Source organism: Lepus europaeus, chromosome 14 (assembly GCF_033115175.1).
Source record: "Lepus europaeus isolate LE1 chromosome 14, mLepTim1.pri, whole genome shotgun sequence".
Taxonomy (NCBI): Eukaryota; Metazoa; Chordata; class Mammalia; order Lagomorpha; family Leporidae; genus Lepus; species Lepus europaeus.
In genome coordinates, this window is record NC_084840.1 from 49,268,630 (window position 1) to 49,412,808 (window position 144,179).

Sequence of the window (144,179 nt, forward strand, 5' to 3'; positions counted from 1 at the left end):
CACTGACCATCTCTGCCTGTTTCTCCTTCCAAGGGGCCCTCTCTAAGCTGCTCGTGCACGGGGCCTCCTCAACCACCTTCACCAAGCAGCGCCAACCTAGGCGTGCCTCCTCACCCCCTGCCGCGGTCTTCAGTACGCAGGCTTCGCTCCCAGAACACACTACAGCTCATCCTATCATGGGTGCCTCCTGCTGTCAGAGCCTCCCTGGTGCCCTGTGCCCGGAGCTGACATGGCCTTGCCAGCTCCGTGGGGTGTGGTGAGGAGGGAATGCCCTGGAGACCCCGTGCGTGGTTCCTATGCCTGCAGAGTGCTCCCCACCAGGAGGCGCCACCGCCCCAGGGAGGACAAACTCCAGTTCCAATGGAAACTGGGAGAGCAGCCGTCCTCTGCCCACACCCCAGGGCATCTGGGGAGTCTCTGGCTGGACAGGTGGAAGCGGCAGGCTCTCTTCCTCCTCCTCTTCCTCCACTTCCCCCTCCCTCGACTGTGTCCCCTTCCACGCCTGGCCCCACGCTGGCATCAGGGGGCCGGCGAGGCGTCCTCTAGCCCCAGCAGCTCTCTGACGAGTCTCTCACCAAACTGCGCCCGGCTGTACCTCTTCACGTGGTAGGCGTCTGACATCTTGTACAGGATGTAGGCGTTGTTGATGGCGATGCTGATGGCAAACCAGAACACCTGCTGCCAGGTCTTGTTTGGTTTATGAGAAATGAAATACCTGAGGGTAGAGAGAATGAAAAGGTTGACCCTGGTGGCTCAAGGGCACCGATCCATCCAGGAGAGAGCTGCCCAGAAGGCCAGCCTGTGACAGCCAACGAGAGGCTGAGAGAGCTGGGGCTGCAGCTTGGGGCCTTGTCACAGTGAACTTAGCTCAAGACAAACAGAAAATGAAAGCATCTCCTTCGGAAGGACCCGCAGGGATGGCATGGGTCGCTGCTGGGGACCTGAGAAGCAGGTGCCAGGTGCTGTGAGCCTGGAGGGTGCAGGCCCCGCCCTCTGCCCCAAAGACCCTCCCCAAGGCTGCGCTCTGGCTGTCCAGCTGCCTCTTCCTTGCTCCGGCCACACCCTCCTCAGCTCCAGGGCCAGCAAGGTGCTCCTCCCTCGTGGGTGCACCTTTGCCACCCTCCCCTTCCCTTCAGGTCAGGGGTCACAGGTCACCCCTCAGGGAAGCCTGCCCAGTCGCCTGGCCACTGACCAGAGGACACTGCACCTCCCAGGCAACCCAGCTCAGGATGGGCTCGTATTCTCTGGTCGCACGTGTGTGTGTGTGTGTGTACCCTGACCACAAAGCATCCCACCAACACCCAGCACGGAGCAGGCACCCAGGCACCCAGGAATGCCCAGGCAACGAGTGCAGGTTTCCTTGTAGCAGCCTCATGGAACTCAGCAAGGTGCCAAGCACATAGTAGGTGCTGATGAAAAACTAGCTTGGTGGGTCCCTCAGGAGTGGCCACCTGGCACACATGGAGGGGGGACGTTTCCAGAGAGAACCAGGTCTTTGCCTGTCCTCCTCACCAAGAGAAAAGCCAAAAGACATAGGTGACCTGCATCTCCTAAGTAAACGCCCAACTGCCTTTGGAATTAGTCCAACCCAGGTTTAAGTGGCAAGGCCCAATCCTAGAGATTGAACGTGTTCAGTAGCGATCATCTGAGCTCCTGTCCTGCCGGCAGGGGTAGGTGTCACGGGTGTGTGCTCATCGGTGTGTGTACCCTGTGTACTCTGGGTATGCTCTGTACACACCATGGGTACATGGAACAGGAGACCACATCCGGTGACCTTCACAGGCATCCATATTTGAAAAGATCCAGCACCCAGCACTGAAACACACACGGCTCAGGGGAAAACATCTGGGCTGGTGTCTTAGGCGCTGTGGGTGTGGGCAAGGAGGGTGGTCTGGGCAAGGGCCACAGGAGGCGAGGGTCTGAGCTGAGGGCTGAAACAGTGTGGGAAAGTGGAGGGCAGGGTACTTGGGGGCAAAGGGAAGGAGGCCTGAGAGCAGTGAGAGCTGCACAGGGGCTCCCGGAGGTGAGGACGGGGTGGGTGGAGCCTGGAAGGCCAGGAGGGGGGCTCAGGGGTATGTCTCCAGCCAAGGAAAGAAAGGACCCCCTGCCGATCTCTTGGTGCTGCCCGCCACTTACTTGCTGTACTTGTCATCGTATCTGCAGATGTAGCTAAGGTGAGCAGCGAATGCCTCCACGGCCAAGGGGCAGGGGATCTCCACGCTCTTCCTCTTGATGATGACTCCTGCGTGGAGGACAGGAGGTCAGGGCCATTCCTGAACTGCCTCCTCCAAGTACGGATTCCCAGTGGTGCTGGGCCTCGCCCAGTCCGGCTGCCCTGACCAATGAGTGGAGGGGGAGAGGAAGGCGGGGAGGGGAGGAGGCGGAGGAGTGGGGAAGGGGGAGAATGCTTCCAAGCAGTTGAGGGAAACATCAAGGGAGCTGAGTGCACGGGCAGCTGTGGTAGAGACTGGCGCTCCAAGTGACAGGGACCCAAAGGTGGCTCCAAGGGGCAGGGTGCAGAGTGCTATACCCGATTGGGTCTTGAGACAGCAAAACGGGGACACAGGACTCAGCCTCCCCCCCGCCCCAGCCCCACTGGCTCCTGATCCTTCCGTCAGGCTGAGTGGGGACAAGTGTTCTGGAAGGAGAAGGAGGTGGCTGAGGTCAGGGGCCCCGTGGCACAGTTTCTGCCTCCATCACACGGGAGGCTGTGAGGAACACAGGGACACTCCTCTGGCTCCACCCCCTCAGGTCTGCAGGAGTTCTGGGTCCCATGGGCCGGGAGCTGGAAGGCCCCTCTTTGCACTCAGCGCTGCTCAGGCTCCCCCACACACATGCGCCCCCATGGATGGGAACACTGCACAGGGCCCCGGCAGGGCCCAAGATACAAATGGGGACCAATGAGCCCTCTTCGCACAGCTGCCCGTGCCACGACCCACAACCTGGGTGCCCAGGACATAACCATGTGCTGACACCACACCCAGCAGGCAGTGAAGACGGTCCAGGAATGAGGGCCCAGGAGCGAGAGTCCTGGAGCTACTGGGGCTCACCTACCTCTTCCTCTATCCGGCCTTCCCTTACAGCACAGAGCAATTATGGGCGTGGTGCTAGTTTGTGCGTGATTTTCAAAGGCACTGGCAGTATTTAACTGGGCCAAGTCATAGCCCAGTCGGCCTGTCCCCTGCAGGCCCACACAGAGCTCTGGCTGTCCCTGAGGGTTGGGCAAGGTGACCAGGGTGGCTCAGATCCACCTGCAGAGTCCAAGCTGGAAACATCCCCTTTTTTCCCCTGGGAAGCACTGGCAGTGAGGAAGCACATGGATAACCGGGGAGAAACAGGCGTCAGGGCCCAGAGAGCAGGCCCAGGTGCCGCCGAGGCAGTGCAGTGCCCAGGGCTCTCCCAGTGCCCGAGGACCAGGCTAGATGCTTCCTCCTGGCCAGAGGTTATGGGCTCTATGTGTCTAGGTTCTCTCTGCCCTCAGAGAGATCTGGGGCCACTCGTGTTCTCCAGGGCTTGGCTCCCCAGCACCCAGGGGGAGGGCAAGTGCTGCAGCCCCACCTCCCACGCCCTACCTGAGGAGCCCTGGTCCTGGTGCCTCGTCCCAGTCCAAGACAGAGTGGACTGCAGGTTTCCTATCTTCAGCTCTGTTTCAGTTTGTCTGACTTTGAATTGCAACACTCTCTGGCTCTTAAGAGGCCTGGCTCCTCTGTTGGGGAGTACACCAAGTCCCCGTGGATGTGAGCAGGTTAGACCATCCCCATAGACACAGTAGTCTCCCTAGTGATTTCTGGATGCCACCCACCCCAAGGTGAGTGTCTCATGAAGAGTTGGGGCCACTCTCCATGGAGCCCCATTTCTCCCAGGTCTCCGGAGCTCCCTGGAGTCTGCAGCTGGTGTCAGGCCAACCAGGGCAGGGGCGCCTGCGCTGTCACTAGCTCAATATTCCTAGCTCCGGGAGTCCTTTTTAAACTCCCAATTTCCTTCTCATCTTTTTTGTAATTGTTCATTACCATGGGGATTTCAGCTTGGAACCCTACCGACTCCAGACCTGCATCGGCCTCTGTGAGCATTTCCTTCATTCTAAGCCAGATCACCATCCTTCCCCCAGGATATTTTGGATTTTGAGATGTTATTACAGCTGGCAAAGGTAAGGCAGCTTCCCCAGTACATCTTTTTCTGAGCTTCCGACATGCGAATGTTAACAGGAAGTCATGGGCTACTTATCGTCTTTGCTGACAAGCTCTGAGACATAACCAAGAACCATGTGCGTGTGGTCCACCAGCTCACTGGGGGTAAGCTGCTCGTGGATGCACGCCTGCCTGCCACATGTCTGTCTCTGTGACATGCAGAACTGTAGGGCCCTGGTGGAGAGCCCCGTGTCTTCACTCCCCAGCAGTAGCTCTCTGCACCTCCCCTGGCTGACACGCATGCCACCATTCTGCAGGTTTGAATGAATGAGGCAAGACCCAGCTCACACGCACATGCATTCTGCCTTCTTATGAACAAGGCTTGGTAAATCTGCATCTTCAATGGGCAAGGGTTTTGGCAGGGAGATGACAGATTGAACATGGATTTCAGAAAATCTGAAGGGTTGGGCTCTTCATGGTGTTGTCGCTTGACATGGGATAGTATTTAAGCTTTGAAAAGTCTATGGGGGCAGGTGTTTGGCATGGTGATTAAAACACTGGTTAAGACGCCTGTGTCCCCTATTGGAGTGCCTGGGTTTGAGTCCTGGCTCCAGCTCCTGATAGGAGGTCATATTTTGCTAATGTAGACCCTGGGAGGCAGCAGGTGATGGCTCAGGTAGTGGGTCCCTGCTGCCCATACAGGAGACCAGGATTGACTTCCTGGCTCCTGGCTTTGGCTCTGGCCCCGGCCCAGCCCTGGTTGTTATAAGCATCTGGGAAGTGAACTAGCAGATGGGAGATCTTTCTGTCAGTCTATCTTTACCTCTCAAATAAATACAATTTTTTTAAAAAGTCCTCTTGTGCATAAGCTCACACTGTGACAGAAGGTTCATGTTTCCTTAGACTCGAGAGGATGATAAACCCTTTCCTAAAATGTTCATACCTAGTTCTATTTTTTTCTACAATTGCAAATCCTGCTCAATTTTAAGAAGAGTATGTATGGTTATAATAGGATAAAATATAACATAAAACTGAGAAGCAGTTTTTAGAATATATGGGCATTTAGCCTATCATCTGGGTGCCATTCAAAGTAAGTAGGAAAGGATGAATTATTTGATAAATGGTTCAGGCACACAAGTGGGGCTACTGGTCTACCAACCCTCACCATTGCCCAACAACAGTGAAACACTGGAGGCCCCCTTGATGGCAGGCACCACAGTAAGTTAGACTGAATCACAGTACAGACCACAAAGCCACTCCAGTAAATAACAGCCAGAGCTCTTGCTTACTTGGCCCTGGGACAGAGCAGGGACTCTGAAAGCATGAGTGCAGAGAACATGATCGACGGGTTTGCCTACCTAGAAAGGAAAAGCTTTTCTGTTTAAAAAGTCCTAAGCATAAATGATAGCACCAGAAAAAGAAATGTGGAGAGAAATTTGCTACAGGAAGAGCATTTCAGATGAATGAGAAAACAACCCTCAAATTCTTCAAAAGAACCACTGAAAAGAACATGGAGAAACCACTAGAGATGAGCCGTAAACACGTGGAGAGATGTTCAACCTTACCATTGGTAACAGCAATTTATACGTAAAAAGTGGAAGCATTTTCACCTGTCAGACTGACAACTTGAAAAAGGAAAGAGAACAGTGTTGATAAAGCTGGAGGAACACGGGTCCCCTGGAAGCAACCTCGGACTGGCACAGACATGGACGTGCAGCCTGGAGCACACAGCCCCTCCCAACGCTGGCCGGGTCCGCCCTCCCAGGGACCCTGCACACCCACCTCCACATGTAACGTGAGGAAATGATCGAAGCTGTACCCAAGTACTTACATGTGAAAACACTCACTACATCCTCATTCATATGGTAAAAAAATTCATCAACGGGGCAGGGGGTAAAGGAATCACAGTAGGGCTAAAAGGATGGAATATGAGGATTTTTTTTTTTTTTAAATTACACTTTTTGAACTACATGAAGAAGAAAACTATTTCTCTTTGTTAAAAAAGAGAAAAGGAAGTCGACGATGTGATCTAGAAAGAAGATTTCCAGTGGGAAAGAGCAGCCAGCCCCAGCCCAGGCTGTCCACCAGTGATCTGCACCTGTCCTGCCTCATGCACGCTGTACCCAGGCCTGTGTGTACCCGCAGCACGTCACCTGCTGCTTTCTAGAGGCACAGGGGGAGGGGACAGGATCCCTGGAGGTAAGGAATGAACCTGCAGGTATGTGGGGTCATGGTCAGGATGCGAGGCTTTAATCACGTAAGACACAGTATTTTGAAACCGGAAATTATAACCAGATAAAACACAAACACTAAATTTCAGCACATTTTTTCTTTTCAAATCTGAAAGACAGAAACAGAAAAAGGAATCTCCCGTCGACTGGTTCATTCCCTAAATGCCCACAATAGCTGGGCCTGGGCTGGGGCAAAGAGAAGCTCAGAGCTCCATCCATCCCCATCCATCCCCATGTGGTGGCAGGACTCAACTACCTGGGCCATCACCTGCTGCACCCCGGGGTGCACATTATCAGGAAGCTCGCATTGGGTGGGATCAGAGTGGGGACTCAAACCCAGGCACTGGGTTACGGGATGCTGGCATCCAAGCCAGTGTCTTTTTTTTTTTTTTTTGACAGGCAGAGTTAGACAGTGAGAGAGAGAGACAGAGAGAAAGGTCTTCCTTTTTCATTGGTTCACTCCCCAAGTGGCCGCTACAGCCGGCGCGTTGTGCCGATCCGAAGCCAGGAGCCAGGTGCTTCCTCCTGGTCTCCCATGCGGGTGCAAGGCCCAAGCACTTGGGCCATCCTCCACTGCCTACCCGGGTCATAGCAGAGAGCTGGACTGGAAGAGGAGCAACCAGGACAGAATCCGGTGCCCCAACCGGGACTACAATCCGGGGTGCCGGCGCTGCAGGCGGAGGATTAGCCTAGTGAGCCTTGGTACCAGCCGAGCCAGTGTCTTAACTACTCTGCCAGATGCCTGCCCCAATTTCAGTAGATTTAAAAGTCAAGTCTACGAGCTCTCTTCCTTCCTCCATCAAGGCTCTCCTTACTAGTTCCCTTGGTGTTTGATCTGAGGGCCCCAACCCTCAAGACTGGGCTGAAGGATTTTCAGGGTTGTCAGCTTATGTCCTATGCCACTCCCCCAGTGCCTTCCTCCTCTTCATTAACTCATGAAGCTCCAACAACACACCATGCTGCTTTGGTATCCCTTACAGAGGCCAGAGTTTAAAAGAACTTGGCGGAAGCAGCTCCTGCCATCATCTCGCGAACGTGCTCCCTGGGAATGTCCTTGCCTGTACCAAGGCCCTGAGCACTGCAGTCTAGAAGTCTAGTCCAAACCCCGGCCTCCAGCCTACAAGGCCAACTCCAAGCTTTTCTTCAAACATCCCTGAACACAGCACTCAGAGTGCCAGCTTCCCGAAGCCCTCTAAACAGACACGGGGCAATGCCACCACCTACTTGAGTACCTTGATTATGATTGCAATGGAAATTAACCCAGCAAAGGAGTGGAGGATGCAGGATGGGAGTAAGTACACAACATGCATTTAATATGCATGCATATCACAATACAGGAATAGATATCACACACACACACACACACAGACCCAATACCGGCACACACACCATACCTCACAGACACACAGAAGATACACACACACACACACAGACACAGACCCAATACCGGCACACACACCATACCTCACAGACACACAGAAGATACACACACACACAGACCCAGTACCGGCATACACACCATACCTCACACACACACAGAAGATACACACACACACACACGCCTCAACTGAGCTCCTTGTTCCTTCAAACGCCAAAAGAAATAGGTGTCTAAACGTAAAAGAATACAAGATACTGTTCCTGTATACGGCACCACTGTAAATTTTCTTGTAAATCACCCTTCTGTTCTCTCAATTTTCTTTTCTGCTGTGTAATAATGTTTTTACTGGAGGCTGTTTCAAATATAGACTCCTAAGTAAGTGCCTTGGTTATCAACGGATTTTAAATCCCAGAGAAAGTTAATGAAGAAATTAATGAACACTCCGCAAACCAGACAGTGCAGGTGCTAAACAGCCAAGAGACAATGAAAGATAAGAATGGACCTGTCACGGAACCCAAGGTTCAAACATAACCAATTACCGTACCCTATGTGCAACCTGGGGGGCTCACTGAGGCTGCTGAAGTCACCTTGCCAGCCCCATCATCCCGACTTCTCTGACAGTCACAGGACTCTAGTGGTTCAGGAAGCCCCTTCCTCACCTGCTGCCCTGTCTCTTAGACAGGTGTGGAAGCAGCAGTGACTGGCATGGCCTAGGGGGACTTCAAATTCACCCCGTCCCCTGCCCCACTTCCCCCCACCCCCTTCTAGTGCCTCGGGCACCCCTGGTATGGACAGTGGGTCTGCACTCACCTTGCTGCACTGGGGAGTAGGCGTTGGTCAGGAAGCGGAAGTGCCCTTTGTTGTACCAGCAGATCAGGGACATGTTGCCCTTGGTCTTGATTTGGTACTGGCCCCGGGCCGGGGGGGTGGCCGGGTTGGTCAGCATGGACAGCGGGAGGCCGGTGCAGTCACTCTTCCTGGCGCTGAGCAGGCCGCAGCAGTAGATCCCTGGAGGTGAGGAGAGCCCAAAATCACACACACGCCATTGCAGGCAGCTCCCGGGGCCCTGTGCGCACCCAAGGAAAAGATGGCGCTGCCCTGTTCTCATGAGGATTCCTGAGATAAACCTTCTAGAAGGCCTTCCAAAGGTACAGCTCAGGGCCGCTGATCCCTCTGGTGTCTCCTCCAGTGCCTTCACAAGTATATATACTAAGATCAAAGGCAAGGCAGTGGTACAGCAGTGGATCAACAGGAGCAACAGAGCCCTTACCATCAAGAGGGCTCGGCAGGTGCCTGGCACAGTGCTACAGGCACCCATCACCCCAGCTACTGCCAGCCACTTGTGCACTCAGTCATCATACGCACATCAGAGAAGAGGAAACGAGGCTGGGTGAAGGCACGACTCCTCCTGCTCGAAGACAGGCGGGAAGTTCAAGTCTAGGAGACAGGCCAATCTGGCTGGAGCTCCACTTTCCCAATGGTCCCACTGAGACTCGGCCGGCTATGGTCAGGGCTCTACCAGTGCCCACAGCTCCCCAGGCAGCTGTGTGAGCCACAGCCACCACCTCCTGGGGGAGCTAAGTTACAGGCAAAGGCAAGCAAGAGTCATCAACGAATATAGACTAAACCCAGTGTCCTTCAGCGAGCGGTGGACAGCAGGGCCCTGCACACGGCCTCTCGGAGCCGGAGCAGAGGGCAGCGTGAACAAACGTCCACTGAGGCCTCGCCAAATTGCAGCCTGGATTGCAGGCCTCTGCAGTCCTTCCCCTTTGGGGGCCTGCTCCATCCCAGCTGCTCCTCCTCAGGCTGAGCCCCTGGAGAGGGCGGGGAAGCCCTTCCCTCTCCTCTCAGCGCACTGAGGCTGGATACAGCACCACCAGGCCCTGGGACTCGTTCCGTGTTCCATGTGCACGGTTCCTCCTCATCGGCACCCTGCACTGGAAGGAGGACAACCTGATGCCTTCTTCTCTCTTCCGCATCCCTCTCCTTGCTGCCCACTGCCCTCGCCAGCAGCAGCAGGTGCAGAGGAAGAAGGGCTGGGGGGTAAGGGGAGCTGCATTTATAAAGAGGAGGCTCCCTGCTGCCCACAGCTCCACTCCCAGCCATGGGATGGAGCCACCCAAGCTACTCGCATCTCGAGATTTAAGAAGAACCTGTTTCTCAAAACAGTGAGGGGGGAGGATCACACAAATAAGGCTGAGGGTGTTTGTCACTCGTCTGTGGCTCTGTGTACAGCAGCAGCCAATCAGCACCTGCGTTTTCACAGAGGGAAAGAAGAAAAGAAAGCACTGCCCCGGTTTCCACCAATCTATCCCTTTATGACAAGTAGGGGCTACTCCAGGGATGTCCTTTGTGGCTTCTGTTTTGCAAAGTAGTCTGTGTGTGACCCCTTTCCTGCTAGACTCAGGTTCTGTGTGAGGGACACTAACCCAGAGAAATGTCATCTGAGTCTTGGGGTGGGCACAGCCACTAGTGACCCGCTGTGTGGGCATGATGGAGAACCGCTGCCCCATCGTTGCCGAGGACGCACAGGACGCCGCCCGTGTGAAGAGTTTGGTAACTGTAACTGCTTCCAAAAACAGGCAATGAGGTCTTGTTGGTGCGCTACCTCACCTTCCCTTGAAAAAAGTCTAATTCCATTTCTAGTCATTTTCATCCAGATAGAACAGTCTCCCCATTCTCCTGCTAAGTCCCTGAGCCATGAAGCACTTGTTCTCAGAATCACAGGAGCAGCACCGACAGCCTGGGGCCATCCCCCGGCTTCCACTGTCCTCCCGGGAGCTCTGTCTTCACAGCATGAGCCCACCTGATACACACACTCTGAGCTGGCCTTGAATTCACTGCTCGACCCTCGGTCTAGGTTGACAGTGCAAGGCAGGGGGCAGGCTCTACGATGCACACAACCACCAGTGGCTTTATCACTGTACACGCAGTACCCACACTCGGATTTGTGCCAGCCAGCAGGTGTGGGCGGCAGCCCGTGCACTCACCGAGACCCTGTCTTCTTCTACAGTGGCTGCTGGAAGTGCAACAGGGCCTGTTTTCTCTAACTTTCCTTCTGCAGCCCGTCTTCACAAGGTCTGATCCTCTCTACAGTCCATTTACCCGCCAGGGCTCTGCAGGGGAGTGAGCTGCTTCGCAGGCCAGCAAGCGGCATAGAGCCTGGGGCTGCTTCCTCCTTGTGCTTGTGGTCCCAGTATGTAAGCTCTTTGCTTTCTTTACCTACAAGGGCCTTGCTCTAAGGCCAGATGTCTGATCTGTGGCTGAGCAACAAGAAGTCTACCAGTTCTGGTGGCTGCCATAGCCCACAGGCACAGGCTGTGCTTGAGTGTAGATTAACATCCTCAAACCCAGGGTGAACCATGGCACATGCAGCTTCTTCCACGGTGCTCCCTGGCCTCGTCCTCTGTGTCTGGAGAGCCACGGAAGGCGCACCCAGTCTTTGCAACGAGCAACTAGTCAAGCACCCAGGGCGCCTCTGATCTCTCTAAGCCCATTGTGTTGTTTCCCAGCTTCCAAAGATTCTCACCTGCCAGCAGGGATGGGGCCACATCACTGATGCCGAGTCAGCACAGGGAACTTTCTAGTGCCTTCCTAGGAGCCAGACTGCTGAGTGCCTTCGATGCCCACACAAAGAATACCCGGGAACAGGGTGGAGCTTTGTGCCACCATGTCCCCAGACCATTGGCCCACCATGACTGACACAATGAGACCTCCAGCGCCCAGCAGGGACAGGGCACCCACCCTCAAGGATGGGTCTCCTCGCCTGGCCTCCTGTGGTCTGGGCTGGCCGCTATGCACCCCAACCTGTCCTGCCACAGCCCTGAGAAGGCGGGGCCCGTGCGTGTCTCGGCTTCCCTCCTTGACAAACCTTGCTTCTCAAACTCCTCAAACAGCGTCAGGCTGGTGATGCTGGGCCCCGTGAAGATGATGTAGTTCCTGCCCGCTGCATTCCGACATAGACTCCGGGCCACCATGCCATGGAGCTGTGGCTTGTTCTTCAGTGTGTCCAGACCATCTGGGCCCCCGCCTTCCTTCAGGTGGACGTAAATCTGTAGCAGAAGCACACAGCGGTCAGTGCACTTGCAGTGGTATCGGGCCGGGAACCCAAAGGCTTACAAGGCAGGGGTCTCCCATCATCTCCTCTGCCCTCAGGGACCCCAGGCCACTGCAGACTCAGCCCTGGAGGCTTCCATTTGGAAAGGTCAAGGTAGAGAAGGAGAGAGACAGGCAGTTACAGGTAATGAACTTTACAGTTGAGAGCCGCGCAAATATATGCCCCAGTTCTGAAACCCAAGAGACTCAGGGTTGCCATCGATAGAAGTGACACCTCCCTCATCCATTAGGAATATGCTCATTGGATACACCTTTCTAATGTATGAAGCACATTCACAAGGACTTGCATTCGTTCTTCATGGTAACCCCTATGTGGTGGGTGAATTGGTGTGCGTATGCTTTGCCTCATGGCACAGGACAGGAAATGGGATTGGGGGCCCAGGACCAGCAGAAGAGGTGCAGGACTAAGTAAGCAATTTTTAAAAAAAATATTTATTTATTTGAAAGGCAATGTTATATATATGGAGAGAGTGGGTGGGTAGGTGGGAATGAGAGGGTGGTGGCAATCTTCCATCCTTTGGTTCACTCCCCAATGCACCAATGGCCACAATAGCCAGGCTGGTCCAGGCTGAAGCCAGGAGCCTGGAATTCTATCCAGATCTCCTATGTGGGTGACAGGGGCCCAAGCACTTGGGCCATTTTCCAATGCCTTCCCAGGCACACCAGCAGGAAGCCAGATCGGAAGTGGAGCAGCCGGGACTTGAACCAGTGCCCATGTGGGATGCCGGCATTGCAGGCAGCAGCTGTAGTAAGCAAATTTTAAACCATGTGTTCTACGGTGCTGGCATGAACATCATCAAAGAGGCAGATACGGAAAAGTGGACGGATACAAGAAGACACAGACCTCCCTGTGGCTGAGAGCCACGAAGGGTGAGCCACACAGTAGCAACAATGTCCTCCTTTAGGGAGAGGAGCTCCTGGGTGCCTGTGCTGGGCAGCCGTTCATGAGCTAATCGTGCTTACCTGAGAAGCACACTGACACTTGGGGGGCAGCAGGAGAGCCCGAGCTGTTCAGAGGCACAGAACTGCTAAGCGAGGGGCTGTTGCATGCAAAATGCCTTTGATGTTCCATCTGAGAAGCACCAAGACAGACCACACGGAGAACCCAGCCCAGCCGCTTCAGTAACCATCCCAGCAAATGACTCCAGCATCCCTCACAAAACACACGTGTCTGGTGTTCTCGAGGCAGATGAGAGCGAGTGGATGAGAGAAAGTAGGAGGTGCATGATGCTGGCTGTTAGCTTTGCCTTGGGATGTGACACTGGTTGCATGACTTACACTGACATTGCAATAGGGAGTGTCTCAAGAAGTACGGATTACAGGAGTCATCCCTTATGGGACATGGACAATGTGCGCCATTTATCTCAGCCCTTCTTGGGCAATGCTCTGAGACCTGCAAAAGCAAGACCCAGTTCATCTGTTCTAGACTTCTCCAAAGAACACTGGGGACAGCGGCAGTAACCAATGGACTGAAAAGCCACCGGTTTTGTACTGGCTGGTATTTCTACAAAGCCGTTGCTAGAATCTGGGTGTTCTCTTACCTCTAAAATAAAGAACCAGAAAAAGCCTTGTTCAGCTCTGCTGGTCTTGACTATCTGCCCTACTGCGTCTCTTTCAGAAGAGTAGAGAATCAGGTGTCTCCACTGCTGGTGCAGAGCATATTTGGTCACATGGAAGTCACTCATTAGGGACTGATGACTCTGTGAACCCATTACTGTAGCCATGCAAGGTGCTGGTGGAGTGTTAGTAACCCGGTTGCGGGGAACGGGCACAAGAGTGCGCAATCTGCATTCACTGAATCACGGAGGTGTGTACGGCTGTCACTGGGACGCCTGCGTGGGATGGCCACTCAGGAGAGTCATGGATTTAAATGGTGTTCACAGCCCACGAGAGGGACTGCAGCTGGGGAGGGTATAAGTGCCGGACTTGATGGGTGTGGGCTCTGTTGTCTACCGACTTGTGCGATTCTGGGTAAATGACCTATTGCTCTGAGCCTTGATTTCCCTGTGTGTCAGGATAAGATGCTGTACGTACTCACAGCTAGAGAGGAGAGTCATGCACACAGAAGCAACCTGCTTCACTACGACGTCCCCCACTGACTGTTGGAGGACACATTCCAATACCCCCAGGGTATGTCTGAAACTGCAGAGAGCACCAAATGCTCTCTCGCAGCAGGCACTGTGGCCCCCGCTTCACCATCTGGAGTGAGAGAGCAACACTAGCACTGGCTTCTTTTTCCTTTCATGGACAGATTTGTTCTCACGTGAACATCAGCAATCTCAGGCCATAACTATTTTTTTTTCTTTCCTTAAGTTGGGAACTTTCACCTCTTCATTAAAGGGAGCACTTCACACGTACCCTTCAGCATTTCCAAACTGCCAGCATCGCTACTCTTTCCCTTGGGGGCCATTATTAAGTAAAATCAAGGTTACCTGAACGCAAACACCACACATCACTCTGACAATCAAGACCATGACTGACTGACTGTTGCGTGTTGCGTGGGAAATGCACACACTTTAAAACTTATGAATTGCTTCTTTCTGGAATTTTCCATTCGGTATTCCCAGATCGCAGTCGACCATAGGTAATTAAACCCCAGGAAGCGAGACCGCAGGTGGAGGGGAACTACTGTGTAGGAACGTGCTACAGCTACGCTGTCCAGCATGGCTGCCCCTAGACACGCACAGCCGTTGTAGTTGGCAATTAAAGGAACTAAAGAGGCAAAGTCAGCTGCTCAGTCATACTGGGCACATCTCAAGTAGTCAAGTTACACATGGCTGGCGGCTGCCATGATGGAGAACACAGATAGAGACCATCCCATTATCACAGGAGTCCTACTGGGCAATGCTGTTGATGCCATTCTTGCTCACGACGCAGGGTTTCCAGCAAAGTCTAGAAGCTACCACTACCCTGATGACTTTTACTTCTCATACCCCATTTTCTCTCTGTTGCCTCTTGCCAAGGCTGTACCAGGAAGAGCTCATGTACGGAGCCTAATATTGGTCCCCTCCTCCAGCTGCACCTGCAGCATCGCTGACACCTCTGAGAACCCTGCTTGTGACTCATCCCAACATTCAAAGCCTGAGGAGGCTCCTTAAAAATGGCTTGGAGGAGGGACAGTGTCAGAGCACGCTGTGGGGTCTCTGTGCCCACTCATGTCAGGGTCACAAGCTTCCTAGGGAAAGGGTCAGGGTTTAATCTGGTGCACACATCTGGGTACTTCATAAACACTCTATGGTCTTCTTTGAACCCCTGTATGGCAAGGAGGCCTGGGACAATGAATCCAATTAAAAAGATCGGGAAAGAAGGTCATTCCCAGCCACTTGCTCAAGGCACACAGAGAGGTCTACAGTGATGTCCCCCACTGCCAGCCCCACCCTGGAACATAGCCACATTCAGCCTGGATGGGGTGCATCCTCAGCCCTGTACAGCTCTGCCAATGGGCAAATGTCCTGCCCTGCCCAGCCCCTGACTCAGGGGCAAGGTTCACTCCAGCCAATTAATTCCACTCTGATTCCAGCTGGTTTTGTTTTTTAAGATTTAGTTATTTGCTTGAAAGGCAGAGTGACAGGGGTGAGAGGAAACACACACACACACACACGCACAGAGAATTGATATTCCACCTGCTGGTTCACTCCCCAGATGGCTGCAAGGATGGGCCAAGCCAAAGCTAGGAGCCTGGAACTCCATCCTGGTCTCCCACATGGGTGGCAGGGGCCCTAGAACTTAAGCCATCTCATGCTGCTTTCCCAGGCTCATTAGCAGGGAGCTGGGTCAGAAGTGGAGCAGCCAGGACTCGAAGCAGCTCTCATATGGGATGCTGCCATCCCAGAAGGTGGCTACAGCATACAGTCAGCCCCTGGCCCCCATCGTCAGAGCTAATCTAGTTAGTTCTAAGTCAGAAGCAAAAGATTTCCTTCTTTTAGTATATAAAAACAATTAAAATTCAATTAAGAAAGAAAAAACTTCAGGACTATCTCCTTAAATTCTTCTAACATAAAAAGTGTCTTTCAAAATAAGAGAGGGGAAGGGCTGAGCTGGATAGAGACTGAAATCTTCCAGTGATTGCCCACACAGAAACACCGATTTGAACAACTATCCATGCGTGAAGGTACCTTCACAAGAGCTAAGGAAACTGAGAGACCACAGTACCTGCTTTTAGCATAAGAAAAGACACTGCTGTGTCACCCTTACTGCAATTCCAAGGCAATCCCCGGGCTGCCTCCTCCACGCCTCCCCCAGCCTCAGACAGCACAGTGTGGGGTCACAGGACAGGACAGGAAGCACTGGGCCCACAGGAGAGAAACCCAATCCCGAGCAGCACTCAACAGCCCAGGGATGGCTCCTCTGTACCTGCCCCAGAGAGATGTAGAGATAGACTGTGTCCTGCCAGCATCACCTCTGACCAGCTACAGCAGCCTGAGGTCTCGCAGGGACCACAGAGGCAAGCAAGCTGCAGCCTTGATCCTGCTCCTGTGCTGCACTGGCTTTGGAAGGCTGTGGATCACCCATGGTCCATATCGTAGTGTGAGTTCAGCTCCTGCCCCAGGTCCTGATTCCAGCTTCCTGCTAATACAGAATGTGGGACCAGTGGCGACAGCTCAGGATCATGGGAGCCCTGACTGAGTTCTCGGTTTCCGGCTTTCACCCTCACACCCCACGTTTTCGGGCATTTGGGGAACGCACCATCAGACTGGAAATCAATCAGTCCATCTAATAACTAAACAAAAGAAATTTAAAATGCGAGGACAAGAGCATTACGTGTAGAATTTTTAAATTTACAATATTTTTTTGGTTTCTTACCTTTATGATCAAAGTTAAGCTACTGTTAGTTCAAATTAACTAGCTCTAACTAAAAGATATTTTTGCATAAGCCTCATTTTGCATAACCACAAAGCAAAAACCTATAACAGACACCAAAAGTAAAGAGCAAGGAATCCAAACACAGCACCAGAGAAAAATCATTGAACCACAATGGCACTCATATGGATTCTTACAAACTTGGAGTTGAGAGTAAGAACAATGGTTCCCAGAGCCCAGGAAGAGTGGGGGTGACTGAGGGGTAGGCAAACAATGGTGAGTGGGAGCTAAGTTACAGTTGGGTCGGGGTTGGGGGTGGGGGAATGTCTCTGTTCTGTTGCACAAAGTAGGCTGACCACAGACAACAATAACGTATTGCATGGTCCAAAAAAGCTAAAGAAAGAATTTCAAATCATAGATATGCTTACCCTGATTTGAACTTTACACAACATATGCTGGACCCGAACACCGCGTGGTGCCCCACAGAGCCACACACTATGATGTGTCGACAGTGAGAGAAATCACCTGATGCCAATTGACCCTAGAAGACTCACCGACCGATAACCAAGTTGCAGAAGAAACAGATGATTGGTTTTGTCTCAACTGGAAAATGTTCTTTCCTTGCGGAGACAACATGGCTGGGGGGTTAAGAGGGTGAGCTCTCGGGTCCGAATGGTTTACTCCCAGGTTTACCACTTTGTAGATGTGACCTGGGCAAGGTGGTAAGTCTCCTTGCTGATCAATACATCACCTGGCTCATGGCTGTCATGGGGAGAAAAGGACCAACGCATGTGAAATACTGAAGGCGTGGAACCCGGGACATAGCACACACTCTGTAAACGCCCATCACTCTTCCCTGAACATCAGAAGAAACTACCATAAACCACAGGTGCGCCAGTCCAGCCACACAGGGCACAGTGTCCCCAGAGATGCCATCACGGCTCTGGCTGGGCATGTTCCCCAGCTCGGGAGTTTCCATCTTCAGTTCTGGCATCTGCAGTGCACCCACTCCCAGTCAGTTCACACTGTGAGCCCAAGCCGTGGCTCCACGGGGCAGGGGGCGATGGCTTGTCATGTACGTTATTGTCCCTCTGTGACTCAAAGGGCCAGTCTCTGCACAGTCTGCCCTGCTTTCTCTAGGCAATGCGGCCCTGCTTCCCTCAGGCCCTGCACAAGGCACTCCCCATGCAGCTGCTGCTCTGCCACTGCTGCCCAGTGTTTGTCCACCGACCGATGTCCCTGGCTGGGAACCCTGGGTCTCATACTGTGGGGACGGGAGACTACTTCAGCATATCCAAATGGAGAAATCTGCTCTTTTGGACTAAATCAGGGCTATTATTATTTATTAGACCATTTTCTTAGGGCTCCATTTGATCACCAAAGATCAACAGAAATTAACAGCTTTTCCCACTGGATTCCTAAACTTTTTGACCAAAAAGAGCTTGAACAAAAGTCTCTCTGGAGCCACTCTCCTTTCTGCCCCACAGCTGTGCCAACCGCCCTCCACGATGAGCAATCCTATTGTCTCCAGCCTTCCCATCACACAACTTTTTTTTTTCCCCAGTCACTTTTCTGTATCCATCTCTCCGTTTGCTCCTCCTCAGCTCACAGGGAGCCTGCAGAGGGGGAGGCAGGAGGAAAACCTGAGCCAGGTCCCCTCCTTGCACACCCTCTGCAAACAGGGCTAAGGGCAGGAGCACGTGTCGCAGCTGGGGGCAGTCTTCAGTAGCCTGCCACAGAGGACAAGGACAGTCTTTGGAGTGCACCATGAGCATGTAATCCGAAAACAGCAATGGTTATGTCAAAAGAGAAGGCATACAGGAATTCGTAGTTTCCTTTCTCTCCACTGTAACAGAACACCCGAGACTGGGTCATTTATAAAAATGAAGAACAGACATGTACTTGGCTCATGGTTCTGTCGGCTGAAAAATTCAAGATTAAGAAGCTGCACTGGTGGGAACCTTCTTGCTGCATCAACACCTGGCAGAAGGCATCACGTGGTTTGTCTAGAGGGTGGGATTGTAGAAAGATGGATCGGATTCGAACCGCTGCCTATATGGGATGCCAGCACTGCAGGCAGTGGCTTTACCCGCTATGTGCCACAGCACTGGTCCGGGAACTTTCTACTTAGGCATCCATGCATCTGTGTGCCAGAAGCCCACAGAGCCATGGAGCTGGCTGTACATCCTCGGTGACAGGCACAGGGGCTGGGCAGAGTACTGTGGGGTGAGGAGCTGGCCCTTGGCTCAGTGCCTATCAGCCTCGAGATTGCAGATGGATCGCTTCACCTCTGTGTTTTGTGGTTCTCCTTGTGTGTAATGTAAGGCCAACAGCACTCGTCTCCCAGGGCTGAGTCATGTGGAGGAGACGCCTTGGTGCTTGGCCTGTGGCGAGAGCTCTGTGACACAGTTCATGAGCATATTCTCCTCTGGCACTCCACACACCCTGTTCTCTAAATCCAGGGAGACTTTCTAAGCCCTATAGGTACTCTCCTAGAACCCTGGACTGTCCTTCCACAGTTCCAGTATTGCACTCATCACACGGTTCATGAAGATTTTTTGCACACCCAAAAAATCTTTTATACAAAATAAAACTGTTTTTGTAGAGAGGCGGTAAGGGCTCCAGGTGTCTGGTCTTCAGTGCCAAGCACAACGGCAATCCCAGAAAGGCGTGTCATTTCTGTAGGTGTTCTGACATTTTTTGAAAATTTATTTTACATGGCCAGTGCTGTGGGGTAGCGGATAAAGCCGCCGCCTATAGTGCTGACATGCCACATGGGCGCCGGCTCAAGTCCTGGCTGCTCCACTTGCCATCCAGCTCTTTGCTATGGCCTGAGAGCAGTGGAAGATGGCCTAGGTTCTTGGGCCCATGCACCCACACAGGAGGCCTGGAAGAAGCTCCTGGCTCCTGGCTTTGGATCAGCTTAGCTCTGGTTGTTGCGGCCATCTGGGGAGTGAACCAGTGGATGGAAGACCTCTCCCTCTCTCTGCCTCTCTGTAACTCTGCCTTTCAAATAAATAAATAAATCTTTAAAAAAAAAGAGAAAATTCATTTTATTCACTTGAGAGGGCAGAGTCTGCATCTGGGAGGTGAAGCCAGACAGGAAGATATTTATTTTAGAGAACTGGCTCAAGCAATTGTGGCGGTTGGACAGCCCCAGATCTGCAGGGCAGGCCAGCAGGCTGGGGAACCAGGGAAGCAGCCCCCTTGAGTCTGAGGGGCCCCTGCTGGCAGAGTTCTACCCTTCTCCAGGAAGGCTGAGGCCCACCCACAGTACAGAGGCTAATCTGCTTTACTCAGAATCCACCAATTTCAGTGTTTCTCTCATCTGAACAATGCTTTCATTTCTAGACTAGTGTCTGGCAAGCAGCTGAGTATCATGTCCCATAAAATCCACCATCACACCCTCCAAACCCTGCAGCTATCAGGAGGTAAAGGCAGGAAGCCCGGTCAGGCAGGAAGTAAAGGATGAGGGAAGGCTCACAGGGACCCCATGTCCTTCAGAGACACCTAGTCACAGACGGGCTCAAGGACACCGGGAGTGAGTCCAAGTGCTGCTCCTGCAGGAGGCAGCAGACCCCGTGGCAATGACGGCCTGGAGCGCATACACTGTCCTGGCTGCCCGTCTGTCTCTACTCGTGGAGTAGCTGGAGACCACGGCCACACTGACCCTAGAGAGAAGACACAGCAAGCACTCAGAGACCAAGACGGCAGAGCAGCCCTCCTGGGGGCTCCTCTGGGGTACCCGCGAGGGGCCGCGGCTCAGGGAGACTCCCCCTAACCCTAACCCTAACCCTAACCCTAACCCTAACCCTGTTTCTAGGGTTAGCATACCGGCCCACAGCTAAGGATGCACTCCCAGGTGTTGGGACGATGAGAACGTTCTGGAGATGATGGATGGTGTTGTCGGCTGCACCACAACATGAAAGTACTCAGTGCCCCCGCATCAAACACCTCACGGGGTTAAAAGGGGACATTGGATGTTATGTGGATTTTACCACCAAATACATAAATAAAAGCTATTTTCCTTGAGGGTGGGACCATGACTCTCCCTTTATTCCCCACAGTATGCAACACATATATTTTATTCCTCAGTGTTCCTCATATTAAAGTCGACCAGATTACCAAAAATTCAAGGCCCCAGTCATAACACACAGTAAGTTGCTTCATAGAGCAGTGTAGGCGGCCTCATCTGACAGTTCCCGAGGTCCCGAGCATTGCTGGCTGGTATCTTCACACACGGTTTCATTCTAAAGTGTTTGGTGAAACACCAAGGCAAATATTTTGGGTCCAAAGGCATTTTGTTTTTAAAAAAATAAGTCATTACAATTTTTTACAATTTATTTTCATGTTATTTTAAAGGCAGAGAAGCAGAGAGAAACAGACAGAGAGGTCTTCCATCCACTTATTCATTCCCCAAATGCCCACAACAGCCTGGACTGGGCCAGACTGAAGCCAAGAGCCTGGAACTCAATCCAGGTCTCCCAAGAGGGTGGCAGTGACCCAAGTATTTGAGCCACGACCATGCTGCCTCCCAGGGTGGACATTAGCAGGAAGAAGGAGTTGGCACCTGAGCAAAGGTGCTCTGATGGGGGATGGAGGTGTCCCAAGCAGCATCTTAACCACAGCCCAACACCCTCCCAGGATCCAGGGACTTTTAAAGTCAGCAACTCTACAGAACAGCCGTGTGCATGCCCAAGTGGGAGAGCAGCCCGCTCCCCAGATGGCTGCAACACCAGGTTGCAGGAGTCAGGAGCCAGGCTCTCCACTCTGGTCTCCCAGTGCTTGAGCCATCTTCTGCTGCCTTTTCAGGTGCATTAACAGGAAGCTAAATTGGAAGCACAGCAGCTGGAACTCAAACTGGCACTCTGATATGGGATGGTGGTGTCGCAAGTGGTGGCTTAACCCACTGTGCCATGACCCCGGCCCCCACTTTAATCTGATTCTAACATTTCCCTTCAAATGAAATGAGGAGCATTCAACTTGTATTGAACAACATTGGAGCTGCTCTAAACATCATCGCTGTTCCTGTTTTTTTTTGTGCAAGTGATAGTCTGCCTGCTTCTTGCACAGTTGCTTGCAGGATAAACTTAGACACGAGGCGCGGTGAGAGGAACTGGCCGCAGTGAGCTCCACGGCTTTTCCACTGGTCATTTTCTGGGGTCCTTAAGAAATCCAGGGCCACTTTTGCATCTTTGTTTCTCACTTACCCCTGGATCTAGAATCTTCTAAGTGGAGCTAATCTTTACACAGTCCTACTTCCCACGAACGCAGTCCGATCAGCTCCAAGCTACAGCCTCATCAGGATGAAAAACCTCAAAGCCACAGCAAGTCGCTGGTCTCTGCCGGAGGACGCCTGTACACACACACTGTCTTCAGGGTAGCACCAACTGCAAGAAAGCTATCTGGTCACCCCAGAGTCAACTGTGCCACACAACATACTCTTACCAAGCTCACAGGTTTCCAGAACTCAGGTGACAGGGCCTGGGCATCTTCTCGTGGCCGAGGCACCATGTACACGCCCCTTCCGATCTCGGCATGCACCACAGTCGCCTGTGTCCCACCGGCCAGCCTCGGCATGGCAAGGGCGTAGGGCAGACACCGCCCGTGGCGAGAAGCACTGCAGTGTGGCAAAGGGCCATCACCGCAGCCAGCTGGCCACAGCTTCCCTGAGGCTCAGCAGCTGGCTTCCCCGGGGAAAAGTCATTCAGAAGAGGACAATGTCATTGAGACACTCCATGGAGCAAATATCCCAGTGTATATAGCCCAACACGTGACCTTGGCAAAGAAGACAGGTGCAGACTCTTGCAACAGAGAGGACCTCCCCGATGACCTAGTCCCAGCCCTGCAGTCTCTACAGGAGGATCCCAAAATCCAGAGCAAAGACATAGCCTGCTGGGCTCACACAGGATGTTCACCCTGCTGATGTCCTTGAGACCACAGGAGGTGGGAGGCAGTCTGGGGCCCTAGGGGAGAAGCACCATTAAATGCTGGGTCACCTGTGCCAGCCTCAGCCATGTCATCTGAGAAATGGGCCCAGTACTGCCTGTTCTCCATGTCTGGCCAGGCTAAGATGAGAGATGTGGGTGTTCAGCCCCATGGCTGCACCTGCCCAGGGGCTCCTCCAAGAGCTGTCAAACCAGCATTAGCTCTTGGAGAACAAAAATAAAAGGGGGAGGGGACACTAGAAAGACAATCATTCCTCAGGCCACTCCTGTGGCTCCTCCTGTATCTCTGGCTCTCACACGCAGGCAGAGGCATCTCTCTCCTGCCATAGGCACCCTCAATTGGACCAAGGAACAACGGGACAGACTGGGGAGGCTGAGGAAGTTCTGGCTTCAGCTCTGTCCTGGGGCCGCCTACACCTGAAGGGGGCTCCCTTTCTTTTTGTTTTTTGTTTTGTTTTTTTTTTTTTTTTTTTTTTGACAGGCAGAGTGGACAGTGAGAGACAGAGAGAAAGGTCTTCCTTTGCCGTTGGTTCACCCTCCAATGGCCGCCGCGGCCGGCGTGCTGCGACCGGCGCACTGCGCTGATCCGATGGCAGGAGCCAGGGGCTTCTCCTGGTCTCCCATGGGGTGCAGGGCCCAAGGACTTGGGCCATCCTCCTCTGCACTCCCGGGCCACAGCAGAGAGCTGGCCTGGAAGAGGGGCAACCGGGACAGGATCGGTGCCCCGACCGGGACTAGAACCCGGTGTGCCGGTGCCGCAAGGCAGAGGATTAGCCTGTTGAGCCACGGCGCCGGCCAAGAGGGCTCCCTTTCATGCAGTGCTTCTGGGGCTGCCTCTGGGAGGGGGGAATGTAATTCCTTCTGCCTGGAAGCTGCTTGCTCGCCTCCCTCCTGGCTTCTAGTAACAAACCCTCCTGAGCTGCACGGCCTCAGAGTTTTACAAATAAAAGGAAACTTCCAGACCCAACCCAAGCCTCTCAGGTCGCACATGGAATTTTATAGATTCCAGAACAAAGGACACTATGGAGGTGGCAGACCTTTTGCTGGGCCACAAGCACCTTCCTTGCTGTGGCTCCAGAGTGGACACGGTGAGGAATGCTCGGCCCAGTTTTCCTGTGACTCCTTCTCCAGCTCAGAGAAAGAAGGAAGTGCAAGGACCCATGCCTGGGGCTGCAGCCAAACAGAGGGCAGTGAGTGTGGCATCAGCGGTCACCACCAGGCTGGCCTGCCTGACCCAGTGTCGCTGCATAGCATAGATGAGAAACTGGCCCAGCCCAGGAGCTGTCACCCGGGTGCCACGTGCCAGTGTGCACCTGCCCCAGATTCCCCACTGTGACCCCCACTGCTCTTGGCAGCTCAATATCTGATGTTTTTCCTGGAGCAGAGCTCGATCATGTCTTCCAAGAACACATGCCAGTGATGCCGGCGCATGCTCCTGACAAAGGCTAATTTCACCAGCTGGCTGTTGGGAGCTTGTGAAGAAGGTGTGCTGGGGATGGGAGGGTAGGGAAGAGACCTGGGCTAGAGGGGTGTCCTGGAGCAGTCAGAAGTCCCCAAGCCTCCAGGGAGTCAGGGGTCACCTCTCGTGGCCCACCGGCTGACACTGCCAAGGCCTGCGCCTTGATGAGTGGTTTCCTCAGAGGCGGTGGGGGTGGGGAACAAGAATGTGCAGGGCACAGAGCTGGGTATGGTGGTGACTGCCTCAAGGCCGGGCTATCCCACTGCCGCGGTGGGCGACGTGTGGGAGCAGCCTGGTGGCAATCACCAGGTGGAGTCTGACACGCGGGAAAAGGATAAGCCAACAAGTTCTCCAACACCAGCGGTGCCTGAGGTCCCTGGCCGGTCCTCCCCAGCCCTGCCTGGGCCAGCACGGGGCTCACCTGGATGATGAAGCCGGTGGAGGAGCACTGCCTGACCCAGAGGCTGAATTTCCGCTTTTTCCTCTTCCGCAGCTCCCGCTCTGTGCACGTGGCAATGAACACGGGGTCCTCGTCGATCAGGGGTTCGTGTAGCACCTGCCAGGAAGGACAGAAGCAAAGATTCTCAAGGCAGGCAGTCCGAGTTCAGGGGTTCACCAGATTTGAGTGCAAAGCCAATTTCTGTGTGTGGCCATGGGTGACAGTGGCTAAGGGACAGGACTTCTCAGATCCTGAGTCTCCTTATCCACAAAGGGTAACGTCCGGATCTGCACCAGCTCCAGGGAGCACTGAGTAAGGTGTGTGCAACACACCCCCCACGGGCCCTGACAGACAGCAGCTGTTCTGTAAGTAGAAACTACCACTTACTGCCGGGAGAGGGGTCCTTGGCTGCTGGCCAGACATACCTGCTGGTGGGTACCCACCCCCTTTCACAGAGGCTCCTTCCGCTGACAGACAGCTCCAATGGCTAAAACGTTCTTTCTCTCGATTATTCAACATATATATCCAGTTAATTTAAATCTTTTTTTTTTTTTTTTTTTTGACAGGCAGAGTTAGATAGTGAGAGAGAGACAGAGAGAAAGGTCTTCCTTTTTCCGTTGGTTCAGCCCCCAAATGGCAGCTACGGCTGGCGCTGCACCGATCCGAAGCCAGGAGCCAGGTGCTTCCTCATGGTCTCTCATGCAGGTGCAGGGCCCAAGGACCTGGGCCATCCTCCACTGACTTCCCAGGCCACAGCAGAGAGCTGGCCTGGAAGAGGGGCAAACGGGACAGAATCCAGCACCCCAACTGGGACTAGAACCCAGGGTGCTAGCGCAACAGGCAGAGGATTAGCCAAATGAGCCACGGCGCCATCCTAATTTAAGTCTATGATCTGATGTGTGCCCCATGAAATGAAGATAAAAACACCCTATGTCTTGAGGGGGCTTCCAGACAGCTCTCACCATCAGCCCTCAACTCCTCTTTCCAGGTGGGACATCTCCTTTACAGAAACCCTGCCCCAGCACCCCAGCGCCCCAGCGCCCCAGCGCCCCAGCTGCCCTCTGGCTCTCCTCCAGGTGCTGTGTCCCTGCTAATGGCAGAATTCCCGAGGCAAATTTTAAACTTATTTCACCCTGTGTCAACTTCCCGATAACATGGTTATGCGACTTTTGCAATGAGAAGACACTAAAGGGAAAAGAAATGGCATAGTAAAAATAGACTCCAAGGAGTGGCCGTTTGGTCTTTAAGCTAAGGCGTGTTGGGGAGTGTTGCAGGTGAATTTTAGGTCAGTGTACACTTTCTTCCCCAATCTTATTACAGTCTTAATTATAAATTCAAGTCCACATAGGCAATAATCAGATTCCAGGAGCTGCACACAATGCTCCAGATCACGGATCATACTTAATCAGGCCCAGTGCCTGTGTTCATTAGAACACTGCTGTCGTTGGCTGCTTTGGGGCTACCATGGCAGAATAGACAAGATGTGACAGAGATCATATGGCCCAGACAAAGTCTAAAATACTCAAATATGGGAGTGTTCAGCCTAGTGATTAAATCAACAGTTAGAACACCTGTGTTCCACATCGGAGTGCCTGGGTTCAATACCCAGCTCTGGATTCTCATTCCAGCTTTCTGCTAGTGTGGCAGTGGTGATGGCTCAAGTAATTGGGTCCCTGCCATCTACGTCAAAGACCAGCGCTGACCTCTCCTGGCGCCATGCTCCCCTTCCCCATCCCCACCACTGCAGGCATTTGGGAAGTGAACCAGTGGGTGGCAGCTCTGCCTCCCAAACCAAGAAGAAGTCTGGGGCAGGTATCATTGGGTGCTGCACTTCAGACACTGTTTGGGATTCTTGCATTCCACCAGAGTGGTTCCAGTCCCAGCTCTTCCACTTCTCATCCAGCTTCCTGCTAATGTGCACCCTGGGTAGCAGTAAGTGATGACTCAAGTACTTGTGTTTGAGCCATGTGGGAAATTCAGATTGAGTTCTCGGCTCCTGGCTTCAGTCTGGCCTAGGCCCAGCAGTTGTAGGCATTTGTGGAGTGAACCAGCAGACAGGAGATCAATCTTTCTGTCTGTCTCTGTCTCTCTGCCTTTCAAATAAAATGAAAATAAATGAAAAATTTTAAAAATTAATTCTCATTATATGGTCATTTACACAAACGGTCAAACAAAGCACCTACAGATCTTGCTAAAATACCCATTTTGGTTCAGTAGACTGAGATTGTGCATTTCTAACAAACTCCTCAGAGATGCCAGGATGCAGGGGTAATAGCATGTGGGGTTGGACAGCCCCTTTCCATTCTTCTATTAATGAGAGTTTGTTTTCCATGTTTAAAAATAACAGCCTTATATTGTTCAGGTTTAGTTGTACATACGGTTTTTTCATTGGGAAAAGCTTGGGGACATTAAACCTGGCCTCCTCTGTCTTATGTTCATGAAGGAGAAGCCTGGAGTAGCTGTCCTGGCTGCCTCTCTGGGCCATCCTGCCTGGCTATTTGCACTCTCTGGCTCTCTGCAACTCATGAAACATTCAAGGCCCCATTTGGACCCACTCTAGTGAAACGCACAAGTCCCACGTACAGTGGAGTAATGGTTGGGAAGACAAAGCAGGGCTCACAGAAGCCCTCATCCTGCCTGTCCTTGCTTGCCCAGGACACACATCCCATTCCCCCTTCTGTGGCCACACAACAAAACTGCCCTCTCTCCTTCTCCTCCTCCATAAGGAAGCGTTCCTGTACTCTGCTTGCATTGAATGTATCATCAGTGGCAAATTTATATTTAATCATATCAAAGCAAAAGGGCCAGAAGGATTTTCTGACCTTGATGATTTTTTCCCTTCTATCACCATTAAATGAATTATGAAAAAGTCATTACTAAATGCAGTAAAGTGTAGTATGTTCCCCAGAGCTCTGAAAACCATGGCTGCCAGGAAAGCCAGCTCCTCCTGGCTTCCTCTTAGCCTTCCTCCTCCAGGCTGCAGACTGGTCGTCATGCCTCTGCTCCCCAGGTGCACCTGCGGGGTCCCCTTCTGTAGGACAAGCTCATTCCAGGGTGTGCCAGGCGGCAGGTTAGGGCAGGGGAAGGTCAGGATACCCACTCATTTCTTTGCACAACCTCTCCTGGAGAATATTTCTCGAATGAGTCCGACTCCAATGGAGCAGGGTCATTCACAGAGGGGAGAAGCCGGGAAAACAGAGCTCTTCATTCTCGGCTTCTCCAATCAAGGTTGGGGATGAGTGCCCTCTTTCTTCTCTATGAGGCGGAAGAGCATCAGGTGGAGCTAAGCCTGATGTGGCAGCTGCAAAGGCGTGGTTGCCGTCCTGGGGGAGAAAGGGGTGTGGGAGGGGCACAGAGGATTTGTCAGAATCCCCAGGGAGCATGGAGGGCCCCATCGTGATGCACAGGCACCACATTCTGCAGTTAGGGTTTCACTTCCTTGGATTGATCTTGTTCCCCATGTATTGACACAGCTGGCCCCCAGACCGGACTCTGCCTCGCTTCCTGCCCCAGGCTGAAGGGTGGGGTGCACTGGGTGTCCGCCGTCTGGCTGCAGCTCGCCCCAGGTGCACTAGCGCCTCCCGACTTCCCTCGCCCCTCATCACACCACGGCAGCCGTCCCTGTCTGCACTGCTCTTCCACAGCCTGCAGGGATCCTGGCCGACACCAGGGCACTGCTAGAAAACAGCAGCAGAGACAAAACGCAGCTTTGCGAATGGAAAGGCAAAGAATCTGATGTGGAGTGAAATCAATAAAAAAGCATGAGCCTCATCTCAGGCTGTCCTTCCCCGAGCCTCAACTGACAGTGAAATGATGTGAGCTGCAGAGAAAACAAGAAGCCCACCATTCCTCTAGGTTCTCTCTGTCCCTGTGGCCCCCCAGCACTGCCCAGTGCAGCTGCACCACCAGGGAGCCCAGAGCTGTTTCCTCCGACACCTGCCCACCCACAGGGCCGCGGCCGAGCTTACTGCCTGCCAAGCATGGCTCAGGAAGGCTGTAGGGCCTCCTCTGAGGGCACCCAAGGGATGAGCCCGCACATCTCCGGATTCCCAGGGGACGCATCAGTGTGCCAGAGAGGCACCGCAACCATCTGATACTGCAGTTTTAGGATGCAAAGACAGCACAGGGCTGGCACACAGCAGGCACACAACAGGTGGAAGTGGAAGTGTGGATCAGGCCCGTCTGGCAGGAGCTGGAAGGAACCCCCGCAGCCCTGTCTTTCGGCTGTTAACTGTCAACCATCCAGGCATCCAGGCAGCTGGACATCAGGTCCATCCTTCCTTTTTCATTCCTCCCTCCCTTTACCCCCCCCCCCTTTTTTTAATTCCAGAGACAGGGAGAAATAGGCAGAGAGCTCTCATCTACTGGTTAATTCTCCAAATTCTCACAAATTGCCAGAATTGGGCTGGGATGAAGCCAGGACCCAGGAGTTCAACCCAGGCTTCTGACATGGGTGGCAGGGACCCGAGGACTTGAGCCATTTCACCCAGGGTCTGCACTGGCAGGAAGCTGGGATCAGGAGCCAGAGCTGAGGACTGAACCCAGGAACTGTGACATTGGACATGGGTATTTTAGTCACTAGGCTAGAACACTCACAACCGGTTGCTGGATTCCTGACAGCTACTTAGGCATAGTGAGCTCACAGATCTTCACTCAACTGACACCAAGGATGGTCAGAGTGTGGTTTTGTTTCCCTTGCTTCTACATGTTCTTTTTTTTTTTTTTTTAAAGATTTATTTTATTTATTTGAAAGGCAGAGTTATGGGGTGGGATGGGAGAGAGAGAGAGATCCTCCTCTATCCATCCTCTAGTTCACTCCCCAGATGGCTGCCAGTAACCAAGGCTGGGCCAGGCTGAAGCCAGGAGCCAGGAGCCTCATCTGGCTCCTGTGGGTACAGGGGCCCAAGAACTTGGGCCACCTTCTATTGCTTCTCCCAGGAGCATTAGCAGAGAGCTGGATCGAAAGTAGTGCAGCCAGGACTCAAACCAGAGCCCCTATAGGATGCCACTGTCACAGGAGGCAGCTTTACCCACTATGCCACAGTGCTGGCCCCAGTTGGGTCCACTTTCAACCAAACAATAAAAACCTTGTGTGGTCTTAAGCTGTGCAGGAAAAAGGCACAGCGTTGAGTTACAGAGAAGTTCCAGAGGAACACCAAAATGAATTAGAGGTTTATTTAGAAGATCATTAGAGGGAAAGCACAAGAATAGACAGGTTGGTGAGGCTCTAAACACAAAAATACAAGTGAACTGAACTTCTTTCTCCACATGGAACAAATTAAAGGGAATCGGGCTCACATAGGCCAAATCCTCCTAGGGTCTGGATAGAGAAATCTCTAGAAAACAGCCACCTCCTCGGTTTGCTTGAATGCAATTCTGAGGAAATTCTGTCTGGCCGCAGACAGGTGTAACAGGCACAGGTGGCCTCCCTGGAGGGAGGGAGGGGCCCAGGAGCTCCCAGAACCGCTGCCTTCTGCAACCAGTGACCGAGGCTGGAGCAGGCATAGGGAGCGGGGACAGGGAGGTCCAGGCTGCACCCAACCCTTAGCCAGAGCATCATGGATCTGCTTTGTGTGGCCAGGTGGGTCCCCAGAAACTCAGTGACCCCGATTCCTGAGGGTTAAATTCCAGGCTCACTCCCTGCCAGCCAGAGCCTTTGAGCCCCTTTTCACCAGCAACACATAAGTAGGAACAAAAGTATTATCAGAAGGGGAGAAAGACCGGGCAGAACACAGCGGGGAGATTTCACATTGGAGCAAAAGGCCCCCTTCTGACTCGCTCTGAGTGGAAGCCATCATTGCTATTCCTCCTTCCGATCTGCCGTAGATAACGCAGATTAACAGAAGGGAATGGAAGGCTCAAGGGGGCACCTCGAAGTGACCTCAGCAGACGGGCAAGGCGAGAAGGACCAGCCAAGGTGAGGCCCAGGGGGCCCTTGCCCTCCGCCCACCTCACCTGGGTTTGGGAAGGCCTGAAGGCAGCATCGAAGCCATTCTGCAGGGAGTCGAGGAAGGGCTGGACCTTGTAGAGGCCGTGCGTGGTCTGGCTGGAGCGGAAGGCCACGACGTGGAAGTACTTGAGGATCTTCTCGAAGCGGGCCTGGCTCATGACCAGGGCGAGGCTCCGGTTGCTGTAGAAGCCGCCGCTCCAGATGCTGAGGACGGACTCGCAGTGGGAGATGCTGGTGGAGATCATGTAGCCCAGGAACGCCTTCATCTCCGTCAGCGTCACCTCAGCCCAGGCCCCGTCGCTCCCGAACCGCTCCTGGAACTTCTTGGCGTACATGTTTGTCTGCACCACCATGTTCTTGAGGACGTTGTCTGGAACAAAGAGCTGGAAGAAGTCCACGGCGCTGGCGCTAGACGGCATCTTCCGTGTCGGACCTGAAACCCAGAGGCAGGCTGAGTGCTTGGGGCAGCCCCCAGGATCCCGGCTCAATGCAGGAGCAGCCACACTCCCAGTGCCCCGGCTGCCTGGAAGGCCACCCTCCCTCTGCCCCTCGAGAAGGAGCCTCCAACGCTGTACCCAGAAGGCTGCCCCAGACAGAGGCCAGGCCCCTCCTGAACCTCCCTGCACCGACCCCTCTGTACCCACACCCAGGGCTCCCACACCGTCCCCAACACACCCACCACTCCTGGAAGCACACGGCAGCCCATGCTCTCTGCACCCAGCAGGATGCAAGTACTGGCCAAGGTGGCACGTCCAGTAAGGACCAAGCTGAGAGACGTAGCCAGGATGGGTGTGTGGGGAGGGCGAGGCAGGGCCGCACCAAGTCCTTAACACGGGGGCTTGGCTCTGCGGTCTTCCAGCCTTCATTTTCTTGTCAGGTGATTTTGTAAAGAAAACGCTTTTACCTCTTGGGGCCTCAAAAAAGTCCATGCAGGATAGACTTTTATGAAGCACTGATAGGGTGCCTTTAAATTTCTTGGTGGGTAAATCTGAAGGGGTTTGGTTAATATCAGGCATGCGAGAAAAACCTCACGGATTCTGACAGATGTGGTCCCTTTGAATACATACACACAGAGACACCCCTGGACATGTGAAGGAATCACCCTCCTGATGAGTCCACTGTCAGTTGAACATGCTGCAAGTTGAAAATGCATTGAAACACCCAGCCTGCCAGCACCCTCGCCTGGCCACTTGGTGTACCATCGAATCACAGTGGTTCACGGGGCTGACCAAAGAAAGGATCACACTGGGCATCGTTAGCCCAGGAAAAGATCAAAATTCAGACCTTGAAGCATGGTTTCTGCTGAATGGACCTCACTTTCACACCATCGTAACTCTCGAGGAGCTGTGGCTTTCAGCTCCAGGTGGTTACCTAAGGTGGGCCAACAGCACGCAGACTCTGGGAGGAGAGAGGCTTTGCATCTGTCGCATCCATGTGACGATCTCCAGTGAAAGCATCCTTCCACATTGTAACCACTGCTCCCCCTCGCCTTCCTTTACTACTGATTTACACAGTCTCTGAAAAACAAGCTTTCTCCAGCAAGACCGTCTAGGGAATGTACACAGCACAGGTTTGGGGAGCTGGCATCCCAAATTCACTTCTAAATAACTGCCAATCTTAGATACATTTCCTAGCATCTTCTAGTTCTAGTTGTTTGTAAAATGGGCACAGAGATACCTAATTCAAGAGGTTGAGGCTGGGGCCAGCGTTACGGCTCAGCCAGTTTAGCCACTGCCTGGAATGCTGGCATCCCACATCGGAGTGCTGGTTTGAGCCCTGGCTGCTCTACTTCTGATCCAACTCTCTGCTAATGCGCCTGGGAAAGCAGAGGAAGATGACCCAAGTGCTTGGACCCCTGACATCCATATAGGATATCTGGATGGAATTGTGGCCATTTGGGGAATGAACCAGCAGATGGAAGACTCTCTATCTCTCTCTCTCTAATTCTGCCTTTCAAATAAATTGAAAAAGAACAAAAAAGTTTGTTGTAACGCCGCTAGTGCACCTAGATAGTACCTGGCTTAGTACCTGTGGAGGTACATACGGTGTGGTCATTTCACTGAGGTATTAGCCACAGGAATTCACGACAGCCGGGCGTTCCCTTGTGCAGTCTGACTGTCCTCACTTCACGGAAGCAATGGAGGCCCAGGGAGTAGCATAGCACCGTGTTCACTTTCAGAGCCACTTTCTGGGAAAGTACGTGGCTGTCCTGGTGAATCCTGGCTGATCACTGGTTCTTGGAAGAAGCAGGGCAGGACGAGGGGGGACACTTGGGGTCCCACTGCCACCTTCTCTGTAACCATGTTACTTCCACAAAGCCTTGCAGCCAGGGTAGGGTGGGCAGGGTGGGTGCTCAGAGAGGAAATCCACCTTTAGGTTGCTACATTGTGCAGACTGAGCAGGTGAATTTTCTCCTCCTAAAGTTATCTTTGAAGTCATGTGGCCTCCCAGGCCATTTCAAGCTGAATGCACATAGGAAGCCCTGGCCTGGCCAGCTGCTCCATGAAGACACACTGGGCAGTAGCCAGCTCCCTTGTCTCTGCTTGGTTGATTTTCCTTTTTTTCAAAGGCTTATTTATTTATTTATTTGAAAGGCAGAGTGACAGAGAAAGAGGGAAAGAGAGAGAGAGAGAGAGAGAGAGAGAGAGAGAGAGAGAGACCATCTTCTGTCCACTAGTTCATTCCCCCAAATGCCCACATTGGCTGGAGTGGGGAGTGAACCAGGCCAAAGCCAGGGCTCCCATGCAGATGGCAGGAACCCAAGCACTTGAGCCATCATTTGCTGCCTCCCGGGTGCATTATCAGGAAGCTGGATTGGAAACGGAGACGGGAATAGATCCCAGCACCTCCACACAGAATATAGGCATTCCAACCAGGTGAAGTAGCTCACTGTGCCATAATGCCAGGCCCATTGCCTGGTTCTGATGTACATGCAAGCACTCCCATGATCTCTTTCTGTGGCTGTGAGCCCTGGTATTTGAGAAGCGTTGGCACAGGTCAGTCACCGTGAAGAGAGGGAGGCTTAAGCCCTCCCAACAACCCTGGCAGTAGGCCTCCCTCCCATGGCATGCCCTACAGAGCTTCTCCAGATTCTGCCCTTGAAATCCACAGCACCCAGTGGGGTACATCCCATTCAGCAGGGGAGGAAATGGGCTCGGGAGCAGAAGCAAGCAGCATGGAGTCATCTACTGCAAACGCCCTTCATCCCCCACCCCACCCCTCCACCCCCTGCCGCTGGTCCTGTCCGACGGTACCTGCTGCCTGCTGTAGGTAGGAACAGAATTCTTCCCTTTCCCAACTGGACAATAAGGATGCAGCTCTCCTACACACAGCACCCACAGACAACTTAAGCCACGCCTCCATCTTCTCTCCACCTCCAGATGCTCGTGAGCCATGGTGGCAGAGCAGGATGAAAATGAACAGCCGGGGCCGGCGCCGTGGCTCACTAGGCTAATCCTCCACCTAGCGGCGCCGGCACACCGGGTTCTAGTCTCGGTCAGGGCACCGGATTCTGTCCCGGTTGCCCCTCTTCCAGGCCAGCTCTCTGCTGTGGCCCGGGAGTGCAGAGGAGGATGGCCCAAGTGCTTGGGCCCTGCACCCCATGGGAGACCAGGAGAAGCACCTGGCTCCTGGCTTTGGATCAGTGTGGTGTGCCCGCCGCAGCGCGCCGGCCGCGGCGGCCATTGGAGGGTGAACCAATGGCAAAGGAAGACCTTTCTCTCTGTCTCTCTCTCTCTCACTGTCCACTCTGCCTGTCAAAAATAAAAAAAATAAGGCCGGCGCCGTGGCTCAACAGGCTAATCCTCCGCCTTGCGGCGCCGGCACACCGGGTTCTAGTCCCGGTCGGGGCACCGATCCTGTCCCGGTTGCCCCTCTTCCAGGCCAGCTCTCTGCTGTGGCCAGGGAGTGCAGTGGAGGATAGCCCAAGTGTTTGGGCTCTGCACCCCATGGGAGACCAGGATAAGCACCTGGCTCCTGCCATCGGAACAGCGCGGTGCGCCGGCCGCAGCGCGCTACCGCGGCGGCCATTGGAGTGTGAACCAACGGCAAAAGGAAGACCTTTCTCTCTGTCTCTCTCTCTCTCACTGTCCACTCTGCCTGTCAAAAAAAAAAATAAAAAATAAAAAAATAAAAAAATAAAAAAAATAAAAAAATAAAAATAAAAAAATAAAATGAACAGCCGGAGCAACCGTAAGCAGAAAAAGAGAGCCCATGTGGCCAGAAGTGCACAGGCAGCATGGACCTGGGGCCAGGCAGGCGGGCAGTGGGGAGGACCTTGAAGAGGAAGAGGAGGTGCTACCCAGGTGGCTATCTGGGTCCAGGCTGCAGGTACTAAAACGCATGCCAGGGAAGAACTCACACCATCCTCTCTAGCCCCCAGCAGCCAAGGCTGCCAGTGACCACCCACCTGGTGTCCTCAAACCCAGACACCACAGCAGGACTCAGGGATGCAGGGCAGTGTCATGGTGGTTCAGGGAGCACCAGTCCCCCCGAGGGAGTCCCCTTGTCCCCACCACCAGGCCAGGAGACACACCCATCGCATTAACAGTGACTAGAAAAGCAGAGGGCCCATTTGGATATGGAGTGGTGACCCAGAGCAGTGAGGGGAATCACTTATCAGTGGACATGTGAACATCAAGTTGATCTTGGAAACAAAGGTATGAGACCCCCTACTCCCTCCCCAGGAGCTGAGCAGGTAAGGACTCAGGCTTGGAGGAGGACTGTGCCCAGTCCAGGGACCCCAGGGAGGAGGCAGGATGTGGGCGGCTCCCCAGAGGCCCCCTGAGCTGGACTTAATGGGTGTTAAGAAGTGGCATGGTACTTCAGGCAGCGGGAACATCTCATGGGGAGGCCTTGTGGTCAGAGAAAAAGCCCTGTGTTTAGTGTGAGGTGCAGAGGAGACAGCAAGGAAAGGGAGACGCTGGAGGCACTGTAGGGGCCGAGTCTGGATGCTGCCCCAGGGCTGGAACTTGCTGGAGATGGTGAGGTGCTCAGAAGGACCGTGAGCGCAGCGCAGCCACCCCATATGGTTTCAACAGGTTGCTCTGCCACATGCCAGCCGCTCCTGAGGTCAGGTGAGACCTGGCAGGAGACTCAATCAAGTGGGTGGTCAGGGCAGCTTCCTTGGCTGGCTCCCTGGCTTCCCCATACTGTGCTGTTTCCCTACAGGTGCACATAGCATCAGGAGTGGATTACAGGTGAGCCACTCCAACCACAATAGCCTCATCCATTTATATCTCATCTTCCTCTGAACCAGGACAGGAGAAAAAAAAAAAAAAGTGGGATCTTAAATCACACGTGTGTGCAGTGAACTGTCCTCATTCCGTGCTCCCTTTCTCCTTGAGGCCCCCCAAGGACCACCTGGGGCCTTGCTCTTCCTCCCCTGGCCCACACAGACCCATCGGCAGGTCCTGCTGCCTCTCCTGGCAAATCACACCACCGCCCACGCACCACAGCCGCCTCTGGCCTGGGAGACAAGAACAGGCATTCTCACTGATCACACACCACCCCTGGAAAGTGACGACAAGAATGCTTTGTAAAACAATGGAAATCAGATCACAACACCTTCCCATGTCAAACATGTCCACGATTTCTTGGGCTTGTGTGGCCGGGCCCTGTGAAGCCCCCTCCAGAATCACCCCTGGGCCACTGTCCCACGCCTTATGTGGATGAAACTGGTAGCAGGCCTAGGCGGTGGCAAGCTCCTTTCCACCTGGAGGCCTGACCACCTGCTAGGGCAACACCCTCCCAGACTCCAGCTTCGCCAAGCATAGGTGCCCTCAAGGCTCTCCTGACCGCTGGCCTGTGAGCAGACACCCCCGTGCTGACCTTCGCCATCCTAAACACCCAGCTTCCCTCCCACCCTGAACACAGCTCACATCTGTTTTATCAGCCACTCGGACTCGGTTTTTGTCTGCCTGTGCTGCCCGCCCTCTGACCCCAACCAAAGTATGAAGGCACAGGTCGGGCTGCTGTGTTCTCTCTGCGTGCTCAGAGCCTAACTCATAGCACGGTCAATGCCTGGCCTTGTTGAGTCGATAGATGAAGAGTTATGAAGGGGGAAATAGACACGGTGCCCCACCCTGGACAAGGGGCATCCTTTCCAAGTTCAATGAGAAGGGTCAGATCTGTGGGAACAGCCCCTGTGTGAATGCCAGTGACAAGGTTAGGTCAGCTAGCAACACCTGGAACAGAGGACGGTGGAGAGTGGAGTGTCCATAGCTCTGCCCAGCTCCATCTTTTAGCCTGGCCAGCGAGTTAAGTCACCACTTCTGAGACTGCATCTCGTATCAGAGCCCTGGTACCATTGCTGCTGCTCTGTTCCTGATCCAGCTTCCTGCTAATGTGCCTGGGAAAGCAGCAGAAGATGGCCAAGTGCTTGGGTCCCTGAAACTAACTGAAAGACCTGGATGGACACATGTGCACACAGTACAGTAGCTTGTAAAGAAGTTGCCAATAAAACAATTTTAGAAGCAGGCATCCGAGCTGAAATTTTTCACAGGAAACACAGACCATTGAACATTTCCATGTAGTCCCTACAGAACAGAAAAGAAGTGAATCGACTAGCTAATATAGATGCTAAATCCCTAACTTCAACTAGGTGTCCCATAACAAAGAGCTGGTGCCAGGCCGGCACCACGGCTCACTAGGCTAACAAAGAGCTGGTGCCGACAAGGGGTGGCATGTCCCCAAGCCCAAGGTATCAAACATTTAAAGGTGGCTCTCCTTCAAAACCATCCACTATGCAAGGCAGATATATGCATGTGAGTTTAAGAGAAAGACACTCCCACCCAAAAGATTTTGCTTCTGTGTGATGGTCAGCTCAGGTGCCTGAAGCCAGCACGTAACCTACTGACAAACATCTCCTGGGGAGAGCTCTGCTTAGGAGAGTCCTCTCCAACACGAGCACTGGGCTGAGGACTTCCTCCCCTCACCCCCAACACACGTCCTTCCTCCTATGGCAGCCCCAACTCTATCTGGAGCAGCGGCATTTGACGTTCTGGGTCACATGGACAAATGAGAGATTAGGTTATGCATGTTTATGCAGCTCCAACAAAGGATTTTACAGCTGCAGCCAGAGCTGGGGCTCAATGTTATTAGCAAGATAATAACACCGGAAGGGTCATAAACATCATGCCCAGTTCAGAAATGGCTCCAGAGCAAAACCTCATATGTCAATCAAATGGAAGCACATCTCCAAAATAAAACCTCACAGGGACCTGCCTCCCTGAGCAGCTGGGAGGTGACAACACCTGTCCTATGAGAGTTTGCAAGCTCAGCCACGTGTCTGTGCCGTGGCCCCCTTCAGTCCATGCCGCCTATGAGAAAACTCTGCCTTTGACCTAGCTTCTGCCCTGTCTCCTTGACCAAGTTCACCCACTCTCCCCTTGATGAAATTCATCCATTAAGCTACTTTGCTGCCCAAATTACAGACTTCCTTTTCCTCAGTTCTAAGCTAAGATGTGCAAGAGAGGTGTCCAGAGGCATGAGAGATGGAGTCGCCACTGCGGGCACTGAAACAGGGCACAGACTGGTTTCCGTTCCTGGTTCTTTCACCGTCCCTCTCACCCTCCAAGGAGCCGTGGCTGCTCTGGGGTTTTCACCGTTAACTTGCCTTATCCGTCTTGCCTTATTCACCTTCCAAGATTCATTAAATAAGGAGGCACTGGTGTAAGTGCTTTGAGGAATGTAAATTAGTATATAAAAGCCTCTGCTTATTATCCTGAAATAGCTGCTGTCCATGGCTTCAGCTCCATGACCAGGAGTTCCTCAATCTCTTCGAGCCCCAGGCTCCTTGTTGGAAACACGAGGATAACAGTGGCATGGAACGCACAGACTTGGTGCGAGGACTCGGTGGGATGATGCATGTCAAGACCTGAGGTGCCTGATTTGAAGTCACACCCAACAAGCAGTACCCGATCACACCCACAACAGCATCTGTTGATCCCTCCTCGCAGGTTCCTGTCCCATCTACACATCGTCGGCTACCCAGCAGCAGCTTTAAACTGCCACAGCTTAGGCTTCATCTAGACACGGTTGTCTGTCTGCATTTTTAAAGCTCTGCTGGGATACCTGGGGAAGGAAGGAAGCCGGAAGTCTTTTCCCCACTTCTGTGGGACTGGGCAGAAAGGGATGCGCAGGTAGAGCCCGGCCCCCATCAAGAGGTCTGGCTGCGGGCCAGCGCCGTGGCTCAATAGGCTAATCCCCCGCCTTGTGGCGCCGGCACACCGGGTTCTAGTCCCGGTCGGGCACTGGATTCTGTCCTGGTTGCCCCTCTTCCAGGCCAGCTCTCTGCTGTGGCCTTGTATATTTCCTTATTTTGAAGATTCCTTGCATATATTATTTAAAAATTAGCATAATATACAAACATGATATAATAGAGAAGAGTTGAAACTGGGGCAGGTGTTTCATCTACAGGTTAAGATGCTGATTAAGGGCCGTTCCTTGGTTCACTTGGTTAATCCTCCACCTGTGGCACCGGCAATCTATATGGGTGCTGGGTTCTAGTCCTGGTTGCTCCTCTTCCAGTCCAGCTCTCTGCTATGGCCCGGGAGTGCAGTGGAGGATGGCCCAAGTGCTTGGGCCCTGCACCCGCATGGGAGACCAGGAGAAGCACCTGGCTCCTGGCTTCGGATCAGTGTGGTGTGCCCGCCGCAGCGCGCCCACTACAGCGGCCATTGGAGGGTGAACCAACGGTAAAGGAAGACCTTTCTCCCTGTCTCTCTCTCTCACTGTCCACTCTGCCTGTCAAAAAAAAAAAAAAAAAAAGAGGCCTGGCTGCACACACAGTGGCCAGCTTGGATGGGGCAGCCAGGTAATTGGCTAATTTCTTGCCCAACTTCATAGCTTTCTCCTTCCCACTTACTGCTCTAACCACACTGGCTATAACTGTTCCACCCCACATTTTTTGGACTGTCTCCATTTTCCATCTACCTGGGATGCACTTTATTCCCCAAGTTCCTTCCTCCGCCTGTTCGCTGGACCCCAGCTGAGATCACCGAAGTCCCCAGCACACCAAACCATGCACCACCCTAGTCTTTCCTACAAGAAAGGCAACAGAGAAATGGACCACGTCGCCGGTCATGCAGGAAGAATCCAAGCTGTAAGGAGAACCCAGTCGTCGAGGTTTCCAGGAGTGCACTCCACGCACGCGCTTGACAGAAAACAAACACGCCGGGGAACCATGGAGGGTCTCTTCCGTATCAAACACAGAGCTCTTCACTGACACAATTTGGTCCTCACGACTGCCACACAGAGCTACTGGGATGCCCACTCTGTAGGCGTGGAAGCAGAGGTTCATGGAGAAGTGGCTCAAGGTCACAGCAGCTGGTAATCAAGGGAGCTGGAAGTTTTCTTCCCCCCACCACGCTGCATCCCACGCACACGGGGAACAAGGCCTCCCCAGATGGCTGAATCTTTCTAGCTTTGTGATTTTCCAAGTTATGGGTTGAAGTCCTGACGGCGAGGCTTTGGAGAGATGGGAAGAAAGGCGATCGCTTAAATGCAGATGACTTGGGGTTGTTTTTCACAACTAAAACAAATTCTGAGAAAGAAATGCATGCTGCCGAGGCGACAGGGCTCCTCCCTCAAAAGCAAGCCAGCGCAGGTTGGGGCCCAGCAGAGCAGGGCCAAGGCAGACTGGTTACTGAGACTCAAACACAAAAGCGTGGGCATTTTTAGAGGAGGTCGGTAGGGATTTGGTCACCAGTGAATTCCTAGGGAGAGGCTGAAAGAAAGGGTGCACAAAAGGCCCACACGAGTGGGGATTTTTGTCTGCTTTGCTCCTGGCTGTATCTTCAGGGCTCAGAACAGTATCTGGCCCAGAGGCCGGCACTTAGCAGAGTCCCTGTTCAGAGTGAGTGATGAATGAATGAAAAGGGGAGGAAATGAAATTAAATGCGAGCATGATGGTTCAGGATCCGAGGGCGGTCAGCGGCACGGCTGCGGTTCACAGAGGTCAAAGCAGTGAGGTGCTCCCTGGAAAACGACGAGGGGGGAAGAAGCGAGGGGGCAGAGCCCGTGATGGCTGGGCTACGTCTGGGCAGCCTGAGGCCCAGGCAGGCCCACCCTGGTGAAGGGTGCACACACACAAGCCCATGTGTGCTGAGCTGGGGCCTCGGAGATCTTTGCTCTCAAATACAAATGTGATTAAACACACAGCCTCAGGGACACACAGAATGGGTTAGACATGATATATGGGCCACTACTGTTTGGTTTTTACTTATTTATTTATTTTAAAAAGTTTTTGTACCATCATAAACATTTCTAAAATTATTTATTTATTTATTTATTTACTCAAAGGCAGGGTTAAAAAAAGAGGCAGAGGCAGAAAGAGAGAGAGAGAGAGAGAGAGAGAGAGAGAGAGAGAGGTCTTCCATCTGTTAGTTCAATCTCCAAATGGCCACAATAGCTGGAGCTATACCGATCTGAAGATAGGAGCCAGGAGCTTTTTCCAGTCTCCCACGTGGGTGCAGGGACCCAAAGACTTGGGCCATCTTCTACTGCTTTCCCAGGCCATTGCAGAGAGCTGGACTGGAAGTGGAGCAGCAGGGTCTCAAACAGGCGCTTACATGGGATGCCAGCACTGAAGGAGGCAGCTTTACTGGCTATGCCACAACACAGGCCCCTAGGCCAATGTTGTTTTGTAACTGTAGCACTAATAGCATTTAATAAAGAACACTGGAAGCCCAAAGAAGCAAAAACAAAAAGGAAGTGGCACAGGCCCGTCTTGCCCTCTGGAAGGACCTAGCCATAGGCCAGAGGGAATGAGAGAATAGAGTCCTCAGATAAGCCAGAAGGCGCTGCAGGGCCTCAGAGGAAAGGGCAAAGGTCACATGACAGCCAGAACCCAGACCACGGATGTGGGAGGGCGAAACCAAAGGTTTCCACCCTAGGACCACGATCCTGCGTAACAGGAGCCCCACTGCAGCATGATCAAGGCAGGTCACATGTTGACGTGATGGTCTTGAGGACAATGGAGAAAATGACATCCATGAACACGGCGTGGAGCATGTTGATGACACAGGGATGGGTGGGGAAAACCTTCTATGACCTGGGGCACAGGCTGGCGTCCAGGCAGAGACAACTGGCTCTACCTGCCCAGAGCAAGTGCAGGGTGTGGAAGGCACTGGTAGCCCCTCCCCAAGAGGAGCCAGCAGGACAGTGGTGGAGGCCTTTCCAGTTGATGCTGCCATGAAAGTGCCCCCTCCGCTCCCCAACATACACTCCATGAGGTTGGAATCACCGGCATAATTCCTGAGTTCCTGACAGATCTGCCAGTCACTCGCCAGAATTACACAGCCAGCTCTGCTGAGCCCACACCTCTGTGCTTCCTCGGAGTGTCTGTGTAGGTGCTGGGGATGGGGAAGGCAGGGCTGCAGGATAGCTGGGGTCACATGCAGTAGAGAGGGCACACAGGTGGGGTCCTCATCCCTCTTTCCACAACCCCTGGGAAACCCACAGCATCTCATGGACAGGTGTAACTGGCCCCGTCTCTGCACAACTGGTCCAAGGAAAACAGAAGAGGCTGGAACTGCTTTTTCCTGGTACTTAGCCGGATCCCTGTAACTGGGAGAGACTAAGGAGAGTGAACGAAAAGGGAAGAGATAAGACCCGGGGGCTGGGACAGAAGCAGATACCAGGAAGGAAACAAAGCAGGTCCATAGCTGCTCGGTCACAGAAAGAAAGAGGCGGCCGGCGCCGCGGCTCACTAGGCTAATCCTCCGCCTTGCAGCGCCGGCACACCGGATTCTGTCCCGGTTGCCCCTCTTCCAGGCCAGCTCTCTGCTGTGGCCAGGGAGTGCAGTGGAGGATGGCCCAAGTGCTTGGGCCCTGCACCCCATGGGAGACCAGGAGAAGCACCTGGCTCCTGGCTTCGGATCAGCGCGGTGCACCGGCCGTAGTGCGCCGGCTGCGGCAGCCATTGGAGGGTGAACCAATGGCAAAGGAAGACCTTTCTCTCTGTCTCTCTCTCTCACTGTCCACTCTGCCTGTCAAAAAAAAAAAAAAAAATTAGAAAGAAAGAGGCGAAAAGCCCAGGCTTCAGCTGCACATTCCTTTAGACACAACTTAACCCCTCTGACACACCAGCTCTTATTGTATCTCGTGGCAATATTACTTCTCCCTGAGCATTGAATTGCACAGTTCAAGGATGGGTTTCTCACAAAAATGAGGGCAGCAAAAGTACAAGATGCCCTTGAATGATGCCCAGTTCTGGGGCAGGAGGGGCAGCTTCCACTTGAGGCAGGGAGGCCAGGCCCCGAGCCAGGGCCAGCAGCTGGAGCCTGGATTCTAAATCATGCAGTGCCAGTGAGAAACACTTACTCTGTGAGGAACCAGAGACACAAAGGTGACCACCACCAGGTCCCTGGCCACAGGCATTTTACTGCTTCGTCCCTAGTGTTCAAGTTAGACAAGAGTCCGATGACTCCTTCCGGAAGCTCAAAGACAGTCTTCAGTTCCAAAGGAATTTAACTTTGCAGTATCCAGTATCGAGGACACCAACCTTTCTTCAGGGTTGATGACAGGCCAGGAGGCCACTGTAGGTTGATACACGTGGTTATAGGAATTTCCAGATGAGGAGACAGGCACAGAGTTAGGACAACGTCACCAGCTGAGTGACAAGGCCCGCAGCTGAACCCAAGCTGGTCTTTCTGTCATGAGGGAAGCATAGCGCCTCCTTGCAGGGGTGTCTCAAGTGCTAATAAGAGCTGTGAATAAGCTACCTGGGCCCAGAGGATGGGTGTCAGGGAGAGGTGGGTGGGCAGGTAAAAGTACCCCTGAACAGGAAGCCATACCAACCAACACACAGTGACGCACAGCATTGAAGAGTTTCCTAGCCAGGCAGGCCTTCCAAGCAGTGCCTGAGAGATCTGCCCATGCCACACACAGCAGCCACATTTTTCCTGCTGTAAGCCCAGGAAAGGGCAAGCTGAAGGCGTTCATGATTGACGGGACCGGGTGCTCTGCAGTGCAGCATTCACTCTCTGACAAATCAAATTACCCAGGTGAGACCGCATTGTGAGCATGGTTAGGAAGCAGTTTCATTGCTGTTGGGTTTTTCTAGATCCTCTTCCTGTGAGAGCTGATCCACACTAGGGAGGTCAACTGCAAAGTGCACACACAACCATCTTTGATCTCCATGCACAACAAAACAACGTAGATGGAATTATTACAAGTGAGGGCTCAGGGCTGGTGCTGTGGTGCAGTGGGCTGGGCCTCCGCCTGCAGCACTGGCATCCCATATGGGCACTGGTTCTAGTCCCACCTGCTCCTCTTCTGGTCCAGCTCTCTGTTTGTGACCTAAAAGCAGTGGAGGATGGCCCAAGTGCTTGGGCCCCTGCACCTGCGTGCGGGACCCCAAGGAAGCTCCTGGCTCCTGGCTTTGGATCAGCCTGGCTCCATCCATTGCAGCTGTTTGGGGAGTGAACCAGCAGATGGAAGATCTTTCTCTCTGTCTCTCCCTATCACTTTTTAACTCTGCCTTTCAAATAAATAAATAAATAAAATCTTTTAAAAAAAAAAAGTGATGGCTGTTGGGAGATACAGAATGCTGGAAGATGCACCTGGCAAGTGCAAGTCGAACACCTTCCCCACTGTCATCGTGTTCTCTTGTTGTTTAGCTTGTTCCTGGAGAGGGACTCCACAGGAACACTCAGAACGCTGAAACCCTCCAAACCAAAGCAGGTACAACAAGAGAGGCTGACACATTGCAGTGTAAGGTCCTCACCACCCACACCTTTCTTGGAGAGACACATATTCTCTGAAAGACTGACAGCTAGATGGTGATGGAGACAGAAGTTCCATTGGCACATTCATCTCCCTGCGGAAGCTCATCTGCATAAATGATCCTCCCTGCAGTCCACCGAGGTGCTGGACAGCGAAGTTCCCAAGCCCCGTGCCAGGTGGCCTAGGTCCTCCTGCCTCCTCCCTTGGCCCAGTCTTGCTCCAGGGTGCATCTCCCTCCCCACACGTCTCTGTCACTCAAACTCTGCAGCTCTGCAAGATCTTGACAGAGAACAGAATGCCAATGGGTAAAGACACAATCCTTCCCCAAGGGAGTTTTCATTTCAATAAAGCCTTCAACTTCCTAAATCACCCTAGTGGCAGGGTGAGGATGGCGTGGCTCCTGGGCGTGGAGCATGGCAATGAGTGGGGCCATGAGGTGTGAACCTGGGCTCTTTATCCTGGTGCCTACAAAACCAATCCCATTCTGTGCAGGTGCCACCTCTGCCTCCCCTGTTCTCATGCCCCTTCACCACCCCCCAAACACACACACACACACACACACACACCTCTTCAGGCACGAATAAAACAGGACTTCGCACACCAAATACAATGTCAATCCCTGGCCACGTGTCAGCCTGAATAGCCAGTGGCTGCCTACACTGGCTACTGAGGAGGATTCTGAAGCCCCATCCAGGACCCAGGAAGTGTGTGGTAACCGTTAAGCACCACCTGCTGCAGCTGATGCCGGCCCCCATATCTGCCCGGTCCGGTAGGGGTGGGCAGGAAAGGAAGTTAGTGCTTCTCCCCAAACACTGACCAGCCCCGGGGCACCCAGAGCACCACCAACATATTTTGCCCTCTGCGTAAGAATAAACAGTGTCAACGCTTCTGAAGTGAAATATGAGTGCACAATGTTCATAAGCATTAAAGTTAGCCTAAGGAAATAATCAGAGACATGCATGTGTTCTATATTAGAAAATCAGTACAAAAAAAAAAAAAGTTCCCAAAGAGGGAGCTAATAGACTGTAGCCTGGAATGTTCTGTAATTTTCTATATATTACAGGGAGTGTTCTTCAGGCCTGTGTAAGAATATGTTTTTAAAAAAGCTTTCATGAAAACACCTTTAGATTACATAGGGTTGCTGTGGTACAGTGAATGAAGCCACCACTTTTGATGCCGGCATCTTGTAGCTGAGTGTCAGATTGAGTCTCGGCCTGGAATAGCAGAAGATGGCTCAAGTCTTTGGATACCCAAATGGAGTTCCTGGCTCCTGGCTTTAGCCTGGTCCAGGCCTGAACCTCATCTCTTTTTCAAATAAATAGAAATTAAATAAATTAATAAAAATATTATAGGGGCCGGCTCTGTGACGTAGTGGGTAAAGCCTCTGCCTGTAGTGCCAGCCTCCCATATGGGTGCCAGTTTGAGTCCCCATTGCTCCACTTCTGATCCAGCTCCCTGCTAATGTGCCTGGGAAAGCAGCAGTAGGATGGTTCAAGTACTTGGACCCCCACACCCACTTTCAGAAGAAGTTCCTGGCTCCTGGCTTTGGTCTGGCCCAGCCCTAGTCATCCATTTGGGGAGTGAACTAGTGAACGGAAGATCACTCTCGCTCTCTCTTTGAAATCTGTATTTCAAATAAAATAAATATTAAAAAAGGATTATGAAGCAATTTGCATGGCATGATCTAAACTTACTTTTAAAAAGTGTGCCATTGAAATGAAAATGACTGACAGGGCCAGCGCTGTGGCGTAGCAGGTAAAGCCGCCACCTGCAGTGCCAGCATTCCATATGGGAACCGGTTCGAGTCCCAGCTACTCCACTTCCAATCCGGCTCTCTGCTATGGCCCAGGAAAGCAGTAGAAGATGGTCCAAGTCCTTGGGCCCCTGCACCCTCGTGGGAGACACAGAAGAAACTCCTGGCTTCAGATCAGCACAGCTCTGGGCATTGTGGCCATTTGGGGAGCGAACCAGTGGATAGAAGACCTCTCTCTCTCTCTCCCTCTCTCTCTCTCTCTTTCTCTCTCTCTCTGCCTCTCAAATAAATAAATATATCTTTATAAAGATAAAATGACTGAAAGGACACAAGGCATGGGGCCTGCCACCGTCCCCTCTGCATGGTGCTTTTTTGTTCTTCATACTTTTCTGAACCGACCTCATTAAATATCTGGTTTTTATAAGGAGAAAAAGAAGAGCAAATGACATTATCAACAAGGAGCACCAGCAGGCCTAGTAATTCTTCTAACCTTCCTTCTGGGTAAAGGGCTGGTTTCATTTGCAAAGCCAGCAAGCAGGATTAGATTTCTTTCCCTGCCAGCACGGATGCTCTGTGCTCTGGGGCCCACCTGCCTCCGCATTCACTTGCATTACTCAAATCAGAGGCCAGGAGGGCCCTGAGAAGACAGCAGGTGTGAGGTTTGCCCTTGGGTCTCCTCCTACAGCATCTCCCCCAACCCAAAGCAGCTCACAGCCTCCCCCTTCTCTGGGGGGTGAGATCTCTTCAGAACGTCCCAATTTCCGCTGTCAGACCTAAGTTTCCAAGGAGTGAGAAAGCAGACAAGCAAAAACACTCAAACTTGTGCAGACTGAAAGCTATAGAGAGAGATCTCAAGAGATGAATTTTAATGAGGTTGGAAAAAAATCAAAGAATCCCAGCCATGTGAATAGGGTGGGCCAATACTGGTTTGTACTTTCCATTGGTTATAAATAGTCCTCTTTGTGACCAAGGGTATTGTTTGTCAAGACTGAGAAGGAAAAGCAGCTGTTGGCAGATGTTAGCAGCGTGCCTGCAAGGGCCCAGCAGGAGGGGCGTGTGTATTAATGAGCTAATGTTGGAAGCGGGGAGACAGCTAATGCCAGAGATGCAGGAAAATGCCCCCACACTCTCCTCTTCCTATTAGCTGTGAGTGGGTCCTAAACCCCCAATGCAAGGTGAAACTGCAGCACCGGATGCCCTCATTGAGCAAAGGAACTAACTCTCCACCCTCCTAATCTTTTACATGCAGAATAAACAGCTGGTCAGGTTGGATATTGCCTTTTCAAAGACACAGCTCACCCCAGCCTACCCTCCCACTTTTCTCTGATTTGAATAGATGGAAGAATCTCACGATGAAGTAGCAAAATATGCAGGAGGACACAGGCAGCCAGCCAGAGACCGCTTCTCTCTTTCCTCCTCCAAGCACGGTCCTGTGCAGGCGGCTGGGCAGCTGTCATGAGCACTACTGCAGAAAACTTCACGTTACTCCTCCCATCTGCTGACAAGAACCTGGGCAGCTAAAAGTGCAGAGCCCAGCACCATCGGCCTGGCTGGAATCTGCCACTTCTCGAGCTAGCTGTTGACCTGGGGTTTGATGACTCAGTCCACAATCTTGTAGAACTGTTGTAAGGATTCAGTGAATGAAGGCAAAACAGGATGTGCTCAGGAAATACCAGCTCTCCCTACTGTGGCTGCCATTGTGATTTTCATTGTCATCCCGCAGCAGAGTGTGGGCAGAGCACCATGGGGTGTCCAAGTTGGGATGCACTGATTCACTCCTTTCTATATAGGTGCATTTTCAAAGGAATACTTTTTTTTTTGAAATATTTTATTTATTTATTTAAAGGCAGATTTACAAGGGAGATAGAGAGAGGCAGGGGAAGAGAAAGTGAAAGGGACAGTGACAGGGACCAGGAGATCTTCTATCCAATGGTTTACTTCCCAAATGGCTGCAACATCCAGAGCTGGGCCAGGCTGAGGCCAGGAACCCGAAACTCCATTCGTGTCTCCCATATGGGTGTCAGGGGCCCAAGCAGTTGGGTCATCTTCCGCTGATTTCCCAGGTGCATTAGCGGGAGCTGGATCAGAAATGCAGCATCACTCTGGCCTCAGAGTCAGCCCTTAAGGCATTCGGATCTGGCTAAAAAGCCCATGAGAGCTTCTCAGGCATGGAAAGCCAAGACACTGTGGCAAAAAATGACCTAAATGAAAGATCTCTGTGAGTGAGATCCCAGCGGAAAGAATGGGCCATCAAAGAAGGAGGTACCTTTCTCTGAAGGGAGGAGATAACTTCCACTCTTATAATGGCCTTGTCTAAATAAGGTCAGAGTTTGTGAACTCAAAGGGTTCTATAGCCTTGGCAGCTCATGACAAGAGCCTCGGGTGATTACTGACATCATAAATAAGAGTGTCAATTGTTAAATTAACAATGGAAGTCACTGTGCACTAACTGCCCATGTAGGATCTCTGTCATTAACGTGTTGTACTATGTGAATTAATGGTAAAACTAGTATTCAAAGAGTACTTTATACTTTGTGTGTCTGTGCGGGTGCAAACTGTTGAAATCTTTACTTAGTACATACTAAGTTGATCTACTGTATATAAAGATAATTAAAAATGAATCTTAATGAAGAATGGGATGGGAGAGGAAGTAGGAGATGGGATTGTTTGCGGGTGAGAGGGTGGTTATGGGGGGAAAAACCGCTACAATCCAAAAGTTGTACTTTCGAAATTTATATTTACTAAATAAAAGTTTAAAAAAAAAAGAAACGCAGCATCCAGGATTCAAACTGGCACCTATATGAGATGCAGCATCACAAGTGGTGGTTTCACCCACTGTGCCACAACACTGGCCCCCGAAGGAACATTTTGAGAGAGGAGAAGTTTTATATAACTTTATTAGCACACTTCACTAAGGGAGAGGATTCCAAGCTGAGTGAGGCTACATCCTACTTCCATCAAATCGAGAGCTCATCTAACGTGCCCCAGAGTAGCCCCATCTCCCTGGGCCCCACCCACCTTGCAGGCGCTATCCCAGCTTTGGGCCATTGTTCATAGGTCTGCTCGTTTCACCTGGTGTAGAATTCTCATTCTAACCCCCAGGGTTCCTGTAACACACAGCTCCCGAGTGAGAACCTGAGCTCCTTGCCCAAGGCCTGCGGGCTGGGCTGGGCGTTGGAAGTGTGTGCCCAGACACACAGGGGAAGTGCAGAGCAAAAGGGCAGATGGAGACAGATGGCACTAGGTCCGGCCTCACCGCTGAGGAGCTGCAAAGTGCCAGGCGAACAATTCTGCTTCCTCCTCTACAGAAAAAAGCCGTGGACTAAGAATATCTAAGTTCATTCTGGCTCTTTACAAAATGTTTTTCCCAACCAAGCAACAGGCCCTAAATGCATTGCTCCTGCTGTAAGGGGAGGATGCTTTCCCTACCTCCACCCCACTTCCTTGCTCACAAGACTGTTGGAAAGAGAGCTTTGAGGGTATTTGTGGAGTGCTTAGCACAGTGTCCAGTACACACCAAGTGCTCAAAAGTAGCAGCTACAATTATGGTCAAGGAGGGGCCCAGTCACCTAGGCAGAGCTGCCCACTCCAGGTACACAGCCTGAGCTCAGTGCTCCTGGGTCCAGGAAATGGCCCTCCCTGACTCCAGGTGCATAAAGGCCTCAGAAGCATGAGATCCTGAATGCACAGGTCTAAGGAGCAGGCTTTTGACTCCCTTGAAACAAATTCTTAGACAGAAGGGGAAATGGTGGCTTATCTCCAATAGCAGAGAGGGATAAGGAAATGACAATCTGGGTGAAATGCTGACACTGGAACAAGCGGTTCACAAAGGTGGAAGCTGTGATGACAATGATGCCAATGACATAATGATGAAGACCACCTGGGACCCACAGCAGGCATGGCCTCACTGAGAGAGCTTGGCCTACAAATGCATCTCTTGCCTGCAGAGCCTGCCCAAGCAGCAGGCTGAGCACCTGGGGCTCCTGCTGTCTCTAAGAACACTGGACAAGAAGAGTGGCTGGGTTCTATAGGCAGGCAGATCGGGTACACCAAGCAGGTGCCTTGGACAGAGTATCCAACCCCATCTGTGAGACGGGGATGATTAGAGTATCCACCTCAAACAGTAGTCATGGGAAGAAAACAAAACTCTGCATAAAGCACAGGACTATGTCTGGTACACACTACACTTGGAATAAGCACTGGCTATTGTTATTAATGCCATCTGCCTAGATGCAAGCACTCTGAGCTTGGGTCTTCTAGTGCAGACACGGTAATTAGATTTAAGGCTCTTTCTTGATAGATCAATGAGGCCAAGTAAGGTGCACCTCTGGCTTGATTCTGTTTCTGAGGACAGATATAGGATCCTTACAGAAACTAATAAAAACTGTGGGGCTGTTGTTGTGGTTTATTGGGGTAAGCCACTGCCTGCAACACTGACATCCCCAGATCAAAGTGCCAGGTTGAGTCCTGTTCCACTTCCAATCCAGTTCCTTGCTAATGTGCCTGGGAAAGCAGCAGAAGACGACCCAAGGACATGGGTCCCTGGCACCCAAGTGAGACACCAGGATGGAGCTCCTGCCTTCAGTCAGACCCGGTCCTGGCTGTTGTGATCATTTAGGGAGTAAATCAGCAGGTGTAAGATCTCTCTCTCTCTCTCTCTCTCTCTCTCTCTGAAGCTCTGCCTTTCAAATAAGCAAATGATAAATCTTAAAAACAAAAACAACAACAACAAAAAAAAACAAAAAACCTGTAGACTCCTTGTTGAGAGTCCAAGTATGGAGAGCTCAGCAGCAGAGGACATCATAGGCAACAAACACCAAGCACATTTCCACTTCTGAAATCTTGAGCGGCAGAAGTTATGCTGGGGATGTTGATCATGTACTTCCTGTTTCTGGTTATGGTCTTCAAGCACTACCTGGAAATGGTATTGGGCTGCTCCTGCACCCACCTGCCACTGCTTCTCTGTTAGAGACAGGACCGCACTCAACACTAACGAATCACATCATCACCTTTGCAAGGTTATAAGGACCTGGCCATCAGGTGCTTCCTTCACAAAGAGGGTTAGCTGTCAAGCTGATGCTGAGTGAAAAGAGACAAGATAGTCCCTCACCCATCCCCTGAGGTCACACCTGCCATCCCTGTCCTCTCTGCATTCAGGAATCTCCCTGTCCCCTGCAGCCTCTTGGCTGGCTCACATGTGCTCATCTCATGCAGCTGAGAGTGCCTTAGGCTCTGCAAGGAAAGGCACTGGAGGCCGGTGCCGTGGCTCCCTAGGCTAATCCTCTGCCTGCAGCACCGGCACACCGGGTTCTAGTCCCAGTCGGGGCTCTGGATTCTGTCCCAGTTGCTCCTCTTCCAGTTCAGCTCTCTGCTGTGGCCCGGGAGTGCAGTGCAGGATGGCCCAAGTGCTTGGGCCCTGCACTCACATGGGAGACCAGGAGGAAGCACCCAGCTCCTGGCTTCGGATCGGCACAGCGCACCAGCCGCAACATGCCGGCCGTAGCGGCCACTTGGGGGGTGAATCAATGGAAAAAGGAAGACCTTTCTCTCTGTCTCTCTCTCTCTCTCTCATTGTCTAACTCTGCCTGTAAAAAAAAAAAAAGAAAAAAAAAAGGTTAGGCACTGGAGCATAGCCTGGGGTTTCTCCTGCTTGTGTGTGGCTCTCCATACAAGATGCCTCCTCTCTCTCCACCTGTCTGACCACCCACCTGCTTCCTGTCTGTTCTGCACGGCACTGCAAGGACAAATGCCCCATCAAGATAGGCTCTTGCTCTGAGCTGCCCCTCATGGAGGCGCCCCTGCAGTCCGCCAGACCTCAGCACAGCCAATAAACTGGGCAAAGACCATCATGTCCACGTGCAGCAACACGCCCACTCCCAGGCCTTCATTCCTCATGCTTTTCTATGACCCTGCAGATAGGGGCGCCATCATCCTCCTTTTTAAGACACTCAGGAGTCAAACCAAAGACAGCAGCCATTGTCTGACACCTTGAGGTATCAAACTGGGAAGATATGATCGCCAAGCCACCCGGAGGGCACCCACGAAGTAAAGAGAGACCCCACACCTAGCATGGCAGACCACCCCCTGCTGCTACCCGCCCAACCTGCTTGCATCCCTAATCTCTCTCCATCTGTGATCTGTGACTAGCACGGTGTCCCATCCACTTAACCATTCAAGTCACAACCCTGGGGTCTTTCTTCTCCCTCGTCTCTGCCTCTGCCTCTGCCTCACCTCTGCCTCTGTGTCCTTGCAGCACTGCATCAGAATCCTCTCTCCAAGCCCCACCGGGCCTGCTCTGTGTCCCCACACACTGACTCTGCAGCCTGCTGGTGGGCTGCCCCTTCTCCACCCTCACAGCTGGAGTTCATTTTCAAACGGAGGTTCCTCATCGCGCCATACCCCCAACCTGACATGTCCCATGGGCTCCTTGCTGCCCACAGCATGAAGTCAAGGCCCTTCATTTCTTGACAGGCAGAGTGGACAGTGAGAGAGAGAGAGACAGAGAGAAAGGTCTTCCTTTGCCGTTAGTTCACCCCCCAATGGCCGCTGCAGCCGGCGCATCTCGCTGATCCGAAGCCAGGAAGGAGCCAGGTGCTGCTTCTGGTCTCCCATGCGGGTGCAGGGCCCAAGCACTTGGGCCATCCTCCACTGCACTCCTGGGCCACAGCAGAGAGCTGGCCTGGAAGAGGGGCAACCAGGACAGAATCTGGCACCCCGACCGGGACTAGAACCCGGTGTGCCAGTGCCGCAGATGGAGGATTAGCCTATTGAGCCGCGGCGCCGGCCAAGGCCCTTCATTTCTAAGGCTCTCCAGGACTGCTCTCCTGCTGCCTCTCACAGCAATACCTTTGCTTGCTTCTACATCGTTACTCCAAGCTTTCTAACACACTAACCCACTCAAGGCCATGGCTTCAGCCCTCCTTGCTCTTACAGTGCAAACTTCCCATCTACCACACATTTGTTCCTCTTCCAACACCCAGCCCGACCAGCCCACTAGCACCCCAGAGTTAGGCACTCCTCCTTCTGCATGCCCACAGCGATCTATCCACCCCCTCTAACATGATACACAGAGCCACCAGCTATTTAGCACGCCCTGCACAGCACCACATACGGAGTCAACAGCACAGAGACCTGTTGGCTCATTTAATCTCCATCCTCCCCTTGAGATCTGATTATTGTTCCCGTTTTATAAACAAAGGAAACCGAAGCCAGAGATTCAGTGACCTGCCCAAGTGGCGGGATGTGAACACAGGAAGGCTGAGCCCTGCGTGTAAGGTCTCAGTTACTACCCCTGGCACACTTGATTGTCATCACTGCTGTCATGCTTCTGGGCTGCACATGGCTGGGCAGCTCTGCAGAGCAGGGGTGAATAGCACATTGCAGACCCAGAGCCCAGTGGGTGTCACAAACCTGGTGACAGCTTAAGGAGCACCTGCCCAGGTGTAGAGAGGAGGCCAGCCCAGGACAGGGGGTCGGCTCAATGCTTTCATTGCAGAATGGAAAACAAAGCCTCACATGGGAACATACCACATGGAAAAGACAGATAGCACTTGCAGGCCCTTTTCCTTCACTTAATTACCCAAGGAAATTAACCCTGCTGCAAGTTCCTAATTCAGAAACCACATCTGTGTCACTGGCAACCGCCAGAGGCTCCGCCTCCCTGGGCTGGTCTTTTGGGAGAAGTTGACAGCTCCGCCCAGTGACCCCTTCCCTCCCTACTCTCCAAGTCCAAGCAAAAGCCCCTCAGTCTTTACTGCCAAGAACCAGTGCATCTATGGAAAGGAAAAAGCACGGGAGATGGCTTGGGAGTTCCCAGAGAAGCTCCCGTAAGTAAAGGCACTCCCAGGGGGCACGTGCACAGAGGGGAGCTATGCAGCCTGGGCCCGCCAACCTGTTTGCAAGACCACAAGTCTCGGGGTCAACTGCAGCTCGTGCAGGCCCCTGTCCACCAAAGAGCTAAGCTGTTCAGAAGAAGAGAGAGCTTAAGTGGAATAAAGTTAAGAAAGGCAGCTCAAGTGTCCCCAGAGAGATCAAGGAGTCAAATCAACCCAGATACTGGAGAGAGGACAGTCAGGAGGAGCACTGGGCCCCTGTGGACACGCACGGATTGAGCGGGTGTCTGCGCCAGGTTCTCCATAGACAGGAGGGAAAATGAGGCAAACACTTGGACCTGCACAGCGCCCTAGACGTTATAAACCGCTGTCACACACTGTCTCCTGCTGTTCCTTCCTGCCATTGTCACAACCACTCTGAAATACCAGGCTTTGGATAAGGAAACTGGTGGCCAAACAAGGTTGGGGAATTTACCTGGACTATGAAGTCTGAGCCGGCGCTAAACCGAGCTTTCTGTCTCCAAGCTGAGAGCACAGTTCTTTCTCATTGTGAGGCTGTGAGCCCAGCCAGAGAATAAGCCTGCACTCTGAGGTGCCTGGGCGCAGATGGGGCCTGAAGACTGGGCTCCCGGGCAGATGCCCCCAGCCTCCGCTCTGAGCATCCCTGGGGAAGGGCAGCTGTTGCTCCTGGGTAGATTCTGGAACGGTGCCAGTTCCTGCCGCCTCCTTCCCCAGTGACCCACCACAGTCTCAGCATCATGGCCAGGGAGACAGGAGCTGGATGTCTCCCGCTGCAGAGGACTGGCTGGGCAACCCAATCCTGGGCAGAGAACATACCCTCTGCCAGCCGGGGCATCCCCTGTCGCTGCCTAAGCAGAATCTCGCCAGCCTGGATGGAGCCTGCTGCAGGGCACCAGGCTGAGTGAGAGGAGAGTGTTCGTATTTCTAAACAGACTGTGGGGACAGGGCAGTCACCTCCCGTGCTCCCTTCCCTTCCAGTTCTGCAGCCAGCCATCCAGCCTGGATGTGAGCGGCCTCTTCCCACCTCACCTCTCATCTCCCATCCTTCCCTTCACCCTCCCCAGCCCCCACGGGGGCCCAGGGTGCTGAACGATCACCCACGAGCCTGCCGTATGCTGGACTAGGGAGCACCCGCCTGCCCTCCTCCCATCCCGTGCACCCATTTTCTACAGAGCCTGTAACACCTAACTCAGTTGTGATCTCTTTCTGGAAGCACTCTCCTTCCTTTGGGTTCTGAAGCACTTATCTTTCTCATAGGGAGTTCAACCCCTCCACTGTGGACTACAGCTATTTGCTCTGACACTGTAAGCTCTAGTCCTGCTCCATGCTTCCTCGTGAGCCCATGGCATCACTTCCTGCTGCAGTGCCCTCACCAGCAGCAGCCCAGCAGGCCACCATGTCCTCTGGAGTGCTTCACTGTGGTTACTAAAGCAGGTGCTAACCAATGCTCTGTTCCTCGACCTGCGGATTTGGAAATAACTTATAATAAGACACAAGGGTCTTGAATCAAGAGAATAAAATCCTACTGATGGAATTTCAGAAATGTCCACTAGTAGGGAACTTTCCACGTCATGTAAGAACAGAGCTGTGAGTGCCTGGCGCAGACACAATAAAAACTGGGCTGGACTAGACAGAGAGGGCACCCTGATGGTGGGCAGGGGAAGCGCTGGTTTTTGTAGGTTGATCTCATAGAACGGGCTCATTCATCCACCACTGTGAGGGTGTTAGGGGGTGATAGCTGTCCAGACTTGCACAGGACTGAAGGGTTCCATGGATCCAGGACCTTTCAGCTCTGAAGCAGGGCAATCCTGGGTACACTGGGAAGGTTGGTCATGTGAGTGTGAGACACGGGTCTGTTATGAAAGCTCGTGCAAGGTGACCAAGGTTCAAATGTCACTCGGTATTGCTATTGCACTGCAAGGATGCCAGTCTCTTAAACTTTTTCTGACTGGAGTTTGGCGGTGAGGTGGTCTGGCCGATGGCTCTATGCCATCTCACCACCATCTCTTAAGGCATTCACAATGTATGAAAGCTTGAGAGCAACAGAGAGGCAGTGGCTGGGGCTAGTGCACCTTAGAAGAAGCTCAGGTTCTGCAGCTGCCTGAGTGCCCTAGTCTCCAGCCTGGCCATCAGCCAGCTTCACTTGGCTTCTGCCTTCATAAGCAAAACCTGTTCCAGACGATGGCACTCTGCGCTCATGCCCTGTGGACTGGTAGGCTGCATGGGCCGGCAGCGCGGGTGGACAAAAGAACAGACGCCAGAGGTGACAGAAGCCAAGATGAAGACCGGCAGGTCAGGCTTGGCCATTAGCCCCAGAGGTGGTGGGACTTGCTGTCTGCCAAGCAGAGCTGAAAACCTTCCTGGTTAAGCTGCTTTGCTGTGTAGACACAAAGACTCCTAATTGAGAGGAGACAAGATACTTCTGACAGAGGGCTGGCGAAGCTGGGACATGGCAAAGCAGAAAGTATTGGATCACTGGGTATTCAGAGTACCAGGAAACCAGAGTTACAGAAAGAGGGAATGCACGCTAGTACTTCTGATGTTTTGATTTCGGATCACTTGGCGAAAGGCAGGTTTCAACTGCAGAGGGTGGGAGTGCTTCTGAGGAGTTATGCTTTGGAAACCTGGCTGGGTAGGGCATGGGGAAGTGAGGCTGTGTAGGGACACTGAGCTTCCCTGGATCAAAGCCCGCCCTTGGGGTCCTCAGGCAAGGTGCAGTCCCTCCTAACTGTGCTTTCCAACTGCTCAACAGGCGCCCTGCAGGATAACTGTCCTGAGTGTCCTCAATTCAGCTTCTGAAATACGGGCGATCATTTTAGCATCCACATTTCACAAAGCAGCAGAGATTCGGGGGTACAAATAACTCATCCAAGGTGACACAAGTTGAAGGGGGCAGAACAAAGACCCCGGGTGGGTTTAATTCTCCCATGATGCCATGCTGTTCTCTACCTCAGTTTCCCCATCTGTAACACAAGTTTTTTGGGTGAGTACTAAATGCTTGATGATTAAATATTAGTTCCCTTCTTCAACTCCTTTCTCCAGTTTAGTGCCTGACCATTGCTCTAGAATACTGTTTCCAAGAACACTGGCGTTGGCCTAGGCCTTGCTGCCTTCCTAGCTGTTGAGGCTTACTCATTTTCTTGAGCTACCACAATAGTTACTGGCCTATCTTTGAGTAAATATGTTTGTTGTCATTGAACTCAACTCTGCTTTTATCAAAGGTGACAGTTAAAACTGCCGCCTTTTATTTTGCCAGTCAGTGTAGCGCGCCAAATGAAGAGGCTATTTTTCCCCATTATATACTCCTGCCTAGCCTTGGGCTGAAAGTTCAGTCTCACAGAAGTGAGAATTCAGGATTTTGATACAGATGTTCCCATAGCTCCCTCCGACCTCTTGTTTGCTGAATCACAGTGTCTGCTGCCTGTGGGGCCTTGAGTTTGACTTGAGAGACAGATGCTTGGTAATTGCAAGGTTTCCTTCCGACAGCAGGGGACTGGCAAGTAATCACTTTGTGTTTTAAGGGAGTGTTTTAAGCAGTATTTTAAAGAGCCAGACCCACAGCCTTTAGAAATGGATCCTTCAACCACTTCTTCCTCCCTTCCTGATGCTAAAGGGATTTTGGAAAAGCAAGCATGGTTGAGAGGCCTTGGAGTCGCAGGGCAGGGTGAGAAAGGCCAGAGGGGCCAGGAGAACTTGTAGCCAGGGGCATCCAGGGTCACAGCTGTGCCTGGGCAGTGCTACATTCTGCCTCCGTACACTTCATAGGGGGAAAAAAGACATTTTATTGTAGGGAAAATTAGAAAATACAAATAAGCAAAAATAAATACCCAACGTTCTCATCATTCTGAGCTACGCACTGTTTGCATTTTGGTAAAAGTATTTCCAGACAGCTGGGTCTAAGAGTGTGTGTGCATTTTAACAGATGAGCTGGTATTTATTTATTTGAAAGTCAGAGTTACACACAGAGAGAAGGAGAGGCAGAGAGAGAGAGAGCGAGAGAGAGAGAGAGAGAGAGTGAGTCTTCCATCCGCTGGTTCACTCCCCAGATAGTCGCAACAGCCGGAGCTGCGCCAATCCAAAGCCAGGAGCCAGGAGCTTCTTCCGGGCCTCCCATGTGGGTGCAGGGTCCCAAGGACTTGGGCCATCTTCTACTGCTTTCCCAGGCCATAGCAGACAGCTGGATCAGAAGAGGAGCAGCTGGGACTCAAACCGGCATCCATATGGGATGCCGGCACTGCAGGAGGCAGCTTTACCTGCTATGCCACAGTGCTGGCCCCTGGTACTCTTGTCACCTGAGTTTACCCTCACTTACTATCACACAGGCAACAAGCATTTTGTCAGCAAACACACACCTACATCCTGACCATTCAAAGTTCATTCCTTGAACTGGAAGCTTCATCTGCACCTAGGGTTGTTGGAAATGCAGACGCTCAGGCGCCACCCCAGACACGCTGAGTGAGAACAAGCATTTTAACAAGCTCCCCAGTGGTTTTTATGCACTGGAGTTTAAGGAGTACTGAACTACGTCATTTTAAGTGGTTTCCTGGTACTCCATGCTGTGTGTGTACTGTAATTTATATCTCCAATCTCTGATTATCTGAATATTTAGATTTTTTTTTGACAGGCAGAGTTAGACAGTGAGAGAGCGAGAGACAGAAAGGTCTTCCTTTTTTCGTTGGTTCACCCCCCCCCCCCCAAGTGGCCGCTATGGCCGGTGCGTTGCAGCTGGCGTGCTGCGCCGATCCGAAGCCAGGAGCCAGGTGCTTCCTGCTGGTCTCCTATGCGGGTGCAGGACCCAAGGACCTGAGCCATCCTCCACTGCCTTCCCGGGCCACAGCAGAGAGCTGGACTGGAAGAGGAGCAACCGGGACAGAATCCGGCGCCCCGACTGGGACTAGAACCTAGGATACTGGTGCTGCAGGTGGAGGATTAGCCTAGTGAGCCGTGGTGCCGGCCATGAATATTTAGATTTTATACAAGTTTTCACTTTTTAAAAAGATATTTTATTATTTGAGAGATAGAGCTACAGAGAGACAGAGACAGAGACAAAGGTCTTTCATCTGTTGGTTCACTCCCCAAATGGCCACAATGGCTGGAGCCAGGCCAATCTAAAACCAGTATCCAAGAGCTTATTTTGGGTCTCCCACGAGGGTTCAGAGGCCCAAGCACTTGGGCCATCTTCCATTGTTTTCCCAGGCCATAGGTAGAAGGCTGGATCAGAAGCAGAGCAGCCGGAACTCAAATTGGCACCCATATGAGATGCTGGCACCGCAGGCGAAGGCTTAGCCTGCTATGCCACAGCACCAGACCCAAGTTTCTACTTTTATAATCAGTACTGGGATCCTTACACCAAACGTCTTTGTCTCCCTTTCTTTAGCTACATAGGGCACGTGAGTAAAAGAGAATGGCCCTGTTGAGAGAGGTGATGGAAGTTGCCAAATTTCACTCCCATCCATAGCATGCTAATTCTAGCAATTACTCTTTTTTATACATTTTTGGTGGTTCTATGGAAATAAATGTAACCTCATCAACAATGGTTAATTCATCATCTGATTACTAGTGTGTTTAAACATAAGTCCATATGCCTACTGGTCTTTTGATTATCTGATGGGTCTTCAAAAAATTATGTTTGGATTTTAATTTTGTTTTGATTCAATTTTTCCATGAACTTAGTGAAGCATACTCATATTAATTGCTCAGGTTTTTGTTGGGTTTTCCCTTGTCGTTTTCTTCTTTATTTAGTAGGAAATCTTCTTATATTTAGATATTATCTCTTTGAACCACATTATAAATATAGCACAAATTTCAAATGTGGTATTTTCCCAGCATTGAACTACGTTGCAAGGTCAGGAAGGAATTTTGGAAAAGAAATGTGAATTGGAAGAAAATGTTCAACATCACAATCAAGGCTTTCCTCCCTAACCCAACATAAAAACCACCGTTTGTCAGAGATGTGAGTTCAAGGTTCTGACCTAACAACTCCAATCCAAAGCCATCTCTCCCTTCTATTTTAGGGCCCAGAAAACCTTCAGTGAACTCTGAAAAGGAACATTTCCCATTTCCTTCTATTTTTAGATGCTGGATTCTTTTTTTTTTTTTGAAGAAAAGAGGTAGAAGTACTTTTCATTTTATTTTTTTTTAAAGAAACCTCATAGTCTAGCAATTAGGTAGTAGTAGAGTGTCCTTTGGACAAAATTTTAAACTTTCTAAGTGGTAAGCAGGCAGAGACACAGACAAGAAATGTGCTTTAAAGGCCTTCTTATTTCTAAATGGCTTTACTTATAACCTCAATTCCAAAAGATGCCTTATTTCTGAGCCAACAATAAATTAGGCTTACTAATGGTACCTTTCTCTCCTGACCCTGATTCAATTACTTATGAGGGAGTCAGGGTAGGTTGGATTTAGCATTAGAATGAAGGACAAAATGGGCAGAGTACAGGATGGCCCCAAATGGCCCAAGGACTTTGGGGAAGCAACCTGGACTTCACGGAGCCATTGGTGTGCACGCAAGGCAACCAGAAGGCTGTGTTGGAGGGAGGTGCGGCAGGCCCTTATGTCAGATGGGAAGAAAAAGGCTCCCATTTTTCTTCTTGGCAAGTGTGTGGCCAGTGTCTGTCTCCCTCAGCAATATGTTCTGTCTGTTCAGGCATGCCTAAGCTTGTAGAGGGGTGACCACTGGGGCCAGGGAGGCCCATGACCCCAGGGAACGAAGTGGGACAGTCACCACGTCAAGAGCACCTCTATGGTTACTTGTAAGCCTGAACTGACCAGCAGTGCCCTCCTGAGAGTTCTTGGCATGGGGCTCAGGTCTGCAATTGCATTCCTGGAGGATACCAAAGTACTGGCTTGGGCAGGTCAGGTGGGAAAGAATGTCTTCAGGGACTGGCAGTGAAGTTTGTGTAACTGGAGAAGTCACAGGAAGGAAGGGATGTGGTCAGGAGGGGCTGTATCTTTTGAGAGTAAAAGGGGGGCCACTGAGGCTGCTGCCCCCTACTGCCCACCACACTGGAGCTTTCTACTGATCCCAGCAGCCCCTGCGGACCATTTGTGTTGGCCCAAAAGCTGGGACATAGCACCGCTGCTCTTCCACAGGGCACAGCTGCTGATGGGCTGTGACTCAGGATAGGAGAGATGGTCTCTCCGTGTATATGGAAGGCCAGAGACCAGGGAGACTTACACCGAGAGCTGGGCAGGGACCTACCAGAGCAGACACACCTTTCCAGGAAGGGTGTGTGGACTTCCGCCAAAGCTGAGGACCCTGGCCTCCCGCAGACCAAGTGGCCACAGTGGGGTCTGAGGCCAGCAACATCCCTCACGAAATCCCAATCAAGGGACAACGCACCACATCATCCCCTGGGAAGCAGGCGAGAACCACTGCCACCTCCCCTTGTTGGCCACATTTAAAAAGCTTCAGAGGGCAGGCTGAGAGGTCACTCCCACGGGTCGCCACCTGTGTCACCTCTCAAGGTGACCACAAGCTCTGTGGTCACAGAGGAGCTGCTACTACTGACATCTCTGGTTGAATCAGAGGAAATGGAAAAGAAGGTGCCTCCTGGGCTGGAGACTGGAAGGGCAGGAGCCAGGGGCCCCTTAGGGACAGGCTCCTGTTGGGTTGGTCCTCTCCCACTCCCATCTCAGCCCTGTGGTCCTGGAAAGACTGGGAGGATGCTGCCTTGTGCTTCGGCTGCTGCTGCGGGGCTGGCCTTCCAGTTTAACATCTTCCTTCATGCTGCATACTTCACAAGGCATCACGCAAACTTCTACGCCATGCCAAACCCTTACAGAGTCTGCGAAGGCAACGGCATTCTCCTCCTAAGAGCACATGCACACATAGACAGAAATGCCCCATAGACTCTGAAGGGCTCCCAGTGTTCCCTAGACCCTTTCCTGGTGTTGTGGGAGCTCCTGGTCTTCAGGGTGTCCACGGGCAGGGGAATGGCACCTTTCTATTCATCAGGCACTTTGGACACAGGGCCCAGGACTGAAGTTGGAGAAGGGCCTGCGGAAACACTCAGGCCCTGGCAAAGGTTTCACTGACTCCACAATACAGGAAACAGACTGAGGGGCTGGCACTGTGGCATAGCAGATAAAGCTGCACCTGTGGCGTCCACATCCCAAGTGGGCACTGGTTCGTGTCCTGGCTGCTCCACTTCCCATCCAGCTCCATGTTAATGGCCTGGGAAAAACAGTGGAAGACAGCCCAAGTGCCTGGGCCCCTGCACCCATGTGGGAGACCTGGAGGAAGCTCCTCGACCCTGGCTTCGGCCTGGCCCAGCTTGCATATTGTGGCCATTAGGGGAATGAACCAGCAGATGGAAAACCTCTCTCTCTCCCTGTGTCTCTCCCTCTCTCTGTAACTCTTACAAATAAATAAATCTTTAAAAGATTGAAAAATCCATTTAATAAACATTCAATTAAAATATATAAAGTTCAGCCTTATGCCAACTGGTCAACAGCCACCCAATTTATCCGCTCTTCAGAAATCTAAGCAGCATGGGACGTGGAAGAAAGCAATCATTTTGCAACAGCTTGAGGGGGACCAGAGAATATTACCCTGTCCCAAAGTGACAGCATCTATGGCAGAGAAGGAATCGCCCCACCCCCCTCTCTCTCAAAAAGGGGGAAACCAAGGCCCAGAGGAGCCCAAATCACACAGCCAGGAGGCAAGAGGGTGAGAGAATGAAATGAGTTGCCAACCAGGCCCAGTGAGCCCCAAATGAACATAAAGCCTGTCCTAGAAGGTCACGATCACTGGATGAGGGATGAGGCTGTCCGTGGTGCGGACGGACACAGAGGGGGCGCTCTGCAACCATCACAGCCAAACATCCCTCAACTCTGTCCACACGGCTCAGTGACCGCCGCTGTCACACTGCTACCAATCCAGTGCCATGGTATGCCTCCACCTTCCAGATAAAACCATCACTCTGTCACCCACTGAAGCTCCTATATCTGCATGTGCTTCCACCAGAACTGGCCTCGGCTCACTCTCTCACCCCCCTTTGCATCACCCAGAAGTCCAAACCCGTGCTAGGGCTCCGGCCACCCCTCGCCCCAGGACTCAGCACTGCTCCTCTGGTCACTGTGTCCTCTCTGGCTACAACAAATTCAATCAACCTGCATTTGCTTTTCAGCAGCGTTGACCTGGTAGTCTGCCCAGCAGGCTTCAAAATGGATGACAGCAAACCCAAGTCTGAGGTTGGGGACCTCATCTGGAGTGTGGGTACGGTGTTAGAATCACCTGGAATTTCCAACCTCCATCCACCTCTGCCTGCCCACTCCAGGGAGCCTGGCTTGCACCCCAGCTCAGCGTTACCAGGCCAGGGCCTGCCTGTGACATCTTACAGGGACAACTCAGTGGATGTGGGTTGCAGCAAGGGCTCCGTGCCAGTTGCCCCATCTCATTTCACACTGCCTGGTCACGGGGACTTGGCTCAGGCCATCAGGAAATCACCAGGGCAGATCACCAAGGACAGCCTGCCTGGGTGTGGAGAGGGCCTGGGGGGCGGGGCTGGTGAGAGCTGCTGCCCTTTCGCAGTCACTGACAGCCAACATCTGGAGCAAAGCAGTTGGGGGCTCACATGCAGCTCCTCAAAGTGAGGATGCAAGGCCGGCTCTGGTCCCTCTCTCACTGAGCCATCAAAACATTGAGGAAGGATTCAGAAACAGCACAGGGGACTCCAGCTCAGCAATTTTCCAATTTTACCCCCTCAGTTTCTCCCCTGGGAACAAATAGGAGTTTGTGCTCTGCTTCCCCACGGGGATGCAACGGAAGTTTTACTTCTCAGATCGAATCCTAACAGAGAGGTGCACACTCCACGTGTGACAGGGGTGTCCGTGAGAAGCCTGACATGCTAAGGACTCGTGAGCTAAGCGGCAACAAGATTTGGATTCTGGCTGTAAGACAGCTTCCACGACGAAACTATGAGATGCTGTGAGGACAAAGAGCTGGATTCGGTCATTCACGAAACAGAGGTCCCGCTGTATTTTTGGCACAATTAAGAGCCTGTAGTATTTCCAGAGAAGTAAACCTCCTCCTCACCATTCCCAATAGGCAATAAATCAAGCAGGCTCTGCCATGATAAAGAGCCCCAATGCCTGATGCTGATCCTTTCAACACTGGACACAAATGAGCCACAAGCCGCCGCCTGCCCCAGGCAGGAGGCCACGCTGCCCCTCTCCTCCATGGGGAGCCAGACATGGCAGTCCTGCTAGGCCTCCACTCATTTCAACAATGTGGCTAGAAAGGAACCGAGGATGAAATGAACTTTACACAGGAAACGGCAGGCTGCAGGCTTAGGAGCGCTATGAAGCTTCACGACCAGCTCTTCAAACGAAAATCTGACTTCCTTTGATTTTTCTTCCTTTGAAAGTGCCTTTGCAAGCTGCCACTGTGGTGCTCAGCCCCTGCTGGCACTGCCTACCATTGGCCTTGGCACTTCCCGGTCCCATCCCGCCTGAGGCCACACGAGAGGTAGGGGGCAAAGTCAGGTGTCACCTGGGGATCAGCAGAGGAAGCCCTAGGAAAGCTTCAAATGTCGCTGTATTCCAGGCAGCTCCTGCCACCTGCAAAGCTCAGTTACAAAGCACCCAGAGCTGTCATTTTTATCTCCAGCTCACAGGTGCCCCAGGAGGGCAGCTGCCTTTGGAACTCGGAGTTGGCTCCGCCCTTTGATCCGCCTGTCTGTCCTCCTTCCCGAGCTCCTTGGAGACGTATTCCTTGCCAGGATACTGCCTGGATTCTCCACCACCAAACTGCCTCCACCACCTACCCCATTCCTACTGGTCCACATAGCCCACATGACCCAGACTGGCCCACGTCCCCAGTGTGTGCCTGGCTCCTCAGTAGCTTCTGTCCCCTCCCCCACACCTCTGCTTAGACTCAACAGGTCATCTCCGGAAATGCCTCACAAAGCACTGATGGCTCACACTATGAAGAGCCCCACAGGGCTCTGCACAGAGCTACAGAGCAAAGTCACTCAACTGGCACAAAGTGGGCCTGGCCAAAAAAAAAAGCCAGCACCCGGGCTGGAGGCAGGGGTGGCTGTGTGGTCTGGGGCAAAGGAGACCCTGGCTGTGTCTGCAACACTGGAGACACAGGAGATGACCAGGTGAAGAGGAAGGAGATGGCACACACTAGCAGGGCACTCCGGGACCCTCTACCCACAACCTTTGAGGAGGTTCCGAGGACTCGTGGGGGACACAGCTGCTCCCAGGGTCTGCTATGGGGGCTTCAGAACCAGCTCAGGAAACAGGGCCTTATCCCTGGAGACTGGAGACATTGGTGGCTTTCCAGGTTCTCCCCGAGAGTGCCTCTCCCAGAGCTCTCATTCACCTACCTAGTGCCCTCTTTCTCTCTGGCTCATCCCCATCTCTGGCTGGGCCATGTGGACCTTCGAGAAAACTGAACTTCAAATTCTACCTATGGCTCCTCAAAGAACAAGGCCCACATGCTGTTCCCAGGTTTTCTTCAACAAAACACAACTGTCTTTTTATCTCCCTGGAGTCCAGGGCCCCTGCATGGGGATTATTGCCACAGCAGTGTGGAGGGCATGGGTGCTGGATCCCGTCTCATACCTGCCAACCAGGACAAAGCGCTCAACCAGCTCTGTCCGCCGGGCCCACCCCCGTTCCCCTCTCCCTTCAGCTTCCACGGGGACCAGCCCTGCCTTCCTCTGCTCTCCAGGGGCAGGGGAGGAGGGGAGCAGCCTGCTCAGGGACAGGGCATTCTCCAGCACCCTGATGATGCTCCTCCCCACTCCCACTCCTCTCACATCCCCTCTTCTTCCCAACTCCCCCCACCGCCCCTCCCTTCCATGGCTCCCCAGGATCCTCCTCCACTCACCATACTGCACCTGTCAGGTATTCTGTCCTAGGGGCCTGGCCACCTGTTGCTGCAGGTGCCAGTGAGCTTTCACAGTTGAGGCGTGTTTGTGACACCCACAGGAGTACATAAGGTTACTGCCCCTCCCCACTCATCTTGGGTCAGTAATCTTTCAAACCTACCCAGAGGTGCTCCTTCCCAATGGATGGCATCACTGGATGACCCTGGGCTTCACAGTAACGAACCCCAGGGTCCACTTGAGTTGCCCATGGACAGACATGAGACCACAGGCAGGTGATTTTTTAATAGATTTATTTATTTGAAAAGTTAAGTTACAGAAAGGGAGAGGCAGAGGCAGAGAGAGAGAAGTTTTCCATACGCTGATTTACTCCCCAAATGGCCACAATGGTCAGGGCTGGGCCAAGCTGAAGCCAAGATCCAGGAGCCTCTTCCAGGTGTCCCATGTGGGTTGCAGGGGTCCAGGCACTTGGGCCAGCTTCTGCTTTTTTTTCCCAGGCCATCAGCAGGGAGCCAGATCAGAAGTAGAGCAGCTGGGTGCCCATATAGGATGATGGCACTGCAGGCAGTGGCTTTACCTGCTACACCACAGCACCAGCTCCTTAATTTTATTTTTCTATGACCTTTCTGAAGTAGCCGTGTACCTTATGGAGAGACACCGTACCCATGGACTGTTGTGAAAATAAGATCAATTACCATACAAGCCTGTTCAGGAGGTGCCATATGAAGAAGTCATTCATGTTTGAAAGCCATTCTGAGAGCAAGTGTGTGGCGTAGTAGGTAAGATACCACTTGGGTGCCCACAGCCCATATCAGAGGCCTGGGTTCCAGTCACAGCTCCACTCCCAATTCCAGATTCTTGCTAATGTGCACACTGGGAGCTAGAAGATGATGGCTCAAGTATCTGGGTCCCTGCCACCCATGAGACACATCATCAGCCCCAGACTGAGTTCTGGGCTCCGACCATCAGCCTGTCCCAGCTCTGGCTATGGCAAGCATTTGGGAAGTGAATCAATGGCTGAAGGATCTCCTCCCTGTCTGTCTCTCTCTTTCTTAATTTTAATAAAAAATGTTTTAACAAATCTGTACATCAGAGGGGCTCCTTGAAGTGTCACACACTTGGGTCCTCACTAGAGGGCTGGAGCCACAGCCGGGGACCCGCTCTAAGGTCAGGTCAGGAAGCGTACTAACAGAGTTCTATTTTGGTTTATGCCAAATCCTCAGCTCTGTGTGGTCGGACTCCAGGAGCTGGACATCACGCTCCCCTGAGATCTATACCCGCTCCTCCATGCAAATGTACAAAGCACATACATGCTTGTGCAAGGCCCACACCTCCTACTTGCACATGGCAAACATATACACACTTACACTCACACCAGGCCTCCAACCCAGCCACTGCTGATGAAATTTCTTCCCATATCGCATCTCAGGCACCTGTGAGGGCAGGAAAGCCCACCTGGCAAGCGGCACTGATTCATCACATGGAGCCACCATCTGGCTTTGCAAATCTCACCAGCTAAATTTTCCAATGTAGGTCCAGGCTTAAAGCAAAAATTCCACAATTGCACTAAAATAGAAAAAGGGAAACTGTATAATGTTGAATGAAGTTCTAAAGCTTAACAAAACCAACAATCCAGAATCAACTTTTGCTTTTACTCCTCCAACATAACCCAGCCTTCTAATTCTATTTTTGACATTTGAGGTGACATTTTTATGAAGGAAGACAAATCTCTAAAGGGCAAACTAATCCAAGCAACAGAGGAGATTTAAGAAGATTTATCATGTTCATCCCTAAGCACAATGATATAAAAATAATCTTAATTACCCTGAGACTTCACTGCCATAAAAATAGATCTAGGACAGTATTTTTCCCCAGACCTCAAAGAACACACGGGTATACACTTATGCAACAATTCATGGCACTGTGACTTAGGCTGCATGTTCTTCTGTAGACGTATCACAGCTCAAAAAGAATAAGGAAGTCAGCCCGCCTCCAGGAAGATCAGGCGTCTCACAGTTCATGAGCTGAATGACATTTTCCTCCTGTGACTCCGCCTTCTGCAGAGCCCAAGCACAAGATGCAGCCAGGAAGACGCCAGCTCGACAGTTGTGAACATGTGCAAGGACGCCTTGGCTCAGGAGCCATCACCGCCCGACAGCTCTTCCCAGGCCAGGGGCTGTGCCCTGGAGCAGCTGCCCCCCTCCCATGGATCGGCAAGGCCAGCTCTAATGGATCCCCTTCAAGTCTGAAACAGTACATGTGGTCCTGCAGATTCCCGCAGGTTCCGGAAATCGTCCCAGCTGGCAAAAGGCTGAGTGGCACACAGCTGAGCCTACCTCATCAGAAACCCCTAGGGTCCTGCCTGGCTCTCTTGCCTGGTCTTGCACATCTGTTGTAGAATGGTGCTTTAATTGCCTAAGCCACCATAACAAAGCACCACCTGGGGTGGGCATTGCAGCGCAGTGGGCTAAGCTGCTGCTTGGAATGCCCACATCCCATATCAGAGTGCTGGTTTGAGTCCTAGCAACTATACTTCCAATTCAGCTTATTGCTAATGTACCTGGGAGGCAGCAGGTGACGGCTCAAGTGCTTGGGTCCCTGCCGCTCACATGGGAGACCAAAGCCCCTGGCTTCAGACTTACCTGGCACTGGCTATTGCAGGCATTTGTAGAGTGAACTGGTGGATAGAAGATTCTCTCTCTCCTCTCTCTCTCTCATAGATGAAAAAAACATTTTTTTTTAAAGCAAAGTACTACAGAGTGGTTTAAACAATAGAACATCGTCCCTTTCTCACAGTTCTGGAGGCTGAAATGGAGACATCAGCAGGGCTGGTTTCCTCTGAGACCGCTCCTTGGTCTGTCAGTGCCACCTTCTTCATGTATCTGTATGAGGTCTTCCCTGTCTGTCTGTGTTCTGATCTCCTCTTTTTAAGATCTGTTTATTTACTTGAAAGCCAGAGAGAGATCTTTCATCTGCTGGTTCACTTTCCAAATGGCTGCAACAGCCAGGGCTGAGCCAGGCCAAAGCCAGGAGCCAAAAGCTTCATTCAGGTCTCCCACATGGGTAGCAGGGGTCCAAGTACTTGGGCCATCCTCTGCTGCTTTTCCCAGGCCATTTTCCCAAGACATTAGCAGGGAGCTGGATAATAAGTGGAGAAGCTGGGACACAAACTCCAATATGGGATGGTGGCATAGCAGCCGGTGGCTTAACCTGCTATGAAACAATGCTGGCCCCACTAATCTCTTCTTATAAGGACACCAGTCACGCTGAATTGAGGCCCACTCTAATGGCCTCATTTTATCTTGACAGCCTTCCTGAAAAGACCCTGTCTCAAACAAGATCGCATCCTGAGGGGCTAAGGTGAGGACTCCAGTGGAGGAATTCTAGGGGACACCATTCAGTCTGCAACAGATGGGAGGTGATGTTTAGGGCAGAACTAGCAGCAGAGGTGTCGGGCCTTCTCCCCAGCAGAACAAACCAAAAGCTTCCAAGTAGAGCTCACCCAGAGCTCACTCCTAGCCTGGAACCCACCCTTGAAGTTCCAGCTGCAGGGGTGGACGTTCGGCCTAGTGGTTTAGATGTGGGTTCGATCCCCAGCTCCAGCTCTCAAGTTAGACCCTAGGAGGCAGCACATGGTGGTTCACATACTTGGGTCTCTGCCAACCATGTGGGAGACCCAAATTGAGTTCCCAGCTCTTGGCTTCAGCCTGGCCCTGTCTGAACCATTGCAGGTATTTGGGGTGTGAACCAGTGTAGGGAGCTCTCTGCCCTTCTCTGCCTCCCACCTCTGAATCTCAAGTATTACAAAAGCCAACAAACAAATCCACCTAGCCACAAGCAGTGGGCAGGACTCAGCGGATCCATCCGGGAGGAAGAGAGGCAGAAGGGCAGGAAGCAGGGAACACTCTGATGAGCACTCAGGGCCAGGCTCTGACTTGCAGCACAGACAGGGAGAGAAAGACACAGGAGCCCAAAAGAACACTTTCCCCACAAAATGCAACGGTTCTTTCAAGGTCAAATTCTATCACTTGACAATGCTGACAGGTTACTAAGGTGGCAAGCTAAGTCTCGGGTGCAACTAGCAAGAGCATGTCATCAAGACAGGGTGGGTAGATGGAGCAAATTAAATACTGGACACCCTGTTCAATTTGCATTTCAGATAAACAACAGATAACCTTTCAGTGCCTACGTATGCTGTGCACTATCTGGGACAAACTTAGACTGAGTTAGCACTGTTTATCTGGAACTCAGGTGTGACTGGGCCCTGGGCTCTGACTATCCACCCTCCCCCAGGATGCCGCTTCCCCCGCCTGTGGATGCACATCTGGCATCTTCTCAGGCAGCCTGTTTCCCCACAGGAGCCAGCTACTCAGAGCAGGAGGTCCTGCCCAGGGACGCCCCAGGGAGCTGGTCCTCGCAGGAGGGGCCCAGCAGCTCAGCACACCCCTCGCCTGGGCCCCATCCCAGCTATGAGCCCTCCCGTGGGTGCCAGGGCCCTGGCACGTGTTCACTTTACAAGCGAAAGCTGCTGTGCCCCACAGTGAAGCCATCACCGACAATGTGCAAGGGGTCTTCACGTTCAAAGAAAATATTAGGAAAAAAGTATGCATGCATTTCAAATTTTTACAGCAAAACAGAGCCTATTTAATTCAATTGTCCATGGACATTTTTAAGAGCCCTCCTACCCCAGGCCTTCTGCTCTGGTCTTCAGACAGCTATTACAAATTCTGTTACCACTAGCATCTGACAGTGGGAATGACAGAATGCTGCAGGCAGAGGGTCCAGTGACTGCAGGGTCTCAGCAAGGTGCTGCAGACGGCCTCTTCACACCAGATTTGCCAGAACAATGCCTATTTCTTCTGCCCACATTGCTGTAGATTCCTCCAACACTCAGTTCCAAGGTTGAGTCTGTCAGTCCCTCAGGGTACCCAGCTGCCTCCGGTCCAAAAGCCATCCAGAATCTGAACACTTCTCACTGCCACCACCACTCCACCACATCTCCCCAGGTTGCAGCAGTAGCCGGGTTACTGACCTCTCTATGGTCTATTTTCAATCCAACACCAACATATCTCTCTATTTATTTTTTAAAAGCTTATCTATCTATCTATCTATCTAATTTATAGAATGAAGGAAAGGCAGAGAACAACAGATTTTCCATCCACTGGTTCATTCCCCAAATGCCTACAACAGCCAAGACCACTGCAAACCTGCAGTAGAGACAAGAGGGAAAGAAAGACACAGGAACCCAGTAGAACATTTTCCCCACAAAATTAAATCCTTTTAAAGTTACTGTTACCTGGCAACAATGACAGGTTACTAATGTGGCAAGCCACATCTCAGGTGCAGCTAGCAAGAACACTGGGCCAGGATGAATCCAGAGTCAGGAACTCCATCTGAGTCTTCCGTGTGGATCACCATTTGCTGCCTTCCCTGGCACATTACAGAAAGCTGGATGGGAAGTGCAGTAGCTGGGACCTGGATACAAACTGACAAGGCAGGATCCGGACCCAGGTATTGCCACCATGAGAAGCATGTTGGTGTGCACAGTGACCCAGGAAGCACCTTCCACAGGACAACTAACTTTTCCAGTAGGGATAGCCCTGTACAGAGTATCAGGACAGGGACGAGGCCATGGTCACTGTTAGGAAGGTTGCATGGCCTGAAGAAAGGATACCAGCCTTGGCTCCTGGATCCTGGCTCCGCCCCTCACCCACTATGGTCAATACACAAAAGACACAGGTAATACTCACGGCTGGTTGGGGTGCATTACACATATGAGCTACACCCCAGCACCCAATGAGGCTCCTTCTCATTGAGGTGGTCTTCTCACAGGAAACTCCTTTTTTAAAATTTTCTTTGAAGACAGAGAGGCAGACACACACATACACACACACACACAATCTGTTGGTTCACTCTCCAAATGTGTGCAACAGCCATGGATGGGCCAGACTGAAGCCAGGAGCTAGGAATGCCATCCAGGTCTCCCACATGAATGGCAGGGACCCAAGTACATGAGCCATTATCTTCCGCCTCCCCCGGTATGCACTGGCAGGAAGCTGGATTAGAAGTGGAATAGCCAGGATTCGAGCCAGGGACTCCAATATGGGAGGCAGGTTTACTAGGCGGCTACTTAACTGCTGTGCCAAGCCTGCCTGCCTCTCTCTCTCTCTCTCTCTTTTTTTAAACCAAGAGTCTATCTTATCTACTTTTTTTTTTAAAAAAAGATTTATTTATTTATTTGAAAGTCAGAGTTATACAGAGAAAGAGACGCAGACAGAGAGTGAGTCTTTCATCCGATGGTTCACTCCCCAAGTGGCTCCAACGGCCGGAGCTACGTCAATCTGAAGCCAGGAGCTTCTTCTGGGTCTCCCACGTGGGTGCAAGGGCACCTCTACTGCTTTCCCAGGCCATAACAGAGAGCTGGATCAGAAGTAGAGCAGCCAGGACTCAAACCAGTGCCCATATGGTATGCCAGCGCTGCAGGCAGCAGCTTTACCCACTACACCACAGCGCCAGCCCCCACAGGCAACTCTTGACTTGTCACATTGTCCTGATGTTGGGCCCAGCTGCTTATTGCTGGGGGCAAGAGCGAAACACAAGCAGCAAAGGGCACTGGGATGAGTTTAGAGAGAGGACCTGGGAGCAGAGCCTTGTCCTAGGCTAAGTTCAAAAAATAGCAAGGCCTAGAAGGAAATAAAAATATTTGTTTGAAATTTTCACTGACCTCACTGACCTCCAGAGGGTTGGAGAAGGACTGACAACAACCTTGGCATAACTAAGAAAAGAGTTACACACTTCCTAGCCTTCTAGGATTTCTGCTGTCTAGGCCTCTTCCACATTAGGGATCTCAGGCTTCCAGCCACACGGGCTGACCTCCAGCCACCTGCCTCTCTTGCCTGGGCCTGGGTTTTCACCTGGCCATCAGCTTGTCTGTTTGGAGGCCCCTGGCGACACGTGCAGGTGCTCAGCTCGCTTGACCCACACTGCACTCTTGGTGACACACAGGCAGTGCACAGCACTCACACCTGCCAGGTCCACACAAGACCTGGAGAAGCACATCTGCTGGGCTTTGGTAGCTGAATGTGAATGTGAGCCTGGGCCGGCTGGCAAAGGCTCCACAACTGCTTACTGTGTAAGAGAGCAAGACCAAAGCTGCTGCAGGGGCAGGGGTGCGAGGGCGAGCTGTGGTTACTCCTCCAGATCCAGACCCCGTGAGCCCACACAGAGGGTCACCTCCTTCCTAGGGTCTCAGCAGTAGAGGCAGGAAGACTGCCAGAACAAGCAGAACACACACCCAGGAAGAGGGAGCTGCTGAGGACACAGATGACAACTTGAATTTTAACTAAAAGAATTACAGCACTCAATGGGATTCCACCACAGCACACACAGGGGAAGAAAAGGGTCCCTGTCGCTAAAAAACCCAGTTTCCCAACTAAACAAAGAAGGTGAAGGTAGTTATACATGCTTGTGAGTTACTGACTCAGATCATCACAGCCAAGGAATAACCAAGCAGAGGAAATGGATAGCAGAAAGGACAAGATATGACACTGTGAGGTTGCATTCTGAGACCCAGGGAGAAAAGGGGCAGATGAAGGAGGGGCAGGAACAGGCACCAACTTCTGGAAATAAATGACAAGACAGACAAGGGCCGGTGCTGTGGCATAGCAGGTAAAGCCTCCACCTGCAGTGCCAGCATCCCATATGGGCGCCAGTTCAAGTTCCAGCTGCTCCACTTCTGATCCAGCTCTCTTCTAGTAGTAGAAGAAGTAGTAGAAGATGCCCCAGGTCCTTGGGCCCCTGCACTGGTGTGGGAGTCCTAGAGGAAGCTCCTGGCTCCTGGCTTCAGATGGGCCCAGCTCCCGCCATTCTGACCATAAGGAGTATGAACCAGTGGATGGAAGATCTTTCTCCCTCTCTCTACCTCTATCTCTCTGTAACTCTGCCTTCCAAATAAATTAATTAAAAAAAAAAAAAAAGGAAAAGCATACAGAGGTAGATGCTAAAGTTCACAAACCCAAGAATAAAGACAGACAACCCCTTGGGCAGCACGAGCTGGGGCCTAAAAAAGAAATAGGTACAGGCTGGCCATGAACAGTGTCAGAGGTGCGCTGGATGCTGGCAACTTCTGGGCACTGGGGGAACCTGAGACAACGTATACTCGGCTCTCAAGACAGAAGAAATCTGAAGAGAAGGAGTCAGAGTCTATTCCTCCAGGCCCCAAGGCTGAGAGCAGCAATAAATGGATGTTGAAATGATCACTGTGGACAAACTACATTTTCAGCAGTGAGAAGACAAGGAATTGCCAAGATGGACCCAAACAATGCATCCTGGTTGTAAAGCTCCTCCTTAAAGTGGGTGACTGATTTTTTTTTTTTTTTAACCCAAATGAATGCGTTCCTTCGGCATCTTGTATAGCAGACATTCGGACATGCAAACACATGCCCACCTTTCAGGTTTGACAGCCTGCTGGATGAATGAGGAACTCAGCCCTGTTTCTGCCTTGCTCTCTGGCTCAGGGCACTCTGGGTAACCAAGCTGACAGGTCACAAGAGTACAGGTGTTCTTTATACGACATCTATTGTATTCTCAGGGAGGACACCAAAGTTGGCGTTTATATACTGAAATCTGAGACACAGACAGAAATTCAGAAGTGATTCTGTTATCCCAGAAAAAATTACTGTTCCATTGCCACATGCTTACTTTTTCTCAAGTGATGGTGGGAAGTAGCAACTGCATACAGAAATATTAGCAATGAAAATTGTAAGTGATGGCAATATCTGACATTTACCCCTGAAAATATCCAGAGAACACCTTAATAGTGAGTCAAGGCTTTAGTTCATGGGTTTTTTTATGTCAATGAAATTGCAGTATCCAAGGACTGATCAAATCCTCAAGCCTATGAGATGACCAGAAGGGTGAGCCCTTACCATCAAAGGTGGCTATTAGACAGGAAAACGGAAACATCACTGGGAGAGGACCCTGTGCTAGCAGACACAGCCAAGCAGGCCCTACCCCTTCCCCAACCCCAGGAAACCTGAACACTTTCCCAGGTGTGCAGTAGAGTGACTTCAGCTACAACCAGACCACTGACCGCACAAAAAATTATCATTCCTGTATTACAATGTTAGCCTTTGAATTTTGACTCCTTAAAACATTAATAAAAGGTAATTTTAAAACTGGAGATAGTGTTCCTGATTCCTAGACGTTCACTCTATAATTGGCTTCAGTCTTGACTTCAGTAAGCATTTAGCCATTTGGACATTTGGTGTATTGTGTGTGTGTGTGTGTGTGTGTGATCTAAAAAATATAGTGGTAACTATAAGAGATTGTGTGTGTATAATAAAAAAATTGAACACAGATTCTTGATAAAGAAGGTCTTGCTCTAGGGAAAACAATTTTAACCGGGGAAATAGCATGTTATTCTCAAATCACTAAACAGAAATATGCATTTAATTATGAGGTAGAAGATGACAGAGGGAGAAAAATATTACCATAATGAGAAATAAATTACAGACAATTGATTTTTGATAAGGGCACCAAAACAACTCAATGGGGAAAGAATGGTCTTTCCAACAGATGGTCCTGAAGCAACTGAATGCTACATGCAGATGGATAAAACAGGAACCTTACCTTACACCATACACAGAGGGCACCCAAAATAGATGGAGGACATGAAAGTGACAGTGAAAATATAAAGCTCTTAGAAGAAAATACACAAATACACTTTAGTGATCTCGAATTTGTCAATGGTTTCTGAGTTATGACACTAGAAGCAAAAGAAGGAAAAGAAAAGAATGGGGCAGGCATTGTGGTCTATCAGAGTGCTAGTCGGAATCCCAGCTACTCCACTTCCAGTCCAGCTCCCTGTGAATGCCCCTAGAAAGCAGAGGAGGATGGTTCAAGTACTTGACTTCCTGCTGCCATGTGGGAGACCCAGATGGCTTCAGCCTGGCCCAGCCTCACTCTTGGTGACCATCTGGGAAGTAAACTAGCAAATGGAAGATTCATTCCCTCCCCCCACCCTCCCTCTGTCATGCTGCCTGTCAAATAAATATATCTTTTTTAAAAAAGCAGTAGGTTAAGAAAAAATAGATAAATAGAACTTCATCAAAACATATATCCACAAAATGGAAAGACAAATTTGTAAATTGTATCTCTGGTAAAGAACATATATCCAGAATATATAAAGAACACTTATAACTAAATAATAAACAAATAATCCAATTTAAAAATGAGCATTAATCATGAGAGAAATACAGATCAAGACTTCTGGGTGATCCCACTGTACACCTACCCAATGGCCAGAATCAGACCCAAAGATAGTAACTAGTACAGGCAAGGTGAAGAAATGGGAACCCTCACATACTGCTGGTAGGACTGTAAAACAGTAGATACATTTTGGAAAACAGCCTGCTAGTTTCTCAAAATGTTGAACATACAGTTACCATGTGATCCAGAAACTCTACCTCCTAGGTACATACTCAAGGAAAATAAAAAGTATGTCCACATGAAAACTCATACAGCAGGCTGGCATTGTAGTGCACCAGCACCCCATACAGAGTTCTGGTTTGAGCTCCACTTTTGATCCAGTTTCCTGCTAATGTATCTGGGAAGGCAACAAAAGATGGTCCAAGTCCTTGAGTCCCTGACACCTACACAAGAGACCTGGATGGAGTTCCTGGTCAGGGCTTCACTGTGACCCAGCTATAACTGGGGAGTGAACCAGTGGATGGAAGAGCTCTCTCTTTCTGCCTCTACCTCTCTTTCCCTGTCATTCTGATTTTCAAATAAAAAAACTTAAAAGAAAAAAAAAAGGAAATTTGTACATGAGGGTTCTGGCTATCATAAAAGTAATTCAAACATTTATCAATTGATGAGTGGATAAATAAAATTCATTGGGATATTATTCAACAAAAAAAAGAATGAAGTATCTATATATGCAAAAACATAGGTCAACCTTGAAAACATTATGCTAATTGAAAGAAGTCAATCAGAAAAGATCACACATTATGATTCCCACTTGTATGAAATGTCTAGAACAGGCAACTCTGTAGAGAAGAAAATAAATTAGTAGTTGCCTAGGGCTGGGGACAACGGCTTAAGTTTCTTTTGAGGGTGAAAGAATATTCTAAATCTGTGCTGACGATTGCACAAACTGTGAATTCATAATAAAAGCCACTGAATTATACATAATAAATAGGTGAATTGTATCGCATGTGAATTACGGTAGACCCTCTGTATCTACACTTTTGCTTTCTGTGGTTTCACAGTCAATCAAAGTCCAAAGTAATCAATTCACAAGTTTTCACTTGCACTCAGTTTTGAGTATTGTGATGAAAATTTTGCTTCATCAGTCTGGGACATGAATCACCTCTTTGTCGTGTGCATCCATGCTGCATACACTACCTGCCTGTCACTGACTTAGCAGCCATGTAGGTTCTCAGATAGGTTGCCACAGTATCACAGGCCTTGTGTTCAAATGACCCTTATTTTACTTAATAATGATCACAATGCTCAGACATAGCTATGCTGGCAACTTAGAAATCCCAAAGAGAAGCTAGGAAGCTATGAAGTACTTAACTTTAAGTGAAAAGGTAAATGCATAATAAGATATTTTGAGAGACAAAGAGTGAGGAATCACATTCATACACTTTTATTAGAGTACAATGCTTTGATTGTTTTATTTTATCATCAATTTTCCTAATCTCTTATTGTACCCAATTTCTAAATTAAATTTTATCATAGGTATGTATGTACAGGAAAAAAGCATAGTATATATAGGATTTGGTACTATCTGTGGTTTCAGGCATATACTGTGGTCTTGGAATCTATACCCCTGTACATAAAGGAACCTACTATATATCTCAATAAAGCTGCTACTTTAAAAATGGAAAGATGAGGAGTGGACAGTCAGCCAAGTGTTTAAGATGTTCATATCCTGCACTAGATGCCTGGGTTCAAGTCTCAGCTCCTGACTCTGCTTCCTGCTAATGCTGACCCTGTGAGGCAGTGGTGATGGCTCAAGTGATTGGGTTCCTGCACTCTACATGAGCTGTAGGCATTTGGGGAGCAAGTCATCACATAGAATCAGTCTCCCCCCACCACCAATAAATGAGTAAGTTTTTAAAAAAGAAAAATAAGAATTTCTCAAAGTTAAAAAAGATTAACTAGATCAAAATATCAAAAAAAAAAAAACAAGGAAAAAGAGAAAAATACAACTCAGTAAAATAAGATGAAAAGAATAAAATCACATTGGCATTATTTTAAATATGTGCGGATTGATTTATCCAACATTAACAAGCCTATTAAGGTTGTATTAAAAATATGTAACCACTGGTGCCAGCATTGTGGAGCAGTAGATGAAGCCTCTGCTGTGACCCTGGTATCTCATATCAGAGTGCTAGTTTAAGCCCCAGCCACTTCGATTGCTGCTAATGTACCTAGGAAGGCGGTTGATGCTGGCTAGCCCAAGGGTTTGGGCCTCCTGCTACCCATATGCGACTCAGATGGAGTTCCTGGCTCTTGGCTTCAGGCAAGCCTAATGCTGGCTGTTGTGACAATTTGGGGAGTGCACCAGCAGATGGAAAAAAAACTCTCTTCTTCCCTTCCCCTTCCTCCCTCCCTCTGCCCCTCTGTCACTCTGCTTCTCAAAGAAAGAATGATGTGTGTCAATTATTCTTAGGTGTTTAAATTTTAACTGAAAAGTGATCCCTGTTAAATTTAAGGGTGGAAAAAGAGAGGGAGGAGATGTACAATGTGGGACATGCTCAATCGGACTTGCTCCAAATGGTGGAGTTAGAAATGTGCCAGGGGATTCCAACACAATCCCATCAAGGTGGCATGTACCAATGCCATCTCACTAGTCCAAGTGATTAATTTCAGCTCACAATTGATGGCTCTGATAGGTCTAAGAGTCAAAGGGATCACACAAACAAGACAAGTGTCTGCTAATACTAACTGATAGAATCAAAAAGGGAGAGAAGGATCCAACATGGGAAGTGGGATACACAGCAGACTCATAGAATGGCAGATGTCCTAAACAACACTCTGGCCTCAGAATCAGCCCTTAAGGCATTCGGATCTGGCTGAAGAGCCCATGAGAGTATTGTAGGCATGGAAAGCCAAGATACCATGGAAAAGAAAAAAAAAAGACCTAAATGAAAGATCTCTGTGAGTGAGATCCCAGTGGAAAGAACGGGGCCATCAAAGAAGGAGGTACCTTTCTCCGAAGGGAGGAGAGAACTTCCACTTTGACTATGACCCTATCGGAATAAGATCAAAGTCAGTGAACTCTAAAGGCTTCCATAGCCCTGACAACTCATGATTAGAGCCTAGGGAGATTACTGACGCCATGAACAGGAGTGTCAAATTGTTAAGTCAGCAACAGGAGTCACTGTGTACTTACACCCCATGTGGGATCTGTCCTTAATGTGTTATCTAATATGAAGTGATGCTATAACTAGTACTGAAACAGTATTTTTATACTTTGTATTTCTGTGTGGGTACAAACTGATGAGGTCTTTACTAATTATATACTGAATTGATCTTCTGTATATAAAGATAATTGGAAAAGAAAAAAAACAACCTGGTGTTAAATTGGAAATGGCATAGAAAATTAATTAATTTTAAAAAAATATTATGTAGGATCTCTGTCTTTAATGTGCTGTACACTGTTATTTAATGCTATAACTAGTACTCCAACAGTAGTTTTTTCACTTTGTGTTGCTATATGGGGCAAACTGTTTAAATCTTTACCTAATATATACTAAACTGATCTTCTGTATATAAAGAGAATTGAAAATGAATCTTGATGTGAATGGAAGGGGAGAGGGAGCGGGAAAGGGGAGGGTTGCGGGCAGGAGGGAAGTTATGGGAGGGGGGAAGCCATTGTAACCCATAAGCTGTATTTTGGAAATTTATATTCATTAAATAAAAGTTTAATAAATGGAAAAAAAAAGAATGATGTGTGTGTGTGTGTATCTACATACTGTTCAAAAAACATGACCAATAGGGTTGGAAAAAATATACTAGGTGAGTAAGATTAGGCAAATGCAAAGGAGAAAGCAAGTACAGAGACATTCATAGCAGACAAGCTGGACTTGAGGTTAAAGGTGCAAGCAGAAATTCACAATAGCTAAGACATGGAATCAACCTAAATGCCCATCAACAGAAGACTGGATAAAGAAATTATAGGATATGTATTCTATGGAATACTATGCAGCAGTAAAAAAAAGAAATCTGGTCATTTGCAACAAAATGGAGGAATCTGGAAAACATCATGCTGAGTGTATTAAGCCAGTCCCAAAGGGACAAATATCATATGTTCTCCCTGATCTGTGACAACTAACCGAGCACCTAAAAGGAAACCTGTAGAAGTGAAACTGACACTATGAGAAGCAATGACTTGATCAGCCCTTGTCCTGTCGAGGAACAGCTTACTATCTTATTCTTTTTAGTATTTTCTTTTTTCTACTTCATACCATTGGTTGAACTCTTTACTTAACACAGAATTATTCTTAGGTGTTTAAATCCAATTGAAAATTGATCACTGTTAAAAATAAGAATGGAGGCTGGCGCCGCAACTCACTAGGCTAATCCTCCGCCTGCGGCGCCGGCACACCGGGTTCTAGTCCCAGTCGGGGCACTGGATTCTGTCCCGGTTGCTCCTCTTCCAGTCCAGCTCTCTGCTGTGGCCAGGGAGTGCAGTGGAGGATGGCCCAAGTCCTTGGACCCTGCACCCCATGGGAGACCAGGAGAAGCACCTGGCTCCTGACTTCGGATCAGCGCAGTGCACTGGCCGCAGCACGCCGGCCATTGGGGGGTGAACCAACGGCAAAGGAAGACCTTTCTCTCTGTCTCTCTCTCTCTCACTGTCCACTCTGCCTGTCAAAAAAAAAATAACAATAATAATAAGAAGAATGGAAATAAGAGAAGGAGGAGATGTGCAGTTCAGCACACACTCCCTCAGACTCACCCCTAAGGGTAAAGCTAAAAACTGCCATGGGACTCCAAATCCCATTAAGTTGGCAGGTACCAATGCCATCTTACTAGTTAAAGCGATCAGCTTAAGTTCATAACTGATCATAAAGATAGGATTAAGTGTCAAAGGGATCACATAAATAAGACATAAGACCAGTGTCTGATAATAATAATTGGTAGAATTAAAAAGGAGAGAACAATCCAACATGGGAAGCGGGATATACAGAAGACTCATAGAATGACAAATGCCCTAAACAGATTTCTGGCCTCAGAATCAGCCCTTAAGGCATTAGGATCTGGCTAAAAAGCCCATGAGAGCTTCTCAGGCATGGAAAGCCAAGACACTGTGGCAAAAAAATGACCTAAATGAAAGATCTCTATGAGTGAGATCCCGGTGGAAAGAAAGGACCATCAAAGAAGGAGGTACCTTTCTCTGAAGGGAGTAGAGAACTTCCACTCTGATAATGGCCTTGTCTAAATAAGGTCAGAGTTTGTGAACTCAAGAGGCTTCCATAGCCTTGGCAGCTCATGACAAGAGCCTCGGGTGATTACTGACGTCATAAATAAGAGCGTCAATTGTTAAATCAACAACGGGAGTCACTGTGCACTTGCTCCCCATATTGGACCTCTGTCCTCAATGTGATGTACTATGAGAATTAATGGTAAAATGAGCCTTCAAACTTCAGTACTTTATACTTTGTGTGCCTGTGTGGGTGCAAACTGTTGAAATTTTTACTTAGTATATACGAAGTTGATCTTCTATACATAAAGATAATTAAAAATGAATCTTAATGAAGAATGGGATGGGAGAGAGAGTAGGAGATAGGATGGTTTGCGGATGGGAGGGTGGTTATGGGGGGAAGAACTGCAATAATCCAAAAGTTATACTTTTGAAATTTATATGTATTAAAAAAAATTTTCTATAAAAATAATAAAGGTGCAAGCAGGATAAAGAAGGACATTATTAAAGGCATAATTTTGGAGGAAAGCATATAGAAGATATAAGTATGTATGTGCCAAACAATATAGCAGCTAGAAGCTTTAAAAAAGGAAGAATATGGTAAAAAAAAAAATTAGCTTTTCAAATGACAATATCTCTAGAGCAAGAAAAAAAAAGTAAAGACAAAAAGAAGATAGGTACCCTTACTTTCCATAGACCCAATTTTTAAACTTCCATGTTTATTAAGAGTAACTATGTACTTAACAACAAAGAGAATCTTCACAAACCTTTCCAACTAAAAATATAAAGGATACTTTATTTTTTTAAGTTTTTTAAAAATGTATTTGTTTATTTTAAAGGCAGAGGTAAAGAGAGAAAGGAGGAAGAGAGAGAAAGAGAAAGAGGTGCTGGTTCACTCTCCAACTGCCTACAAAGCCAGAGCAGGGCTCAGTCTGAAGCCAGGAGCCAGGAGCTTTTTCTGGGTATTCCGCATGGGTGCAGGAGCCCAATGGTCATCTTCTGCCACTTTCTCATGCACGTTAGCAGGGAGCTGCATTGGAATTGGAGCAGATGGCATGCGAACTGGCACCCATGTGGGATGCTGGCGTCACTGCTCTCTGCTCTCGTGCTGTGCCGAGCTGACTCAGCCTCCCGCCGCCTCAGCGAGCTGGAATTTGGAGCAGAGGCACGGAGATGCCACGGGGCTGACTGGGTGGAAGTGGCTGAGTCATGCGGTGCTGGCTCAGCCCCCTCCCCAGCTTCCTACCCACTCCGTCCCCAGGCCAAGTCCCCCCAACCCGGTGCTGGGAAGTCCCTAGAGCCAGCTTGACGTCCTGCCTCCCTCGGGCCATGGGGGCCTTGCACTTGGCCGGACTGGGCCAGGCTTGGCCGATCCCGGCCCCCAGCACTCCTTCCATGATGAGCCGGTCACACTCTCCCCTGCCTGAGCCCACGCCTCTGCATCTCCAGACCCTCACAACAAGCTCCCACCGGCCCCCACGGCTCCCTGCAGCCTGCAGGACAGAGCCCACTCTCCTGGCCCCGCCATGGCAGGCCCCCGGTAAAAAAAAAAAAAAAAAAATTGCTGGCCCTAAAGGATACTTTTTGATCACACTTCAATAAAGTTGCTATATACATTATGTTAACATACTATGTCAAAGAGGACACAAAAAAATGAAGACTAAAGAAAATCTTGAAAGTAATGGAAAAGTGAACATTTCATTTCAAAACTTAGAAAATACATTAGAATTTATAATTTGATGCGATTTCAATGTTAACTGTCTTCAATACTGGAGAAAATATTTTAAAATTCAAAAAGAACTTTATACTCATCTACAGCAACTAGGGTAGTTTAATAAATCAAAGGAAAGAAGTTATAATAAGGATGAAACTTGGAAGTAATAAAAATATGTAAGAGGGGCCAATAAACTCAAAGCTGGTCCTTTAAAGAGAACAATAAAACAGAAAACTTCACACATGCCCACATAAGGAGAAGATAAGGAACAAGCAGGTGGAGAAGAGAGAATAAAGGGGTTTGGGTGAAGAAAAGGGGACTGAAAGGGACAGTGCAAAACAGACAAGATGAGCATCAGGAACATATGGAACTTTTTACACTGATAAATTTTAAAACCCTAGAAGCAATGATGACTTCCTAGGAAAACACAAATCATCAAACTGTAGAAGTGTAGAAATATTCAGAAAAAGGCTCCCAAGCCAGACAGGTTCAGAGTTGAATTTTAGCTAATTTATAACTCTATTGTTAAATGGCAGAAGGGAATTAAAAATAATAAGCCAATTAATTTTATGAAGCCAAGCATAATTTTCATAACCAAACCTGAGTAATAAGATGAGAGCCTATTAACAAATCTGGCTTATGATTGATTAGTTACAGAAATCCTAAAGTAATACAAGGGATCTTCAAAAAATTCATGGGAAATATGTATTATGAAAAAACTATGCGAGGATTTCAATTTTATCGCACCAAAATAAACTTATCTTTTCACTCTATTTTCCATGAACCTTTTGAAATACTCTTGTATTAGCAAACAACAGAATTCAACTGTCCAGTAAAGGGCTACGGACGAGACCAGCCTGGCTTTATTCCAGGCATGTAAGGGTAGCTCAATACCAGGATGTCAACAAAATCATTTCCCCAGGAAATTACATGCAGGGCACATATTTGGCACAGCAGTTAAGACACAGGTTATTGAAAACCACATCCCATATCAGAGTTCCTGGGTTCAAGTCCTAACTCTGCTCCTGATTCCAGTGTCCTTCTAATATGCACCCTGGGAGGCAGCAGATGATGGTCCAAGCGCTTGTTCCTTGCCACCCATGTGGGAGACCTGTATTGAGTTCCCAGCTCCTGGCTTCACCCTGGCCCAGCCCTGGCTGTTGCAAGCATCTCTGTCTCTTCTCTTTCTCTCTCTGCCTTTCAAATGAAAAATGAAAAATTTTTTCAAAACTTAAATGTAGAAAAAAGAAATAATAGCAATAAATGCAAAAAAGATATTTGACAAAAGTTAAGCAGCCATTCCTTAGAAAAATTAAAACTAAATAAGAGCTTGATTTTAAAATGGTTATAAAGTGAGATAATAGGGGCTAATGTGGCATAGCATGTTAAGCCTCTAGTTTCAATGCCAGAATCCCATATCAGACTGCCAGTTTCAGTGCTGGCTGCTCTGCCTGTGACCCAACTTCCTGCTAATGTGCTTGGGAGGCAGCAGAGGATGGCTCAGGGGCTTGGGCCTTTGCCTCCCTTTCTTTGTCAGTCTGTTTTTCAAACAAATAAGTCTAAAAAGAGAGAAAATGTTTGTTATTCAAGAACAAATATTGCAAAATAACTCTATACATTTACAAATGTGCTTGTGCATCAATAGAGATTCAGGAGGGAAGGGGAAGGGGATTACAACAAAAAAAATAGTGGGAAAAGGGTAAAAAGGGACTTCAGTTCAAAGCCATGTATGATATTTTACCAATGCATCTAAATAAAATTTTACATGTATATTTTTTAAAAAATCAGATACAATGCTAAAACTATCAAGAAAAAAAGTACTACTTTTCCTTTAACTCCACAACCACCACTTGGATTCCCAGTACAACTTCCAGGGTAATATAATTTGTTTTAACTACTGTCTTTAACTGTATTCCATTTTTTAAAGGCAGAGTTATATACAGAGAGAGAGAGAGAGAGAGAGAGAGAGAGAGAAAGAGAGTGCTTCCATCTGCTGGTTCACTCCTCATCCTCACATGGCTGCAATGGCCCAGGCTGAGTCAGGCTGAAGCCAGGGGCTAGGAGCTTCATCCTGGTCTCTCAAGTGGGTGCTTGGGGCATCTTCTATGGCTTTCTTGGGCCACCAGCAGTGAGCTGGATCGGAAGTGGAGCAGCCACGACATGAACTGGCACCATATGGGATGCTGGCATCGCAGGAAGCAGGTTTACCTACCATGCCACAATGCTGGCCCCTATATCCATTTTTAAAAAAGATTTATTTATTTATTTGAAAAGCAGAGTGACAGAAGAGATGAGATGGGGAGGAGGGGTTTGTGTATAGATCGAGATCAAGAAAGATCTTCCACCTGGTTCATTCCCCAAATGGCCACAAAGGCCAGGGCTGGGCCAGGCCAAAGCCAGAATCCTAGAACTCTACCTGGGTCTCCCACGTGGGTGGCAGGGGCCCAAGCACTTGGGCCATCTTCTGCTACTTTCCAAGGTGCATTAACAGGGAGCTGAGCAGCTGGGAACTGAACTGGTGTTCTGATAAGGGAATCTGGCATCACAGGTGGTGGCTTAACCTGCTGTGCCACAACACTGGCCACTCAGCTGTACTCTTTAATGGAATCACGTTATTGGCTGCAGATCAGAGTCTGCGCACAGACACCCACACCCCTATTCATAGCCAGACTCCAGGCCTGCCAACCTCCATGTTCTTTCTCTGAGGGAGACTCTTTGGAGCTGTCAAGGAGCAGGGTTTTGAGCAAACAATCCCTTCTGCTTGGTGCACCTGTATCCATCAAGTTTTCTGTGGCTCTAAACACATCTGCAAGCAGGCTCCTCCGGGATGCATCTGTATCACACTGTATCATATAGTATTACACTGCCCTACAATTACTCATGGGCCACCTGTCTGTCTTCATCCTTAGGACCTAGGCTGGTTTAGGGCTTGGTATACATCAGATATTCTATAAATATATATCAAAAGAATACAATGTAGTCAAAGGAAGATATAAAGTGCACACTCAAAACCTTTCCTTTTCAAAGCTGCTTTGCTTTGGTTTCCCAAACAATCTCATTTTAAGACTGCTGACTTGCTGACAGGATGTAGGCGTGTTGGTAGGCTCAACTCAACTCACGTTTGTCCTCTGGCAGCAGGGACACTGGTGTGATCCTTAGAAGCCTAAAAAAGGCAAAGAAAAGGCTACAAGGCTGACAGCCTCCTGTGTCAGATCTTGTATGATGCCTTCAGGTGCTTGGGGCCACCCTTGCAGGAGGTAACCGTCTAAAACCAGAGCAGGGCCTGGCACCCAAGGGCATCTGTCTGCAAACACAGTGACTTTCTGAGAAACACTACCTGGAGTTCTGCTCTCCTTTCCACCCAAGCATCAACAACCCTCACTGTCTTGGACATGTGGGCTGCACCCTCTCAGAGATTCCTACTGCCCAGATAGTCTGCCATCGCCCTGAATTTCATCTGAATCCGATTCAAAATCTTTGGAGGTCTTTTATTTCTTCTCTGCTACACTTCTTGAAAAGAATACATCTATAAATCTATGATACACTGTGAATTTTAAAGTTTACTTATTTTTATTTGAAAGATAATGAGAGAGAGGAAAAGACAGAGATTGAAAGGTTGAGGGAGATTTATATATAGAGAGAGATCTTCCATCCACTGGTTAACCTCCTAAAAGCCTGCCAACAGCCAGAGCTGGTCCAAGCCAAAGTCAGGAGACAAGAGCTCCATCCAGGTTTCTCACGTAAGTGGCAGGGATCCAAATACACAAGGTGTGCATTAGCAGGACGCTAGATCAGAAGCAGAGCCAGGCCACAATCCAAGTCCTCCAACATGGGACACAGGTGCTCCAGCGGCAGTTTAACCTGTTGTTTCACAAGGCCTCCCCACACAGTGTGAATATGTACTGGCTGTTATTTACCTAAAATTCACCCCATCAACCTTAAAGAAAAGGACATTTCTAGTTACCTCCAGTGCTGAGACCTGAGTAAAGCAAGCCTCACTCCAGGCAGAGGAGGGAGGTGATGCAGGCTGCTTTCCCCATGCATTTTGATGCAAATTGTACTCACAGAAAACCTCAAAGCGTCTTGCAGTCCACCCAGCAGTGGGAGTTCCAGGAACACGTGTTAAAGATGGCATTGGTGGAAGATGTCACGTTCCCCAGCTGTGTAAAGGCTCAGGACTCTCACTACTCACTCTGTACAATTCATCTGTTGTTCTAATCTATGTTCTCTTTGTAACGCTGTTCCCCAAACTAGAGAAAATTCATCTCTTTGTCCTTCAGTGACCTCTAAGGTGATTCCATTTTCTGATGCCTTTGCCATGACGCTTTGAAACATCAAAATCACATGTCTAGGGTGGGGGGAGAATTGTGGCACAGTGGGTAGGTTAAGCAACCACCTGTGATGCTGGCATCCCACACTGGAGTGCCAGTTTGATTCCCAGCTACTTATCTGCCTGTTAATAAGCCTTGGAAAGCAGAAGATGACCCAAGTACTTGGGTCCCTGGCACCCACATGGAAGATCATGATGAAGTTCCAGGCTCCTGGCTTCAGCCTGGCGCAGCCCCAGCTGTTGTGGCCTTTTAGAGTGTGAACCAGCAGAGGGGAGATCTCCTCTGTCTCTCTCTGTAACTCTGTCTCTCAAATCAATAAAATAAATCTTAGAAAACATATCTACTTTGGGGTCTGGCGTTGTGGCACAGTGGGGTAAGCTGGTGATTTTGATGTCAGCATCCCATATCAGAATGCTGGTTAAAGTCCCAGCTGCTCTACTTCTGATTCAGCTCCCTGCTACTGGGCCTGGGAGAACAATGAAAGCTGGTCCAAGTGTGTTTGGGCCCCTTGCCACCTATGTGGGAGTCCCTGATGGATTTCTAGGCTCCTGGTTTTTACGTGGCACAGTCATTTGGAGAATGAACTAGCGAATGGAAGATCTGTGGATCTGTGTCTCTCCCTCCCTCTCTGTCATTGCCTTTCAAATAAATAAATCTTTTTTTTTTTTTACAAAAATCTACTTCTTCAGCCATCTATTCTTTTGTTCATTTAATCATTCAACAAAAAGTAAGTACTTATGTTCTGTGACCAAAAGCATACAAGGCCTCTGCATATGTGGGAAATGAATTAGCTTATGCAGGATGGCAACTGGTGCTTGGAGCCACCCAAGGAACAGTGGTGATTTTAGGTTCTTGGAGATGGTGCTATCTGAATGAGGAGCCGGCCAACAAGCAAGGGTTACCATTCAAACACAGGGAGGAAGCATCTGCCGGATAAGGGTCAGGAAGACAGAGGCTCCCGGATGGACAGAAGATGAAGTGGAACAGACCTGACAGTAAGACAAGCTGATACTGGAGAGGACATGCAGGGTGGCCTGTGAACCTGGAAGCTATAGTGAGGAATCCAGAGCTCCTTCCGGCTTGCATGAGAAGCCACAGGATGGTTTGCAGCAGAGAAGTAGATGATGCTTATGTTTATAAAATATCACTGTTACGCCACAGACAAGAGTGGAACTGGAAATCCAAGTAGACAAAAGCTCCAGTACCCTGCAAAGGAGGGACGCTGTCCCAGCTAAAGTTGGCAACAATGGCAGGGACAGCAGAGGTGGAAGAATCTGGGCTTCTAAAGGTTTTAATGAAAGTGACTTCTTAAATACGCAATCAAGAGTGCCCAGCTGTTCCTGCTTTAGTAGCAATCCTCCCTAGAACTCGCAAACAAGAAGGAAGAAAGCTCTTTCTGCCATGTGCCAAGCACCGCCTTCCACAGTGAGATATTTTAGGTGTTATTCTTCTAGCCTGACATCACTCCACCCCCAGATCACACAAGGATACCATCGTGGATTGAACAGGATTTGGCCCTCCAAACTTGAGCAGAGGCCTTGGGTTAATGATGAATGGACTAAGGATGGAGACTTGATCTAACTATTGTCCAGGAGGTGGACCCAGGAAGAGGTCTTAGGACACAGAGGGTGTGACTCTGGCAGGTAGTTCTTATCAGAGGGCTGGTTAATTAGCCAAGATCGGCCCACATCCTCTCTGCTTCATGGCTTACCATGCGATCATCCCTCCGGCACCCTTCAGCCTCATCAGATGGCTGCGCCAACAGGGCTGCCTGATTTCAGACTGTGAAGCTCCAAACTGCGAGCTGAAATAAATCCTCCTTCCTAAGAAGCTCCTCGCAGGTATTTTAGTCAAAGACACGAAAAGCTGACTAACAGAGACTTCAAAAAGTTTATGGGAGATGGGATTAAAAGGCAAGTTTATTTTGGTGCAGAAAACTTTTGAAATCCACGCCAAGGGGTCTTCAAAAAGTTCATGAAAACATGCATTATGAAAAAACTATGCATGGATTCCAAAATATCCTTGGACCGCGGCAGATATGGTGCAACAGTTAGGCTGCCACTCGGGTTCCTGCAGCCCATACTGGAGAGCCCAAGTTCGAGACCCAGCTCTGCTCTCCAGTCCAGCTTCCCCAGGAGAAAACAGGTGATGGCTCCAGTGCTTTGGTCCCTGCCATCTGCATGGGAGACCCCGAGAGTGTTCCTGGCTCCTGGCTTTGGCCTTGCCCAGTCAGGGCTGTTACAGAAGTTGGGAGAGTAAACTAGCAGATGGAGGATCTCTGACTCTATCTTTAAATACATTTTTTTTTTTTAAGGTGAAAGGGATAACCACAGAATAGGAGGAAACAGAAGTCATCTATTTGATAAATAATTTATATCTAAATTAAGAACTAAAATTCAACAGAAAAAATCTGCACCAAAATGAACTCCTCTTTTAACTTCATCTTCCATGAACTTTTTGATGTACTTTGTGCTTCCACATACCAATAATGACTTTATTACATTACCTATTGTTATCATTTTCCTTTTTCCTTCCTTAAAGACCCTGGCATTTCTCCATGGATCCTATTCTAAATACACATTTTAAGGAAGCTGAGTTACGGGGCATGTAGCGTTCCCTGCCTACGGTTAAAAATGGCATCTGTTCTCTCACCTGCCTGCCTTTGCCCAAACTGCTCTCCTGCGTCAGTCGCTTCTCCTTCCTCTTCACCTGGCTAATTCTGTTTTGTTGAAGATGCAGCATTGGGGCCATCTCTGCCAAAAGCACCAGCTATTCCTGGCCCACACCTTGGGAATCCCACACACGTTCCTGTTCACCTTGATCACACCACTCACCCGAGAGAGACACTTACCTCTTTTTCCTCACTTTGTCTCTCCTACTGGACCCCAGGGGACATGTCTTCCTTATCATTTTATCCCAGCAGGGATCAGTGTGCCTGCTCAATTAATGCACAGGTATCTCATACATTGTTGGTGGCAGTGTAAATTGGAAAACCATTTGACAGCAACTACTGAAGCAGAGGTTTTCAGTGACTAGTAATTTTGCCCCAAGGGGACACTTGGAAATATCTGGAGACACATTTGATTGACTCAACTGGGGAAGAGGGCATTTAGTGAGTAGAGGCCTGGAATGCTGCTAGCTGTCCTACCATGCACAGAACAGCCCCCACAAAGAATTACCTACTACAAAATGTCAATATGCCCAGGATGAAAGACCTTATTCTGAAGGTAAACATATACCTACCCTATGACCCAGCAATCCCACTCCTAGGTATAAATGTCAAAGACAGATGATGTCCATGTCCATCAAAAAAAACACATGCAAGGGATAAGATGTTTGGCTTAGGGGTTAAGATGCTGGTTAGCTAAGATGCCTATATCCCCATTAGAGTATCTGTGTGTAGCACCTGCCTCCGCCTCCGGACTCCAGCTTCCTGCTAATGCAGCCCCTGGAAGGCAGCAGTAATGGCTCAAGTAACTGGGTTACTGCCATCCATGTGGGAGACCTGGGTGGAGTTCCAGGCTCCTGGCTTTGGCCCTAGCCAGTGGAACTAGGGGCATGGTGGACTTTCAGGGAATGAACCAAGCAATGGGAGTATTGTGCTCTCTCTCAAATAAATACTTTTTAAAAAACTACATGCAAGAATGCTTGTCACAGCTTCATTTATAAAAGCCCCCAAACTTGGAAGAACCCCAATGCCCACAGGTAGAAAAATGGATTAACTGTAGCATGTTTGGATAATGGAGTACTACCCAGCAATACAAAACTGAGGCTGCTACATTCAATAACATAGATGAATCTTAAAGATAAAACAATATAACAAGCAACACTGACCTACGGTGATAGAAGTCAGAATAACAGCTACCAGAGCAAGTATGGCACGGGCATCATTTAGGATGCCCACAGCCCACACCCAAGTGCCACTTCAAGTCCAAGCTGCTCTGCTTCCAATCTGCCTTCCTAATAATGTGCCTGGAAAAGCAGCAGATGGCTCATGAGCCAGGGTCCCTGCCGTTCACACAGGAGACCTAGGTGGATTTCTTGTGGCTGCTCAGCTCCAGCTGTTGTGGCCATTTGGGGAGTAAATCAGTAGATAGAAGATCTTGCACTCGCATACTCTCTATCACTCTGCCTTTCAAATAAAATAAATACATCTTTTAAAAAAGAAGAGAACAGTGGCTGCCTCTAGGGGAAAGGCAGGATGGAGCTCTTGGGGTGCTGGGCCTGTTCTTTACCTTGATCTGGGTGGTAGGTACATGGGTGTACACATGTAAGAACTCACTGATCTGTGCACTAATGACTCATGCACTACAGGTGAATCACATCCCAGTGACTTTTACTAAATCAAACAGTATCCTAAGAGCCACCCTACCCGAGGGAATCAGACACTGGTGTGCTGCCTTGTAGGCTAGCATAGGTTCTCATGGACTCTCTAGCATACTGCTGGCATGAGTTTAAGTAGTTACATCTCTGGAAGGTTCTTTCACAACAGCTATCGAAACCTTAAAAAATGGATAAAATCTTTTTCATCATTTTATACTAAGATATACATTAAGGATGTGCCCACAAACTTACGCTTCAAGACTATTCATCATAACATCAATATAACAGCAAAAAACAAAACAAAACAAAGAAACACCTCAGTGCTAACCAAAGGGAACCATAGAATATTACGGATTCACTAAAATATCTTTTAAAAATGCAAATGGGAAAATGTTCACATATATTAATTACAATTAAAAATCAGGTCTCCCAGAAGAAGATCCTGGCTCATAGCCCATCCATTTGGAGAGTGAACCAGCAGATGGAAGATATCTCTCTGTGTCTCTCTCTCTCCCTCTCTCTATAACTCTTTCAAATAAATAAGTCTTTAAAAAAAAATGTCTCCCTCACAATATGTAATCTAAAATCTCTGAAGTATAGGTTCAATATGTCAACTGTAGTTATTGCTTAGTAATTAAAGACAATGGGATTCTAAAGAGCTTTTAATCATTCTTCTCATTTTTATTTGCTTTCCAAAATGAATACATATTACGTGCTAATAAGAAAAAAAATATAGTCACGTTCTTAAAAAGGAAGGTAGGATTTAGATTCCAAAACTTGCTGCAGTGTGTCAAAGCCTACCTCCTGCAGAACACTATAAGCCCCCATGACAGGACACAGGGAGAGCAAGGATCAAATAAGGAACCAGAAAAATTCTAGGTTCTTCTCTTCCATATGGGGACTGTGGTGCTGATGACACAAATCCATTCATGTGTTAAAACTCAAAGAACTGTAAACCACCCCCCAACAAAGTTAAATGCAATCCCATGTACTATAATCAACGTTTGTCTCAAAATATTTTGACTTAAAAATGTTCTAGTGGGTGGCAATCCTAGTCCCAGCTGCTCCTCTTTCCATCCAGCTCCCTGCTAATGGTCTGGGAAAGCAGCAGAAGATGGCCCAAATGCTTGGGCCCCTGCACTCACATGGAAGACCTGGAATAAGCTCCTGGCTCTGGATCGGCTCAACTCCAACTGTTGCGGCCATTTAGAGAGTGAACCAGCAGACAGAAGACCCATCTCTGTCTCTCGCTCCCTCTGTCTGTAACTCTATCTCTCAAATAAATAAGTAAAATAGTTATTTAAAAAAAAGTTCTAGTGGTTTTACTTTTCCCAAATAATCAAGTCTGAATAGTTGGATGGTAATTACTTAACCAGGTAACCTCACCCCCATCAGACACTGGCTCATAGACACACGTGTATTCTCCTTAAAGCAGACATGGCAATTGTTCTGCCAGTGTGCTTGTGAAGAGTAAGTGTGATAATGCATGACAAAGCGAGCTACAAAGAGAACTACTGGTTCTCTCCAGGTGCCTGGTTCACCTAGCACACAGACACTGGGAAAGGAGCCCAACAGTGAGGCCATGGCATGAGGGCACATGGTAGTCTGGCACTGGATTTCTTAGGGAGCGTTGCCCAAAGTTTCTCTTGTAGTCCACCAAGGTTCGAAGTTCCTCCTGCAGTTGCAGAATCGGAGGTAGCACTAAAGGTGGAGCAAGCGTCTACCCAGAACATTATAGAGACAGATCCAGATATCTGAGCTCACAAACAGCTTCAAAGCAGACAGTCTTGGTTTAAATCTGATTTTCAGAGGAAAAAAAATTCTCTCTTGTTACTTGCTAGTCAAAAAGGCTTTAAACCAAATAAACCAAGGACAAACTTGGAAGATAAGATTCATTAACTGTCAGGGCCATATGTGTCTCTCCCCCTTCCCAAGGTCATGCCTCCCTAGCGAGTGATGAGAAGGCTGCTGTCCATGGGCAGAGAAAACCTCTTTGATGAAGTCCAGCCTCTAACAGAAAGAGCCAATGGCTCAGATCCCAGCCCCCAACGACAAAGGACCCGACAAAACCAAACAGACGGGGACCCTGCAGCATGTGTGAATCTGCCTGTTTCGTTGCCTCTTCAGAGGGAACAGATCACAGGACTGCTTGGAATTAAAAAAACCAAAGGGCAGACGGGCCTGAATTTCATGTTGTTTCCAGAGAGTGAGCTCGCATGCTGTGTTGGTTATTTGTGCAGTGAGCAGGCAAGGCTGACAGCTTGCGGGGACTGTTTCAGGGACATCTGCTGCCAAGGCCCAGTAAGAGAGGGTCCTGGGCCCTGAGCTCCCAGGGAGCAGTGCAGCTCCCAGACTGACCCTCCATCCTGGCAGGGGTGAAGAGCCCGTCGACAGCCCTGCAAGCAGTGTTTACATTTAGAGCATCTGGAAGGGATTCCACACCTGAAAGCATAGCCAGAACCTGGCAGAGGTGACAGAAGACAAGGGGTGGCGAGAGGTCCCTCCCCACCTATAATTGCTGGCTGCAATTCCAAGAGCCTACTCCAGGACGCTAACTATGCTGAAAACAGAAGGAAGGGGCTGGATGGACTAGGACAGCTTGAAGAATGGTTGGTATCCTCAACTACAGAAATGCTGCTGTTAGGGTTGGCCCCAGGTCTAGCTCTGCTGCCTCCTCCTCTCAGCTGGACACCAGGCATCTCCTTACTGTGAGCACCCGCACCGCAGGGGCCACATGTACAGTGGTCTTGGTGTCTACCTCCCTCGGGTACAGGGACTCCCAGAAAAGGTTTCTAGAGCATTGGAAGGCTAGGAAGCAGCAGTTGTAACCTCTTTCTGATAGAAGGAACCCTACTCGGTGCAAACTAGCATGAACAGAACACATTCACACACAGCACAGTTACACATTTCCACATCTGTGTGCTCACATACGACACACCTTGACTTACCTGTATGCACACCTGTTGTTACAACAGGAGCAAGGCAGAAAGCCTCATCTGTGAATCTAGAATTCTGGGCTTTCCTTGTTGACACCAGCAGTGACAGCAATTTTGGTGACAAAGTTCCTATTATGAAGCCCAATTACAGATGGATGTGTCACCTGCTTGCTCTTCTCCCAACCCCACCCCACTCACTCCTTAACAAACTGGGGGACAAAGACCGAAGAGAGAGCTCCAGGCTGCATTCCTTGCAAGTGAGGAACACATGCTTTTGAGAGTGTCTTAGATACACTTCATAAATCCAGCAGGCTATACCTCTCATAGTGGCTGGGCTGGGCTCCTGCCCTCTTAATAAACACATCCATCTCTCTCCACACCACTAGGTGTAAGCACCTTCTCTGACTACCCCTGTATATTCCCACATCTGTTTTCAGCTTCCATAAATCATATTCCATTGTTTCAGGAAAATCTGAACTCAAGCTTAACAAGACACCAGTCTCATCTCCCCAATCTCCACCTCCAATTTCCCTCTGGGAGAGGGTGTTGCAGAGAGGAAATTCTAAATTAGATGTGGATTTAAAAGGGTTTTAAAGATGTCACACAAAAAAGGAAAACAAAGCCAGTCTACATGCCAACAACCACCTACTAATGTCTTTGGTTAAGGGGCTTGGCTGTAATTTTTAGGTCCAGGTGGGGACTTCACGGGCATCTTCAGGAGGCAGAATTTGAACCTAATGCCAAATGACACACGATACTGCGCTACATGAGCGTAAGTGCTGCAGTGGCTAGATTAAATGACTGCTGCAGAATTGTTCCCATTTACAAGCTACTAAGAAATACAAGATTGCTTTAAAATCTATTACAGTGTGCTCAGCCTTCTCACACCAGCACACTCGGGCCATAACTAGGCCTAACCTGGCACAATTCCTTATTTTGGCCTGGGATAGACTTGCTGCATTCTCCCAGGTGGATTTGTATCTCAGCTGTTCCAAGCTGCAAACTGGATCACAGATGCTCACAGCACAATTCTGTCAAACCAGGGCTCCGCGATGGTACAATTCTTAAAGAGCCAATACGGAAAACAGCTGTCCACAGTAGGAAGACCTTAATGACAGCCTGGAAAACGCAGGGCCGTATAAAATAACTGTGCTGAGTGAGTGATTCTGAAAATTCCCAAACTCTTAATTCCAGCCCCAAAACACTGCACAGGGAGCCCGGACCTTGCAAGCCCAGCTGGAGCGCAGCACCTCCACCCTGCAACCTGCCAGGGGTTCGCAGCCCACTCCTTCCAGAGAGGGGCAGGCCAACCCTACCAGCCTCCTGGCAGGCTGCAGCCTGACATCCTAGAAGCCGCGAGTGCAGGCACCTGCCAGAGGTTCCTTGGGCCTGCCCTCCTATACCCCATGTTCCCGACTCGGTGAACAAGAACCAGAAAAAGCCACAAGAAGAGCCGCATGGTGCCCAGGGTAGCCACTCCCTGGCCCTCATCAACACGGGCTGCGCACACTGGTGCAGATGAACATGGCGTTTAGGATCCTGGCTGGTGGGTGGTGCAACGAGGAGGAGCAGCAGGAAGGGAGGCTGGTTCTCCGAAGGGCAAGGCCGCCGAGCTTCTGCAGGCTATGTGGTGATAGTTTAAAACCCAACTCCCGCGAAAGCAAGCAGTCAGAACTACAGCAGGCGGAGCGGCCAGCCCTCCGGCCACCTTCTCCAGGCGCCCCCGGCTTGTCCACGGCAATGGTCAGCGGAACACACCTGAGCGCGCCTACCAGAGGCACCAGGCACCTGAACGCTGCTTAAGCGGTCCCTTCAGTCTCCGTTCTCAACAAGAGATTCCCAGGGGCGCGGACAGGGAAAGTTTCTCAGATTAAAGCGAAAACTAAACCGATTAAACCACTCCCTGGGTCAGGCTCCAATCACCACCTGCCTCACCCGTGGCACTCCCTGGGTGACGACTGCTCTGCGGCCCTCAGAGCAGAACGATCCCCGCCCTCCCCAACCCCATCACGCCTCATTACTGGTCAAGAATCCTAGGAAAGTCCAACTTGAATCCATCCCGGAGGTCCGACCCCTACAGGTGTGACCGGTTTCCGGGGTAGAACGCTGGGACACGCCCATCCAGTGAAGACAGTCCCTGGAAGCCCGCGTCCTCGGCCAGAGCGCCGGCCGGAGCCCCCACCCAAGAGGAATCTGGAGCCCCCCAGGAGCGTAGGGATCTCGCAGTTCAAATCCCCTGCTCCCGCAACCTCATTTGTTTCCTGGAACGCACAGCTGCCACTGCCGGAACCGCCCACGGGGCATCTGCAAGGTACTCTCCCAGGCCAGGATCCGCGCGCCGCGCCCCCACACCCCTGCCCGCCAGCCGCCCCTTACCGCCGGTGTCCTCGAAGCGCGGGGGCGGGCGGTCCCGCAGCGCGGTGCTCCAGCCCGCGCCGGCCTCGTCCTCCTCAGGATCCTGCGCGCCCTGGGCGCCGGGCGGCGGCGGCGGGCCGGCTGGAGTCCCCGGGAGGCCCGGGCGCTCGCGCTCGTCGTCCGAGGAGGCGGCCGAGGAGGAGCGCGAGGCGGCCGAGGTGCTGTAGAAGGGGTTCCCGCCGCTGTCCGGGCCTGACTCGCCGAACACATCGTCCGAGATGTGCAGGCTCTCGTAGCGCGCGCGGGCGGCCTCGAGCAGCGCCGGCGCCTTCCTCCGCGCGCCCCCGCCGCCCTCGGCCATGGCCCCAGCCGCCGCCCGAGCGCCCGCTCCCCACAGCGCCTCCCAGCCGCACGCGCCGGGCCCCGGGCCCGCGCCGCGGCCCGCCGCCCCCCACCAGCGCAGCCCGCAGCACAGCGTCCGCCGCCCCGTGCCCGGCCGGCCCGCCGTCTTGGCCGCCTCGGGCCCAGCGCCCGGGGATGCGCCCTCGGAGCTCGGGCGCCGCAGGTTGCGGCCGCGGCAGGAGGCGAGCTGCGCGCCGGGAAGGCAGGGGCCGCAGGCGACACCAGACGCCGGCGCCGCTGCTGTGTCTCAGTCGCTCGCCGCCGCCCGGCCCGCCGCGTCCCCGTGCGCCCTCCCCGCGGCACCCGGCGCACCGCGGCCGACCTTCCCGGGCGCGAGCTGCCCGCGCCGGGCCCCGCCTCCTCGCACCTTCAGCCTGCCGGCCAATGGGGAGCCCGGCCCGGGCGCGGTCAGGGAGAGCGGGGCGGGCCCTGCGCCGGGGACGCCCCCGCCCCCTTAGCCGGGCGGGGCCCGGCGAGCGGCCGGGGCGGGAGCCGAGGAGGAAGACTGCGGGCCAGCGGCTCGGGCCAGTCCTCTCCGGCAGGGACGCGCCGCCGCGGGCGGCCTCCCGCAGGCCCCGCTGTCGTCCCCGCGGAGGGTGGCGGCCCAGCGAGCTCTCCCGCCCGCGGGAGACTGAGGACGCGGCGCCGAGCCCCCGGCCGGCGGGCGGGTTTCGCAGTCCGCGCCGGGCTCCAGGGAGCTGTTCGCCCCAGTGGTTCTGAACCAGGCGCTGCGGAAACGCTCCAGGTAGGCGGCCGGCCCCAGGGTCCACACTCGCCACGGCGGCGGCTGCTGCTGCGGGTCGTGGGTCACCGGCCGCCGTGCCGCGGGCTCCCGTGGAACACACTGGGCTGGAACCTCACCCTAACGAGAGCCTCGTCTCGCCTGCCCGTTCCTGGGGTCCGATGCTAACTCAGCCTTGCTTCAGTGTTCATGTAATTTTAGGGTGACGGCAGTGGAGTTAGGTGGATAGTCATTCCTCGTCATCTTTGCCGTTCGATACCTTTTGGACTCAAAATATTATTCATTACTTCCAAAATCCTGAGTACCCGACTCCGTCTTTTAACCTCTGCTACGCACATGCATATGACACACTCATCTTTTAAAATGTGACCCCCGTCACCCGTGCTCCGATACACAATAGAACGGGAAGGTTGCATCTGCCCGTTTTCCTGGGGCAAGGGTGTGCGGCCGTGTTCCTGGGGATGGCGATCGTATATTCAGACTGTCTTGTCTTCCTGAATGCCCCTTCTACGAGCCCCCTCCCCGCCAGCCCTCACACACAAACCGTGCAATAAGTCACATTAATGGTAAGTGGATCGTCAAATCACTTTCACTCAGATATAAAATAAATCCACGGAGATGTAAAGGGCTTACAAATCCTACTGGGAGTAACTAAATAATAATTACCCAAAACAGAAAGACATGCTGCTATTTCTGAGCGCACATAAAGGATGGAGATGAGGCCATTAGTGAGGTCAGTTCTACCTCCTGAGTCAGCCTCCTTCCTTCCCCAACACCTGTGTGTCCTCCACCCAAACCAGAGGCTCTGTACAGGCATGAGTTTGTGATGATCACCAACAGACAATATATAAAAAGGAAAGGATTCACCTAACATTGCTTGCAATATGGATCAGCTGGCTGATACATGATCAAGTGTTTACAAAGGATTTCCACTCCCTTGCAAGAGCAGTGCCACAGAAAAGGGCTGGTTTCCAGCATGTCTCTATACGGTGTTAACCATACCAAAGGTTTCAAAGAGAGCCTGGTTGGTCAGACTTCCCTGGAAGGGTCATGCCGAAGCATGGGATGAAGATACAAGGAGCAAGCTGAGACTCTAGCTCAAGTTCAAATTCTGCAATTAAAAAAATTGTAAGACTTTGGGGCCAGTGTTGTGCTGTAGCAGGTAAAGCTGTCACCTGCGACGCCAGCATCCCAGATGGGCACTGGTTCCTGTCCAGGCTGCTCCACTTCCGATCCAGCTGGAGACCAGGATGAACGCCTTGGCTCCTGTCTTCGTCTAGGCCCAGCGCTGGCCGTTACAGCCATCTGGGGCAATGGACCAGTGGATGGAAGATCTCTCTCTTTGTGTCTCTCCGTTTCTCTCTGAAATGCTGACTTCCAAAAATAAATAAAACATTTTGTAAGACTCCTGCAAGATTTTATGTTATCTGTGAAAATACTTGAATAAATGGGTAAATGTTGTGGCACAGCAGGTCAAGCCACCACTTGCAATGCCAGCATCCCATTATCGGAGTGCCCATTTGAGTCCTGGCTCCTCTGTTTCTGATCCAGCTTCCTGCTGATGCACTTTGGAGGTAGCAGATGATGGCCTAATTCCTTGGGCCCCTGCCACCCATGTGGGAGACCCTGATAGAGTTCTGGCCTCCTGGCTTCAGCCTTAGCTGTAGTGGCCACTTGGAGAATGAACTAGTGGATGAAGATTCATTCTCTTTCTCTCTCTCCCCGCTCTCTTGCTCTACCTTTCAAAAAAATAAATTAAAAAAAATCATAATTAAGTGGGATCCAGAGGGGTAAAAATCCATAGAAAACAGTTTCTTCTCTTCTTCAGTGAGCCAAGGAAAAAGTCTGCAGCTAAGGTGTGTGTTTTAAAAACAGCGGATTAGGGCCAGGGTTGTGGCATAGCAGGTAAAGCTACTGCCTGCAACACCAACATCCCATATGGGTGCTGGTTCATGTCCTGGCTGCTCTACTTCCAATACCACTCCCTGCTAATGGCCTGGCTAACCACATGGGAGAACTAGAAGCTCCTGCTTCTGGCTTCAGCATGACCCAGCCCCAGACATTGTAGCCATCTGAGGAGTGAACCAATGGATGGAAGATTCTCTCTCTCTCTCTCTCTCTCTCTCTCTCTCTCTCTCTCTCTCTCTCTTTCTCTCTCTCTCTGTCCCCCCTGCCCATAATTCTGACTTTCAAATAAATAAATAAATCTTTAAAAACAAAACAGAAAAAAAAAACCCAGTGGGTTGTTTTGCTACTTATTGGAAGCTTAGTACAAAGCAGTAACAATTACAAGGATGGACAGAGTCTTGCTTTGCCCCTAATTTGCATTGGTATGGTGATAATTCCAAGGAAACCATGTATCCTGCTTCCTAAGCTTAAAAGTGCTTGCAGTTCATCCAGCATACAACATTGGGAAGGGGGTTGTTAATTGGCCACCAAAGAAACAGATTGAGAGGTCAAATTATTACCCTAAAGCTTATCAAATAAAAATTAAATGACTATTTCAGCTCAGAGTCAAGTGTTTGCATGTTAACCAAATGTGTCCAAACAAGAAAAGTAAAAATATTCTAACCTTCCAACACAGGTGAGCACATCTCACTGTGAAGAGGAGTGGAGAGGATACAAAACTATTGGGAAACAAAAACATTTCTCATCTGCCTGGAGTTCTGCTTGATGCTACCATTGTGATTCATCATTAACTTCTATTGGTAATGTTATTTGTGATGGTAATTACAGGATCAATATTACACTGAAATATTTTAACTTTAAGTCATTTGAAAGCATCTTCCAAATAATTTAACTTTGAAATATAATTAATTTTAGACTAATATTGAGCTTTTGGTTTATGGTTTTCCCAAGAGCACCAGGTGGTAAAAGCAATCCACTTGTGTAGTAGATTCCTTAGGTTTTGTTAAGCCAACCATTGTGTTTTTCTCCAACTGGAGCTATTTTTCCTTGATTCTAAACCTCCTTACATGTGATAATGCACAATTGTCTTGTGTATGAGAGAGAAAAGGATGTCAGGGAAAACTATGATACAATGGATTTTTTTTCACTTCCGATTTTTATTTGAGTTTATTTTAAAAGCTCTTTGATAATTATTTGGACAGGTAATTGTCTTGTATCACTTTAATGCATAAATATAGATAACAATTAAAGCAACTGGTTCAATTTTTCCAAATTTCAGAATCTCACTATCAGAAGAGGGAAAAAAATAGATCAGGCATTTATCCTAGTGGTTAAAAGGCCTATTAAGACACCCATGCCTCACATCACAGTACTGCGGTTTAATACTGGGCTCTGGCTCCTGGAAGATCATGGAAATGACTCCAGTAACTGGGTTCCTGCCACCCACGTGGGAGACCTGGATTGTCTTCCCAGCTCCTGTCTTGGGTCCTAGCCCAGCTCAAAGACCAAACCATTACCGGCATTTGAAGAGTGAATAAGTGGATAGGAGCTCTCTCTCTGTCTTTCTCTTTCTCTCTCTGTCTGTCTCTCTCTCTGTCTCTCTCTCACACTCTGAATTTCTGCCTCTTAAAAAAAAAAAAAGAAAGAAAACAACACTCTTGCTGTCCTTATTTGCTTTCTGTTTTTTTTTTAATTTTTTTATTTATTTGAAAGTCAAGAGTTTCAGAGAGAGAGAGCATGAAAGAGAGAGAGAGAGAGGTAACTTCCAGCCACTGGTTCACTCTCCAGATGGCCACAATGACCTGCACTCGGCCAGGGTGAAGCCAGGGGCCAAGAGCTTCATTCAGGTCTCCCACATGGGTGCAAGCGCCCAAACAGTTGGGTCATCTTCCTCTGCTTTTCCCAGTCAGTTAGCAGGGAGCTGGGCTAGAAGTGGAACAGCCGGGAGATGAGCTTGTGCCCCTGTGGGATGCTGGCATCACAGCAATGGCTCTGCCCACTCCACCACAACCCCAGCCGCCTTACATACTTTCCAACTCAGAGTTGTCGGTTCCCAGGTTTTTCTCCACAATGTGCTCCTCTGAGCCACTCAGAGCCTGTGTGATGCTACTTTTTTTCAAAAAGATTTATATATTATGTTTTATTTGAAAGGCAGTAATGGGCAGGGGGAGAGAGAGAGGGAGAGAGAGAGATCTTTCATCTGCTGATTCACCCCCAAATGGCTGTAATGGCCGGGGTTAGGCCAGGCCAAAGCCTTGAGCCAGGAACTCCATCAGGGTCCTCCACATGGGTGACAGGAACTTGGGTACTTGGACCATCATCTGCTGCCTCCCAGGCACATTGGCAGTAAGTTGCATCAGAACTGTTGAGTAGCCAAGACTCGAACCAGGCCCTCTGATAGAGGATACAGCTGTCTCAAGTGGTAACTGAACCCATTGTGCCACAGCACCCACCCCACTACATTTCTTACAGAAGTCTTCCTCCAACATCCAGACTGCTGGCCCCCACTCTGCATGGTTTGATGCTGATATTTTGCTTATTTTGTTTTATCTTATCCAGTGTTTTTTTTTTAATTAATTAATTAATTTGAAAGGCAGTTACAGAGAGGCAGAAACAGAGAGAGAGAGAAAGGTCTTCCATCCGTGGGTTCACTCCCCAGATGGCCTCAACAGCTGGAGTTGCGCCGATCTGAATGCAGGAGCCAAGAGCTTCTTCCAGGTCTCCCACGCAGGTGCAGGGGCCCAAGGACTTGGGCCATCTTCCACTGCTTTCCCAGGCCATAGCAGAGAGCTGGATCAGAAGAGGAGCAGCTAGGACTTGAAGTGGCGCCCCTATGGGATGCTGGCACTGCAGGCGGTGGCTTTATCCACTATGCCACAGCGCTGGCCGCATTCAAACAGGTCTTAGAAGGCCTGTGGCCTGGCATGCTGAAGGGTGTATTAGGCCAGGCACACTCTAGGAATAGCAATTGAGTTGGCCTGGGCTCAGGCTATGGTTACTGCTTAGGGACTTACACCTGCTGTAAGATGATTCTTAATGCTGGAGATGTGAAATGTACACAAAGGGGATGGGGCATCTTAGAATCAGTCAAATACAGTATATTGTTTCCTGTGGATACTTTTATGATTCTTGGTTTTGTAAATGGCCAGGCTGCTGCAGGAAAAAGAAGAGAACAAAGATTCTAAGTCGGCAGAGAATGTCCTGGCTGCATAGGACAGATGAGGCTTGGGAAGGCTGTGTGTCTCTCCATCACTGTGGATAGAGAGGGCAGAGGTAGAGTCAGTCCAACTGCTACTTCTCCCCACACTGCCTTCTTGCCACAAAGACAGAGGCTAGAGCCAAGGAGAAGTTCTGGAATTCAGAGGAGGGAGGAAGAAAAAGAACGTAGCTGCTAAACCATGGCCAGCGTGTGAGGGAGGAGGTTGGAGGTAAATCTGCAGAACACAGGGTGGCATTTGGAGTTGTGTCTGACTCAGGAACCTGAGGACCCAACCTTCCCACATGCTTTTAAATGGCGAAGTTGTCTAGGACCCAGCACAGAGAGGCAGAGAGAAGGAAAATGGCAAAACCAAGGAAAAGTCTCTGGGAAAATCCCTCTTGTGATTGGGATGCTATGACTTTGCCATTAATTGATTCATTCATTTAATCGCTAATTCATCAAATATATATTGAGTACTTATTATATGTCAGGTCCTCTTCTAGGCACTGGGAATAAATCAAAGAAGAATGGAAATAATTCCTTTCATCACACTTACATTCTACTGCATAGGGAGAGAAGAGACCAAAATAAATAAATAAATAAACCAATTAGTGTATATATGTCAGTTATTTTTTTAAAGATTTATTTATTTATTTGAAAGGTAGAATTACAGAGAGGCAGAGGCAGAGAGAGAGAGAAAGGTCTTGCATCTGCTGGTTCACTCCCCAAGTGGCCGCAACATCTAATATCTGGAGCTGTGCCAATCTGAAGCCAGGAGCCAGGAGCTTCTTCCAGGTCTCCCATGCAGGTGCAGGGACCCAAGGACTTGAGCCATCTTCTACTGCTTTCTCAGGCCATAGAAGAGAGCTAGATCAGAAGTGGAGCAGCCAGACTCGAACTGGCACTGCAGGCAGCGGCTTTACCCACTATGCCACAGCACTGGCCCCTATATGTCAGTTATTGATAAGAGCTAAAAAATAGAGGGACAGAGATTGATGGTGATTGTGATGGTGGTAATTGTTGTGTGTGTGCATATGTATGTGTGTGTTTATATAAATTGGTTGGGAGAAGTTAACCTGATAGGGTAGCATTTGGTCAGATCCTTAAATGGATTAGGAGAGTACATTAGTCAGTTCTCCATTACTATAATGAAATACTTGAAGCTGCATAACTATAAAGCAAGAGGCTTATTTAACTCACAGTTCTGGAGGTTTAAGTGCATGATGCTGTATCAACTTTTCTCTGATGAGAAATTCATAGTGGATGGCATCCTGGTAGTAGTAAGTGTGAGAGCAAGAGATCTCAATCACCAACCAGGAAGCCAAAGAGGCTGGGGTATGGCCAGGTTGGTTCTTTTTGTAACAATCTCCCTTGAGCACTGATATAGGAGGCATGTTCCAAATAACATGGAAACCTTCCACTAAGGTCTCACTGCCTCCAAACATCACCACCCTGAGGATCAAGCCTTAAACACATGAAACCCTGGGGACAAACTGTCCCCACACCATAGCAAGAAACAAGTCACGTGCATTCCAGGAAAAGGGAGCAAGTACAATAGCCCCAGGCAGAAGCACACTGTTCCTGATAAACACCAAGGAGGCCAATGAAGCTAAAGCTGGGAAGGCTGAGAGAAAAATAGCAGATGAAATTGGAGAAGAATTTGATTTGAGTGTTATTTATTTTATTTGAGAGACAGAGAAGGAAAGAGAGAATGAGAGAGTGCCCATCCATCGGATCACTCCCTGAAAGCCTACAACTACCAGGGCTGGATCAGGGAGCCAGGTATTCAATGCAGGTCTCCCACATGGGTGGCAACACCCAATCACTTGAGCTATCACCTCTGCCTCCCACAGTTTGCATTAACAGGAAGCTGGAATCAGGTGCTAGAATCAGGAACTTAACAGAGGCACTCCAGTGTGGGAAGCATTTGTCTTGATTGCCAGGTTAAATACTTGCCCTGGAAGTTGGGTGTTCAATTTTGTAAGACTTTGAATTTTATTTTGTTGGAGATGAGCAAGCACTGCAGAGCTTAGAGCTCTAGAGAAATGAGATCTGATTTGAATTTAGTTTTGTTTTTATAAAATATTTATTTTATTTATTTAAAAGGCAGAGTTACAGGGGGCCAGGGAGAGAAAGAGAGAGAGAGGAGAGAGAGAGAATCTTCCATCAGCTGATTCACCCCCCAATTGGCTGTAAAGGCCAAGGCTGGGCCAGGCAGAAACCAGGAGGCTGGAACTCCCACATGGGCAGCCCAAGTACTTGGGCCATCTTCCATTGCCTTCTCTGGCACATTAGCAGGGAGCTGGATCAGAAGCAGAGCAGCTGGGCTCAAACTGGCACTCTGACATAGGATACCAGCATTGCAGGCAGTGGCTTAACCTGTTGCATCACAAGCTAGCCCCCTGACTTGAATTTGAAGGGCCTCAGTTTAGCTTCTTAATAGAAAATAGAGGGGAGCAAAGAAAGGCGGAATCAGGAAGAGCAGATACAATTACCTCAATCCAGCCCATAGAAGAAGGTGTTTGGGACCACACTGGTGGCGATGGATATGGTGAGAATTGGTCAGATCAGAATATATCTTGAGGGCAGAATCCACAACTTTTGTGAAGTCATTGAACGTGGGCGGTGAGGAAGAGAAGAGTTGAAACTGATACTACGGTTTTTTTCCTGATCTACAACAAGAGCAGCAGGACTAGGGAGGAAGAACTAGAGCTTAGTTTTGGACATTTGATTTTAATGCATCTGAAGACATGAACCCAGAGTTCCAGCACCAGGTCCGGGCTGCAGATTCTCCTGCCTTTCTTTTTCCTGTTCCCCCTTGTACTCCAAGCCGGGTCATAGAAACTAGAACCCCTCTCCCCAAAAGATAGACGTCAACCCTTTTTGCAGCTCAATTCACAATAGCTAAGACATGGAATCAACCTAAATGTCCATCAACGGATGACTGGATAAAGAAACTATGGGATATGTACTCTGTGGAACACTATATGGCAGTAAAAAAAAAAAAAAAACAATGAAATCCAGGCATTTACAACAAAATGGAGGAAGCTGGAAAACATCATGCTGAGTGAAATAAGCCATTCCAAAAGGGACAAATATCATATGTTCTCCCTGATCGATGGCAACTAAACGAGCATCTAAAATGATACCCATTGAAGTGAAATGGACACTATGGGAGACAATGACATGATCAGCCCTTGTCTTGACTGTTGAGGAACAACTTACTATTTTATTCCTTTTAGTATTTTTGTTGTTGTGGTTGCTCTGATGTTCTACATAAGACCACTGGTTGAACTCTGTAATCAATGCACAATCATTCTTAGGCATTTAAAATTAACAGAAAAGTGATCTCTGTTAAACATAGGAGTGGGAATAAGAGAGGGAGGAGATATATAGGTTGGCACATGCTCACTCGGACTTACCTCCAATGGTGGAACTAGAAATGTGCCAGGGGATTTCAATTCAATCTTACCAAGGAGGCAGGTACCAATGCCAGCGCACTTGGTAAAGTGATAAGTATAAATACACAACCAATCAAAAAGATAGGGTATGTGTCGAAGAGATTTCACAAATAAGACCAGTGTAAGCAAATAATGAAGGATAGAATTAAAAGGGAGAGAATGATCCTGCGGGGGAAGCAGGACACACAGCAGACTCATAGAATGGCAAATGCCCAAAACAGCACTCCTGCCTCAGAATCAACCCTTGGGACATTTGGATCTGGCTAAAAGGCCCATGGGAGTCTCACAGGCATGGAAAGCCATGACACGATGGCAAAAAACAATCTAAATGAAAGACCCTGGTGAACAAGACCCCAGCAGAAGGAGCAGACCATCAAGGAGAGAGGCGCCTTTCTCTGAAGGGAGGAAGGAACCTCCACTGTGACATGGCCTTGACTAAACAAGTTCAGAGTCGGTGAACTCAAGGGACTTCCATAGCCTAGACAGCTCATAGCAAGAGTCTCAGGTGATTGCTGACGTCATAAATAAGAGTGTCAATTGTTAAATCAACAACGGGAGTCACTGGGTACATGCTCCCCACGTAGGATCTCCGTCCTTAATGTGTTTTACTATGAAACTTAAAGACACTACTAGTCGAACAATACCCTATACCTTGTGCGGTTGTGTGAATGCAGCCTGTTGAAATCCTTGCTTAGTATATACTAAGTTGATCTTCAGTATATGAAGGTAATTGAAAATGAAACTCAATAAAGGGCGGGATGGGAGAGGGAAAGGGAGAGGGGAGGGCCACGGGAGGGAGGGAGGTTGGGGGGGGAGAGCCACAACAATACAAAAGTTGCACTTTGTAAATTCACATTTATGAAAAAAAAAAAAAAAAACAACCTTTTTGTATAAGAGTTGGCCATAAAGGAATTCTCTTGAGTTACTTGTCTGGTGGTGGATCTTAAGTTTCTTACTCCAGAGAGAGCCATGTCCACACTTGGGAGAAACAAATGCCGCATAGAGAGCTGAGAAGAATTTGAACAGACAGGCCTTGCGGAATTTCTCCTCTGTGTCACCTGAAACTTTGATTAAGTATATCTCTTGTTAGCCTGTCTTTGTTAACCTGGGACTCATGGGGTGGGTGAACCATTGCTTGAATGTGGAGTGGAAGGTTTGGTCTTCTCTCAGAAGGGAGTGGAGTAAAGACCCCACGCAGGCACATTCATAGATGTAGCGATTCTATGTTCTCTGTGAAGTTGGAAGCAAGGTCATCAGCTGTACCTAGGGAAGGTGGACAGAGTTTCCTACTTCCAACACTGACGGTACATTAGAATTGCCTAGAGTTTCAAAAGCACACACATATCCACCCCAACTAAATCAGATTCTCTGAAGATAAGACCAGGCATTGGTGTGTTTTCAGGTGTCCAGGTGGTTCAACAGGTAGGCATCGTGGTGCACTGAGTTAAGGTTATGACTTGTAATGCTGGTATCCCATACCACAGTGCAAGTTTGAGTCCCAGCTACTCTGCTTCTGATTCAGCTTCCTGCTAATGTGCCTCGGAAGGCAATGGGTTCCTGCCCACCCACATGGGAGATCAAAATAGAGTTCTAGACTCCTGACTTTGGCCTGATTCAGCTCTGACTCTTGCAGGAATTTGGAGAATGAATCAGCAGATAGAAGATTCTCTCTTTTGCTCACTCCTCTCTCCCTCTCCCTATTTCTCTGTCACTCTGCCTTTCAAATAAGTAAATCTTAAAAAAAAAAAAAAGGTTACATTCACAGCTGATGAGCACTGGTCTAGGACTGTGAAGAAAGATGGTGTGGAACAGTCATAATAGGGGTGTGGAAGACTTGGCTGACTACAGAAATATAATTGGATTTGTGAATTTAATTTAATGTGAGGGGCCTGCATTGTGGTACAATGGGTTAAGCCACTTCTTGCAACACTGACCCCATATCGGAGTGCCATTTTGAGTCCTAGCTGCTCTGGTTCTGATCCAGCTCCTGGTAATGCAGCTGGGAAGGCAGTGGATGATGGCCCAAGTGTTTGGACCCCTGCCACTCACATGGGAGACCAGAATGAAGTTCTAGGCTCCTAGCTTTGGTCTGGTCCGGCGCTGATGGTTGCAATCAATTAGGGAGTGAAACAGCAAGTGCAAGACCTCTTTCTCTCTGTCTCTCCATCTGTCTCTTTGTCATTCTTCCTTTCAAATAAATAAAACTTTTTTTTATAAAAAAGCATTTAATGTGAAATGTGCCATCATGGTTGTGTCTTTCTCCCACTACATTCAATTGCCAGGAGCAGAGCAGTACTGACAGGAGTGTGGGTTTTGCCAAAGTGGGATTTTGACACATGCATCTGATGTGGGGAGAGAGTGATAAGAATAATGGACCTGGAATCTTTGCTGTGATGGAGGCAAGTGAGAATTCTGGGAAAGGATTCAAGAATATTAAAAAAGGATTCCTGTCCTAGGAATATTTTTCCTCTCCTGAGTTGCTTAGGTAATTAATGTTTCCATGAAGTAATTCAGGGCAGCCAGACTCCTGCAGAGCAGCACAAACAACCCTGATTAATGTTTCAACCTACCTTCTCCTGTAGGGTTTGAAATCAATTTTTTTCAACAAGTGAGCATTAGGAGATGTTTAGAATGAAGAAAAAATACATAGTAGAAGTGAGCTTTTCACATTTTCAGGTAATGGGATCATTTAGAGAGGCAGTGCTGACTCTGGGTTTGCTGGGTTTGTCATGTATGTCCTCTCCGGCACCCTTGGAGACAGCTTTCCTCTTCAAACACTCAACCCCCACTCCACTTGTTCCCTGACAAAAGGAAGGGATCTGGTCAGCAACTCCTCCTGAAGCTCTTTTTCCCTTACAGCAGAAACTGCAGGAGGAGACTGGTGTTTCCTACAAATGAAGTAAGTGCTTAGTGGCAGAATCTCCGGTATTCTAAGAGCCAGGGATAGGGGGCCAGTGTTGTGCCACAGTGAGTTAAGATACTGCCTGTGATACTGGCATCCCATATCAGAGTGTCGGTTCCAGTCCCGGCTGCTTTTCCAGTCCTAGCTGTTCTGCTTCTGGTCTACCGCCCTGCTAATGCACCTGGGAAGGCAGTGGAGGTGTTTGGCCCCTGCCATCCACATGGGAGACCTGGATGGAATTCCAGGATCCTGGCTTTGGCCTGCCCCACACCTGGCTATTGTGGCCATTTGAGGGGTTGAACTAGAGGATAGAAGATCTCTCTCTTTTTTTTCCCCCTTCTCTCTCCTCCTCTCTATCAATTTGCCTTTCAAATAAATAAAATAAATAAGTCAAAAATAAATATATAAGTAAAGAAGAAGCAGGGAGAGATGCTCCCTGCCAGCTAGGAGCCCTTGTCAACATTCCTGAATTCACAAACCTGTAGTTAGTACAGATGCAATTTGAGATATAACTTGGAGCTTCAGGGTCAAATTCTACCTAAATTAGTGAATTGAGAAATTATTGCAAACTTAGTATTGAAGCAATATCTGCCCTTCAGGTTTCTTACTGTGGGAATGATAAAGGATATTTTTGACAAGCTTGTTGGTGAACAGCCATATGCTGACAAGAACCGTGTAGCAAACTCGAGCCATCACCCAGGTAGAATGCCATGTGCACCCTCATTGTAAGGGAAAGAGAAGAGAACCCTAAGAAGAAACACTCACCAGATTTCACCCAATTTCATGCAACCTCTGACCGCTTCTCTGTCTTCCTGTATGATCATTTTTTATAAGCATTAATGTTGGAATTAATAATGCCCTTGGTTATAAAGAGCAATTCTCCCATCAGAAAAAAGCACTGGTCTCTAATGTTCAGTCTAATTGCAAAAACAGAATTGCTAACTACTAAGATTAGAAAATTTTCAACAAAGTTTAAACAGAAAGAATTTTCTACTTCATTCTAATAAATCAACACAGATATCTCTTTCTTGTAACATTCCAAGTGCTGGTTATATTTTATAAACTCCTTTTAGTTCTTTATAAATGACTTAAAAATCAAGTTCCCATAAAAGTGATAGCCAGCTTTTATGTGTTTCAGGAACTGTGCTGAATGGTGTACATGGAGTATCTAATTGAATCCTCACAGCAGACCCAGTGAGATCAGTGTTCTCAGGAGCCCCATTTTGTGGATGACAAAACTTATGGAGGCCAGCGCCATGGCTCACTTGGCTAATCCTCTGCCTGCGGCACCGGCACCCCGGGTTCTAGTCCCGGTTGGGGCGCTGGGTACTAGTCCCGGTCCCCCTCTTCCAGTCCAGCTCTCTGCTGTGGCCTGGGAGGGCAGCAGAGGATGGCCCAAGTACTTGGGTCCCTGCACTCGCATGGGAGACCAGGAGGAAGCTCCTGACTCCTGGCTTCGGATCGGTGCAGCACCGGCCGTAGCGGACATTAGGAGAGTGAACCAACGGAAAGGAAGACCTTTCTCTCTGTCTCTCTCTCACTGTCTATAACTCTACCTGTCAAATAAAAAAATAAAATAAAAACTTGTGCTTTGAGAGACAAAGTCAATTTTCCAAGACCATAAAGCAAGAAGATGAGGAAATCAGAATTAGAACTCAGGCACACTAATTCCAGACTGGTCTCATGCTGTACACCTGCTTCCTGCTCCAGTCCCACCTAGGGACAATCCACAGTACCTAAACCACGGGAACTGTGCACGAGGGGAGACTGCTGGCTTTAATTATTTATACCCAGGGTGGAAAGGACACCTCACATGTTCTGTCTCAGCTCTTTGCTCTGCCCAGGAAATAATCCATTCTTCAAACCATCAGTATTCACTGTTGTTCAGGGACAAATTAAGCTGCAGGGGTCATACACAGTTTACTATGTCATCCAGATTTCTTTCAGAAATCTGAAACAGCATAGTATTTACTCGGACACAGAAGGAGGAATGAAGGGATGTTAAGAGGAACCATGAAAGGGCTGGCGCTGTGCTAGGTTAATTCTCCGACTGAGGCACTGGCATCCCATACATGTACCAGTTCTAGTCCCAGCTGCTCTTCCAATCCAGCTCTCTGCTGTGGCCTGGGAAAGCAGTAGAAGATGGCCCAAGTCCTTGGGCTCCTGCACCTACATGGGAGACCCGGAAGAAGCTCCTGTCTTCTGGCTTTAGATCTATCTGGCTCCAGCCATTGAGGCCGTTTGGGGGGTGAACCAGTGGGTGGAAGACCTTTCTCTCTGTCTCTCCCTCTCACTGTCTGTACTTATACCTATCAAATAAATAAATAAAATCTTAAAAAAAAGAGGAACCATGAGAAATATTTCTGGACCAATAATGATTACCAGTTATTATATCACTAGTAGATATTTTGCTGGTACCTGAAATATATGAAATGCCTTAAAGTTACTGGCCCTCTCATAATAATCAAAAGCTGCCAGAATGCAAGCCAGGTGTTGGTGTGGTGGTTAAGATACTACTTGGGACACCTGCACCCCCCATCAGAGTGCCTGGGTTCAAGTCTTGGCTTCACTCCCTATTCAGTTTCCTGCTAATGTACACCTGGGAGGCATCTGGTGATAACTCAGATAGTTGCCACCCACATGGGAAACTGAATTGAGATACTGGTTCCCAGCTTTGTCCTGGCCCAGCCTCAGCCACTGTGGCCATTTGGACATTGAACTAGTACATGGGAGATCTCTGTCTCCTGTCTGTCTCTCTGCTTCTCAAATTAATGAAATAAGAAACTCCCAAGATGGATCAACATGTTATCCCACTTGCTATAATTCTGCAGTTTGAATGTATCAATTGGGTCATTTCCTGAGAATCTGGGCTACTAGACTGAATGAAGTCAAAGACCAGAGAAAATGTTACATTGAAATTGCAGAGTTGGGGAAAATGCTATGGTGGGGTTTTCTTTGTTTCTTAAGATTTGTTCATTTATTTGAAAGGCAGAATGACAGAGAGAAAGGGTGAGACAAAGAAAGATTTTTCCATCTGCTGATTCACTGCCCAAATGCATGCAACAGCCAGGGAAGACCAGGCCAAAGCCAGGAGCCGTGAGTTCCACTCAGGTCTCCTGTGTGGGTAAACAGGGACCTAGGTACTTGAGCCATGATTCACTGCCTCCCAAGCTCCATTAGTAAGAGGCTGGATTAAAAGCTTGAAGTATAGGGCCGGCACTGTGGCGCAGTAGAAGATGGCCCAAGTGCTTGGGCCCCTGCACCCGTGTGGGTGACCCGGAGGAGGCTCCTGGCTCCTGGCTTCTGGCTTTGGATCAGCTCAGTTCTGGCCTTTGCGGCCAACAGGGGATTGAGCCAGTGGATGGAAGACCTTTCTCTCCCTCTCCCCCTCTCACTATATGTAACTCTATCTCTAAAATAAATAAATAAAATCTTTAAAGGAAAAAAAGCTCGAAGTAGCCAGGACGCAAACCAGAGATTCCAATGTGAAATGTGGACATCCCAAGCAGCAGCTTAGCTTACTGTGACCCAACACCTGCCCTGCCATGTGTTGTGTCGGTAATGCTGTGAGTTCCATCTTGCCAAAGAGGCAAAATCAGTGATTTTATTTTTTTATTTATTTGAAAGAATTACAAAGAGAAGTAGAGACAGAGAGAGAGGTCTTCCATCCGCTGGTCCACTCCCCAGATGGTTGCAACAGCTGGAGCTGGTCTGATCCAAAGCCAGGAGCCAAGAACTTCCTTCGGGTCTCCCATGTGGGTGCAGGGGCCCAAGGACCTGGGCCATCTTTCACTGCTTTCCCAGGCCATAGCAGAGAGCTGGATCAGAAGAGGAGCAGCCGGGACCAGAACCAGCGCCCATATGGGATGCTGGTGCTTCAGGCCAGGGCTTTAACCCACTGTGCCACAGAGCTGGCCCCAGAAATCAGTGTTTTTAATACTATTTATATTTAATATCCATAAATAACAAATTTAGATATAAAGATATATATGTCCATAAATATATAAATAAATTTAATATGCATATGTGTGTGTATCTAAAGGTACAGGTCTACCTGAGCAGTTGAAGAGGGTAGGTTTGTGCAGAAATTCACAAAATGATCCAGCCCCCTGGATTGAATGGCCAACCTTGAGCTGTTTTATAAGATCTTGCTAGTGCAGAATCATTCATGAAACATCCTGAGTAAAATGCTTTTCTACCACAGCACACAAAGGTTTCACCCTTCCGTTCCCGCTTCTTCCTGCCCAGGAGTGACTCTGTTCAGTGTCTTTACCTGTTAGTCACTTAGTAGCCATCTTGGCTATAAGTTTGCCAGTCACTGTACGACAGTGTCTGTGTTCAAGTAATCTGAATTACATTTAATTATGGCCCCCAAATTCAAGAGTAGTGATGCTGCCAGATCAAATGTGTCAAAGAGAAGCAATTATAAAGTGCTTCCTTTGAGTGAAAAGTTCATGATTTAATTTAAACAAAGAAAGACAAGAAAAAGTCATATGTTGAGGTTGCTAAGATCTACAGGAAAGATATTTTGGAGAGAGAGAGAGAGGGAGAGAGGTATCACATTCACATAAATTTTATCCTAGCACATTAGTTCACTTTTCATTATTATAATGAAACACCTTAGGCTGGATACTTTATATAAAGAAAAGTGGTTTATTTTGGCTCATTGTTGTAGGGGTGCAAGGTCTAGAGACTTTATCAGGTGATGGCTTTCTTGTGGCTGGGTTCTGAGTTGGCACAGATAAGCCCATGGCAAGAGACAGGTTGCTTACATGTCTATGTGTCTGTCTGTTCAGTCTCACTCGTACCAGGCCCGGCATGAGGGCTTCCCCCTACTGACCTTCCTAATCATAGCAAAGGTCTCACCTCTAAACACTATAGTTGAATTAAGTTTCTACTGCCCTACCACCTCACAATGGGAGTCAAATGCCAACACAGGAAGCCTTGGAGGACACTCAAACCATACTGAAACCCTAGCAGTAGGCTGTTATTGTTGTTGATGTGATTGTTATTGCTGTTAGTCTACAATTTCTGGCATCCACTGGGAGTCTTAGACTGTATACACTGTGGTTAAGAAGGGACTACGGTACCTCCTGTGTAAACCAGCCACTTATGTTGACAGTGGGAACACAAAAGGAAAAGAGACAGACAGGAGAGCTGTTCCTTATCCTTCCAGATTTACTATCATCGGCCAGCAGTAGGAGTGTTGGTAGAATTTGTGAGTGTTAGAATGTGTTCGGGTAGTTTTGTGTGGAGTTTCCACTATTCTGATAAGAACAAAAAGCAGTAGCAGTCTCAGCTGCAGAACTGAATTGTGTAGTTATAGTGCATCCATGTATGAAATATTAAAAACTGGCATTGCACAATATAAAGGTGAACAGTCAAATTCATACTAATAATTTGTATTTTTATATAAAATTACTTTAAATAGCAAATAAAAACATTATAGGAGTAGGTATTATGGTACAACAAGTTAAGCCACCGTTTGGGAAACTCACATCCCATAACGAAGTTTCTGGTTTGAGTCCTGCCTACTTCAAACTTCCCACCCAACTTCCTGCAAATGCACCTGGAGACATTGAATGGTGGCCCAAGTACTTGGATTCCTGTTACCCTTATGGGAGACCTGCATAGAGTTCCTGGCTTTGGCTTTTCCCTGGTTGTTGAAGGCATTTAGGCACAGAACCAGCAGATGGATAGATCAGGCTCTCGCTCTCACTCTCACTCTCTTATTCTGTCCTTCAATAAGTAAATGAATCTTTAAAAAATCTCAACATATCTTGATAAGTTGAGTGAGAGATCATGGAAGAAAGGAAAGAGTACTATTTTAGTTCTCTTAACAGTACTTTTTTCATTACTTTTGAACAAAGAGCCCCATATCTTCATTTTGCACCGAGACTGCTAATTCTGTAGCCAGCACCATAGACAGCTGAACAGTGAACTGATGGTTTTATGGGGTTGTGAGCTCCTGCCCTGACCCAGAAGCACCATTCAAAACCCCCAGACTGAAATAGAAACTTAAGATAAAGGAGGGCTGTTTATGAATGTCCTATGTCCCAATGCAGTCATATTCTGAGACACTGGGAGTTAGGGCTTCAACAAATGAATTTGAGGGGAATCCAATTTAGCCTATAACAGGTAAAATTACATTTAAAATAAAAATTTAGAGATTATTTTATTTTTTAAAAGATTATTGGGGCTGGCACTGTGACATAGCAGGTAAAGTCACTGCCTGAAGTGCCAGCATCCCATATGGGCGCTAGTTCGAGTCCTGGCTGCTCCACTTCTGATCCAGCTCTCTGCTGTGGCCTGGGAAAGCAGTAGAAGATGGCCCAAGTCCTTGGATCCCTGAACCCATGTGAGAGCCTCAGAAGAAGCTCCTGGCTCCTGACTTCTGATTGGATCAGCCCAGCTCCGACCATTGCATCCATCTGGGGAATAAACCAGCAGATGAAAGATTCTCTTTCTCTCTCTCTCTCTCTTTGCCTCTGTGTAACTCTGCCTTTCAGATAAATAAATGTTTATTTATCTGAAAGGCAGAGTTACACACCACACACACAGACACACACACACACAGAGAGAGAGAGAGAGAGAGAGAGATCTTCCGTCTGCTGGTTTATTCCTCAAATGGGCCACAATGGCCCAGAGCTGGGCCAGGCCAAAACCAGGACCCTAGAATTCTATTCAGATCTCCCATGTGGGTGTGTAGACTCAAGTACTTGGACCATCTTCTACTGCTTTTCCAGGTGCATTAGCAGGGAGCTGGAAGCTGAGCAGGTGGGACTCAGACTTGTGCTGATATGGGATACCAGTGTCGCAGGTGCAACTTATTATGCTGTGCCATAGCTCAGGCCCCTGAAGTTTATTTTAAAAGCTAAAATTACATTTTTGTACACCTTAGTAGGTAAACTGATATTTCCAGCCTTACAGTGAAATATCCTTTGGAATGAAGAAGCAGTGCTTTCATATAATTCTATATATCCATAATCAAAACAAAGCCCAAAACTTCCTAATTGGTGATTTGGCCACCTTCTGTTCAGTGGCAACAGAAACCTACCCAGAGATTTTCTTTTGTTCTACTAGAAAATTAACAGGAAGGGGAAATGAGTGCTTGGGCATCTCGTTGGTGTTTGTTTTTAATCATGCTCTACTCAGTTGTCCAAACCTAATTAAGCTGTTGGCTCCATTGAACAGAGATGAGGTTAATTACATATTATTGAACTCAGTGTGCTTTTTTTTTTTTAGATATAAAAGTCTTCATTCAGAATCCATAATATATCTAACAAATGGCTTTTAATGAGTATCTTCTATGTCCAAGGCACTATTAATGACCAAAAGTAGCCATCCCTGCACTTCCCTTGAAGAGAGAACATTTCACCATTTGTCTCCCTTGGAAACTTTTCTCCAGGGAGGATCCTGAAACTTCAGAAAGGGATTCTGAAGAAACCCCCTGGCAACTGGTAGAATCATTTTTCACAGAACAGAATTCATTCTAAAACAAGATAATCATGGATAGAGAATTGGCTCTAGTTCTACATTATGAGCAATAATATGATTCATATTCTGAGTTCCATATTTTTTAAAAGTTTTATTTTTTATGTATTTGAAAGGCAGAGTTATAGAGAGAAGAGGAGAGACAGAGAAAGAGAGAGATCTTCCAGTCTCTAGTTCACTCCCCAAATGGCCGCAATGGCCAGGCCTGGGCCAGGCCAAAGCCAGGAGCCAGGAGCTTCTTCCAGGTCTCCCATGTGGGTGCAGGAGCCCGAGTACTTGGGCCATCCTCTGCTTCTTTCTCAGGTGCACCACCTGGGAGCTGGATCTGAAGTGGAGCATCCAGGTCTAAAACCAATGCCCATATGGGATGCCAGCATCTCATGCAGAGGCTTAACCTACTATGCCACGACGCCGGCCCCCTGCATTCCCTATTATGAGTGACAATAACCACAATATCAATGGCTACTATGATGACTGACTCAAGTGAGGGCTGTTGAGCACCTGACCATAACTGTCTCATATACTCACTGCAGTTCATGGAGTGAGTATGTTAAGCTGTGCCCTAAATCTTATTGAGAAATCACACAACCCTCCCAAGGGCCTGTAACTATTGAGAGACCAGCTGGGATCCCAACACTGTAGCACTGGGGATTAAATGTCCAACAAAGAAATTCAGGGGGACACATGCAGACCAAAGCACACTGCCATTGAGTTAATGACTGGTTAGGAAGATATTTGGATACCTGAAGTCATCAAGGGGGTGGGCTTTGCAGCCAGCATCCTGCCATGTTGTCAGCACTTATATGAATATCTGCTATGTGCAGCGTTCTCTTTTAATGGAATGCCCAATGGATTCCATGAGTCTGATTCCTGGTGCCAGCAACAATTATTCAGATATGCAAGGTGTGATGCTGCACAACTAAGGGAATGCCCTTAAGTAGGCAGACATCTTTATGACTTTGAAAAAAATGTTTTAAATATTATTACCTTTTTGACTCCAAAGATGGGTAATTGATTGATTTTTTTGGGAATGGCCTAAAACTGTCTTCTTAATTATTATCATCATTATTATTAAAGTCAATATGCTACAGTAATTTTTTTGAAAGATGGAAATAAAGTGCCTCTTCCAGCAGGGCCAATACACAGGAATAGTCCACATATTGGTTCCACAGCAGATCCTTATTTTTTAAAAAATATTTATTTATTTTTATTATTTGAAAGGCAGAGTTACAGAGAGGCAGAGGCAGAGAGATACAGAGATGTCTTCCATTCACTGGTTCACTCCCCAAATGGCCACAATGGCCAGAGCTGATCTGCTTTGAAGCCAGGAACCAGGAGCTTCTTCCAGGTCTCCCACATGGGTGCAGGGACCCAAGAACCTGGGCCATCTTCTACCCAGGCCATAGCAGAGAGCTGGATGAGAAGTGGAGCAGGCAGGACTTGAACTGGTGCTCATATGGGATGCCAACACAGCAGGCAGCAGCTTTACTGGCCCTGATCCTTATATATATATATATATATATATATATATATATATATATATATATCCTTATATCCTTATATATATATATATATTTTTTTTTTTGAAACTCAACTTTTGGGGCCAGTGTTGTGGCATAGCAAGTTAAGCTGCAGCGTGCAACACAACCATCCCACATGAGTGTGGGCTCTAGTCCCAGCTGCTCCACTTCCAATCCATCTCCCTGCTAATGTGCCTGGGAAAGTAGTGGAAGATGATCCAAGTGTTTGAATCCCTGCTACTCACGTGGGAGACCCGGGAGATGCTCCTGGCTTCTGGCTTTAGCCCAGCACAGTCCTGGACATTATGGCCATTTGAGGAGCAAACCTGCTGATGGAAGATCTCTCTCTCTCTATCTCTCCCTGCCTCCTCCCCAACTCCCTCCTTTATTCCCTCTCCGTAACTTTACCATTCAATTAAGTAAATAAATCTTTTTTAAAAATTAAAACCCATTTTTGGTAGGATGGACATATTTTTCATACAAAGATTTTAGTTTACATGGAAAACATTCCCAAACCTGGTTCAGGTTGCAGAGGAAAACTTTTTTGCTTTCATTGAGAAGACATATAAAAAACAGTTTTTCTATAAATAAAACATGGTTCTAGAAAAAATTCACCTTGCAATTTGTAGCTTTTTTTTTTTTTTAAGGTTTATTTTATTTGTTCAAAAGGCAGAGTGAAGCCGGCGCCGTGGCTCAACAGGCTAATCCTCCGCCTTGCGGCACCGGCACACCGGGTTCTAGTCCCGGTCGGGGCACCGATCCTGTCCCGGTTGCCCCTCTTCCAGGCCAGCTCTCTGCTGTGGCTAGGGAGTGCAGTGGAGGATGGCCCAAGTCCTTGGGTCCTGCACCCCATGGGAGACCAGGAGAAGCACCTGGCTCCTGCCATCGGAACAGCGCGGTGCGCCGGCCGCAGCGCGCTACCGCGGCGGCCATTGGAGGGTGAACCAACGGCAAAAGGAAGACCTTTCTCTCTGTCTCTCTCTCACTGTCCACTCTGCCTGTCAAAAAAAAAAAAAAAAAAAAAAAAAAAAAAGGCAGAGTGACACACAGAAAGACACAGATCTTCCATTCACCGGTCACTCTCCAAATGCCTGCAGCAGCCAGGGCTGGGCCAGGCTGAAGCCAGGAACCAGGAACTCCATCCTAGTCTCCCATGTGGGTGACAGGGGCCCAAGCACTTGGGCCATCTTCTGCTGCTTTCGCAGGCACATTAACTGATTGCTAGCTCAGAAGCAGAGCAGCGAGGACTAGAACCAGTTCTTTAATATAGGACTGCACCCAATGTTGTGGCTGGTTTTACAACATTCTGAAGAGGCAGTAATGCCCAGGCAAAGCTATGACCCTTGCAAGGGGAGAGCGCTTGGAAGAGATAATGGAAAAGAGGTTGAGAGAGCTCTCAAAAATCTCATGCTGGGGGATTATCTCCACCTCAGTGGAAACCTGGAAGAGCATCTTATCAACCCCTGGACACCAGTGGTTCAAAATAATGTAAGCAGTGCTGTCCTTACTCTTGACATGAGGCCGCAGGAGGAAAAGGCTTGTTTTTCAGAATGGTTTCATGCCTCGATAGCACCATATAAAGAAATTTACACACAGAAGTGCCGAGAGTGTACACAGAACTCCACTTAACAGCAGCAGCGGCTTCTTAAGTTTGGGCAGCTCCAAATGTCTACCCCACTTAGTGAGTGGCATTATATAAAACTGTCTTAATTTATTGTAAGCTTCACGTGCATTTTCTCTAGTAGATTCGCTGATTGCTGTGTGTTATTTGATATGCTGTGTTGCTAGCATAATGGTGCATGCAAACTCCACCTGCTATGGAATACAGACCTAGTGTTGGTTAGCAGTGTATTAATTGTTGATCAAGAAGCAATACATTAAGGATTTTATGTCTCTTCAAGGGTATCTTACTTGCATTTAAGCATTCCACTGTGTTTTGGTTTGTCTTAGTAACTTGCCTAAGGATTCTATGTTGTCATATAATCTTTAATATATTTTCCCATTTAAAATCATTGGGAGGGGTGACCATTTGGCACAGCAGTTAAGATGACCCTTAGGATGCCCACATTCCTCTTGGAGTGCCTGGATTCGAGTCCTGGTTGAGCTCCTGATTCCAGCTTCTTGCTAACACATACCTAGGATGCAGCAAATGATAGCTCGAATACTTGGGTCCTTGTCACCCACATGGGAGACCCAGATAGAGTTCCTGGCTCCTGGCTTTTGTCTGGCCCAGCCCTGGCCATTGTGGCAACAATTGAGCTTTTGTAGTTGAACTGTAGTTCATAAATTCTGCTCTTTATTTGCTAAACCGGTATTGTAATTTGAGTGCCCCATCTAAATCTACAATTCTTTTTAACATACCACACATCATTTTTTAAAGATTTATTTATTCATTTCAAATTCAGAGTTATAGAGAGGCAAGAGGCAGAGAGAGAGAGAGGTCTTCCATCCTCTAGTTCACTCCCCAGATGGCTGCTACCGCCGGAGTTGGGCTAATCCAATCAGAAGCCAGGAGTCAGGATCTTCTTCTGGGTCTCCCATGTGCGTGCAGGGTCCCATGGACTTGGGCCATCTTACACTACTTTCCCAGGCCATAGCAGAGAGCTAGATCAGAAGTGAAGCAGCTGGGTCTCCAACCAGCGCCCAGTAGATGCCAGTACTACAGGTCGCAGCTTTACCTGCTACGCCACAGAGCCAGTCTCTGCTCAAATCATTTTTAATAGGTTATATTCATTTATTATAAGTAAGCCACATAGTATTATATACCTCAGTTGGAAATTACTCAAATATAGTCCACTAATTCTATTGTAGTAATTACTTTTAATGATATAGAGATTTTTTTTGGCATATAAATCACCTACTTTTATTTTGTAAAAAGATTAGTTTATTTATTTGAAAGCAGAGTGATAGAGATATCTTCTATCTGCTGGTTTACTTTCCATATGGCTGCAGTGGCCAGGACTGGGCTGAACCAAGAGCCAGGAACTCCATCTGGGACTCCCACATAGATGGCAGGAACTCAGGTATTTAAGCCATCACCTGCTGCTTTCCCATGTGCATTAGCAGGGAGTTGGATCAATGATGGAGTACCTGGGACTTGAACCAATACTCTGGTATGGGATACAGGCATCCCGAGTGGCAGCTTACCTCACTGCACCATGATGCCTGCCCCTTTTATATATGTATCACTTTAAAATTTTACAAATTCTAAGTTACAATACCACAAAACACAAAGAGTGAATCTAGTAAAAAATAATTTGAGCCCAGAAATCAATTCTGCTGCAAATGTGCATGGAAGACACCACAGAGTAAAATAAGATACATAAAATAAGAGAACACTGTATTCTTTCTCTTGTATATTATTATTTTATTTTGTAATAGTTAAAACCCAGATAATAAGAAACTTAAACCATTTGAGAGTTGGTTGATAACCTGGATATGTCATTACCCTTGAATACTTAGTTTATATTTCCTACAAATGAGGATTTTCTTCCACAGGACCACAATACGGGCTCAAAATCAGGATATTAACATGCATACATGGGGCCGGCACTGTGGTGCAACAGGTTAAAGCCCTGGCCTGAAGCACCGGCATCCCATATGGGCACCGGTTCTAGTTCTGGCTGCTCCTCTTCCAATCCAGCTCTCTGCTATGGCCCAGGAAAGCAGTGGAAGATGGCCCAAATCCTTGGGCCCCTGCTTCCATGTGGGAAACCCGGAAGAAGCTCCTGGCTCCTGGCTTCGGATCGGCTCAGCTCCGGCCATTGCGGCCATCTGGAGAGTGAACCAGCAGATGGAAGACCTCTCTCTGTCTCTACCTCTCTCTGTAACTCTATCTTTCTATAAATGAAATAAATCTTGGCCAGCACTGCAGCTCAATAAGCTAATCCTCCGCCTGTGGTGCCGGCACACCGGGTTCTAGTCCCAGTTGGGGCACCAGATTCTGTCCCAGTTGCCCTTCTTCCAGGCCAGCTCTCTGCTATGGCCTGGGAGTGCAGTGGAGGATGGCCCAAGTCCTTGGGCCCTGCACCCGCATGGGAGACCAGGAGGAAGTACCTGGCTCCTGGCTTCGGATCAGCGCAGTGCACTGGCCGCAGTGCGCCGGCCGCGGCGGCCATTGGAGGGTGAACCAACGGAAAAGGAAGACCTTTCTCTCTGTCTGTCTCTCTCTCTCTCTCTCTCTCCACTCTGCCTGTCAAAAAATAAATAAATAAATGAAATAAATCTTAAAAAAAAAAAAAAACATGCATACATGGCTACCATTTAACCACAGACCATGTGCTGTCAGTTGTCTGGATAACCTATCACACAGTGGGTGCAGTTGTTGGTCTCAGTCTTCTTCAGTCTAGAACAGCTCCTCAGTCGTTGTGTGTCTTAACGACTTGGGTGCTTTTGAAGATTACAGTTAGGTTCTAGAATGTTCCTTAGCCTGAGTTTGCCTGTCCCCTCATGATTATATCCAGGTTCTGCATCCCTGGTGGGACTAGCACAGGCAAGACACTCTGTTCTCACTGCCTCCTAAGATGTGGCCTTGGGTTTCAGTTTATCCAGATCCTTGGTGATGTAATTTGATCACTTGATTAAGGCCTGGTGTGTCCACTGCAGTGGGAAAGTGACTAATTGGCTAACATCAGATTACTCAGTTGCCTTTTCTGGTAGGATTAACGCAGAAGGAACTTCATTATCATGCCATTGAAACTGGCCTGTTACTGCTGCTTTCTGGTTTATTGAAAGGTCAGATAAACAGTGGTCTGGTGACATGAAACTTCATTTTGATTTTTAGCCTCTTCTGTTGGGGCCTAATGTAGGAGCCCAGACTGAAACAATGGCCTCCCGTAATTTTTATTTTTTTATTTTAATTTTTTTTGACAGAGTGGACAGTGAGAGAGAGAGACAGAGAGAAAGGTCTTCCTTTTCCGTTGTTTCACCCCACCCCCCCAATGGCCACTGTGGCCGGCGCACCGCGCTGATTCAAAGGCAGGAGCCAGGTGCTTCTCTGTAATTTTTATTTAACAGGCCTGTAATGTTAGGAAAAAAAAAAAAAGACAATCTAATCTAGCAATGATTTCTATAGAAAACAGAGGTATTGGGACAAGCAAGCAATGAAGCTGTTGTCATGAAAGCAAGATGCATAATTTTTTAAAAGTTTTATTTATTTATTTGAAAGAGTTACACAGAAAGAGGAGAGGCAGAGAGAGGGAGAGAGAGACAGAGAGAGAAGTCTTCCATCTGCTGGTTCACTCCCCAATTGGCTGCAACAGCTGGAGTTGTGCCAATCCAAAGCCAGGAGCTTTTTCCAGGTCTCCCACGCAGGTACAGGGGCCCAAGGACTTGGGCCATCTTCTACTACTTTCCCAGGCCATAGCAGAGAGCTGGATGGGAAGTGGAGTAGCCGGGTCTCAAACTGGCACCGATATGGGATGCTAGCGCTTCAGGACAGGGCATTAACCCACTGCGCCACAGCACTGGCCCCAGATGCATAATTTTTTATAGTCCGGTGACCTTGAGTTTCTTATTGTTGTGTTTTTAATTGAGTTTCTAATTATTGTGATTAAAGTTCCATTTTATATAACTTTATGTCCAGTAATTTAATTTGTAAAAATCTATATAGATTGAGTTTATTTTGGTAATTATTATTGAGAAACAAATAATTTACTAATTGCAGTTTTTACCTATGGAAGAAGTACTATTTTTAAATTCACTACAAAATATCATGGGAGCACATCCCAGCCTGCATTGAAACAAAACTCTTATGACCAAGGGGCTCTTTAAATTAGAAGGGTTTATTCGGCTGTGATAGAATGCTAGCCAGGAAAGGGTATAGGCTCTAGGACAAGCTGCTACAACTTCTAACAGCAACTCTGCATGGCTGTTGAAAGAATGTCCACTGGACCTAGAGCTAAAAGTTTTTGTATCACAGTAAGTTGTCTATGCCGATGCTACACTGGCTATAGTCAAGAGGGCCAGGATAACGCCAAGGAGAGGGGGAGCTTTGCGATGAGAGTGGTCCACAAGAAATAATTGTTGGTTCTGGGGATTGGTTGGCATTAAGAGTCTGGAAAGTTTATACAGAAATGGGGCTGGATAGCCTGGTGGTCAGCTATGGTGGGACTGGCGTCAAGGTTCCAACGGATGTGAAGCGGTATCCTAGGGATTTTGTTCCCAGGGTTTACTCTTACCTGGACCCTTCTGTGTCCTGCAACCCTCCTGATCAACTTACGAACATGTCAGAATTGTTCTTTTGTCATCTGCCAGCTTCCAACTGTGAGGCCTTCATAAGAACGAAGGGAACTCCACAGTCCCCATTTCTGGCTCTAGGTCAGGACATTCGGCATTTTGATGCACTGTGTCAGGGGAGAGATTTCTCTCACTCTGTTAGCCTGGGAAATCTACTTAATCCGTGATCCTGGATTTCTCTGCTTCTCCTAGGGGCTGCCCTGATGTGTAGGCCAGTTCATGGGTTGGGTCTCCACTCCTGGAGAAGCAAGTATATACAACAAGAACATTCAAGAACAGTATGCTACAGCTCAGGTCCCTGACCTTTTGACTTTGTTATCTCCAAAAATTGTTGCCTGCTTAATTGTAAATTTTAAATATATGACATGCTGATACTAAAGTTATTCATTTTGTTAAATAAAAATTGAAAGAGGCCCCTGTTTTGAATGAAGTTCCTGCACCAGGTCCCAACAGACCAGGCTAAAAATCAAAATGGAGTCACTCATGCTATCGCTCCACATCACCCAGCGCAAACCAAGCTGTGTATCTATGAGCTTCTGAGAAATCAGGACTAGGTTAGGATTAGCAGCTGAATTTTCCAAAAGAACAGCTGATTTCCCAAACAGGACAATTAGCATTAAAACAAACTTCCCTTGGCTTTAATCTTTATACAAAAGAAGTAGTTCAGAATAATATGAGGTTAACTATCAATACCTTCTATTATCCTGTCTCCTTTCCCCACCTTGCAAAGAAAATAACTTTGAGATAACTAGTCCACTTTTTGTTGCTTCTGCTTCCTTCAGCTTTTATCTAGAAAACCAACTCCTTGGGGAGGGTGTTGTGGCATAACAGATTAAGTCGTTGCTTACAATGCTAGCATCCTATAAGGGTGCCAGTTGGAGTCCTAGCAGCTGTGCTTCTGATCCAGCTCCTTGCTAATGCTCCTGGGAAGGCAGCAGAAAACAACTCAAGTCCTTGGGCCCCTGTACTCACATGGGAGATCCAGGGGAGGCTCCTGGCTCCTCCTGGCTTTGGCCTGGCCATCGCAACCATTTGGGGAGTGAACCACAGGATGGAAGGTCTCACAGTTCTCTCTTTCTTTCCTTTTTTTTTTTTTTAAAGATTTATTTATTTATTTGAAAGTCAGAATTATACAGAGAGAGAAGAGGCAGAGAGAGGGAGAGAGGTCTTCCATCTGCTGGTCCACTCCCCAATTGGCTGCAACTGCTGGAGCTGCGCTGATCTGAAGCCAGGAGCCAGGAGCCAGGAGCCAGGAGCTTCCTCAGGGTCTCCCACGTGGATGCAGGGGCCCAAGGACTTGGGCCATCTTCTACTGTTTTCCCAGGCCGTAGCAGAGAGCTGGATGGGAAGTGGAGCAGCCTGGTCTTGAACTGGCGCCCATATGGGATGCTGGTGCTTCAGGCTGGGACATTAACCCGCTGTGCCACAGTGCCAGCCTCTCTCTATCTTTCCTCTCTCCCTCCCTCCTTCCCTTCCTTCCTTTCTGTATGTAATTCTGCCTTTCAAATAAATAAAATAAATCTTAAAAAAAACCCAAAGAACAAAAAACCAACTCTTCTGTTCAGCTTGTTGGAGTTTTTACCCTATTTTATGGAATGAAGTGTTGCTCAATTCTAGAATAGAAACTAAATTCAGTTGCGATCATTAAATTGTTGTAATTGTGTCCTTTGACAAAGGCAACACAGGTGGGCTTCCCATTACCACGGTAGAGTCAGAAGGAACTTGACAAAAAGTGTTGCCAAATCCTCTTATTCGATGGCTAGCCGTTGTTTATCTTAAATCTGCACGTGAGAACAGGCATTGGGCACAGTGGTTGAATCACCGCTTGGGTTGCCCACATCCCATATGGGAGTCCCTGAGTTGGAGTCCCAGCTTTGCTTCTGTTTTGGCTTCCTGCTAGTGTGCACCCTGGAATGCTCAAGTACTTGGGTCCCTGCCACCCACATGGAAGACCTGATGGTGCTCCTGGATCCCAGCTTTGGCCTGGCCCAGCCCTGGCTGTTGTGGGCATTTGGGGAATGAACCAGCAGATGGAAGATCTCTCTGTGGATGTCTCTGTCTCTTTGCCTTTCCAATAAATGATATAATGATATAACTTTTAAAAAAAGAAAAAATTGTGCCTGCTTGGCTGCATAGCGGGATGAGTTTCCTTTGCTTCGTATTCACTATCTGTGCTGTGCATCCTGTTCTGGTTTAATGCTTGTTTAATAATCAAACTCTCTTCTGCCTTGATTACCTTTGTGGAGAGGATTTCTGGCTTGGGAGATTTTGTTTCTCTTAATTATATTTTCCCGGCACCCTGCAGACTAGGTGTTCTCCGTGGGCCCCTCTAGCTCTAAGAAGTTGTCAGTCTGTGCTTATTCCTTGGGCTCTCATCCTGCTGCAGTACTAATTAACCATATGCAAAAGTGGGAAATCATGACATACCTCACATGTACCATCTTGGAACGTTTTTGTCACATGACTTTGAAAGATTTTTCTGATATTAACTGTTAGTTCCCAAATCTCTGCTCACCTGATTGATAGGTCTTAAGCCAATCCGTGTGAGCTAGTGATACGATGAAACTGAGTCCTGGGAAGAAATGCGGGTTTTTCAGCATTTAAGAATTCCCTAAGTGCTGTGGCCTTTTGCCCATACTCTTTGAGAGGAGATGAGATCTAAGAATGGGGGCGCTTTGGTGATAGTGTGGGCTCCAGGACCAGTGGGCAAAACTTCCTGGGAGAGCCAGCATGGATGAGAGGCCAATGCTAAGGTGACGCTTGGGAAGGATATTAATGGGGACTCTCCACAGGAGAGAGCAAGCTTGTGTGGCAGGTTAATATAAAAATATTTAGAATCATAATGGCTATCCTACATTGAGCATTTACTCTGAAAATAATGTGCCAAGAACTACATTGGTTTCTTTATTCATCCTCAGGACAACCCTATGAGGTAGGTATTAGCCCCCATTTCATGGATGAGGGAGTTAAGGCCTAGAAAGAAAAACCTGCCCAAGGCTACACAAAGGTTCCAGAATATTCACCTTAATCTGTAAGTATCCCACATGCCCTTGATGGAATGGAGACAAAGTAGGATCCCACGTCTAATCTTTAACTCCAGTAAGATCCCACAATACCAGGCCCCCAGGAAAACCTGGCAGTAGAAGGCAGATCCTGGGAATTTGTCTGGTTGAGTTTCCCGGGACTCTGATTGCGGTAGAAGCAGACATCATAGAACCAGGTGGAGGTTAGCCTGAGATGCTTTTCACAGGTTCCAGAATTGATTCCCAGCCTAGCTATTCCCTGATGAAGTCCAGTCCCAGAGAAAATGTGAGGGAGTAGTGCACTGTCCAGATGGATAGCCACTTTCGGCGTGAGGAACGAGATCTTCCTGGGCAGGGCTGTAGGGAGAGTCGGAGTCTTGGAGGGTGGAGCTATGTTTGTCACCACTCTTATACCCTCAAAATCCAGGGAATCAGGACGCCTCAGATTCTGCGAGGACCAGGCCCTCCTGCCTTGTACCATCCTCAGCTGCTCAGACGAAGGTCTGAAGTTCTGCAGTCTGGCTGACCGGCACGCCTTCCAGAGCCCTGTCTCAGCCATGGCAATTCCTGCAGGACAGGTGGGCTTGTTCTCTCAGCTTGACTTAGAACTGACACTGGCCAACCTGGCTGTGCCATGATGTCCCTTAGGGAAATGAGGTACAGGCAGCACAAGAAAGATCTAGCAATCACAAAGAATCCCTGGAGCAAACTCAGCCACGTCTAGAGTGATGGAAATCATTCCACAGGTCAATAATGCAAAATTAACCGATAATTACTTTCATTTTCTATGATAATGAAGTGACAGTACCTACCAAATTCATAACCTTTAGCAGACATTTACTTTGAAAATTAAAATGACAGTTTCTTAGAGGTTTTGCCAATGAGTAGCTCCTATAATTCACTACTTAAAAAAATAAAAGTTCTGAAGATCAGGGAACAGATTTCAGAACTGCTTTTTAACTTTGCCTTTGCCTACATTGATTCAGTTTGACCCAGTTTTGCTTTGCCTCAAGGTCAAAAGCACTGTGGTCTTATAGAATGACTTTGATAATAACTGAAGAGCAGAAAAGTGCCAGTGGGTGTAAGATAGCCAAAATCTAAAACTGTCTTTTACTATAATAGCAAGACAGAGAATTAACATTAATGGAACACTTGTTTTGAGCAGATTGTATACCTTATTCTATCAGTCAGTTTTGTGTTACTATAACAAAATACCTGAGGCCAGCTAAATTTCCAAACAAACAAACCAAAACAAAACAAACAAAAAAAAACCCCACCTGTATTTCGCTCACAATTTTGGGGTTGCTGCAGGGCCACGCAGCATTGCTCATGGTAATGGCAGGGTTGCAATTGGTCTCTATCTGTGTCTGATCTCTGCTCCTCTTTTTACAAGGCCACCGAGTCACACTCATGGGGGCTGTACCCTAAAGACCTGATCTAAGCTCCACCTCTAAACCCTGTTGTCAGATCAAGTTTCCACTCTTTTACTACCATGAATATATGACTTTGGAGATGAAGCTCCTTCATGACTTTGGAGGGGATAAAGCATATTCAAGCCATTGCATTCACCTTACTTAATCCTGGCAAAAATTCTGTTAGGTAAGCCTTGTATTTCTTGAATAACACATGAAGAAATAGGTTACAAGTTTTCCTTGCTAGAAAATGATATTCTATTTCATTAACTCACACGGCTTTCTGAAAGAAAAGAGGTGGGGAGGAGAGAGAGTCTCCAAATCTTTTTGGTTAACATTTTTAAAACAGATTTTTCAAAAATGGAGTTACAGTCTATTTACAGAAAGAGGCATATGTCTGAAATGATGCATTTCTTAAGTTCTGCCTTGCTTCCATGTCTAAGACCACCACTCATAACTAATAAAGAATACGTCCATAACCCAGGAAGCTCCCAGTAGCCCTGCAGGTCAATGCCCATGCACCCATTGTAACCTCTGCTCTGATGCCGATCACCACGTGTTAGCTCTGGCTGTTCTTTGGACTCACATAAAGTGGACTCATACGGTATGTATCATTTTGTGTCTGCCTTTTTTGCACAACATAAGCTTTTGAGAGTCATGTATACTGCTTTTTGAATCAGTAATTTATTCCTTTTTGTTACTGAATTCTCGTCCATATAAGGGAAGTATAACACTTTATCTACCCATCCCCTTACCTATTGATAGACATTTGGTTTTTTCCAGTTTTTGGCTGTTAGGGATAAAATTACTACCCTTTCGTCAGGACCTCTTTTTTTTTTTTTTTTAATTTATTTGACAGGTAGAGTTATAGGCAGTAAGAGAAAGGTCTTCCTTCTGTTGGTTCACTCTCCAAATGGCCGCTACGGATGGCGCTGCACCGATCCAAAGCCAGGAGCCAGGTGCTTTTTCCCGGTCTCCCATATGGGTTCAGGGGCCCAAGCACTTGGGCTATCCTCCCGGGCCACAGCAGAGAGCTGGACTGGAAGAGGAGCAACTGGGATTAGAACCCAGTGCCCATATGGGATGCTGGAGCCACAGGCGGAGGATTAACCTAGTGAGCCAGGCGCCGGCCCCTTGTCAGGACCCTTTTTAAGACTACGTTTCCATTATTTTAGGAAAATACTTAGGAAAGAAATTGCTGTGTAATAAGGTAGATGTTTATTTAACTTTCTAAAAGAAGATTATTTATTTATTTTATTTGAAAGGCAGAGTGACATAGACACAGAGAAGGAGAGACAGAGAGAGAAAGAGGTCTTCCATCTGCTGCTTCACTCCCCAAATGGCTGCAATGGCTAGGGCAGGACCAGGCCAACGCCAAGAGCCTAGAACTCCATCTGGGTCTCCCATGTGGGTGGTAGGATCCCAAGCACTTGAGACAGCTTCTGTTGCTTTCCCAGGTGTGTTAGCAGGGAGCTGGATAGGAAGCAGGACAGCTGGGACTCAAACCAGTGCTCTGATATAGGATGCTGGTGTTGTAGGCGGCAGCTTAACCTGCTGCACCAGGTCCTTATTTAATTTTTGAAGGACGTATCAGACATATCTGGAAACTGCTGGCTGACCTGACACATATTTTTCAAGCAGCTATGATCTCCCAGACACTTCCAATAGCAGAGACAACAGCAAATAAAGCAGAACAGGAACGGCTTCCCCAGCTAGCTGTTGGAGACAACAAATAAACAAGTTAAATATAGAATGTCAAATGGTGGGTAAGTGCTATAGGGAAAAATAAAATTCTGTGGAGGAAGAAGCATCTGGCACGTTGTTGTTCATAGTTAAGGTTAACTATCATCTTTAAAAAAAAAAAGGCTAGGTTCTGCTTCTTTTATTACTCAGAAGTCAGCTCATTGGATTTCACAACAGGGAGATGATTTAATGAGCTCCACAAAAAGAGGTTCAGGGAGTCACATGAGCTCTAAGTTGGCTGTGAGTCATTCTGCCAATAGATACGAAAAACGGGCTGTCGACCATTGCACTGGAGAAGGGGACTCCAGAGTCAGACAGTCCGGACTCAGATCCTGGCCTGGTTGCTCACTGAGGGCCCATGGGCAAGTTGCTGCCTGCTCCAAGTCTCCATATTCCTATTTGCCAATAAAGATAATGATAAGAGTTCTAACCTCATAGTTTTTTTTTTTAATTTTTTTTTTTTATTTGAAAGGGAGAGAGAGAGAAAGAGAGAGGTAGAGAGAAGGGATATCTTCCATCTACTGGTTCATTCCCCCAAATGGCTGCAATGTCCAGGATTGGACCAGGCCAAAGCCAGGATCCTAGAACTCCATCTGAGTCTCCCACATAGGTGCAGGAACCCGGGGTCTTGGGCCATCTTCTGCTCTCCTCCCAGATGCATTATCAGAGAGCTGGATTGGAAGTGAAGCAGCTGGGACTTGATCTGGCGCCCATATGTGACGCTGGTGTAGGAGGTGGCAGCTTAACCTGCTGCACCACAACAGGCCCCGCCCCCCAATAGGATTTTAAGGTCAAAGGAGATAACCCGTATAAATTTCTTGGCACAGATGAGATCGGGCGCATTTAGGGTGGTATGGCCTGAAAAATGATAAAAAAAAAAATTCAAGTTAATAGATTATCAATTTTAAAAAAGAGAGTTGGGTTTTGTTTCTTCTGTGACTTTGTTGAGCGTTGATCCTCTTTGCATTTGACTCAAGATGTCTGCAATGCCTGAAACTTATATTCTCATGGCCTTGCCTAGCTTTGAACTGCTGCTTCTATGGGACCCTTTTGGGATCATTTGTGCTTTGCTTCCTGTGACTTCTTTCTTTAAATAACTGATGATAAAGAAAGATGAGCAAAGGGTCAGGTTATGTGACAGTGACCAAGAGACTTTGTTTGTTTGTTTGTTTGTTTAGAAGCAGAGAGAGAAAGGGAGACCTCTGTCCATTTGCTGGTTCACTCTCCACCGTGGTTGGGACTGGGCCACAGCTGAAGCTGGAAGCTGAGAACCAAATCCGAGTCTTCTAGGTGGGGGATAAGAACCCAGTTACTTGCGCATTACTGCTGCCTTGTAGGGTCTACACTGGCAGAAAGCTGGAATCAGGAGATGGAGTTGAGTACTGACCCCAGGCCCTCTGATGTGGGACACAGGCATCTTAACCATTAAGCCAAACACTCCCCCTCACTCCCAGACTTGAAAAGGCCCCAAACATCAGGGCATCAGGCATCCCACCCTCGTCTGTGCCTTCTGACAGCACGCCACGCTGCTCAGCCATCATCTGTGTTTTTCTCCCTATCTTTTCCTTCCCTCTGTTCTCAGCGTTTCCTCCCACCGCACAGTTCCATTCCCTTCTCCAGAGAGCAGTTGATTGCCTCACTTGTCTTTTTGTTTTCTGAAACTCCTGCTCTTGGGGTCTAGCCTCAACCTCCAAGTGGTTCATCAACAAGGACAATTTCCTCTCCAAGTGCGTTTTCATAGAAGTCGCTTCTTCATTGAAAACATCTGTCCCAGGATAGCTCTTTCATCCTCGTATCCTTCCGTGTGAGGTGCGATGTGTGATTTGGGGCCTGTCTCCATAGTCTGAGCGCCTGCGCTTTCTCCAAACGGTGCTGTCACTGGTCCTCAGCATGGCTTTCTGACCAATGGCAGAGACTGGGCCGTGTGTTGGTCCTGCCTACACCTTTGTCTCCCTTTTCGTCTTGCGTTGCCTGAGGCCTTCCTGAGGGTGGTGCAGGGCAGACGATCAGAGCTCTGGCAGCCTGGCACACCCGCTCCGTTCCTGGACTGTGTTCTTGGGCTCTCCTTGCAAAGCTCAGCTTGTTTTCCATGTGTTTTCTTCACTGAGGACGCCTTTGCAGCTTTTTTTAGGCCTTTTTAGCAAATTGGACTCTTTCTTTTGTTAATTTGCATTTGGAATCATGCCTTGAATTATGCAGCTTCATTGTTCTTTTACTTTGCTTCTCTGTAATCGTTGAACTTTCTAATTTTATTTTCTTTTAAAAATCCTCTTCCCTTAAGATGAAAGACAAAAAAAAAAGAAAAAAGAAAGAAAGAATGAAAAGAAGTTTGAAGGTACTTCAGAAAGTTTGTGGAAAATGGGTTGAAAGATAAATGTATTTTGATGACAACACTTTTGAAATCTATGTATAGTTTTTCCACGGTACAACATTTTCTGTGTACATTTTGAATACCCCTTGTACTTAAGTATAAATATAGCTAAGAAAATATGTGCAAAACCTGTATAAGGAAAACTACAAAGATCTGGTGAAAGATATCAGAGACAGAATTCATGTACATGGATAGGAAGATTCAATATTGTCCAGATGTCAGACCTCCCAAATTAATCTATAGATCAAATGTAATCCCAATCAAAACCAGTAAGTTATTTTGTGGATACAGACAAACTGATTCTACATTGTATATGGAGAGGGTGAAGGGCTAATACAATATTGAAAGAGAAGAAAATAGTTGGAGAGCTGATACTCCCCAGTTCCAAGGTTTATTATAAAGCAACAGTAATCAAGACAGTGTGATACTGGCAAAAGAACAGATAAATAGGTCAGTGGAACAGGATAGAGAGCCCAAACATGGACCCATACAAACACAGTCAGCTGGTTTTGCCAAAGGAGCAAATGCAGCACCCTGGAGAAAGGGTCATCATTCCACCAAATGGTGCTGGGACAGCTGCACATCCAAATACAAATCAACAGATCTGGACACAGACCTCACATTTTTTCACAAAAATTAACTGAAAGTGGATGATAGACTAAAATGTCAAACACAAAACTATAAAACTTTAAAAGATAACACAGGAGAAAATCTGCTTGATTTGGGGGTTTGGCAATGGCTTCCAAAGGCAATCAGTGAAAGAATTGATAAATTGTACTTCATTAAATTAAATTTTTTTGCTTTCTGCTAATGTGCCTGGCAGGCAGTGGATGATGGTCCAAGTACTTGAGACCCAACACATGGGAGATCCAGATGGAGTTTCCAGCTCCTGGCTTCAGCCCTGCCCAGCCCTGGCTGTTGTTGGCATTTGAGTAGTGAACCAATGGATAGAAGATTGGAATCTCTCTCTCTCTGTCTCTCTCTCTCTGCCTCTCTGTCTCTCTCTCTCTCTGCCTTTCTTTAAAGATTAAAATTTTTAAAAAAATTTTTAAAAACTCTTGCTTTTGGAAACATTATTAAGCAAATGAAAGACAAGCCACAAACTGGGAAAAATTATTTTCAAAACACATACCAGCAAACAGTAGAATACAAAATATACAAACTTAAAAAGAAAAAAAGACAAATTTAAGAATATGCAAAATCTTAGCAGACATCTCACCAAAGAAAATGCACCACACATGCACACTAAGATGCTCAACATCATCTCTTTGGAGAATTACAAGTGAAAGCAATCATGAGATACACCATTGTGGTATAATAAGAAATATACAAATATTCTGCTGCATTCTTCTCCTGAAGTTAAGCTGATGCATATTTCACTATTTTGGAGACTTGCTTTATTTCTGGTGTTAATACTTAAACTAATACAATATTGTTTGGTTGTCCCACAGGTTTAATACATATAATTTTCATCATTTTTTTACATCTAATTATTGTTCCACTTTCTTTATAACTGCCTTTTGGCCCTATTAGCAATTTAGAAGTCTATCTTTTGATATCAAAATATCGTGGTGGGGCTGGTGCTGTGGCATAGCAGATAAAGCCACTGCCTGCAGTGCCAATATCCCATATGGGTGCCACAGCACCGGCCCCAAAATCCATATACTTATTAACATCTGATTTCCTTGATTTATCAATTACAGCTTGTCAACTACAATAACCTATAGAGATATTTTTAAATCTCCTACCAAAATAACTTTTATGTTTCTTCCTCCAGATATATCAATTTTTGCTTTTAGAACTTTGAAGTTAAATATTAAGTTCCTGCAAGCTCATTGTTTTGAATTGAATCTTTTATCATAATCTTTGTAGTAAAATTTACTTTCTTTTAGAATCTGTTTGTCAACTTTGAGGGGTGAATATTCACCTGCTCCATGTTTTCTCATTCACTGACTCTCAGTCATTTAAGATTTTTATGTTTTAGGTATGCCTCTTCTAAGAAATATGTGCATAGGTTTCTTTTACCGCAGTCTAATACCCTCTGCTTCTGACTCTAAAGTTTAGTTCATTTACATTAATACAGTTATAGAGGTACCAGATGTGGATTCATTACTGTAACTTTATTGGACGTTTCTATTTGTCAACATTTTTTCCTGTTTGTGATTCCTCTCTCCCTTTTTGCCTTCTTTTGGATTGATTGAAGGTTTTCTCCCTACAGACATTCTATTTTTCTCTCTACATTGGTAATCATATTTCCATTCTTTTGAATAATTCCATTGCATGGATAATTCATAGTTTATTCAACCAATCACCTACCTACAGATAAACATATGAATTGTTTTCTACCTGTTGCTATTATAATACCACTGCAATAAATAGGCTTTGCTATTTCTGTTCTTTTTCTAAAAAAAAAATTTATAGAAAGTCAGACTGACAGGGAGAGAGAGAGAGAAAGAGCAAGAGAGAATCTTCTATATGCAAGTTCACTCCTCAATGGCCACAGGTTCACTCCCCAATGGCCACAAAAGCCTGTGCTTTTCCAGGTTGAAGCCAGTAGCTGGAAATTCCATCCAGGTCTCCCACATGGGTGGTAGAGGCCCCAGTACTTGGGTCATCTTCTGCTGTATTCACAGACACATTAGCTGGGAGCTGGATTAGAAGTGGAGCATCTGGGACTCAAACCCATGCTCCACTATGGGATGTCAGTGGCTTAATCCATTGAGCCACAAAGACAGCCTCTTATATTCTTTATAGAGCTATTTGTAGCTCTATAAAGCTCATAATAGCTACCCTATACTTAGCTCATAAAAACTAAAACAGCTTCTTTAGCCTTTTCCTGAACAGTACAAAGACCTTAGAGAGTTTTTATAATATATATTACATACAATAATATATATTACATATAATAATATATGTGTTATATATTATTATATAATATATAATATCCTTCTAGTTTACATTCTATTGTTTAAAATTTTAATTATGGATTGTTTCTGATCAGTTAAGTTAGATATTATCATTTTGTATTATTAGTGTAGCTATAGATGTACCTATATAGATTTACCTACATATTTATCAATTTCTTTATTTCTTTTTTTTTGAAGATTTATTTATTTATTTGAAAGTCAGAGTTACACAGAGAGAGAAGGAGAGGCAGAGAGAGAGAGAGAAGGGTCTTCCATCCGATGGTTCACTCCCCAGTTGGCCGCAATGGCCGGAGCTGTGCCAATCTGAAGTCAGGAGCCAGAAGCTTCTTCTGGGTCTCCCACGCGGGTGCAGGGGCCCAAGGACTTGGGCCATCCTCCACTGCTTTCCTAGGCCATAGCAGAGAGCTGGATCAGAAGTGGAGCAGCCGGGTCTCAAATCAGTGCCCAGCCCATATGGGATGCTGGCGCTTCAGGCCAGGGCGTTATCCCACTGTGCCACAGCACCGGCCCCCATCAATTTCTTTCTTTGCCATTCTTTATTGTGTAAAAGGTCTTCCATCTACTATCAACTGGGAATTCGTTGAGTTCCTTGGATCTGAAAATTGGTAGTCTTCTACAATTTGGAAAAAATTTCATCCATCATCTTTTAACATATGTCCCATTCATTCTCCCTGTCTCTTCTGGTACATGTTCAGACATAGGCTGTTCCCTATCATTTTAGCCTTCTTATTTTCTACTTCCTTTTTCATGTTTTATCTCTTTTTGTCTCCCTAAACTTCATTTTGGAAAATTTCTCTTTAGCCATATCTAATATGCTGGCTAATCCATCTGTTGAATTTTCATTTCATTTATTGCTTTTTAATTTTAGCAGTCCTATTGGTTTTTGAAGGATCTTCATGATTATTTTGTAAACGAATTGCTCCTAGTTCATATTTTCAAGTTCTCTTTGAGGATTTGTTTCAGCTGCCTGTTGATTCTGCTAATTCTCACACAAGGTCACTATCTTGCAGGTTTTGTGATTTGTGCTGTGAGAAGCTTATTTCCTTGGATCATTTTCTGTAAAAATTCTTTGAGGCCTGGCTTGATGTTGAAGTCCATCAGGCAGGGTTTGCATTTGCTCTTTGCAGTAACCTGAGAGTGTTACCTATCTGGCTACTTTGGATAAAATTACCTGCTTGTGGCTTTTGGTGGTTACAGAGATCATGTGAATCTGGACTGAAAATTTGTGAAATATCTTACTTACAGTTATATATTCTTAGGGAAATGTTTCTTCTTTTCTCCAGCACCAAGTCTAGGCAGGTAAGTCTCATTGCTTTTACCCTCTGCACACTAGAGTTTAATTCATCCTGACATTTAAATTAGAGCTGTTTGGGGTTCCAGCCCTAGGCAGGTATTTTGCATCAAGTTCTTCACTGGAGTGGTTCCTAGGATTTTAATCGGGCCTCCCTTGCTTATGTGCCCATCCAAACAGAAGCTCAAACATTGTAATTTTCAGCAGAAACCTTAATGGTAAAGGCTAGCTTTGCAGTTGCCTAACTCCCAGAGATCCCCGATTTTGCTTTGTTTTTTGTCTAGGTAGGTTTCTCACCTTGATATTCCCCAATCACGCATTTAAAAGGGAAAAAAAACAGGTCTGGAACCAGCATTATGGTACAGCAGGTTAAGCCTCTGCCTGCAAAGCCAGCATAACATATAGAAGTACCTGTTCAGGTCCCAGCTGCTCCAAGTCCCAGCTGCTCTGCTCCTAGTCCAGTTCCCTGCTAATGTTCTGGGAAAGCAGCAGAGGATGGCCTCAGTACTTGGGTCCCAGGCACCCAAGTGGGAAATCCAGGAGGAGTTCCAGGCTCCTGGCTTTGGCCTGGCCCAGCCCTGGCTATTGTGGCCATTTGGGGAGTGAACCAGTGGATGGAAAGTCTCTTTCTCTGTCTCTCCCTATCTCTGTGTATGTCACTCTGCCTTCCAAATAAGTAAAATAAATCTTTAAAAATAAATAAAATCTTAGTACTGAACAATGTAGTTATTTCAGTCACAATGATGGTTCAGGATGCCTGTACTGCTATGTGATAGACAGAAGCAGACATTCTGCTCTTGATGTTGATCCAAGTTCTTTGGCGACTCAGTGACTAAACCCAAACAACCCTATAATGACCTCAGCAAATTACTCCCATGCCCCCTTTCCTCCATCATAAGTTCTTCAATGAAAACCAAAACAGTAAATTTCTAATTAGTCATAAATTAGTAATGGTGGCATTTCTGGTGTGTTACCTGTCACAAATGAAGGATTTATTCTTCTAAATGAGTCTCTTGAGGAAGGAGTAGACTGCTCTTGTGTGAAGGTTAAGACAACCCGATAAAACTCCACGAGCTCACAGATGAACTTTTCAAAATGTTCCGAGGAGAATAATATGCAGCTTTGTAATGAGTCCTCAAAGCACCACCATGGTGGCCAAGAATAGCTCAGAGCATTTTGGATCCTACAAAATACTCTCTCTCCTGAGATAGCATTGCAGTCTTTCACCACTGAAGAGCACGGCTTGTTCAACCCTCGATATTATGAGAAGCAAAATGGATCAAGCTCATTTGAAATGTAAATGTGACTGCATTCTAATTACGATTGTCCTCCTGATTTTTGCTGTGAGGCATAAGCCATCAGATGGAGATTAGTAAGACCTGGGCTACAACAACTCTGAAATGTTTTGGACTTAGATGTTTTGGACTTATATTATTTTACAGATGCATTTATTTATTTATTTGAAAGGCAGAGTGACAGAGAGAGAAAGAGACAGACAAGGAGAGAGAGAGAGAGAAGGAGAGACAAAGAGACATCGTCCATCTGCTGGTTCGCTCTCCAAATGTCTGCCAATGGCTAGGCTGGGCCAGGCCAAAGCCTGGACCAGGGAGCTCCATCTGGGTCTCCCATGTGGGTGGCAGGGACTCAATCAGACAGTCCAATAAGGGAGTCCATGACAGCACCACATTTCGCTGGGCTGTTTTGCAGCGTCGTGGAAACAGTGAGTCCAAATTCTTGCAGTTTAAACTTTGGTTTCAATGACCAGCTGAAACATCTTGGACAAATCACTTAATTTTTCTCCTTGTCAGTTCACTCCTCTATGTAATAGCTATAAAGATCCTGCATCCAGAGATATGGTAAGGCTGAACGAATGTGAAAACAAAACCTATATAAATGTTGGTTAAATTTATCATTAGGTGTCAAGCTCTCTGTCTCTCTGTTTCTCTCTCTCTCTCTCTCGTATCCATCTATGTATCCATCCATCTCTCATACCACTTGAATTTTAGGAATGAAATGTAGAATGCAGAATAGCAGAACCCTCATGCATAGAATGGATAGAGCTAGGGCCAGCACTGTGGAGCAGTGGGTTAAACCACTGCCTGCGGCCGGCGCCGCGGCTCAATAAGCTAATCCTCCACCTGTGGCGCCGGCACACCGGGTTCTAGTCCCAGTTGGGGCACCAGATTCTGTTCCGGTTGCCCCTCTTCCAGGCCAGCTCTCTGCTGTGGCCCGGGAAGGCAGGAGGATGGCCCAAGTGCTTGGGCCCTGCACCCCATGGGAGACCAGGAGAAGCACCTGGCTCCTGGCTTCGGATCAGCGCGGTGCGCCGGCCGCAGCGCGCCGGCCGTGGCGGCCATTGGAATGTGAACCAACGGCAAAGGAAGACCTTTCTCTCTGTCTCTCTCTCTCTCACTGTCCACTCTGCCTGTCAAATAAATAAATAAACAAACCACTGCCTGCAGTGACAGCATCCTGTGTGGGCATTGATTCGAGTCCTGGCTGCTCCACTTCTCACCCAGCTCCCTGCTAATGCACCCAGAAAAACAATAGTAAATGGCCCAAGTCCTTGGGCCCCTGCACTCACATGAGAGACCCAGATGAAGATCCTGGCTCCTGGCTTCAGCCTGGTGCAGCCCTGGTTGATGTTGCCATTTAGTGAGTGAACCAGCAGATGGAAGATCTCTCTCTCTCTCTCCCTCTCTGTCTGTAACTCTGCCTTTCAAATAAATAAATAAAGGTTAAAAAAAAAAGATGGATAGACCCAAAATACACTCCTCCTACTCTTTTATGCTTGATCCTACTGACAAATCCTTCTGTACATTACAGTGCCCATGGTGCAACATGACAGAGTGAGAAGACCATGGTGTAAACGTGTTTTCTTGCCCTGTCGGAGCAGTGATTCCTCAGGTGGGCATAGCAGTTTAGGCAGGGGCAGACCCAAAGACCAGAAACACATTTAGATTCAGGTCACCCTCTATTTTAGGAGCTTCTCTATTCAAATGTCAGTGTATTGATGGGGGGGGTGTCTATTTATTAGTAGGGATGATGGCGGGGAAAGGGTCACAAATGGTAGAAACGTTCTCACCAACCTTGCCCAAGAAAAGTGTGAACCAGCCTGTTTAAGCACCATGCTTCTTCTGAGAGTCAGGGAGCATGTCTTAAGAGTAGGGGGCTCCCACCCAAATGCTTACCTGTCTGATACATGTGACCCCAGCACTTGGTCCCCAGTAATTAGGTTAACCTGTGGTGTTTAAGGCTGATGCCGCAGACAGCACAGTGCAGCTTGGATGATGTTAACTAACTGATTGGAACATGTCCTCTTTAAAGGCTGTCCATTCCTAATGTTTATTTTTAATCTTTTTTTTTAGTTCATAGATACAGTTCTGAGAACATAGTGCTATTCCCTTTCTCCCTCCCTCCCCTTCTCTCCCTCCACTTTCAAGGCTTTTGAATGTGCTGGAGACACAAGCAAAGCCCACATTTGGGCGGCAGCAGGCTCCCTAGAACAATGACGGGGGTGGGGGCGGGGCTGACTCCTAACCTGGAGGATGACAAGAAGGGAAGACTGGCAGCTTGTGGTGTTCCGAGGTGCAGGTGAAAACCATGGCTGACCTGAAACAGGGGGTCAGCCTTGACCATTTTAAGTTATTTCTAATCCCCTGCTGTTCTGGTAGACTTGTTCTTTAAAGAAAGAACAAGGCTCGCTGATCTTAGCCATCCATCTCAGACTGCGTGTGTGTTGTTTCACGCCTTTGGCTGTAGAAGCCCAGATTTCCTAATAACTTTGGTAATGTGCTGTGAATGAATGAAAATTTGAGTAGGTAGGATCACATTAATATGTGAATTACTGAGACAAGGTAACAGCTTATCATCCTTTGGAGATATAAAGATATCGTACTTGATATCATCTTAGGCAAAATGTACAGGTAAATTAAAAAATCAGTTATTTATCTTGGTTTTATTTGATAGGCAGAGAGAAAATGAGAGAGAAAGAGAGAGAGAGAGAAAGAGAGAGAGATAGAGAGGGGACACTTGCATTTGCTGCTTTACTTCTGAAATGCCTAAAATAGCTGGAGCTGGGTCAGGTCAAAGCCAGGAGCCAGGAACTCAATCTAGAAGTCCCACATGAGTGGCAGGGACCCAACAATCTGAGTCAGTACCTTCTGCCTTCCAGGGTGCACATTCACAGGAAGCTGGACTGTGAAGCAGAGCCGAGACTTGAACCAGGCACTCTGATATGGAATATGGTTGTCTCAAGCAGTGTCTTAACTGCTATGCCAAACGCCCACCTCGTGCCTATAAATTTTAAGCCTGAAAACCACTAGATTAACCCCTTAGAAAAGAATGAGAAACTATGTAATTGCTTCCATTTTGGGTACATGCATTAAGAACTGTGTACATATTAGCTGTAATTGTCTGTACACTGACCCTCAGTACAACCAAAAACAGCTCAATTATGAAAGGAAGAATACCAGAATAGATACATCACCAAGGAAGTACAAATGGTCAAGAAAGATCACATGAAAAGATGTTCAATATCATGTCATTAGGGAAATGCACATAAAAGCATTCTTATAGCAGGGCCAACATCTAGAACACTGACATGACCAAATGTTGGCAGGGATATGGAGCAATAGGAACTCTCACTCACTGCTCAGGAGAATGCAAATGGTACGGCCACTGGAAGACAGTTTGGCAGTTTCTTACAAATTTAAACATTATTTTACCATGTGATCCAGCAATGACACTCCTGAACTGGAAACTTATGTGCACAAAACACCTGTCCATGAAAGCTTATAGCAACTTCTTTCATAATCACTGAAAACTAGAAGCAGCCAAGATGTTCTTCAAGACAAATGGATAAACTGTGGTACATCCACAAAGTAGAATATTACTCAACAGTCCTAAGTGGATGTCAACAGCATGGTGACTAAACATAACATGGTGTTCTGGATAGAATCTTGGAATAGGAAAAGGACATGAGATAAAAACTAAGGAAATCTGGACTATGGTCTTTGGTTCCTAATAATAATTATAACAAATCTGCCACACTGGTGTGAGGTGGAAGGTGACAGGGTTCAGGACCCACTATCCCCAAATACAGCACCTTGGAATTTGAGAAAACTGCAGAAAAAGGAAGGTGCTCCCACCCTCCACCACCCTTCTCCCCCAGAGCAGAGTGTAAGCTCCAGGACGGATGCTTTGTCCCTGCTGTGAAGCAGGTCATAAGACCTTCATTGGAGAAGTGCCCTCCCTGTGCCAGAAAAAAGAATCTGGCGATACAGGGACACAGGCAAGAGTCTGCACAACAGGCCCTGGCAAGCTCCTCCCAGTTTATTACCATTCGATCACATTTTTCCCACTCATGCTTTTCCACATCTTTATTAAACCTAAAATAAAAAAATACACAGATTTGGGGCTGGCGTTGTGATGCAACAGGTTAAGCCACTGCCTCTGATGCCCACGTCCCATGTGAGCACTGGTTCCAGTCTGGCTCTCCACTGCCACCAGCTCCCTGCTCATGCACTGGGGAGGCAGCAGAAGATGGTCCAAGTCCTTGGACCCCTTGTAGACACCCATGTAGGAGACCCGGATAGAGTTCCAGGCTCCTTGCTTCAGCCTGGCCCAGGCCTGGCTGTTGTGGCCATGTGGGATGTGAGCCAGTAGATGGAAGATCTCTCTCTCTTTCTGTCTGTGACTCTGCCTTTCAAATAAATAAATAAATCTTTCCCCAAAATACACAGATTTACCCATTTCTTAGGGGCCTTGTTCCCTTATGCAGGCTCTCTGTTATGTAAAGTTTATATTAAATCGATTTTCTGCTTTTTCTTGTTAATCTGTCTTTCATTATAGGGGTCTTAGCTATGAACCAAACAATGGGTCAGGAAAAGATATTTTTCCTCTCCTACAAGTGGAAACTGGGGAGCAAGAAGGGGTGTGGTACATGGGAACCCTTTGTACTGTCTGCTCAATTTCTCTGTAAATCTATTCCAAAAAGTAAAGTCTGCTCATTAAAATCACTAAAAAAAAGAAGAAAGTACCCTTGGTGAGTTTAAAAAAGAAATGAATATTTTAACTTGAATTTCTTAACTCACCACTTTCTAATTCATCAAGGTTACTTACGAATTAATTTCATTTAGAAAGTGATATCTGATTCTTTCAAGCTCCTCTTTTCCATGAACCCAGAAACTTTTACTGAACCTCTTCACTTCCCATAACAATATAGTTATTTGCATAGATTCAATAAAAATCTGTCTTCTTACTTTCCTTTTCCTTTTTCTTAACCAAGATACAGTTGGGAAAATTATGCAATTAGGGCTTTACCCAGAGTTGTCATGTTAGAGGAGAATTCTTACTGAATCAAGTGTGACAAGCTGCTTTAGGAGCAAAGATTGACTTTACTTAGATTGTCAATCAATAGCTACAAAGCTCTTCCATAAAAACTGGCTGGAACCTGGCTTCTAGGTGCCAGGCAGGCTGCGACCCTTAGCAAACCTGACAGGACTGCGGGGGGAAACCAGGGGAAGTTTCCAAGACTTGGTATCCTAACCTCATGATAGGAAATAATAGAAGATTAGTAAAAACCTGAGACTTCTTATGAAAATTTTAAGCTAACCATTAATTTTGTGGCCTCACTACTTGTTCAGTAATGTAAAATTCTAAGTATGCAAAAGTGAACTCAAGGAACCCTGTATGGTTAAGTAACAATTTTGCTGCCCCTATGGAAATAATTCAGCCAAACCTAAGGAGGTCAGCCTTTTTTGGAATGTGTGTCATTATGAATACTGTTCTTTTGCAATCAGGAATGTTCATTTTTAAATATTTAT

General features: G+C 48.3%; 1 protein-coding gene across 1 annotated transcript; it reads right to left on the minus strand.

The window, feature by feature from the left end:
- Positions 1-496: 496 nt before the first annotated feature.
- PGBD5 (piggyBac transposable element derived 5) lies at positions 497-97,081 on the minus strand. The gene is made up of 7 exons (XM_062211368.1): positions 96,742-97,081; positions 30,454-30,881; positions 24,481-24,615; positions 11,608-11,788; positions 8,547-8,744; positions 2,137-2,242; positions 497-715 (listed from the first exon to the last, which is right to left on the minus strand). Exons 1-7 carry the CDS (start codon positions 97,079-97,081, stop codon positions 520-522), a joined length of 1,584 nt encoding a protein of 527 aa, XP_062067352.1. The 3' UTR covers positions 497-519.
- Positions 97,082-144,179: the final 47,098 nt, after the last annotated feature.

Bases quoted from the DNA above. Each gene is read 5' to 3' on its own strand.
- PGBD5 (XM_062211368.1), bottom strand. From the start codon at position 97,081: ATGGCCGAGGGCGGCGGGGGCGCGCGGAGGAAGGCGCCGGCGCTGCTC. The intron at 30,882-96,741 runs GTAAGGGGCGGC...TCTGGGTTTCAG, and splicing joins GCGCTTCGAGGACACCGGCG to GTCCGACACGGAAGATGCCG. The intron at 2,243-8,546 runs GTGAGTGCAGAC...TCCTCCACGCAG, and splicing joins CTACTCCCCAGTGCAGCAAG to GAGTCATCATCAAGAGGAAG.